This window comes from Tribolium madens, unplaced genomic scaffold, assembly GCF_015345945.1.
Source record: "Tribolium madens isolate multiple individuals breed KSU strain unplaced genomic scaffold, Tmad_KSU_1.1 Scaffold_2;HRSCAF=44;Tcas5.2_LGX, whole genome shotgun sequence".
NCBI lineage: Eukaryota > Metazoa > Arthropoda > Insecta > Coleoptera > Tenebrionidae > Tribolium > Tribolium madens.
In genome coordinates this window covers 5146131-5280653 of record NW_025400995.1, presented here as the reverse complement: position 1 = coordinate 5280653, position 134523 = coordinate 5146131, and the positions used below count along the sequence as shown (strand labels likewise).

Sequence of the window (134523 nt, the reverse complement as noted above, 5' to 3'; positions counted from 1 at the left end):
CCACAGCGGCTGATTATAGTGTTCCGTTGCCAAAACACCTGTATTTAAAAATACTAATACAATAATGAGCCAATAGAAGGTTTGAGATTTAACAGCTTTTCGACAGGATCTTCGCATCCTGCGATTAATTCTTTCGAAATCCTTTTTTCGTTTTTTAAACCACGATTCTTGTTGGATTTCTTCTTCACCTAACTGGTCCGTAGATTCCATTTCATTAGTTGGATTATTTCTAGCGTCTTGGTTTGATTGGTCCTCTCCTTCGGGTTCAATATCTTCAGCTTGAGTTATCCAGTCTAGATATCCTTTTAAATCTTCTTCAATCTGTTGTTTCTCCCGCAATTTATGAAAATCGCCTCTAGCTTTAGCTTTCTCTCTTTCTTTGGAAAACTCACTAAAATGTTTAATGTCAAGACTGAACGATTCTATTCAACTGGGAAAATTACCCGCTCAAGACACCGAGAATTAAATTCATTACGAAAAATGCACCTAAAATAACCATGGAAACAAAATATGACCATTGCCATGTTCTGCCCATTGCATCTTGAATCTAAAATTTTCATAAATAGACTTAAATTTTGATTAAAATTATAAATACGAACATTATAAAGCACATCGGTCCAGCCTTCAAGTGTTATACACTGGAATACAGTCAACATTGATAAACCAAAATTATCAAAGTTGGTTATTCCAGAGTTGGGTCCTTCCCAAGTATTATTAACACCTGCTACAATTTCTGAACAGACCATATCACTATCATGTTCTGTACAATTAAATCCATTAGCACCACAAGGATGAGGGTCGTCCATAAATCCTACAATTTTATTTTAAACAAAAATCAATTCTAAAAACGAGCAAAGTACCTGATTTTTCACTATAACAAGTATTATGCATTTTTCCTGAGAATAATTCTAAACCAATAATCGCGTAAATTATTATAACAAACAATACTAACAGAGCAATATGTAATAAAGGCACCATGGCACGAAGAATCGAGTTCAATACAACTTGTAGACCTAGAAAGCGGCAATGATAAAAAGCTTTTAGGAATTAGCAAAAGAAACTCACTGGGAACACCAGAAACGAGCCTTAAAGGTCGCAGAACTCTAAAAGCTCTGAGAGCTTTAACGTCAAAACTATCTCCTATAAGTGTTGATAATGCTGTACTTATCATACTATAAAATTATGCAAAATTTAGAGTTTTACAAATTGATACTTATGAAGACATTACCCTATAACTACAATTGTAAAATCTAGTAAGTTCCATCCATTCCGAAGGTAAGCACCTTGATGCATCAAAAAACCATAAGCAATAATCTTCATTATACATTCAACCGTGAAAATTACTAAAAATATATATTCAATCTTTTCCTGTAAATAGAACTCTTTGTAATAATTGTAAACATAAAAATTAGGTTTTTACCAAAATCCCATTTGTTACGTTTGAGTCACCATTGGGGAAAGGTGTGTAAACAGCTAAGGCAACACAGTTTGCGAAAATTGTAAGTAAAATTAAATATTCGAAAGGTCTGGTTCTAGTTAAGGAAAAACGGGAAAACAAGTGGCGAACTTGAGTAATATGTGCTGAGGCGATTATTATAAATTCAATAAATCTATTTTCTTATATAAAAATATAAAATAATAAATTTTATCTGCTTTCTCATTTACAGTTTCGATGATTAAATAATGTAAGCTGAATGGTTTTGAAATATTCGATATAATATCATTAACATTAATAATATTCTGTTTGTTTGAACGTCTGAGACACAAATTTGATTAGGCTCCTTCTAAAATACAATTGATGAGAATTTAGCAGGCATTTTTAAAGATACGTTAGTGTTCCTAAACATTTTTTTATTTATATAATAATAAATTTTATCTGCTTTCTCATTTACAGTTTCGATGATTAAATAATGTAAGCTGAATGGTTTTGAAATATTCGATATAATATCATTAACATTAATAATATTCTGTTTGTTTGAACGTCTGAGACACAAATTTGATTAGGCTCCTTCTAAAATACAATTGATGAGAATTTTGCAGGCATTTTTAAAGATACGTTAGTGTTCCTAAACATTTTTTTATTTATTAATTTGGCGATTTTAATAGGGAACTTAATTTTTTTTTAAATAATAAAACGATAAATTACATTTGAGAACATTTAATGAAGTTTCAAATAATTTCATTTCATTCTACGAATAAAAAAGTATAATTAAAAACTCTAAACTTTTTTTATTTATTTTGCAATTAATTATCTAAAATAACTGCTTTCTTTTTAAGGATACCTCGTATTTAATATAATTTTTTGAAGTTTTATTATTATTATTTTTATTAAAAAGTTTTCAAAGTATTCACATCTCCAGAAAACAGATAATTTTGAATCTGTAAAATGAAGGAGCCCCTCGCGAATGCGTAATCGCTGCTAAAGTGTCGGCCCGAGTCGGAGGCAATTAGGCCAGTTATGATGCATGTGAGTGGCGCCTGAAATCGGGTAATCCGCGGAAGGAAGATAAGAGTAAAACAGTGTTTTTGAAATAAGTGCGTTCTGAAAGGATACTTCCACTCGACGACGTCAATGCAGAGTTTCCTGATGGGGTTCTTGAGGTAAAGACAGAAGAGGGCGCGTTGCGGTCTATCCGGGGGCGGCTTACCGCCGCGGCGCATAGGCCGCCTGGGGGCAGTCGTTGTGCGGGCCCCCGTTTGTCCCGGGCTCGTCACGCCCGCCCCCACAGTGCTCATTGCGGTCGCTGTCGCACTAATCGGCCCTTGCCATGCGCAACCTGTATATGGCGGTTGCACGGACCACAGACGGTTGTCGGCGGACTCTCGAAGCTCATACTGCAGTCCTGCAACAAATACAATCTCTTACGAGGAGCTTTTCATCGAGGCTAAATCCCCAAACTTGATTGTTTTCATTTAGAACACTAAACCCTCTCTGGCAACGGAAGCTCTCAGCAAACTTCTGCAATTTATTGGAATTTTTAGAAACCTACACGGGGGTTAAAAATAACAAGGATTAGCGCACAAAATAAAGGATGTCTTCTTGTAATGTGCAGGTGCATTTTCTTAAATCTCGTTCATAAATCACGAGCTTAATTATTTAAATTGGATATTAAGCCACCAGATGCCTATCATATCAAGCTTTCGAAACTTACGAAGTCTTGAAAAATTCAGTCAACATACACGGATACAAATTTCTATTTATTTCGATGTTGACTTTTGATGTTACGTATAGTTGACTGCGTGTTTTGATAACTAAACCATCAATATCTTTTGCAAACATTTTTTGTCTTTCCAGACTTCGAATCAATTTTGTTGCTAACTGGATGATATCGATCAGCTTTACCTATTCTATATGCATCTACGATTAAACTTCGTATGTATTTTACCTTAACATTTCAACTTTGTCATTTTCAATAAAATTATATTTTGTTCCTCCTTGTATTGATTTATAAATATAAGACTTGTTACGTCAACCAATTTTAAAGATGAATAAATATCCGTCTAAAACTTTTCCGGGTGAGAGTTTCCAATTTCTTTTGAATTATATACGGCCAGGAATTTTATTGCATATTAAAGCAGACATAAGTTAAATATGCCACTCTACACGATTTTGCAACAAACAAAAAATTTTCATATTGCCATTTATCACCCTCGGGGAAAATAAATGCGCAGTGATCTAGTAATGAAGTAAAACAAAATTCCTGCAAATAACATTTATTTATTCAGCAACCTATTACTGTACAAAATGTTACAAAACTAACATAAAATTATACAGTCATGAAAAAGTGAAGGATTTCGATTTAGGTCGCATCTTCTTCAATAATATATATTTAAGTTTAATATTTCCAATATTTGCTCAATTATGTTTGAACCATTTGAATAGCGTGTGTTCCTATTGGTACAGAAGTAAACATATGGAAACGTTTCAGATTTTGATTTTAAATTACCACGTCGTCTGAGATTTATTTACGAGCAAGCAATAGAATAGAATGATGTTCTTCAAAAGTTTGTAACATAGTTTTGTGTAGGCGTATTCGTTCCGAATAAAATCATTTTGATAGGTTACGCAAGTTCTGGAACTTTGTTAGATTATAGATTTTTCAATCTACTCTCAACTATCACACTTTGAGTGATTCTTGATAGCGACCTTATCTTTATTGTCTTTGAAAGAGTGCTCCAATTAAAATGGAACGTAAACTTTTTGCACGTGTCACTTGTAACAAGAGCAAATTTCTGTCGAATTCCTTCAAACGTGTCACTATTTAATATTTCATTTTGATATATTACAAATTTAATTAAACAACGTGCACATTCTCTAAATTCCATCGTTTCATCTAGTGCAGTAAGTATTTAGTTGAGAATTTATGAGTTAGAAAAAATATTTCACTGAAGGGTCATTAACCCACGCAATAAATAAGAAGTTAGAATCGCAATTATTGTCATAAAATTACCCTCAAATTGAATTACGTTAAGCGAAGAGTCAAGCTCAAACTTTAATTGGGTAGGCACTTATTTGTGGCTTTGTAATTTTCGGAGTGGAACTCCTGAAAACATCATTTCAAGTTTCTTGCAATGAAAATTGGACGCAAATCGCTGAACAATCAGTGAATGCCCTGTAAGACTTGTTAGCAATTTGTGTAAAGTTGCAGTTTATCAATATCCTAGTTACTATGGATACTCGTGCAGTCGTAACATCCGACAAAGTTTCATTTCCTCTCCTGTAATATCTGTCAAGTTTAACCCTTGAATCCTTACCGAGTCAAATCTTTTTCGACTTTTTTTATACAAAAATCACATCCTGTATCTCAATATGTGAATGCTTCGTCATCAATTCTGAATATCAGTTCTTTGTAGTTGGCTTTTTGAGATTTAACAAGTTTTCAGGAAACCTCTTATAGTTGCGCTGATGCTGAAAACTGCTGCACTGACACACCCCACGCAGACGCATAGACAAATAGCACTCGACACCTAGCTAATTACATCAATCATAATGCATGATCAAGAATAGAACAATGGGCAGAGCTGAAGCGGTTATTTTTCTCTTAATGAATCGTGTTTGTGGAAGTGTAAAATTGAGAATTCAGGAAGATAAGATATGCTATCACAAGGGATCTAATCCCACGTGTGTAATTTTTGGTAGAATTTTATTACCCTCTCGCCAAAATAATAAATTCAATTATTATTCCAATAAAAACGCTACACTGGAGATAATTTTCATCAAAATCAACTCAAAGTCAAAAAGTCTCATTACTGTATAATCAAGAAGCGGCTTTTTTAATTTCGTATTAATTACTTTTCGAGTATCAAAATGGTTTTTTCGTTGACACAATCTTTGAAATGCTTGATATTTGATTGTGCCTATCATTTATTACAATCAAATTTTGAATGTTTGGTGTCTACAGCATCGAATAAAGTTTAGCAAGAAGATTCTTAAATAAGGACCTATTTAAAAGAAAAATAAAAGAAAATTGAAGTGGCAGCGAGATAGAAAAAAAAAAGCATTTGGTCGAGCCAAATCCCGAGATTTAGCTCTTTGAAATAAACCCTAAGAGAAACAATTTGTGCTTAGTGAAATATAAACAATTAGATTCCGTTTATAACTCCCATTTTATTTCTTACGATTTAATTATTTCTCTAGAAAATATTTAAATTAGACAGACACTTAAACTTTGGCTGAACTAAATGGCAATTCTATTATACATAGTCATGGTATGATGATGGAGAACTCAGACGATGAAAGAAATGGAATAGAAAGTTTTCACGCTTCCTTCATTTTAATTAAAAATGCTCCTTCCAGACTCATTCCTGATTCCTTCCCCAGTAATTATTTCTTCTTGTGAGAAGAACGAACTGAGTCAAGGTCGCCGAGGTTATAGATGTAGAATTTGCGTATGAGTGCGATTAAGAGTGAGGCAATTAGAGTTTTATTGGGAGAAACAATGACTCTTATGACAGCTAATTACGACTAACTGTTTAAAATAACTCTAATCAATGAGCTTAATGATATCATTTATTTGAATTTGCTAGATGAATTCCCTACCTCATTCTCCAAATCCTCCCGATCCTCTCACAGCAGTTACCCCATAAAATCCATATTTGAGTAAAACATTTCGTACGAACACTAAACGGGTACTTTCTCTAATTTGTACAGGACACAGACTGCTCTTGTTTATTCGGCGTCAACGACGGCGCCGCATCTCGACGCTCAACGTCTATGTATTGTGTAATAGAACGAGCATGCGCTATCCACTTTTAAAACGAAATTTTCGTTTAATCTCGCATTATCCTCGATTTTTTTGTTTGATTAAATTTTTCATTTTGATTGAATTTTATACCCTTTGTCCCTACCAACCCACAAATTTGCATAAACTGCCACACGACCCTTTAGAAACAATTAATCCACGCTTTCTGCCAAAATGCATTGAGAAAACTTTCAAATAGACGAGTTAGAAAAATCGGACAAACTGTGTGGGTGCACTTTTGATTTATAGGAATAGGAAGGGTTCTGATAAACATGAAATGTTGGTCCCATCCTCTCTTGTTCCTTAATTGCACTTCCCGTATAAAAAGGATTATGTAGTGGAATATTTTTACGAGTTATTTTTATAGATTTGTTTGTTATAAAAGGGACGTTAATTGTTATACCCAGATTGTCAAAAGCAACAATGCAACTATTGGTCGTAAATTTTATTCACAATAAACCGTTTTAATAATATAAATCTTGTAAAATCTGTGAATAATATTACCACATAAATAAAAATGTCTCGACGTATTAATTTGTTTCCTCAGAACGGTTCAATCGATAAATGGAAATTAAACTTGATCAAACTGTCACATTTGGTTGAATTTTGGTTAAAAAACTTCCCGAAACACATAAACCGTCACAGGAACTCACTATCCTAATATCTAAATTTCCTTGAAATAATTCCCTTCAATACCCTTTGTAATTCATCTCGTTGTTAGTTCGCCGCAGGGCGGTTTATCATTCAGAGAAATCGCAATTCGCATTAGTTGAAATGCGCCAATTGTGATGAGATGTTGACGTAGATGATCTGAAGAAGACACGCATGAACGATAACGGGGAACAAAACTTGGCAAGGAAACTACAGAGAGATCAGTATCGAAGAATTTTCGCCTTCACTGATTGATTTACCACTGTGAAGTCTGCGGCAAACGCTTTGTCTCTTATCATCAGATCTTCACAAGTGGAGTAAATGAAGGTACATAATGCAATCATATACAGCTTTGAACTGAACAAAAATCGACAAAAATAAATTTCCAAGCTAATTAGGCAGCCGGTAAAACAGAAGCTTCCAGAGCATCCGAGTTTTTCATTGAGCCGGATCAAGGCTTAATTGAGTTAACGTTTTGTTCGTCTTTGCTAATTTACTTAAGATTTTTTAATTCTTGATAAGAATGAGACGCTTTCTTCTTTAATCAATTAAATACTTGTAATGTAGCAGTACGTTTTTTATTGGTCAAGTGAGGAAGATAAATCTGTAAAATTCCCTTAAAAACGTATCCCCATAATATGATACACATTGTTCGGTTGTATGGCACTAGAGGAAACTCGCTTTAAAATTTATGAAGCGTATCTTGCGAATGGGTAAATAATTTGATAAAGACATCACACAAGAACAAAAGTTCACATTTGTGCTGACGCATTTCATATAGCTAAACCGCTTCTCTAATATTAAATTCATGTTTGTATTTTGCACCAATATTTTGATATAATTGCATTATTTTGCGTGGATGATATATTTTTGATAATAATCTAGTGCGCAAATATCTGGGGAATTCTCGCCTGTCTGACTAGTCGATAACAATTATTTCCCCAATTGTTTTCACTAATTAAATTTATTGTATCTGGTGTAATGATATTTGTGCTTGCGTTGACCTCAATTTTACTTTTGATGCAAGTTCAAGAAAACACATTTCTTTAATGAAACTCTGAAAAACAAAAACAAAATTGACTTCCGCACGTTTAATTTACCAAAATGTAACTAAAATAAACAAATCGAAGAGTTTTTACAGTTTGCGAAAAATGAACAAATATTTTGTGTTTTATTACATTTGACTTGAACAAAAAATCTAATTAAAATTGGCAATTAACGGTGTAAAAGTAGTTACAATAATACAAATTGTGGCTAACGCGAAGCTGTATCCAAGAAGTTTTATCGCGAGGAAAAATGAATATCCTGCTGACAATTTTGCGCTTCATTTCAGAATAAATCTCGCAATCAATAATATGCTTTTCACTCTTTTTTTTCATTTCTTTATATTTCCATTAAATTCGACGTAAAATGAATTTGAAATGGTTTTATCGTAAAATTGCGTTTTATTCTACTTTGACTGATTAAGGATTAGAAGAGAAACAGTTAATTAAAGAATCGTAATATTGATGCAAAATATTTTTGTTTGTTTTAAGCCATCTGTCGTAATTGTTTGTTAACCAAACTGCGAAGAAACGTGTTATAACATCTGAATTGAAGTCATCTTTAATTCCTTTGTGTTAAGTGAAGTGGAAACTCGATAAAATGTAACTTTTGCATGAGGTTGAGTCGAACCTGTCAGTTTGTTCTCATGGAGAAATGCTGATTGCAGCAAAGAGGTGTGCACCCTACGGTACGTTAATTGCTTATAATAGTAAGTATTGATTTTCTGCCAAATTATGCCAAATCGTTCAGTTCTAACTTAATCTAGTGTTTTATTCAGTTACTATCTATTTCTGTTCTCCTGATTGAAATTGATGCAATTATATTTGGAGTGGTTTAGTGTGAACTTGAACTAGGTGAGGAAAATGTCAACATTACCTAATTTGATTCTATTTAGCGGCTAATTTGGGGAATTGAAGATCAATCATTAAAATAAACTCTAATAGCTGAGTGAGCTTAAATTAAAACTCCACTTCTTTTTCGAATGAACTCAATTCAATAATTCAGATTTATTAAGATCAGAAAAAAGCTCAAAAAATGGGTTTTAACAAAAAGAAGGAGAACTGTTGGCTTGTTTTAATACACGTCAAGTAAATCTTGATGCTTGAAATTTAACTAGGGTAGAAAATGACTTATGAAAGATGTAGCCTATGATATAATTTAATAACGAGATATGTTCAATTCACTTTACCATGTTACCAAACAACTTTTAGTAATTACGTAAAGCTAATTCTATTAGGGATGAGGTTTTAGGAAGTTTACCTAATCCTTGAGAAACGTCAAATGACAGGCTTCCTTCAGTTCCTTCAAATTTATTGAATTAATCGCCATGAATTAGACATTAGCAACGATACCGGCATTTTCCCCTTATTAAAAAGGAGAACAGTGTTTGAATTCGACAGTAAAGTAGTTTTGATTAAAATAATCGTCGGTTTAGCACAATACAAAATAGGTCATACAAATGATACAGTAGTGCACATGCATCGCTTGCTGAAAAGCTAACATGTCCAAACCATATTAGCGAATAAATCACGCCTGACATTTACAAATATTTTTCGATTTCATTGCATAAAACTAATCAACTCAATTATAAATTTCTCTGGATTTAACGTGACTGCCAACCTGTCTGCATTTTTTAGGAAAAGTAAAAGGATCATTTTTAATTTATAGCCCCCAATTCGTACGGTACTATTGATTTTGAAAAAAATAAGAGAATAGTCTCTGTAACAGATTACCCGGAGCTTTGGTAGTGACGCAAAGCTTGGTTTAGCGGAGAGTGCTAATTGTACGTAGTTAAGTGAAGTGCTTTTGTCACTTTAGAAGAATAGCGCCATAAAGGAGTAAATCTTGTGTTGCGCTTTGCTTGTTGTATATTTTGGCGATTATATATCTGGTTAATATCGGACATATGTCAACAGTGAAGTTCTATGTGCAAACAAATTTGCATAATTGCGGGTATACTGATGTATCTTAATGAACGTCTTAACGTGACATTGCAAGGTCCATAAAACAAGGACTTGGCCCTAAATCAATCTGATTTAAGTCAAAGTTTATTCGCTTGAATGAGTATTAGAGCGATTGAACGAATCTAGAAGAGATTGACAGGACGTAATCAAGAGATCAAGTGAACGAGAGAAGAAATAGAAAAACAGATGTAGACACATGGAAGTGTCAACCGTTCGTCATTTCTTGTATTTTTTGTTTAGTGCGAAATTGCAGATGTTGCAAAGTTTGTGATGTAAATAGAAATGGGATGGGTTATAATTGGGGAAAAATGTGCAAGGGTGCATGGGGTTAATTTGGTGGTGTCCAAAGGGTGTAATGCTTGTAAATGAAATGGACAATCCTTTGTCGTCAAAGGAAATAAGATCAGAGCATGGGTGACTAGTTCGGATGTTCAAAGGATGTAAGTATGGGAAGCAGAGGTATAGTAACCTACATGGACAATATCGATCGGTGTTGGGCGTGGTTTGAGTATAGTGTGATTTGGCCTATATATTGAAATCATTCAAAGACGAAGGATGTCCGATGACACGACTTCCGTTTGTAAACACAGGAAATCGTCCGGCAATTTCCCTAAAGTAATATTATGTGGCTGTGGGCGGCGTTGGCGCGGTGCGACAATTCTGCATATCGGTGTGTTTGGCGCTTCTTCGGCCGAAATTTGAATGATGAGTGGGTGGACATAGAATCTAAACAGACACTTGAAGCAAGCTCTTACCAGGGCAATACAGTGTCGGATCCATAACAAAGTGGGATTTGGTTAGTTGAAGATGTTTCTAAAGCACATTTGCGCTCCATATCGGTATCACTGACATTACAGCGGACGCGGGAACCGAAATTAAATTGAATTTTTCTGAACACAATTATGTTAGTTTATCACGCGAACATTTCTAGTCGTGTATTTGATTTGAACCTCACCCCGCATAGCATCGGCGGCTAACAAACTCTACGTCCGGCGACCGGCGTCTCGACGTCTACTACACAGCGCCATCGAGTGATGTGCGACGCCAACTAACGACCGACGTTTCTGACTTGCTGCTGCACTGCAGGACCAATGCTTTTGTTTTTACACAATTCACTTAAAACCCACACTAGTTCGACTTCACCCTTGCTCACTCTCCACCGAACTAACCTGCCGCAATTACCACCTAACACAACATACGACCTAAATTTCATAACGATTTTTACTCCCACAACGCTCTTTATTATTTATTATCTCTTCCTTTTTTTCACATCACTCAATACCAACCCTTTATCCTTTAGCCTTTAATCAACTTTCCCGAAACTCAACACCTCATTATCATTATAATATTCATTAAAACCATTAAAATATACAAAAATCGCTCATTCTTCACCAAAGCCTAACTTATTTTTATATTATTGCTTAATTTTTTATTTGGCAACAATCATTTTTATTTCATCGATTTGTTTACCGCTGGCTTGAAATTCAACATTTAGATTCGTTGAAAGTCCTGCAAATCGATAACCTTAATAAAAATTTCAGTACTTTAAATAAAATAATCATTTGGTAGCAATGGCAGACACACTACAATGGCATTATCTAAATAGGATTAGTTTTTGTTTTAGCCTTTGATAGAAATTTAATTAATGTACATTTGCTAAATGAATAAAAGGACTAATCATAAAATATCATTTCGGGCAATGACAGCCTGCGATGTTTTAAGAGATGATCATGTAGGTAAGCACAGAACAATTAAACAGCTTTTTCTATTTTTAAATCAATTAAATCATCTTGTTATTTAGTAGAAGTGTGAATAAGATTTTTCCGTCGAATTTGTCACAGCGAAAACAATGCGTGGAAACGATATTTAAAAAAGGATTCCACATCTAATAATACAAAAGTTGAAAAAGGCCAACAGCTGAGAAAAATAATTTAATTAAAGTGATAAAATTGGTGTTTCGGTGACACTTTCCTATGCGGCATTGACCCAGATGTTGGGAGGAAGCGAAAATCTCGTAAATTGCACGGATGCAAGTAAAAAATTACAATATTACTTGGGCAATTAGAGCCCTTTTTGTTCCAATTGGAAAGTACTACTGAAAATAAATATCGTAAATGCCTTATTTGCGTAATTGATGATTTGCATTTAAATGAAGCGCGCGCTAGTCCAGAACAATATACAAATAGCTAGAAATAACATTTTTAGAAACATGAATAACTTACTTAAAAATAAAGTAAACCATGCTATACTCTTCAGCTTATTGCCAATAAAACAACAGAAATCCAAAAAGCATTACGTTTTATAGGTAAATAAGTAATAAAAAATCGGATTTCTGAAAGCATTTAACAAATGGCATTTAACTATTGTTAGTAAGCTCGTAGTAGCGTCAAACCTCAATAGAACTTTTGTTACTTTAGCCGACACACAGCTTACCACGTTACGACGAACATGCTGACTTTAGAAACTATTGCCTTTTTTAACAATCCAGTAACACACAATTTGATTAGAAACTAATTCAACTAATTTAGGGCATGGACAAGCGATGGCTGTCTTTTGCAAAAATCCAGCCAAAAAGTATGCGTGATTCTCGTTCGAAAGTAATGAAAGAGACGACCAGCGCTCAACCAGCATAAGACCAAAATATAAATGGAAGGGTCCAACTATAATCAGGGTATTCTGCTTCACCGGGATCATTTATATATTTTCATCTACTGCACCTCTGAAACGCGAACGCGTTAAAGCGGTTGCCTACTTCCGGCGTCTTCCCGTCGCAAAAATCACACAATTATTATTTTTCACATCGGGAATTATTGAACCCTTTATAGTTGTATGAAATAATCGAATTAAAAACTATGTATGGTATAAAATCAGTTAATAAAATGATCCTCCTATCCTATACGATGAACATTTCTCATGTCACCTAGTATATTAAATTAGTACCTACCCTTGTTGTGTTTTAATAAATTATTATCAGTATTAATGAAATTTGATTGAATTATCTATTTTAGGAATGTATTCTCAACAAAAAGGATTAAAAAATTAATACGCGTCATTTAAAAGATTTGTCTTCTGTTAACTAAATGCCTTCATGTACTTATTTTTTGTAACATGTGTTGTTTTAGACGACACTAAGTCGAATTAAATTATAACCTGATGATGCCACTTAGTTGGTGAAACGCGTAGTGGTATTAGAACTTTTTATGTGAGTTTTTTTGATTAAAAAAGTTAGCGAAATTGGCTTCATTGGGTTATACAATTAAATGAAACAAGAAAAATGTGGTTTTAGCAGTATTTTATTCACAAAATGACCATTACATTAAAAAACATTACAATGTGACTAACAAAGTAGAGATTCTGCCACTTGTCATATATACCGATTTCGTCAGTTGAGGGGTCCATCAAGACTCCTAAATAAGCTAAATGAAATACTGTAGCAAGCGAATAAATGAGTAAAATAATCCTAACTCTAATATTATCACGTTTATATTTATGTTTACAGTCTTTACAAGGACGGACTCTCACGCAACAATCAAATATTTCGGCAATTCGGTCCCTTGGCACCACTTGTAAATACGAGAATACCCCAATTGAGACTAAAACCATGGATACTTTGAGTTCAAGGCCGTGGAGTAACGATGAGATTAGAAAGGTCGCAACAATTGCGTAAAATTTCCCAAAACTCAACCAGGAATAATAAACATCTGTAAAAAACTAATCAAAGAGGGTAAATAAAAGTAGATTATGTACATTTTTTGAGAAAATCGTGCATCGGTTGGTTCCATTTCTTGACGACTATTGATAGAGAGGACGGGAATTCGATTTCCAGAGGCTCGGTTATTATGAATCTGTACTGATTGAAAGAATCGCGTTTTGAGGAATTTGTAAAACCAGCTGCAATCATCCCAACCTCCGCTAAGTAACTAATAAAATAGTGACTTGTCCTGAAGGCAAATGCTTCTTTGTATGCTGTTAGCCATCTAGAAACAAAAACTTAGCCAAATCGAATTGAATTTGGTTTTAAATACCGGTTTGAGTCATCTGATATGAAGTAGGCGCTCCAGCAATTTGACAAGGTTAGAAAAAATAAGGAAGAAGTGAGAACTTTAACAATGGCACAAATCCAAATGAGATTCTACAAAAAACTGTTTAAAAAATATGTAATTGTGGTTAGTCACAACACCTTTTTTGTGTTTTTTTTGTATAAATTCAAGTAATCCCCAAATGAAATCCAGGGCCCAAACATAATATTAGCCCCACATAGGGTGTATCCAAAATACTGAATAAAGCTTGGCATTGAGTCTAATTTGTTAACATCATCCGTTAGCGACAAAACTTTCATGACCAACACCATGACAATTCCGCGGATTTGCAGCCACACTTGTGGCTCAATTAAGTGATATTCACTAAAATCAAAGTCGTTACACATAATTACATAAAACAATTACGATTACCATAACACTAAAAGCAGTATAAACGTGATTTTTAGAAATACTGAGGTTTTAGAGTAGCTTCTTAAATAAAAGCCTATATGAAGTAAAACATAGGAAACAATCCAACAAAACATTAAAACAATTTGTCCAAAATGAGATTCTAGTGTAGATACTAAATAAATACCAACACATCCGGTAGTGAAATGTAATACTGACGATGGGATGCCTAAAATGTGAGATTCAAGAAAAATTATTCAAGCTTAAAAAATATACCTGTGGTTAATAAACATCCAAATAGAAAATTAGATACAACTAAGTAGAGTACAGAAGGGGCTACGCTTAAAATAGAGAGTACAACACAATTATTCCAAATATCTAAGGCGGTTTCTTCATGTCGGTACATATCAGAGTACTCATGGATATAATATCTGTAATAATAATAAATATTAATAAAAATATGATAATCACACAAACACCAACTCTTCCAGATCTCCATCTTCCGGTATTAAAGACATTATTATCTCATTGTTTCTGAATTTTTAAAAAACCTACTTTACTTTGTTTGTGTTTGAGGTTATAGTTGGATCTGTGAGTTGGATAGGCAACCAACATTTCTTTTCACTAATAGCAAAATAACAAAGTCCATCTTCCATCTCCCACAACTAATATTTGGAATCAAACAAAAAAAAATAAACAATTAGTAGAAAACGTTATTTATTTTATAATCAAATGCACACAGAAACTATGAATAGAAACAAAATGAAATAGTGAACAATTTTTAACAAATCATTCTTTTTTAGCGTGTTCAGGTTTGTGAATGGAAAAGTCGAGTCTTACATATATTATAACAATAATAAACAAAACGTAAAGTGCAAGAACCAACAGAACCGGCTCAAGAAGCAATAATCCCGATCTCCAGTGATAGACGATTTCTAAATCTTGAATGTGTTGCTCCACCAAATTGGTTTTCCTTAACTTAATAACGCTCCTACCGAACTGATCCAAATATTTATAAGTAACCCCATCAGGCAACCTCTGGACTTCGTACGGAGTTTTGATTTGTACTTCAGTCACTCCAACAGGCAAAACAACTTTCGTTTCCAACTCTTCTACATGCATATCATCGAAAACGTGGTCAAGTAGTCTCATATTGAGGACGTATTCGGTGCTTGATTTCCGGTACAAATATTGATAACTTGGAACGTTGTAACCAAGGGTATATGAACTGCGCCATCCCCCAAATAGCGGAAATCTGGGTCTCAATTCGAGTTCAATCCAGTCTTTGCGGGAGCGGACTTGCGACGTTGAAATATTTCCATTGCTGTCTCTGTAGTAGATATTGTAAGCAGCGGCAGGAAGAATAGTCCTGTAGGATTTTATGCTGTGGTGGCTACTACTGGTGTCTCTCTGGTAGTCATAGCGGGAGAAAGGCCCCTTCAATTTGGCCCCCGTGTGTAAAATCTCGATGTTTTCCTCGACGGCAATGTTGCCCCAATGGGAAATTTCAATAAGGCGTTCCAGACGCGTGACAGTCAAAAAGGGGGAGTTATTTTCGTAATGGACAATCATGCGGTCTTGAGAAAACGCCGGAATGTCATTATAAGGACCGTATGTTAAACTAGAGTCTGACTGACTCACTGGTTTCAATTTTGTGTAACTTTCAACGCTTCTGGAGCTCAATGTAACGCTCGTTGTCTGCTTAGTTGTCACATAGGGTGTATAAAAATAGTGATTTCCAAAGTACCTGACCAGTTGCTTTTCTTTTTGCGTTATGCTACTGGGATATGGCACCAGCCCCTTTGTAAAAACAGCTTCAAGGATGATTCCAGCCGTGCGACCTGACGTCAAAGGCTGCTTCAACTGGACACTATAAACATCCTTTTCGTGCTTCTCCAACTTGCTTGGAGCCAATTTCAAGTCTTCTTTAAGGGAGTCTTTCACCGAAATGTAAGAAAGATTACCCACAGTATCCGGTTCGAGCACAATTAGGTAATTTCGAACTGTGTCTTTACCGGTATTTTCTAAGGTTATGGTTGCAGTTATCTTGACTAGTTGTGATGTTAAATCGATCGTTCTTTCGACATTTCTGTTAATTACTTGTTGATTTATTTGCTCTGCACTGATTGCTGAACATATACAAATAAATAAAACGGCAAATTTGTACATTTTAATTGATTTCAAGCCTCAAACTTCCAACATCACCAACATTCACAAAAATTGATACTTGAAAATTGACACATGTCCACTTACAGCACCATCTGTCGACAGAAAAATTGTAGCCAATCATAGAGCTACAAGTATTGCGGTTGCATACCAATCAAGAAAATGTGATAAATTAATTTTATTTTAAACATTTATATAAATTATATTTTATTAAAAAAGTTAAAGCACCTTGGTTGGCTTGTTCGTCCTAATTAAATTAAAATAAAAGTAGGGGTTGCTCGCTCATCGGTACTATAGCGTACTGTATTACCACCCCAAATGTCAAACGTCAAAATTTGTTGTCCCATATGTTGTTATTTAACACAAATAGATAATTTATTAATTTATGCTGTATTGACCGTTCTTATCTGAAATGAGAATTTATTTTTATAAAAGTGTTACCACCATATCACCATTTATATTGCTAGGAAAAATCTGATTTTGTTGTAAAAAAGTCTGAATATTTAATAAGTCGAAAAAATGGATATTGCAAAATCCATTTTTAGTCATAGAGACCGTGAAGGTTACGTGGGCAAAGAAGATCATAATGTAAGTAAAAAACCAATTATCTAACACCCACACTAAATTAATTTTTGCAGAAACGTGAAATTGAATTGGCAATTTCAGAGGATGATGTTGATGATTACTTTATTGAAAACTTCTCTGAGGGCCTAAACATGAACGATTTACTTACACCTAGTCCTGGCGGTCCATTTTCCGCCTTAACTCCTAGCATGTGGCCCCAAGACATCATGGCAAAATTAAGTGTAGTTCCTGATGACCCCAATTCCCAACCAGAATACAGGTACTCTAACTTAGATTAATAAAGAGTTACTAGTCATAATTCTAGATTTGATGAATTTGGGTTTCGCGTTGACGAAGAGGACGGTCCTGAGCAAAATTCTAACAAGTTGTTAGGAATCCCTTTTGTGGAAGACCCTCAAGATAGACTTCAATGGGTTGCTCATTTAGAATTTTCTCATAATAAGGAAGTGTCTGATTTGACATGGGATAAAGTCGAAGTCAAGTTGCCCAGAACTGACAAGTTGCGCTCAATGGTCAGAGCGGGGATTCCCCACTCTTTGAGGTCCCAAATGTGGATGAGAATGTCAGGAGCGTTGGAGAAGAAACAACAGTCGGAATTAAGTTACAAAGACATCGTTAAAATGTCCAGTAATGACTCTTTAATGACTTCAAAGCAAATTGAAAAAGATTTGTTACACACGATGCCAACAAATGCCTGTTTTAGTCACATTAATAGTACTGGAATCCCAAGGTTGAGACGGATTTTGAGGGGAATTGCTTGGCTTTATCCAGATATAGGGTAAAAGTTATTAAACATTTAAACAAAATCGAACATTTTTGTTGCAGGTATTGCCAAGGGACTGGAATGATTGCTGCGTCGCTTCTTCTTCTTCTTGAAGAAGAAGAAGCGTTTTGGATCATGGTAACAATAGTTGAAGATCTCTTACCTGCTTCTTATTACAGCTCAACTTTGTTAGGTAAAACTCCTAAATTAGATGAAATAAATCTATAGAATTTTTTCAGGAATTCAAGCTGACCAAAGAGTGTTACGCACATTAATAACGAATTTTTTGCCAGATATTGACGAAACGTTAAAAAATCATGACATAGAATTATCTCTAATAACGTTACATTGGTTTTTAACGCTATTTGCTAGTGCTGTCCATATGAAAATATTGCTGAGATTATGGGATTTATTTTTCTTTGAAGGATCTATAGTATTATTTCAAGTAACTTTAAGTATGTTAAAAATGAAAGAACCTCAACTGAAACAACTCGAAAATTCTGCTCAAATTTTTAACGCATTATCTGACATTCCTGGAGATATAGATGATGTAGAAAAATTATTTGAAGTGTCTCAAACTTTGACCACTTCATTGAACGAAGTTATGATAGAGACTTATAGGAGACGACATTTGGCATATCTTATGGCGGATCAAGGAGCTTTAGTTGGCAACCCTGAAGCTGCACCTAACTTACCCAAACAACATCTAGCAAGGCGCCAAGTTAAGAAAAATAAGTCTGTTATTCAACTGTTGCTTTTCAACGAAAACACTGAAGACGACATTAAGTGCAAAAATATCAAACAAACTGAGATTTTAGTAGACTTACGAGAGGCAATTTTGCAGGTATATCAATATGAACGTAATGTATTGTGTTTAAATTACAAATATTGATTTTTTACAGATTGCGCGTCATTTTTTGCAAGTGGATCCGAAATTAAGCACTGAAATTTCCTTAGTTGCCGATTATTCAATGGAAAGTCATGCAACCGATCATGACAATTATATAGATGTTTCAAAAAATCGGAAAAGGCGGGCTAAAGCTTTACTAGGTGATTTAGTAAAATAAAAAAAAACGTCAAACAAAATTGGTTTTAGATTTCGAACGTCATGATGACGACGAGTTAGGTTTTCGTAAGAACGACATTATTACTATAATAAGTCAGAAAGATGAGCATTGTTGGGTGGGAGAATTAAACGGATTGAGAGGGTGGTTTCCTGCAAAATTTGTCCAATTATTAGATGAAAGAAGTAAACAATATAGTAGTGCCGGGGATGATAGCATTTCTGAAACGGTTACAGATTTAGTCAGGGGGACTTTGTGTCCAGTTATTAAACAAGTATTAGAACATGGGATGAAAAGGCCTAACTTTCTTGGTAATGAATATTTTTTGTCATTACCTAATGTAATGTAATTTAAATTTTAGGTGGACCTTGCCATCCTTGGCTCTTCATAGAAGAAGCGGCAACAAAAGAGGTTGAAAAAGACTTTAATTCGGTTTATAGTAGGCTAGTTCTTTGCAAAACTTACAGATTAGATGAAGACGGAAAAGTTTTAACTCCGGAAGAAGTGAGTTCTCATTGAATGACTAATTTGTATTTTTCAAGTATTTTCAGTTGCTGTATCGCTGTGTCCAGTCTGTTAACTTGTCTCATGATAACGCGCATGCTCAAATGGATGTTAAACTGCGCTCTTTAATTTGTATGGGTTTGAACGAACAAGTTCTACATTTATGGCTTGAAGTTCTATGTTCATCTAGTGAGGTTGTTCAGAAATGGTAATTTTATCGAGTTAATTTTCAGTGTTTTAATAGACTTTTCAAGGTACCATCCATGGTCATTTGTTTATAGTCCAGGTTGGGTACAGATAAAATGTGATTTACGAATTTTATCACAACTATCGTTTAATTTAAACCCTGATTGGGAACTCCCCGTTAAAAAAGAAACTAACAACCAACCACTGAAGGATGGTGTTCGTGATATGTTAGTCAAACATCATTTATTCAGTTGGGACATCTAAACTGTAAATATAATTCTGTCCATAACAAATGCCTTCAATTATGTTTCTTGTCATAGCTTTAATTAGGTTGGGAGAGTTTTGTCACGAGGGTAGCAAGCGAATGACAATAACACCCAACTAGACTTTCATACAGATTATTTTTCTAAGTACCAACTAGTGCAATAGTTAAAAATGACTCAATTTAAACACTTTTATTTATTACTTTTGTACAAATTTAATGACCAAACAGTAAATTCTAAAAATTTAATGCAAATAACCAAAAGATCACATTCCATAATCTCATTTGTCCAGTGTATTAATTACTAAGTTATTGTTCTTAAATTTAATTACATATGTAATAAAAATTCCATATTATTATTTTTTTACCTTCACCCCTTCACATCAATTCCAAGCGCTTTGGGTAATGTAACACCACACGGTCCAGAAAAATAAAAACTAAAAAGCAACTAAAGTCAAATCAAAACAGACTGCAACAATCACCTAAAAGCATCATCAAAAGCATCTTCGTTTAAATTAAACTCAGCTACGGGTTTCCCCCGCTCGACTACAGTAGGTGCAAACATAGCTGCTGGATACACAACAGAAGAAGTCCCGATAACGAGACATAAATCACATGATTCAATCAATTGTCCTGAAATTATAATATTACTAACACAGATTTTATGCTACAAATGTGTTACTACTTGATCTATCAAGAACCTCCGGATCTAAATTTTCCCCAAACCATACAATGTAAGGCCGTACTAGTGCTTGGCATTTGGAACATTTTGGAAGTGCTTCAAGTGGAATTATTGGATGATCTTGGTCCCGTTTACTAGGGTCCCTAAGTCGTCCCTTTTTATACTTATTCAAACAAGGAAATAATTACAAACCCTCTACCACGTAAGGCCTCACAAATCGGATTTTCTTCATTAACTTCAATTTGTTTACATTTAGTACAGATAACTTTATCGAGACTTCCGTGCAATTCCAAGACGTTTTCAGAACCCGCTCGCCTATGCAAACCATCAACGTTTTGTGTGATCACGTGAAAATTCCGTCCTTGTTCTTTACAAATTTTTTCATACTTGGCTAAGGCTTTATGAGCCTAGAACACCAATTTGTATGATTTATTGGTCTAGAAATTTACTTACTTTGTTTGGTTGGCTATTAAAGGCAACGTCTCTTCTATAATGATAAAATTCCCATACTAAAGCAGGGTTGGCCCTAAACGCGGTCGGAGTGGCCAAATCAGTGGCTCGGTGTGAGCGCCAGAGTCCCCCAGCTCCCCTAAACACCGTAATCCCCGATTCTGCTGAAACTCCGGCCCCTGTGAGGGCGACAATACTCCGAGCTTGATTTAAAACCTTCTGGAATTGGTTGTAGTCGGAGATCGGACGTTTTGCGATCTTGACTTGTTGGGAAATGACATGACAGAATTTCTGTGAAATCATGAATTTGTTAATTTTAATTTTTTAGGTTAGATGTTGGTTTGACGTTTAGGGTGTTTGAGGGGGGCCGCGTTGCGCATGTGTCGAGTTCTTCAGTGATGTGAGCTGGTTGAGGTTGAGATTTTGGAGTTGTTGAGTGGCGGGTTGATATGTTGGACACTTATTTCAACTCGTGTTTGGAATTCGAGTGTATTTATTTGTTTGAGCCGTATTATCGTTGAAAGGTGATTTGTTATCGCAAGGAGGTGTTTAACTTGTTAGCAAATAAGTAATCAAATTTTGTGTGTGAAGAAAGTGCTACCAAAAAGGATTTGTTGGAGATTTTACCTGGAATGGTATGAAATTTCTTCAGGTTTATCTTTTAACAGCACGCTTGCTGAGCTTAGATTTACCTACAGATAACAATTTTTTTACTTGTGAGCTTTTAATTATTGACATTTGCGGGAAATAATGATGATTGGTAATCTTCAGGTATGCATTTGTTTAATACGTAATCGTGCAACTGACCAAGGCCGTTTTAGATTAACTCCTGCAGAATATGTCAGGGAAATAACAAAATACAGGAAATTAAATCGGTTTTGTAATAGGTCGTCGTCAAAAACACGGCCGGTGTTGGGAAACGCAAATTACATTACAAAATGTTAATTTATCTTTAAATGCAAAATTAAGATACGTCAAGTGTCATGTCAAAATTGACAATTTGCTTTAATAGCTAGAAACCCCACGGGTCATAAATGTCACTGGGTAAAATTTTAGGTTTCTTGGTCACCGATAATTAATTGATGATCTTTCATTTATTACCGATCACTTCTACTGTATTCGGAACGAATTGTCGGCAGACACAAATAATAAAACAATTAGAATGGAAAGTGGTACCGAAACTACGGAAAAAAAATCGCAGTTTTTGCGTTTTTCCCTTTAAATGCCGTATGCCTCTAGGGAAAATTAATTAAGGAACAAGTCTTAATGTGGGGCATTACATAAACAATTGGAATTTTATAAACTCGTTTCCATTTTCGGACGAATATAAAAAGTCGTTTCTAATATTTGTTTTAAAATGGGTATTTTTTTCAACCGGCTCAACTGCATCGCGACGTAATGACTGAATTTAAAGGGCAATCAGTAGAGCCGCTTGAAGGTCAGCAGGATTTTTAGGCAATTTAAAAATGACCTTGAGCTTGGTAAAAATGATTTATTTACTGAAAGGTGTTACGAAGGGATTATTTGTCGTAACTTAAATCAGGTGCGAAATCGACTTGTCATCCGGTTCCGGTGAATTCGCACAAAGGTCGACTGGGCATTTGGGTCTCGGGGTACGGGGGGAGTGCCTCCGTCATGTCTTTCCCCGGGGATAAACCTATTTAAATAATCCGAGGAATGGCCGATTGAATATTATTGTAAATAGTTTGAATTACAATAATAATGTTAAGACGACAGCGTTCCCTCAGAATGCGAGGGTTCAATGTTCTCTCTTTACCTCAAGAGGATCGACAAGTTATTCTTATTTTGTTGAACAGAAGCGTTTGTTTATTATACGTGATTTACTACACGAAACGAAAAAAAAACGTTCTATTTCCACGTCGAGTCTGACAATATCACAACTGATTTTATCTCCTCTCGAATTCATTCCACTAATCTGATTGCACCGCTCTTTATCTGCGAGAATTTTATTCTAATTTTGGGAAAAATTATCGACGCTTGGCTGAGACGAATCGTCAAACTAGGCCGAGCGAACCTAGAATAATAAGGCTTAAAATTTGAGTTTCAATTCCGTTTTTACGGTTTGTTTATTTTAATAGGAAATAGAACGGCTTGTTGTCGCAATCAGACAATCGGAGTTATTGAGACGATTTTTCTAGTTAATTAAGAGCGAATTTTGTAATAATTCGTGTTATTGCGTTTTGGTCTAATTAATTCATTTGTGGCGACAAAATGCAGTCAAGAAAGGGTGTGGCGGAGGTCGCGGGATGCGCATAACTGGAAAATGGGTTGCAATCTTTCTAGTGATCAGCCACGTGACTCGGATGATGAATATTAATACAATTTTTGCGTAAAACCGACAAAGTCGAAGGTCGAATCTATAGTCTTAATGTCGGCTGATTGTTTAAGAAGCAAAATTTCACTTTTCTTGGGAAATAGAAAGTCGGTAAATTGGCGAGAATGGCGGTTCAAAACCGTGTGGAAAAATGTGAACGATCATGAATAGAATTTATAACCTTCCCAGTGCCATGTTAATTCGGAATGTCGGTATTGTTTTGTTTTTGTATTCCGTGCGAATATTTTCGCACTTTTAAATAAACGCACGCAATAACGCCGAATTCAACTTCATCAATATTAATGGCGTACTATTTGTCATCCAGGGTGTGTTTAAATAGTCGCCACCTATCGGCGAGTCGGGATTTTTATTTTCAAAAACCAGCTTAAAGATATGCAGATATTAAAAAAATCGAAACTGCTTCGGCGTTAGAGAGAGATGAGGATGGAACAACTTTTTTTATAAACAAAATAAAAAAGGAAGGAATTTAAATCACGACATAATAAAAATATAAACGCTTGATATTTTACCCGTATGTTTGACTTGCATGAGGCTTTTCTCTGTTACAAGATTACCACTGTAACTAAGCTTTCATGCATATGTTTGTTCCAGTTTTAGGATTTTTTTCCTTCATTCTCGTATCTTTTGATGTTTATTTTTAGTGACATTGTCGAGTCGAAAACTCGTCTTACAAATATTTTATCCAATTTTATCTTTATCAAAACAACCTCCAGAACACGATTCTAATCTTAATACGGCGACACTTAAACAATGCGGATTTCGCAATATTGCTAAAAAAAATGACGGTTGCATCCATGTCAAAATATCTTGTCTTGTTAAATAACAAACCAGTCACATTAAGTGTGAAAAAATTTAAATGCTGGATTTGTCATGTTTCATGTACCTATCCAAGCTTACGACTAGAGATTTATAATTATAATACTGTAAATGGCACTATAATTACTGAAAAAATGTCGTTAGTTTTAATCCACTATTAAATAACACAACATATCCAAAAATACAGTTTTATCTTCTACTCACAAGGTTAACGAATTCTATTTAAAATAGGTTTATAAATACATCTAAACCGTGTAATGTTACACACCCTATTCAACATTGACATTGTTGGCTTATATTCTCAATAAAAATAATATATATATATATAGAAATTGTCTACACATTTTAAAAATGCTTTCGTTGGGAATGTGGGGCATTCACCGTTAATTGGGAGGTGACTATCTTAAGTATACTAATTGGAAGTAAATTGGTTAAACTAATTAAAAACAAACGTTTCATTGTGTAAATTGGACTTAGTCTTTATTGGTCGTTTTAAGACAGACAGGAAATGTCTTTGTTTCTTTTTCGCAAAGTGGGTATAAATGTTTTAAATTTAGAAATAGTCTTCTAATAATATTCGTGACTCGGAAAACACATGAGTTTGTGTGATGGTTAATTTTCAATGGACCATCTTTCACGTCTTTTTTTGGATCCGTGAATCATTATTTTTCCGTTCAAATAAATAATCAATTTTTTCTATGTCATTATATCATCGTTTCCACGTAGAACGACATGTTTCGTCTACATGAAACGATTCAATTAAATATGCTATTTATTTATAAAACTGTCACGCTCCAGGTCAAGTCCAGTTCTTTCAGATTTTTAATATGTTTACCGTGTTTGTAGACGCCTTCTTGTTATTGTTTAGCAATTTCCGAGTGAAGTTAGCTAGTTAAATTTGATTGGCTGGTAGTCCGTAGCCGGTAGTTAATTGGTGCGTGAGATATGCGCAATGTTAATTTTCCATGTTGGCATTTAAAGACAAAGACGATTTAAAAATTAATGACAGTCTGTCTTTGTCGCGTTGCAACACCGCATCAGAAGCGGTTTGAGAATAATCTTTACAAAAAAAATAATCCGGTTTGAGGATATGAAATAACATCTAGTTGAGTTATTCTAGGACAAAAAAATGCCATAACCTATCTCGTAACCACTTCCTAGAGTTGTCTGTTACATGTGACACCCACCCGTGCATACATGGCTTACACTCGATGTTAACCATAAACATCAGATTGGATTGGAAGTCGTGTTTCGGCTTCGGACGACCCTTCAGGAATCCGATGTATGACTTCAAAGCTCGCATCTTGTAGGTGTTGTTTAAAAATAGATCGGATTGATTAGGTTTTCGGGAGGGTAATTGTTAGATTCGTGTTTTATACTAAGGGTCGACAATGTTTTGATGTTGTTCTGGTTTTTACCTGCTCGGGGTCCTATAATTACATTCATCATGAATTCCGCAGGTATGTGGAATGCGACCTTGAAAGGTTATGTAGTTTCTTGATCTAGCTAAACTACGGTTATGCCTTATTGCCTTCGTGTCTTCGCCGCTTTGCCTACCTTTGATGCCGTTCCACGGTTGTTTATATCAACTATTCTCTTAATAATTATCTCATTAACTCTGCCTCTTTCAATTCCATTAAAAACTCAATATGATGGCGGCGGTGTTTTCGTTTATTCAAGTATGGATGATTCGTGCCAATACCAAGGAAAGTTAATATAATCACGTTAATCATCTGCATGTGACACACCTTTTATGTCAACATTATTTATGGATTTATTACCACTCTATAATTTGCATATTTGGTGTTACATTTTTTAAATCTTCTCAAGGTTATTTGTAAAATATGGGTGGTGCTATGCTAACAGAGTTTTGTTATTTTGTCTACATTTCCAGAAATTTTTCACACTTTGCTTTCATTGTTATGAAGTAATGGCAACTTGCACCTCTTTGTGTAATGATGCTATTACATCGAAAATCACTGAATTACCAACAACACTTTGTGATGAGTATAGGCGTCTTAATGGTTTGTGTATTTAACAAGAAAAATGTGTTCAGTAGCGATTTGTTTATTTATCATGATTTAGTTAAGTAGGTAATAAATGTTCCAAGTAAATCCGTAATCATGAGGTTAATGACCGTGTAACAACAATGGAAAAAGTTGCATTGATATGTCGTTGATTTTGTAAATTGATGTGAAATCGATTTATTGCAAAAAATCAAAGTTCGATTGCAATTCGGAAAAAATCGATAATTGAAAATTTAATAGCGGTTGGTACTGTGGCAAATGTAATTTAAACATTTTCTTAAAACTCTCACTGTGAGATTGTTAGAAATGAAGAAAAACCGTCTTTAGAAAGTGTAAAAAACGTTGTCGTTGCATTCTTTTAAATCGTAATGGTGTTGATTTAATTCTCACAAAAAAAAAGGTTCATCTTGTTTGAGTTCATTTATTAAACAATCTGTGCATTATAATAAATTATCGAGTGGATTAACATAATTATGAACGCGTGTAGATAAAAGCAATTAACAGTTTACGATAATGTAATAGTAAAATTTTGCTGTAAACGGCAATTAAACAAGCAATTTCCGTTTGTACCGAAGTATGATAAAGATTAAATGGTTTAATTGATGCTTCGGAATGGTACTCCCCCGCAATGATTTTTCGCATGTATGCCGCCTCTGTGATACTTCACGGCTTGCAAATAACGTAACGTGCAATAAACTTTGTACACAGTCCATAAAAATCGCAAAGTCGTGATAAAAGTTAACGTTCTTTACTTAGCCTAACAAATGACATTTGCAGCAAAGGACAATTTATCAGAATAACTAATCCAAGATCCGCTAATATGACGTGCACTACGGTAACGATTAATAAACTTAATGAATGTTGCATGAATCATGTTCGGCTTGTGAAATGTTTCAATAATGGTACTGGTATGTTGTGTTTTGAAAGTCATCTGTAATGTATTAGTTCACAGCTCAGTGAATATTGCGGAAATCCGAACAAACGAAACAGCGATTTCCTGTCATTTTACTCAGGGATTATGTTCCGAGCGGTGGCTCCGAATCCGTAAAAATCGAATTCGAACAAAAATATGTCGTGAACTGTACGTTTTTCACGGAACTGTTTCATAATTACAGTAATTGACGTTAGAGTAGGCCCGCTAAAATAATGTCCGACCATAAAGTCAAGCGAACATAACAGTGGCCAAAGTACAGTTACATAAGCGCGCGATGCGGCACGAGAAGTCCATAAAAACAAAACAGAATCTGTCTGCTTGAAAGCCATAGAGTCGATCATGTGACCTCCGCATATGTCACAACGAAAAGAACTCCGGTTCACACCGTGCGAATTAATTAGTAAATAATAATAATAAATTGGTTATTGTTTGCTTGTAATAATAGAGTTATGCAATGCTTCCGTTGTATTTTGTATGAGGTCCCCGGTTGATAAAAAATTACACGATTTTTACGAAATGTGCGTTAAATAACTGTGTATTCGCAAATGCATCCAATGTTGAAAAGTACACAAGACTAACAGTGAAAGTACTAGTTGCGACATCGGTATCAGATTATTTTACTAACACTGTACGCTGGAAACCATCGCCGGAACATGAGATTTTTCCCTCAGGTCGTTTATTAATTTTTCTTCATTCTTCCTACCGACTGCGCCCATTATAATTTTGTAAAAAATTGAAGTGCAACAGTAAATTGATTGGTTTAGTACTGTTGTTTGATATCTCAGGAGTGTGCTGTTATGTGTTATAGGTGGGACAGTTGGGATGTGCATGTCAAAAAAGGTATAAAATATTTGAGCGTTGCGTCACGTATTCATCTCTATTACAGAGATGGTTTAAATTCCTGGCGAGTACGCGTACTTGCCGTGGTATATTTATATAGCGAAACACCGCGACCAAAGGTATGCCTGTATGCTATGCCTATATGTCGAGGATGTCGACCAAATCAAGATTGGCCTTATTACTCGTCTTGTTAGTTCGGTCGTTTGGCACGAACGTACCTCTATTTTTAGTCCTATTAGATACACTGTAATTACACCGATCGTTACCTTTTAGATAAGACGCCCAATTTATCTAGTTGCACACATAAATAGGATTTATAGTGGGATTATATAAACAACCCCGTAAACAAATTCTGTACCTCCAATACCGACAAACAAGATCAACAGCCTTTGATATTTTCCTATATACAAATTATGTAATGTGACTTGTTTATTGTACTTGTTAAAATAATATTGCGCTAGTTCTATTTGCATTAACTAACTAACACTTAATCAAACACTCTTGTACTTTCTAATTATAATATTAATGATCTTTCTAATCACTGTAAAATCGTTGCACTTGTTATGCAACTGTTTTATTGGAAATTGCCACGAAATGTACCCATTCCAACAAAAATTAAAAAAGCAAATGCAGATGCTTACTTAGTTACTTATACTTTATATGGACAATTTTTATTTTGTACTTTGATTACACTAAACGTCCCAAAAAACAAATTCAGGGCTTTGCAGACGTTTATAACTGTAGTCTATAATAATAATTTTATGAACTATTAGCATAGCGTGACTTTTGGAAAATTTATTCCTGTCAAAAATGACTCAAGTAGAAGTTTTTTCTAAGTAATGTTTTTGATAATATACAATTTAACTCTTGTCGCTTTGATACAGTTCATTTAACACAAATTGAATAATCATAATGAGAGAACTGTCTAATGATAATTTCTGGAATTATGTCTTGAAACGGAAGTAAGTTGGATTTTTCAACGTGTGTGGGTTTAAATCGCAAGTGTTTGAATTATTTTCGTTTTATCTTCTGTCGCCTTGTCATTAAATGGATTAAGGAAGAGTTGTTTTTGGCTTAATTTGACATTTCAGATTCCTATCGATACGAACCAATAATAAAATAATGTAATTTCGAGTATAATACCTTCTTAATTGATAAAACGTGAAATTCGTCTGGAAAATATGTTGATTGTGGCCAGAGACTTGTAACCAAAACCTCAAAAAATGTTAATTATTGGTATTTCGAAATTTTGATATTTGTGAGTTTATTAAAAAGTGTTTAAGACATTCTGAATCTTTCATTAGTGTTTTTTATTATTTTCAAAATTGTCAGTTATATTTAATTTGCATATTATTAGTGACTTATTGTCCTTGTAGTGCAATTTACTGCCGCCCACGATCAGTTCTGATTTTAATCTGCCTAGTTCCGAGGTGTTTTTGCTGGTAATCAAAATGTTGGAATTTTAGTTTTTGGTAAAAATGCCATCAATTTATTTATGATTGGTGGAGTTGTTTATTTTATGAAAGCCTAAAGAGATTAATCTTCAAGGATTTTTGGTCCAATTAAAAAGTTTTTTTAGTTGATTGATTGAAAATCCTATGTAGGTATCTTAATTGCCAATATGAGCTAATTATACCATATATGCTAATAAGTTTAATGTCTTGATCCCAATAATGGTTTTTTGATTTTGTTTCTCAATTAGTCTAATTTATCATTATCACTTTCAGTTTCTTGTATTTTTGCAGAATAGGAAACAGACGGTGGAGGTTTTTTATAGCTTTAGATTTCACAGAAATAAGTATAAGAGAAAACAGCATTTCCTTTTAAATTCTAACTTCCTTTCGAATGGCAACTCTGAATACCATATTTTTTTATTTTGACATTTCCTTTCAACATTCGTCATTTCGCGCCCCGGTCCGGCAAAAACAATGACATAACTCACAAGTGCAGTTTTTAAAAAATAAAGAAAAGAAAATCATAAAACTTATCCTGCATTATAAGCTTTTTTTCAAATTTAAGAAAAGTATTTTTGGCAGTAAAATAAATAAAATATAATTAAGAATCTGTAAATCAATTTTTGTCGACTTGGTTTCAAAATGGACAGTTCTCGCTGGGGTGCGATTTATTAAACACAGATGAGTTGCAGAATCTTCTCTAGAATTTTTATTTATGGAATTCAAGTGTTTTGCTGAATGCCGGCGACTGTTTTATTTCTCTCATCCTTCAGAGATAAACTCGAGGTTTTACTACTACAGTTGCTATTTTTTCATACCTGCATAATTTTATTATGATTGTAAATGCGTTATTCAAGCATTTTTTTATTGTTAGTCACTTTCTCACGGTTCTAATTGCGACGAATAACAGTATTTTAAAATTAAAAATATACAAGATCAATTTTCTTTTATGTAACCTCTCTTATGTGAATTTGTCTTTCAAATTGAAAAACCAACAATAACAGCGGAAATTATCGTATCATACGGTACGATTCATAAAAATATCATTTTGCGAAATGTCAAATTATAATAAAAACTTTCTTGTCATAAATTATCGCGACTGAAGGTTAATAGTGAAGAATTTAAATTTGCTGTGTTTAGAAATTTAAAATGTGCTCGATTGCATATTGCAGTTCTTTACTTTCATAATGAAATAAAGGAAAGTCTGCGTCTTATATTCTAGCTCGGAAAATACCGTTTTCGAACGGAGATAGAAATTACAAGCTGAAGTTTGCAACAATGGGCAAGTCCTGTTGAATGCAGACATGTGCGTCAGGTGATATTTAAAGTACAATTATTTTGCTGTATATTATTTCATCGATCAATTATGTGCTCTAGAACTATACCATTGTCTTGGAAATATCGCGCGAATGGTTATTGTTTTCGGATGTGTGTATTCTTTATTTACGGTTCTTTGTCCGATGCTCACTTTTATTGTACTAATGCTCATTTCCTTTGTTATAGCAAACCGTAATATTAAAAAAAGCATGAAATCGTAATTGTTGCAAAAAATGGAAAACAACAACGAGTGCGAAAACCCCGAACGACTGGTGAGGATTTTAAAAATTATTTTCATTGTTCTCGTGTTGTGTTGTCGCGCCCTTTATGTAAATCGTGTCAAGTCAACCAATTAACTTGTCAAATGCGACAAGCTTGATTATCACTTGATGGATTTCTTCTGGCCATTGTCCAATCAAAAATTCAGAATGAATTGTTTGGCTGATTCTATTTTCCTTGTCATTGAAATCTAATTGAATTTTTTGGCGCACTTTTCTTCCTAGAAAAACACGCTTTGCCTTGCTTCTATTTTTGAAGATGTTTACTAACCTCACTCAACAGTTCGTATGTTTAGTACGACTGTTTATTAATTTGACTTCCGTTTATCCAGAATTCCAACACAGAGTATTTACCAACGAAATGTCGAATAACGAAACCTCCTCCACCAAAACCAGCGACAAACCCCTTACAATTTGTCAAAGTGGCGCCGTGTCCACTTTTTCAAAAAGCCCACGAACAAATTAAAAAAGTCGAAGAAATTAAAAAGGAACGAAAAGAAGTAAGAGAAGAGGCAGAGGATTGGCAACAAGTAAGTAACTATTTGAGTTTTTATTTTTATTCATAAAAATTCTTATTAGAATCTTGATAACTGGAAAAGTTGTCGAAGAAAACGCCAAGAACATATCATCGAACGCGTTGTCGAAGTGAAAAAAATGGAACAAGTGGAACAAGAAAGAAATAGAAAGAAGAGTAAAACCTTCAGTGAGATGATGGAAGACAGGTATTCACTTTCGTTTCATGTGTACTTCATTAATATTTAATTTATTTGTTTTTAATGATGTTTCTATAGGAGTAAAGGCCGACACAAGTTCAACATCCCTATTTTCGACGACGACTCCAATGACTTAAGCGATTATGGCATTGGAAGTAGTAGCTCGAAAACTAACAGCATCAAAGATGTTGACACTGACGACAGTTGCAGTATTTTAGTACGTTAAATAAATTTTGTTTTGTGTTTGTTTAATTTTTTTTTAAATTTAGGACGAGAAAGAGAATCGGTCTTTCGAATCACCATGTAACAAAGACAATTCAAGTGCTTCAAACCAAAGTCAAAGTGAAGATGAAACTAACAATACTAAAAAAGACAACGGCCGATTGAGTTCAAATAATGTGATCAAACAAACGACTCTATACACATCAACTAAAACAAATGATAACAAAACAGAAAGTACAGAACAATACACCTACGAAGGAGCTATACAAGATTACCGAACAAGAATTCGTTCTCGAATTTTAGTCGACGAATCAATTTTCACAAAAACTCAAGATTATTCAAAAAGTAAAGAATTTTCCGAAGCTCAAACCGCATTACCTAAAGGTGAAATCTTTAAAAGAAAAGAAATTTTTGAAATGGAAAAACCTTTAGAAATTAACAATTACGAATCACCAACAGCTCGCCGATTATCCGAAGATTTTGTAAATACTCAAAGTATTAAACAAAGGTTAAAAAGTCTCGAAAAATGCACAGATCAATCGTTAACGAACGATTCAGTAAAACAAAGATTGCAAAACGATGACACAAAAAACAATAATAGAGCAAGACCGGCAAAAATAAGCAATTACCTAATCGACAAATCGAGCCTAGAAACAAAAAATAACATAAACGTCGAATGGAAAAAGAAAGAAGCAGAGCGATGTTCTAGTCCTGAAACCGAGCTCTACATGGACAATTTGAAGACTTTTAGTCGCGATTTGGACACTCTGATGTACGGTAAATCGGATAATAATATCGACGATTATTGTGTAAATCCCAATTACCCACCATCGACCTCCTCTACCGAATTGATGGGAATTTCGTCGGATCGCGAAGACAGCGGAATTCACACCGCCGATGTGTCTTGCTCCGTAAGCCAAGCTGACGAACCAGTCGAAGATAACGAATTAGCCGCGACGACGATTCCAAGTTGTATTGAAAAATTAACAATAGAAGAATGCAACGAATTTGATGAAATTCCGGCGAGCCAAAACGGAATCAATTACGTGACTACAACTCAACTTGAAATCGGAAATAAAGACGAAACGAAGAAAACCGACATGAAACAGGTCATCGAATCGACTCTTACACTACTAGAATCGCTACAAAGAGACTCATCTGAAAATCAATCCGCTGAAAAAAGCGTACCATGCAAACCTCAAGAAAGTGTTATTAGTCCAGTGGAGTTTATCGCCGATGACATTGTCATCGACGGAGCTTTTCCTCTAGCACCGCCCAAAATGATCCAACCTCCGAAAGTAAAACCGCCACCGCCACCACCTGTTGACGAAGACCCTGTCGAGATGAAACGGGTCAATTCGACAAAACGGTTCAAACGAGAAATGCATATCAAAAGATCAAGTTTTCTGGGTCTTGATGAACCAACCGATGACCAAATCTATCCAGAAGTTACAGTGGACAAACCCCCTGACATCAGTTCGTTCCTACAGAAGGAATCCAAGTTAGAAAAACAGTTGTATAAAAAAACACAAGAGGAAAATCGGATGGGAATTTTAAGTAAAGTAGAGAGTCACGACTCGGGGTTAGATATCGACAGGGGACGCTTATCTAGTGATACTTGGTGTAGTAGTATTGGTGATTCCACTACCCCAAGCCCGGAAAGACATGACAGTGAGCAAACGAACAGTATTACATCTGAAGAAGACGAAATAACGAAAAAAGAACGCGAAATAATTGAAATGGTGGAGAAGGAAGAAAAGTCGCGTGACGGTGTTGAATATTTAAATCCGAGTGAAAAACAAAATCAAGTTATTTTGCGAAATAATCAACTCAACGAGCCTTATCTAGGAAGTGAAAGTTTTAACAATCCATATTTCCCTAAAGTAAGTCATTTTAGTTGCTTTACAAAATTTTTGAGTGTTTTTTGCAGGAACCCTCGAACTATCTCGACGATCAAGATTCCGAAGTTTTGAAAGTCGAGCACGAACTTCGCCAGTTAGAACGCGAAGAACTTAAAAGGCAACATGAAAATATGTTGTTTCAGGAAAGTCGAGCCAAAGCACGATTGAACAATCGCCACTCGTCCGAAAATATTTTCGACGATGTGTACTACCAAGATGGTGTCAATTATCGGAAATCCATGCCTGAATTACAACACGTCCCGTTAGAGTATAGGAAATCACTGCCTGATGTACCGAATGCGTACAGTGTATATAGACCTGTGCCTGAATTAGACGTTCAGTATAGAAAATCCATGCCTGACATTCAACACGCTTACCATAAATCCGTACCAGAATATCATAAATCAGTCAGTGAAAATCTCGACCATCGTAAATCAATGCCTGACATACAAAGATCAGCCTTTAAGTCACCCCCGCCCGTCAAGAAACAACCAATAATGCCAGGGAAACCCATCAGACCCATGAATAAGGAACAAAGAGACAGATATTTGATGATGAACCCTACTATGACGGATAGTGGTAGTAAACCGAGACAACTTTCCCGGCATAGTTTACAGGCCTTGAGTGCAGTACCGAAAAACCGACATCTGCCAGTCGATAATTGGATCCAACCGAGGCAAAATCTCGACAAAAACACAAAACAGCATTGGCTTATACAAGTATGTCTGCATTTTGGTAAAATAGTGTCTGAATGTTGTTTACAGGAGGCCGAATTGCGGCGAATCAGCGAACAAAAAAATGCGGCGAGTCGTAATTGGCAACAGCCGAGACAAGAAAAACATCTGCCTGACTCCGTGATCCAGACCTTGACGCAGAGGGCTCAAAATCGGACCGAAATCAACGAACGGAATCAAACAGTCAGAAGGTACAACGGTTAGGTTTTGTTTTATGTGTGAGTGTGAAGAATTTTTCAGGTCGGAGACGAGTCCCAGTAAAGACGGGATGCAGCACCCATATCTGGGCCACGCCTTACCAATGCCTTATCCGCCACCCATTGCCATGGAAGAGACTCAAGACCGTCGCTTGAGTGTCAGCGGCAAGAAAAAGTGTTCGAATTGTAACAAAGAGCTCGGTATGTCGCGCGGTAGCTCATAATGTGGGGTGCGATTTTGTTGTTTCAGGGAGAGGTGCAGCTATGATAATCGAGAGTTTGTGTCTTTTTTACCACATGGAGTGTTTCATTTGTTGCGTCTGCCATATGCAACTGGGTGATGGACGAATGGGGACTGACGTACGAGTCCGAAACCAAAAGTTACACTGCCATAATTGTTATTCCAGTGATGATGGCATCAAGTTCAGTTGCGTATAATGTATATAAAATTGTATATAAACGTGAGGATCATGTTATGTATTTATACAACTTTGTACTATATGTTGATCATTGTAATATAATTATTTAGGAAAGAAATTTACAAGTTGTTATGAAATAGGTGCCAAATTTTTTCATTGTACCATCTTTTTTGATAAAAGAACATTTATTTGCATGTTTATATGGAAAAGGGTTAAAAAATTAGTAAACATTGTTAGGACCTATTTTTACTAGGTATTCAGTATAATTGTAACAAAACAGTAATATATTCAATACTCTATTAACTTAGGTTGTGTTTATAACTGTTATTGTAATTCTTATTTATTGTTTTCTTATCACTGCACTGAATTTATTGTAGCATCTAATTTCGATTACCTTGTTGTGAATAGCAATTCAATCATTTATTATTAATTTCGTTGTTTATAAGATTTCAAAGTTATTTAATTATTTCTGTGTATGAAAAGTAGTCTAATATGTGTAATGTTCTAACTTAGATTATTATGGCTAGTTTTCTTAGTCATTTTCCTATGTTCTATGCATTTTTTTTTTTCAACAAAAACCCGTATTTCTACCAAAACATCAAAAACAACATTGAATTTGACTTTTTACCCTGATTTTTAACCTTAAATTCTAACTGAGATTTTCCCAAATCATCAATTTTTTTAGGAAAATGAGTCGATTTTCAAGTTTTGTCGTTGAAGTTTGTTGAGTTTGAACAGCAGCCCATTGAGGTCTGTTCAGAAACACAAAAAAATAGAGAAAATGACCTATTTTTAAGCCCATTTTATCTATTGAAAGCATTTTTTATGGAAACTACCCTATTTTTTATGGCCTTTTTAAAAATGTGAGCAAGATTTTTATGCTAAAAATAAAGAAAACTACCCTGTTTTTTATGATTTCTTAAAAATGTGAGCCCGACGTAACAACTGAATCTGTGGTTTTTGTTGAAAAAAAATGCATAGAACATAGGAAAATGACTAAGAAAACTAGGCATAATAATCTGAGTTAAAACATTACACATATTAGACTACTATTATTATTATTATCTTATTTTATTTATTTTTACATGCACTAATATTCTGACGACTGGACTACATCAAACAAATAATCGTTAGAATATTACACATATTAGACTACTAAAACTGAAAATCATAAAAATCAAAGACTAAACTGGCTTGGAATTTTTTTTTGAGTTAGGTATTATTTTAAAAACTTAAAATTTGCATTCAGTTGTGTCAAGTTGCAACCTGTTTGTATTAAAAAATAAAAAAGTTATTCTATATCAATTTAGAGAGAAAACAAACAATTGTTTAATAAAAAAAAAAAAAACAGAAAATTTATCAGAACTTTTTTTAATGTTAGTAAGTTAAAAAATCTCTTTTTAATGCATATCATAATTAACTAAAGGATTTGTGCCCTTGTTGAAGATTGAAAAGTCATATCATGTTCACAAAAATTGTTTATTAAATTGCATATAATTATAAATATGTTATATTAAGTTTCTCTTTCGAAGTTCCCAGCGGCAGTTACTCTTGATGACTCTGACTCCCTAGATGATGAACCTGATGAACTTGATGATGAACCTGATGACGGTGAGGAACTTGCAGTTCTGCAAGAACAAAAACAACCAATATAGAATTAAAACTTAAACACATTGAGATCTCCAAGTGTTGTAACAAAATGCTCCTTTGTGTTGCTATCAGGAAAAATTATAATAAATGGTACTCCATCCTCTAATGTAATTCTTACAGTTCTGTCATCCACGTGGATCAAAGTTTGCTGTGGCAGTAGATATCTTTGTAATACATCAGGCAAAAATGGACACGGATTTATTGAAATTGAAATTGAAATTGAAATCATTCTATTCTGTGCCTGAATGTTTCTCCATATGCTCATAGCATCAACACCTATTTTAGTTTCAAAATAACCGATAAACGATATCCTATCACGTTTACGTTTTAAACTAATCTGTTTTAACTGCTCAATTAAGTGAATTAGTACCCCATATCGGTTATCTTCCATTTCTTGTCTGTAAAAAAAGATGAAAAAAATTTGAATAATGTTTACACATAAGAAAAACAATTTCCGCTACAGAAAATTTATAAAATTTCCTAAATATCACAGCTAGTTCGTTAAATTATGAATTTATACAGAGGAATACCTAATTATATTAACCCTTAAACTGCTCCAAACATATCTACGCCGAGTGGTTCGCTGCTCAAACCGTGTATCTACAAAATTACTTTTAAAATGTTTTAAAAGCAAATAATGACTTATTTTGAAATTATATTTGTTTCTTAATATAAAAAAACCATAAAGGCATTGCTAATTCAAATTTTTTTTCTTTGATGTTGTTAACTGCTCTAAACGTATTTGTACGCGGTAACTGTTCAATGCGTTCTTAGAAACCAATGGGACGGATTCGCATTTTTTTTCAACAAAAACCACAGATTCAGTTGTTACGTCTAGCTCACATTTTTAAGAAATCATAAAAAAACAGGGTAGTTTTCTTTATTTTTGGCAAAAAGGTCTGGCTCACATTTTAAAAAAGGCCATAAAAAATAGGGTAGTGTGCATAAAAAATTGATGTTTCAATCGATAAAAAGGTCTAAAAACAGGTCATTTTCTTAATTTTTTGTGTTTTTGAACAGACTTCAATGGGCTGTTTTTCAAACTCAACAAACTTCAACGACAAAACTTGAACATCGACTCATTTTCCAAAAAAAATTGATGATTTGGGAAAATATGAGTTAGAACTTAGGGTTAAAAAGTCAAATTCAATGTTGTTTTTGATGTTTTGGTAGAAATACGGGTTTTTGTTGAAAAAGAAATACATAGAACAAAAGAAAATGACCAAGAAAATTAGGCCTAATAATCTGAGTTGGAACATTACACATATTAGACTACTATGAAAATATTAAAAAATCGTAGCTTTAGTCACGAGTTTCATTTCGGGGATCTGGAGAAATAAACCTTGTATTTATTTTATGCATAAATTTATTGTAGTAAAATAACATTTACTGGAAAAAATTAAAATACCAGCGAATATGTATATAAGAAAAATTACTATTAAATGTTTTAAGAATAACTTACTACAACAGATAAAAATAATATGAAACTAAAAATAATAAGGCACCATGAAAAGTTAGTGGAAAACAAGTTTTGAAAATTGTCAGATATTTACAAAAAACTGATCATTTTCCACCAAACCGAGTAATTAACGGTAATGAAAAAATAAAATTACTTAAATATCTAGACTTCCACTTTAAACGGGGAACCTGGAATATGGTCATCACCCCACTTGACGATAACGATATAATCTCCTCTTTCTCGCACAACGTAACTAACGGCGTATTGATTGCGACCTTGGTGTTTGATGTATACCTCTTCACAAGGTCCTTTCGGTCCGTGAACACCGACGAATAAAATATTGGTACCTAGGAACACACTGAAATCGAGTCCTTAAACTGTTAAATCAACTTACCAGCGTCTTGTGCAGAGACAGTGAACTGATTCTGTTTCCCCAAGAAAGCCCTCTTCAAGCCTTGTCCTTTGGAAGTGACTTTGGAGGCGTTACTCTTGAAATGTGGTAGAACCGGTCCTCCTTTCGAGTTGTTCAGTCCCTTGCCAACTTTCGCTGTTGTTTCTACAACGACTGAAGACGATTCTTGCCCTCCTATATCTGCAACTTTCGCGTCTCCTTTACTGTTGACTTTAAACGGAGACCCCACTATGTGATTATTGTTATATTTAATACTGATGTAATAATCTCCGGGGGCTAGTGGGGTATATCGTACTTTGTACCCTTCCTCGACTTCAGTACAGTCCATTGAAACTTTGCTAGGACCATCGATATTGACAGCCAAAGTACCTGCTCCAGCGTTCACAGTATCGATAATAAAGTCAGTTTTGACACCTGTTTTGACGTCGTTAAGGCCAGCTCCTGCGGCATGGACGGCAGCAGGATCGGCAGTGTCTTTACCGACTTTGACACTGAAGGGGGATCCCGGGATGTGCACTCCATTGAATTTAGCGTGAATTTTATGAATGCCGTTCTCGCGAGGCATGAAACGTACGGAGTATTCCTCCAAGTCGATGATTTGCACAAAGCAATCGTCTTCGTGGCCTGAAGGGCCAATAATCTGAAATTCAAAGTTATGATTTTTTATAACCACCTGTTGATTTTTTTTATTACTTTAGCGTCTAGATTGCCCTTGGCCCCATTTCTGCGTACGATGAATTGTGATGGTTTGTCGGCTTGGATGCAGCCCTCTGGGAATTGAGCGACTTCGAGTAAGTGGGCATCACCAACGGCTGGTGAGATGTAAACCTTGAATGGCGAGTCTGGCACATGTTCGTCATTGAATTTCAATCCAATACGGTATTCACCTGTCACACAAAACTAGTGTTACGAATTCACCAACAAACAACTGAATATCGAGAACCTTCATTTTCTACAGGTGAGGGTTGGTCTAAATTAATCTCGTGGCACACTTTGTACATTTTTTTGTCACAATAATAAAAGAAACATTGACTCGTCGATGGGAACAAACATATATTGGCTGACTACTTTAGTCATATGAAAAATATCTTACTAACTATTAAATATATGATTCAATCTTCTATATTTAACTTTTAAAACTACCTTGAAGTTATTTTTTTGTCACAGCATAACACACTTTGAAACATGCCACAAAATTTCAACTTGGACCGGTGCCAAGTAAAAATAGACTTAAGTAAATATATTTATGCAAATATTTTGACCCAAAAAGGTGTAATGATAACAAAACAACACACACGGGATTCCCCTACCCACTGACAAGTCTAACGCGAGCGCTCCACTCTTCAAGTGACTTAAATAATTCAAGTGGACATATTTCAAAATAGGAAGTGCCCACAAACTCATTCACATGATTGTTTGTCACTCTCCAAAAATACACCGCTCTTGTGCCCGTTGCCAAAATACAAGCAACTCATTTAAAAACCACGACCCAGTTTCCCATGTGTGTATGCAACCAATAATATGTGTAAACCGGGGGTCCCCAATCAATTCCCGCCGCCCATATCGAACCAAATGCCAATTTTTACACATTCTAGAATACTTGCCTGGTTCAGAGACACGGTATGACACGTCACAAGAGCCGTCTTTGCGATCGGTAAAATTAATTTCAGCTTTACTCGGGCCTTCTACTGAAATGGCAAGTTGTCCACTTCCGGCCTCTCTAGTCCAGACATTGAACTCGTTGAGCTCTCCTTGCTCGCCTCGTTCCAAACCAGCGCCACCGGCCTTCACCAAATGAGCCCCATGGTCGCGGTAGGGCCCCACAGTAAATTGGAATGGAGAACCTTCATTTGTCAATTGTAATTTTTATAAACACGAAAATCAAAAGTATTACCAGGGATGTGGATGTCCTTATACCTCACGGAAACAGTATGCACCCCCAATTCTTTGGGCACAAAATGGACGGCGTAAAGGCCATCTTGGACTTCGTTAATAACCGCATCTTCAGTTACACCTCCAGGAGATGTGACAGTTGCGCTGAGGTCGAATGACGTAATTCCTGTAAAATAACCGTCAAATCCAGTCCAAAATTCGATTTCTGGGTTTTGACGCAATTTTGGACTTACCGGGCATCTTGAAGGTGAGTTTGCACTGACTTCCAACTTCGGTAATAGGGACGGCTTCTCTCTGCCTTTGGATCTTCTCTCTTTGCCTGTTAGTCCCTTCGCCAGTGACCTAGAACCACCAATAGGTCAAATAACGCATTGTCAAAATTTTTGACTTGGAAGTACCTTGACCGTGAACGGGGATCCGTTGACGTGATGATCGGCAAATTTCAAATTGACAATGTAGTAACCAGGCTCGGTGGGCTTGTAAGATATGTTGAGAGTCCCATCAGTGTTGTCGTTGCATTGTATCTCTGCTTTGCTTGGCCCTTCGATTGACAGTGAGAGACCTCCGAAGCCGGCATTTCTTGTATCGACGTTAAAAGTGTTTTGAACGTGAGTTTTGCCTTCTTTGAGAGCATTTCCGGACACCAAAACCTTGCGGGCATCTCCAACTTCCCTTTCACAGACGTTGATCTTGAAAGGAGAATTGGTAATATGATTGCCCATTTTTTTCACCGAAACGACATGCTCCCCGATTTCTCTAGGAGTGAACGAAATTCCAATATTCCCAGTTGGTAGTCGTTTCAAGAAACATGGTTCCTCCAAGCCACTTGGTGCCTGAATCGACGCATTCAGTGATCGGATATCCGCGTCGGAGATTTTCCCGGGAAGAGACACTTCACTGCAGGAACCGACCGAAATCTGGTTCCGTTTACGCCCTTCTCCCGTGATTTTCGCATTGAAGGGAGAGCCTTTGATGTGTTTGTCACCAAATCGGACTGAGATTTTGTACTCGCCTGGTGCAGTCGGTAGGTAAGAGACTGAAACGGTACCGTCTTTGTTATCGTGGCAGCTGATTTCGGCCTTGCTGGGGCCCTCGACGGCCAAGGAAAGGCCTCCAGCGCCGGCTCCTTTGGTCGAAATTGTGAAATTGCTGGGTTCTCCTGAAACTCCATGGGTGAGACCTGGGCCGTAAGCCGTTACGTAGCCAGAGCTGATGGAGTCGACGTGGATTTTGTATGGGGATCCTTGGACGTGCTCTCCGTTGAATTTCACGGCGAGCTCGTGAAGTCCTTCCTCGCGTGGGTCGTAACGAATTGAAACAGTACCATCATGGTTGTCTTCGATTACAGGCTTGTCAGTCGTTCCACTTGGCATCTTGATTTCGGCTGAAAGAAAGTAAAAGATTTCAATAATTTTTACCTAATTTTATTTACCCAAATGGGAGTAAATTGAGAAACTGGATAAAAATGTGAGGGGGCTAAAGTCAACGCCAAAGCCCTTTCCACCGATGGGTATCGAAGGTACGTTTCTATAAACCACCGGATGTTCTTCGTGATCGGTCTCGGAATAAGTTACAGTTTTGAAAATTTCGATATAAATTTGAGAAACTTCCCTTTCTTCTGACACTTTTGTGCTATTTAACCACGCAAACATTTTAGAATATTGATTTGATCGCGTCAAATTTTGATTGCAACTGAATTAATGAGTGCGCAAAGACACTTCAGTGCATGAAATAAATAAGGTGTTAAAATCTCCCCATCTAAAAATAGCAAAATCTGTTCCGGTGGAAAAATTAGGTTGCGTCGAAGAAGAATTTCAAATATCCAAGTTTTTACGAAAATAGACCACTAATTAAAACAAATTCAAATTCGATAATTACCTGTGACGTGTCCTCCGGTGCTCGGCAATGGAATATTATCAAAATTAAGAGGTCGGAAAGTTTGCTTCGATCTTGTGGATGTTTTCTTCACAGATTCGGTTTGTGAGTGACTAACACTGGTTTTCTCGGTTTTACTAACTTCCTCGGCCTACAAAATCGAAAATAAAGACTCAATTTGGTCTGACGTAAATCTACCGATATTTTGGACCACATCATGTGATTCTTTATTTTACATAAAGTCAAGTAATTACATTTTTGATACGATTTCTACAAATTTTCTGTGCCAAAAACTATCTGTCGACAAATGCTTTCAATGTTTTTGCATCAACTTATCGAGAGACGATCATTTTAATAGCCAGATCGGCAAAATGACTCACGATGTGTTTTCATTTGCATTACTCTAAATCAAAAATAAGATAATATCAAATTCCATAAATGCCTCTAATTCAACCTTAAACCAATAAGCTTTTTATTTGTATTTTCTAAGAGCAACTATTTAAAAAATTGAGTCTATTTTTTTTAGTAAAAAAACACGAATTTTTAGAGCTTACATTTACATATTATAAAAAATGAATTTGTGTTATTTCCTGAGCGAAAATAATATAAATTCTTTTTTTGGTAACTGTGTCGTTTCTGCAGTAGATTGTCTGATGTTATTACTAATGTCCTAACAGGAACACGAGACGTAATTAAACGCAGATTTCAAAAGCTATTAATTTGAAAATAGAAGCGCGTATTTTAGGTTTCGCGACATTTGCTTCTGTGAATGAATATTTTCTCTTTGAATAAATCAAAAAATATAATTAAAAACGATTAATGGGGCCATTGCTCCTGTCAATAACGTTGAATTGAGTTCGGCACGAGTTTTGAGTTTTGGATTTTCTAAACGAAACAACTTAGTTGTATTGTGTGTAGGTGCGTTTAGATTAGAAGAATAGTTGAGTGCTATTTATTAGATCCACCTGTCGCTGATTTCTCAGTGAGATTGTCGTCGAAATACAATTTTAGCGGTTGAAATTTTTGTTCGGTTGGCACCACATGTAATTTTTTCTTATTTAATTAGCTTGAACTAATTAAATTATTTATAAAAATCATCTAACGGATTTATCGGCAGATTCATCAGTGTCTTTTTAACAATTTTTTTGGTTATTTTAAGAACAGGAACTCTGATTGAATTGAATAAATACCCAAAGAAACATAAAATTAGATTTAGGATTATAATCTAAAAATAACTTTTATTTGAATATTCTAAAATATTAACGGATCTATTTTATTGCTATTATTGTATAAACACTGTCGCAATTTTAAAAAAAAAGACATAATAGTTGGCATTTTAGCGCAGATTAATTTCAACGGAGTAAACATCGAATAATTTTGTTTTGTTGTCGCACACAATGCGGCTATTATAATTTTGCCAAAAAAAAAACCGATTTAAGTGACGAAAAATAAAAGATTTGATTAATTTGCACAGGTCAATGAAATGGGGCTTAAGTTGGCAAGTCTATGAAAAAATACCAAATCATTTATTAACTGTCGTTGACACCCAGACAAATCACTGCATGAAAAAAATGACAAAGTGTTTCGGATTATTTGAGGCACTTTCCCTAATTAGAATCTATATTTAAAACGAGCTATTAACAATCAGAAAACGGCACCCGCTGGAAGGTCTGGAAGTGTCAACTATTTTTAAATATTTTCAAAGAAACGTTACTTTAGAGTAATAATATGTGGGAAAATAAATCATTCGTTCCTCCGGGAAATACAAATTATAAATAAATCGTAGCAGTCTGTTTGCAATTACGATGTAATTGCACCAGACCGTCTAGTACAACTGCAATAAAACTCACCGCCGGTCATTAGGAAAAAATTTTCGAATTTTTGAATGAATTTCATTCACTCAAAAAAATAAAAAAAAACACAAGCAACAGTTTCAAAATTTGAATTCAAACATACCTTGAGCCCAACCACGATACAAATGCTCTCACAAGACTGAAGACAATTAAATTACATGCATATAGAAATTTTAAATCTGGTGGGTGCTCTTCAAGACTTCGGCTATTTCCGATTGTTTCCGCCAATATAAATTTAATCAAAAATTGGTAATTTGAGACAATAGAGCATCACTTTTTTCGGTACTCTTCCACCTCAAAGTGGTCACGCTTTCAAATGATCAAAAATTATCTTAATTGAAGCCAAAGGTTTAATTAGTTACAATTTTAGGCCCATTTGATTCAATACAAAATCAACCTAATTCCTAGGAATAAAGTGGGGGTGGAGCGACGCTGGCTTCTGGTGGGGGGACTTATGACGACAAAATTGTCTACTCAAGATATGCCCCCAGCCAAAAATTCGAGATATTTCAGATGATAAGCTATAATAAAAGTTCACAGAATTTACAATCACGCGATTCGATAATAACCAAAAAAATTGGCAGCAGAGCAAAACGTATCGGTTACACGGGGTTTTACCAAAAATATGGATATTTCTAAATCCGATTTTTATTTTTAATTCGAATACGTTAATAAGGTCACGTAGTAAAAGTTGCGAAACAAAATTGTGACAAAATTGCTTCCTTTCCAAAAATATGTTGTCAAACTTGTTTATTTACATCTTTTAGGAAAATGAAAACTATAAAAAGATAGATGGCGCGTTGCAGCTGCTTATTTTTATAAATACTGGCATTTGTTTGTAATTAAAGTTAGCATTGTATGCAAAAACGTCTAAGTCAAAATTTTTGATACTTGACTTTCGTTTAAAAATAGAAGTATTTTTAAAAGAAGTGTCAAACGGATACGATTAGCGGCGTGCTTAAACGCTTGAAAAACATTCTATTAATACAAAATTTTAAACAACTTCCCGAAACAAAAGCACATTGACATTCCAATAAATATTTCAAATACTCACCGTAAATGTATAGAAGCCACCTGGAATTGGTTGCCCACCAAACTTAATATTAATTGTATAATCATCAGCGTCGTTAACAGTGTAATAAATATTGAATGTGCCGTCTCCATTATCCACAATATTAATATCTAAATCACTATAATTTTTTTAGAGAGACTCTATATTTCTCCAAACCACTATTTACCTGCCACTAGTGGACCTAATCCTACAAGTTACAGCCCCCCGACCGGCATTTTCCGTATTAACAGTAATGCAATAAGACTCCCCACTACAAATTGTCTTTTCTACCCCTTCGGTTATTTTACATTTTTCAGCCTAAACCAACAAAGTTATTACCATTTCCCGGTTACGCGAACACTTACATTTCCTATTGCGTAAGCTTGAGTCGAAATTGGAGCCTTTGTCACCTCTTTTCCTCCATATTTAACATCAATTTTGTATCTGCCACAGTCATCCGGGACGAAAGTAGCTCCATACGTCCCATCGCCATTATCGGTAATTTTAACTTTCCGTGGATTACCATCAGGGCCCTAAACTTGCCTTAAAATCCCCAAAATTGCTATAACTGGGCTACTTACCATCACTTGCACGTCTAAATCCCCATAACCGGCTTCCTTAGTGTCAATTTTAATCGTAGTGGGTATGGAAGCCGGTACTCGATTTTCGTCAATGCTAGGACCACTCAATTTCACCCTTTCGGGTTCTACAGTTGGGCGAACTTTAATTGGAAACGGGCTATTAGGAATATCCTTTCCGTTGTATGTAATTTGGGCTTTAAGGTTCGCACCCTCGTTCGGCGGGATGTATGACACTTCGAAAGTACCATCATCGTTATTTTTAACTTCTGGTCGTCGTGGGAGCGGTTTTTGGTCGGAAGTTATGTTGACAGCAACCGGGGCTGGACCTGCTTTTGATGCGTCTATTGTGAATTTAGTTGGGATGCCTGAACGGCAATTTGAAGGTTCCAGACCCGGGCCGTAGGCACGTACCAACTTCTCGTCGACGTCTGGCATCACTTGGACCTTCAAGAGAGAGGTTAGAGAGTTGGGATTACGGAATTACTTGAAGTTACTTTGAATGGAGATCCTGAAATGTGTTGATCGGCGAATTTGATTGCAACGTCGTACTCGCCTGGCTCGGTGGGGACATACTCAACGGAGCAAGAACCGTCTCTGTTGTCTTTGCACGTCATTTTGGCTTCTGAAGGGCCCTCGATTGCAAGAGAAAGGCCACCAGTTCCCGCACCTTAAATTTGTGTTAGAAATTTTTTCAAACTTACCCCAAAACACCTACCTTTGGTTTCAACGGTGAAAACATTCGATTTATTCAAAAAGCCTTGTTCTAGGCCTGGACCATAAGCTATACATTTTTTGGCGTCACAACCTCGTCTTACATTAACAATGAAAGGTGATCCAGGGACAGGCACATTATCGTAAAAAATGTCTATAGTATGTCTACCTTCCTCAAAGGGTGTATAACTAACTTTGTAAGTACCATCTAGCAAAGGGGTGACTAAATTTTCAGTCTGGGCCCCAGATGGGTTCGTGATAGTGCACGTGACTATGCCATCATCGGCGGTTTTTGGTATGCCCCTAGTATCAACAAGGAAATCAGTAGGAGAATCAACGAAAACACCTGAAACGGAAAACGAGTGTCATAATTGTGGAATGAATCTTTTGTCATTGCATGCAGAACAGTAACAACAACAAGTTAATGGAGAAAACAAGGCGTCAGCAATTAGATCGGATTGGCAAACGGCTACGCACACCATTTTACCGTGTAACTGAATCCCGCTTCCAGAAACTTTAATTTTGTTCATATCAACTTCTGGTACAATAATCGCTTGAAATGGGCTACCCGGAATATGTTGATCGTTAAAAGTGATATTAATTCCATAATCGCCGATTTCGGTGGGTAAGTAAGCAACGGAACAGGTCCCATCACCGTTATCTCGACAGTTGATAGCAGCTTCGCAAGGTCCTTCAACTGTCACCCCTAAACCACCTTGACCTGCGCCTCTAGTATCTATCATAAATTCAGCTGGTCGATTTACAATCCCTCTGTGTAAACCTGGACCTGAAGCTTTAACTTTCAAAGGGTCACTACCAGTCAGACATGTCAGTCTGAATGGTCTATGTGAAATAGGTTCGCCACCAAAGGAAATCCCTAGTAGGTACTCCCCCAGCTGTGTGGGAGTGAAATTTACTAAGTAACCTTCGTGAGTCGGGATCACATGAGCTTTGACTTTACTTCCGGAAGGACTAGTAATGGAAATAGCGAATTCTGCTTTACCTGCATCTTGAGTGATTACACGGAACTGTTGCAAACTATTCACAGGAGCCGCTATACCAGTAAATTGTTATAGGAGAAGAGACAGAAGAAGAAAAATTAGACTTACTTGGTTCTAATCCGTCAACTCGTATCTTTGAAACGTCCACATTCGGATGCACTTTGAATTTGATCGGAGTGCTTGGGACTTGTAAACCGCCATAATGAAGAGTCACTGTATGCATCCCCGATTGAGGAGTTTCATAATCAACGGTGTAGGTCCTGTCGCCATTATCGGTCAATTTGACCGGAATTTCCTGCCGAGTCTCTTCATTGACAAGATGTACATCCAACTCGCCATCACCGGCATCTCTACAGTACAAATCATTAAAAAAAAACAGTTAAAAAAGTCACAAGCCGTACCTTGCATCAATGTTAAAGTGAGTCGGAGTGTTCGCTTTGACCCCATCTTCGACTCCTGGACCAAAACAAAGAACCTTAGAAGCGTCAACAGGTTCGCCTACATAAACCCTGAAAGGTGAATTCTTAGTCGCAACTCCGCCATAATTCACTTGCACTGTGTGCCTATTGCCGGCATGAGGGACGTAAACAGCTTCCACAGTACCGTCAGGCTTTTTAGTCAACTCGACCTCAACAGGTTTGCAATTAGCGTCATCTACTTTGACATCAAGCGGTGCCGAGCCTGCTTTTCGTGCATCTACAGTGAATTTCGCAGGAACGTCTTTTTGGACTCCCGTAGGTTCGACTCCGGGTCCGTAAACCTCGACTTTTTCCGGATGATAGTCAGTATTTGGTAGAATTTGAGCAATGTGAGGACTTTTCGGAATGTCTTCGTTGTTACATAATATATGAACAGCGTATTCTCCAGGGGCTGTCGGGTAGTAGCGGACGTGAGCGGAGCCATCGCCGTTATCGTGGCACTCGATTTTAGCCTGGGAAGGGCCTTGGATACTAAATCCTAAAGCTCCAGTCTCCCCATTGGTCTCTACTGTAAACAAAGCTGGATATCCGACGACTCCTCCGGCCAAACCTGGACCATATGCCCGGATAAGAGTCTCTTTATACGGACCTACGTTGACTTCAAATGGCGACTTGTAGATTTCCTGGCCGGCGAAAGTGATCATAACTATATAACGCCCTTCTTTCATAGGATGATAAACGGCATAATAGGTAGTACCATCAATTTTGGTAATTTTGCAAGATTCTTTGATCCCTCCAGGTCCGATAATCTGGACATCGGGAACCCCCTCACCTGCCCCTTCAGTGTATATTCGAAAATCAGCGTCATCCTTTACTCGGACACCAGCAGGTTGAAGACCACGACCACTCGCACGGACTTTCCGAGCGTCGGAAACAGGGGAAACCTTGACGCCGTAGGGACTTTTTGGAATGGGTTGGCCGGCGAAGAAAATGTTAACGGAATGTAAACCAACAGTAGGTGAAATGTATTCGCAACGCCACAGATCTTGATTGGTTTGACGGACTGTCACTGGGATCGAGTTTTTGTTACCTGAAGGGTCTAAAATTATCACTTCAGGGACCCCTTTACCAGCATCTATAAAAATAATTAATAGAATTCAACTCTGGTAAATGTTACTAAAACAGACTTTTGGTCGAAATATCGAAATAAGTAGGCCGATTGATGCAAACACCTTCTGGTTGTAAGCCTGGACCTGAAGCTGTCACTTTTGTGGGATCCCCCGCATGTCCTTCAACTTTGACAGAATAGGGACTTTTTGGGACTTCGCGTCCCGCAAATTTAACCGAAATTTTGTGATTGCCTTCAATTTGCGGCGTATATGCAACTGAAAAAGTTAGATTTCTGTCGTTATTAAAACGTACTTCGACTGGTTCTTTCTGTCCTTTTGGATTTTCTACAACTACATCGACTTGTCCTTTACCGGCCGAAAACGTTTCAACAGTGAAATTAGCAGGAGCCCCGACTACGGGTCCAGTCGGTTCAATTCCAGGACCATAAACCCTTACCCTGGAAAAAAACAACCATCAGTCACAATCCTCCAAAAATCAAAACATCTGGAAAAAAACACAGCGATCACACTTATTAATCATTAGTCCTCTCTATTGTGAAGAAAACCAATTAATGCGTTAATTTTCTCGATCTAAACTTACCGAGGAGGAGGGATTCTAAATACGAAACAAAGAAATTAATTAATATCGGTGTCAAGATTTGGTTGTTCCAGGAGAATCGTTATCGTACTTACTTATTAGGACTAGTTCTAGGCCGCAAAGGGGCCCCGGGTTTGAGTTTGGCGTTTGGGAATTGTGACAAGTATGTCATCATCGATTGTTCGTCGACATTCGGGTTGACAATTTCTTCCGGTTTGATCAACTGGGGGATTCCCAGCCAGTCGTCGGCTAATCCCATGGCTTCCGATGCATTTTCGACCGAATCTTTCGGATTCCAGTCCTAATAAATCGTGTTATTGCGCTTCAAAAATGCGGTTTTTACATACCGGCCAATCGGGGCAAAGACCGGGTGCTACGGCGTCGACCAAAGCTCCGACAGCTTTTCCGTCATTCCAGTCTGTTGTGAAATTACGTATGGGCAAGTCTGGCAGTTTAGTCTGGATCCAGTTCATTAGCCTAAATTTGGAGCGTTATTTATTCGTCAAAATGTGGTTGTTAAGTACCTTTGTTTGGGTGTGGGTTCGGTGCCGCCGTTGTTCATATCGTCTTCGCCCTCCCACATGGGCAAAGATATAGAGTAATGTAAAATTAACGTCCATATCAAACCTAATATTAATTTTAATTTACAATCGACTATGTGACTCGAATCTGAAACAAATTTTGTCTGCTTTATTAGAAAGTCTAGACTCGAAATTCGCTACAGATATTGTTTCAAGGAAATATAAACGGTGTGAAAAGTAGAAAAGCGTATCATCTACAGTTGCAAAAAATACTAGATGTGTTAATTCTAGAATTTTAGGCCTATTTAAGGTATAGAGAGAAATGTAGAACGATGGAACTGGGTCTATCTAGACGGCCAAGGATAACAATTGTGTAGAAGAGAGATCGCAATCATTTCCATTTATGAAAGAACGTTAACATAGCAGACGACCGACCAGATTCGACTTGAATTCAAAGAATTCTTACGTAATAGCGATTTCAATGTCAATTTTACCTAGCAAAAATTGAACCAAAATCCACGCAATAGACGTTTCTCATAAGTCCATTTTTTTATTTCTCCTTTTATTTTTCATTCCCGATGCACGACTAAAACGAGATGAATAAAGTATTACAAGGTCGATGGCGTCAGCCTCCAAATAAAAATATGTAATATAAGGTGTTATGTAGGATATTCCATGAATGTTTATGCATTTTCAAAATTAACTTATTCTATTACTAATACGGTTTAAACATAGCGTGATGTCACCGTTATAAATTTTTCTTAGAAGTGGACACTTCAGTCATTTATTCCAGACAATACTCAAGCTTTCGAAGGTGTTTAATCGCTTTATCGAAAAAGGAAAATGATAACAGTTCTAATTACGACTTCCTCTGACTCTTTTAAAAACCGAAGATTCAATTAAAGTAGGCTATATTTAACAATTAACAGGAAATTCGCTTAGGAAGCGCCGCTGATTGACGGTTTGATAAAAATGGTTCAATTTTTAGTGGGTATGAAAAAAGGCTGCCCTATAGATAATTAAGGGAAACTGAAAATGTACAAAACAAATACATACAAATTTCCGAAAACTACACAAAAAAATATATACTAGTAATTCATAATAGATCTTAGTTAATGTGGAAAATTTTAGACTTAACTAAAAGTTTGCTTTAATTCAAGAAGGGAAAGTGCACAAAAAAAATTAAAAAAGTTGGGGAAGTTTCCTGAATGACTAAAAATACATCATTCTTATCAAAAATATCAATAAGTGGTATATTTAATAAATACGTATGTAAGTGTTAAATTGATAAGTGATGACACATTTGACGACTACCTACACTTTTTAAATAACTTGACTCTAAGGAAATACTGTTTTGAAAAATTGATTGTGTTTAATAAGCGAATGTAAAAAATACAACCAGCATAATTTGATTAATTCGTGCTGCTGTAAGTAAAATGCCACTTGCTGATTGCTCACAACACAATTTTGGCTATTTTTGATTAGCATGTCGTAAAACATAAATGACAAGTATAATTTACTTTTAATTTACAATCAATCAGAGTAAATTTTGTCATGGCCAACTGGATCCGACTTTTGACTCCCTGTAGCATCGATAAGTGACTTTTTCAAATAAATTGATGATGTAACGGCTGACGTCATCATGCAAATTTTGAAAAATAATACTATTTCAAATTTTCCAATGAGTACTTACTTATATATTGACTCGAAGATATTAAGATTTGTGTTTACTCTTCTCAAACAGTTCAATCACTTGTTATCATTAACTTATCAGTGATTTGCTTTGGAATTTGGCAGTAGGATGCAACAAATTACTTTAGCAATAAAAATATTCAAGGCTGTGGACAAGCAGATCGAAATGGCTGCATTTTTCAACAGGTCTAATTAAAAATGACGTCACTAAAAGATTTTTTAACATTATATAATAGGGGGCACCTCTCACAAAATCGTAGCGATATTAGAATGAAAAATAGCACAATCAACGTGTTTGTCATCGCGGTTGAAGAACTGCGGTTTCAAAACGCGAAGGTCTCGCCAATGTAAAAATGTAAAATGTAAGAAAATACACTCGATTTGAATTGAAGTAAACGCAAATAACAGTCTAGACAGCAAATATGACGCTTGGTATGCACAGGCTTTACAGTAATTTGAGAATAATACTGAAAACATCATATCATAATGACTATTATCATTACTCTATCTGCATTTAAGAAAAATATTGTTCTAAAGTCATTTACTGCGTTTGACCTCTTGTTCCCTAAATTAATTTTATTTCTTGTATTAGTAGATCAGTCCGGTTCGATAGAACAGTATAATATATTGTTAAAAAGGAAAAAAGAAAAGTCTGACAGGATTAGTGTTCGAAAACGGGTTTAGAAATTGTCGGTTTTTAAACCTTGAACGTCCGTTATTGTTTAGAATGCTAGAAAAATGTTGTGAGACCACAATAACCGATCAGTTTATTTATAAATGTGATAGTAACAGCAATAATAATGACACAAATGCATTTGATCGGGTCAGCATAAACACAACTAATATTCACGTAAAATGAATAATTTTAGCAGGATTTGATCGCAATGATGTTCAACTTTATTTTTAGCACATCACACTGTAAATATGCGATAACAGGAAACTTTAAGCAAATAATAGAAAAAACAAAAAATGTGTGTTTTAGCGGCTGAGGAATTCGCATGATTAGTTGAGTTCCTGTTTCCGATCGAGTTTTCCGGCATTGAATTTTCGAGGTTTTTCACCGAAAAAAACTCCGGTCTTGTTGGAAAAAAGCAACAAGAAACGTGGTATGTGGTCTGCTGCCGGAGGGCCGCAGGAATTCGAGAAAGAAGCAGAGAGTAGAGCAGGGCCGATGTCCACTCACCGATATTAACAATTCTAATTCCCTCGTCGTCTTGGAGGAACTTGAGGGCCACCGAGACGTTTTCTAGTTTCTGGGACCGGAACGACGGCTTCTTGTTGTGCTTTGGGAGACGTTTTCCTGCGAGGACTTCGATTAGGGTAATAAGTCTCAATCCGTCACTGAGGTCAGTCTCCAAGTTTCCGATGTGCTTTTGCACGGTCTTCAGGTGCTCGTTGGCCCATCTCGTGAAGGTGTTTTGCTGGATTTTTTTCCACTGTGCGTCTTCCGCCAACTCGCGCTCGGTCGTCACCATTTCGTCCTCGTCATTAAACTCACAATAGTCCACATCGCGCTGCATACAAGCCTCGACCGGTTGCTGCTGCTGGAAGTTGCTTTGGTAGGGACACTGAGCCATGCTGATCAAATTCACCTATGACCCCTCTGAAACACACCATATACAACAAACAATACTACCGACTCGACAACAAACCCAAGCTTTTTCAAAAAAAAAAAAAAAACAAAATAAGGAATAAGGGCCGACTAGATAATAAAATAATAAAGTGATAATCAAACAGGAAATAAATAAGCAATTTTCCATGTTACCAAACGGAATTTTTATATTTAATTTAGCAAATCAAAAAAATATATTTACTGTCCACGTTTCTTTCTTTCAAAAAAATCAAAGGCTATAATTTTCACCTATTCTTTCCACATTAAACCATCTTTAAAAATATATGCTACTATGAAATAATAATAAAAATAAACAAATCACACCAAAACTCTTATTAATTATTAAATGTTCGTATTTTTACATTCCCCTCTTCTAAAAAAATAAATTCACACCCTTTTCAACTGAGTTGGCATTATTTCCCTAAAAATGTATAATTTGGTCAAATTTAGCTAGGGATAAATTTACTCGTGGGTTTGCCCATGTGTAGGCAGATGCTGATAAGTAATTTCACCCATTCTCGAATATTTGAATCACGTTTTTGTCATTCTCTACCGTGGTAAAAATACCAACTTTCGCAATGTGAAGACTTTCGACATTCCATCAAAGAAAAAAGCAAAGTCGAAAATCTCTTTTGCCCATTTACGCTGTTAAAAGAGATTTCGTTTAATGAGGATTAAAACACATCTCAAGTCTATTTATATCAAACTTGTCCTGTATTTGAATGCCATCCAATTATTTTTCTTTATATATAAATAAACAAATTATCAAGGGCGGCTCAAGTAATTCACCACTAATTGGTTTGCTGAAAATTTGTGTATATTTGGTTGCCTAATTATGTATTTTTGGATGAAAACTTGTTAGACGCTCAATTTGTTCGTTGTAAAAGTCGTTTTGACGGATGTGGTTGTGGTGTTTTATGTTTTTTATCTACTTTAAAAATAGGTACCTAGTGAAAAATTTTCCTTACATGTCTTAATACAATCGTAATGATTATTTTTTTGTTTCAATGTAAAAATTTATAAAAATGTTTCTCTAAATTATTATTATACATTTTAATTATTAAATATTTCACTTGCCTTTCAGCTTTTTTAGACCAGAACAAAGATGACGGTAAAAATGCGCGTCAATGAAATAATTTTGTTTCCGATGTTTATTGAAATTAATAATGAACAAATAAATATATGTTTAAGCATTATGAAGTACCTGACACTAATATTGCATGTAAACGTTTGGGAATTATAAATAGTTTCAAAATACGTAACTTTGAAAATAGATTTTTTGGAAAAATGTTTTCGGGCTTAAAAATTTTATCGAATACGGAGTAATCTATATTAAGCAATTTATGAAAATGAAAAACAATTAAGTGTTTATATTTAAATAAATTTAATCGGGGGTGCGACTTTAATTGTACTCACTTAATTTATTAGCGATATTATTTAGAGAATCCTCCGTAAAATCATTGCACTTTTATAACACTTTCGATGTAGTAGAAAGACTGAACACGACTCGAACTAAAGATATGTGTGAAACTAAGAATAGACCTCCGTCCATGAGTTTGGTTGTTTATAGATTGTCTTCAAACTTAACCCCACTTTTTTCAGTATTCAGCTCCATATTTTGTGTCACATGTCGATTTTTGTTAAATTTATACGAGTCTACGACCTTTCTTACCTTAGATATTCTATCAAAATAACCCCGGAGTCAAAAATGGCCTACGCGATTGCTTGAGAGCCGATAACCGCACTTAAAATTCTTCAGTGTCTTCAGACATATTTCCATAAAAACAACTACAATCTTTAACTCTTTTTGTACCCCTATCATTTATTGCCGTTTCTTTTTATCCCCTAGTCCCTAAATGATTCCATCAAAATCATCAAATTAGCTCCTCTCGCATTTTCGTTTTCGAGATCAACAGTTACGTAAGTAATTAAACTATATTTGACTATATTGTGAGTAATGTGACCTGAAAACTAAGCTTCAGAACCTTATATGGAAGTATTACGCGAGAATTTACATTTTACCTTGAATCTTAACAATTACAGTAAAGCTAACTACTATAGTAGCCCCTTCAGCACACATCATTTTTTATCAAATCTACTCTGTTCTTCAAAGTCACCCTTTTTTAAAAAGACAAAATTTTAAGGAGTCTATTCTGTTTTTCCAAAGGTGAATTCGATTTCGTCCAAACACATTCACCTTTGAAAACGCTTAAAATTTAAGGATTTTACCCCTGTTTTTTATAATAATAATTAAAAAATATATATTTCAAGAATTCTACTCTGGTTATAACAGAAATTAGAAACTGCCTTGAAATTAAAACAAAGTTAAACTTCAAGACATTTTGACTTTACGATTTTTTGGTCCAAAAAGATAAAAAACATCAATACACTTTAGATGTTTTAGCCTCTTGTAAATATCAGTATCGTTGATAAGAAAAAGAAATGAGAAATTTTACATTATCAGAAATAGAGTCAAAATGCAAAATTTTAACCCTCATAACATCGAAATTTTTATAGATAATTTTTTTTTAACATTTATTCCATGTTCTTGGTACATACCTTACCTTATATGGCATTTTTCTCTGGGGCCTGAGTTCTGGCGCACCCTATATATTTTAACAACTTGTTCACTATCGCAATAATTGGATTAATTCCGAAAAAGATAAAAAAAATATGTCACCGTTAGGGAACTTTTTATGAGTGAAGTTCAAAAACTTTTTTTGCCTTCAAATGCTAACTAAATTTCTCCCGAATCACCTATAGAAAATAATTGTATAATTTTTGATCACATGGATACTCCAAAACTTGAGAACAATCTCAACGAAAATGCCTCACATATAAAATTTTTCGCTTATGTGAATTCGCACAAATAAAAAACTCCTTTTTATAAAAGACTATCCCGCAATATTTAAGATTAAAAAAAATATAATGTTCTATTACTTTCATCCGCACCTATTGAGCGAATGTTTAGTTCCGGTGGTCAAATTTTGACACCTCGTAGAAACAAATTGTCGGATGAACAATTTGAAAATGTTTTGTTTTTAAAACATAATAATAGCATAGCAGTAAATAAATAGTATACGTATAATATAAGTTATATTAATTGTTAAAATTGTATATACCTTAAAAATATTAAGGATAATTGATGTGATGTAAGTTTTTGAATTATGTATTTTTTTCTATATAATAAAAATTATAAACTATAAAATCAGTGTTTTATTGTTTAAAAGCTAAAACGACTAACTATGAATAAAATATTATTGTTTTAAAACTTTTTCCCACTTTTACCTGGTCCTATCCAAACAGAAGATGATGTAATTGATTATTTGAAATTACACCAAAGCGTGTAACTGTAATTAATTGCATAATTTGTAATTTCAGTTGTAATCGCATTCTCATATTTCTATTAAATTATAACCAGTCTTTTTTATTTGCATACTTCGTTCTATTGTTTGTTCGTAAAGGAATTCCATAGTTGTTTTACTTGTTTTGCTCTTATTATTAATACATATAAACATTCGAATTGAAAAAGACGAAATAAACTTAGGTACCCCAAAGTTTAGATTTTTTTAATTAACTCTCAAAACCCTGGCAAGCTTTTTTTTAATTCTTATTTAATTTTATTTGATCAAATTTATTAGGAATTTAAAAAATGACGCATAGTCTGGCCGTAATACAAATGCAAATCACCTCGCATTCATTCCTAATTAGTCTTCAGATTTGTAAACCAGATATCAAATGACGTTCAGTGTAATGAAATTGTACAATAATTTAGGTATTTTCTAAAAATTTTAAGTTAGTGCTGCAAAAAAAAGCTCTGATTTCAAACAAATTTTGTTATATGAATTTTCATTCGTCTTACTCACAGTTTGACAAATAGAAAATGAATAATTGCTAATGAATCATAACTATGACAATGAAACTTGCAAACGTGAATTTTCGTGAATGTTTGTAAATAAAATATTTTGCGTATGTTACAGTTCGATATGGTACCGGAAGCGCAACAAAAGGGAAACACCGGAAACTCATACATGGACACTCATGAAATTTGTTATGATCGTTATGTACCATTTCATTGCTGAAGCGATTTAACATTGACGAAATACAATGTAACAGAATAGATTTATTTAATTTTTGACGTGAAATCGTAATGTATTTAACACAAGTGATCGTTTATTCAATTTTTTTGAATCTCATAGACTGTCAAAATTGGCGAGAAAGGCAACCGACAATTAGAGTACAACAAGGGCTTTTAGAAGGGGTAAGTCACTGTCGAAAAAAAAACCCTTTCTCACTCTTTAACAGTCTAGGATTATCACCGATAGTGGCAAAACCGTAAACGCGTTTCTGGGCATCCCATACGCTGCGCCCCCAACAGGTAATTTAAGATTTGCGCCACCCCAGAAACCTCTTCCTTGGAATGAAACTCGTCAAGCTACAAATTTTGCACCCCATTGCCCCCAACTGCCCCTAAAACCCGGAATAAATGACCAGGAGGACTGTCTTTACCTCAACGTTTGGTCACCAGAGGTTTGACAAAATTTGTGTCAGCGATGGGCGATTATTTTTTTCCAGAATGCAGGTCTATACGCTCCACTTCCAGTCGTGGTTTTTTTCGAAGGGAGGAATTTTTACCAAAGTAGCGAATTTCCGATAAATGGACAGGATTTGGCAACTGAGGGGTTGGTCACAGTGACAATCAACTATAGGTTGAACGTTTTCGGATTTTTCTGCTTGGGGTCAGCTGAAGCGCGAGGAAATTTGGGTCTGTTGGATCAGTATTTTGGTTTGGTTTGGATCCGACAAAATATCAATCAATTCGGGGGCGACCCGGAAAAAATCACGCTCTACGGCCAACAAGCGGGGGCTGCCAGTGTGACTTTTCACATGGTTTCGAATCGGACAGCTGGTTTGTTTTCGCAGGCTCCAACTTCGATAAATAAATGTGAGTGTTGAAGGATTCTTCCAAAGAGTTATTATTTCAAGTGGAAGTGCCGTGGCTACTTGGCAGGATAAAAATGATCCGGTGGTGGCATCCAAACAAATACTTCGGATGTTAGGCTGCGATGCTTACACGGTTCAGCCAATTAAATGTCTGCGATCAAAGAAAGTGGAACATATTTTACAAGCACTGGCTGAGTATTCAGAGGTGCACATAAAACAACCAAATTTTTAGACACTCATCAGGTTTTGTAGTCTTTTAACTGGAACGACAAATTTTTGCCTGTCGTCGACACTTTCTTACCAGAAGACAACCGGTACCTTCCATTGAACCCCAAGAATGCCCTCAAAGAAGGCACATATTGGCAAGTACCCATCTTAACCGGAATTTCGAAACCTATCGCCGATGAACAATTTAGTAATATTTTTTTAACAATAGTCACTCCTTGACCCTTATTTTTAGTGCAGTGGTTAGAACTTGCAAGTCAGGGCTTCAGCCAATTACAGCAATATGTTGAAAAAGTTAAAATTCCTGAAATTATGCGTTTGTACAAACTCGGGGTGTCTAACAAAGATCACATTTTTGATCTAATTAAGTGGCACTATTTCTCATCGAATCAGGGGGACGTCAGACTCCTTTACGACGAGTTGAAAAACTTTGAGTTTCAGGCCAAAATGGAAGCCCCACATTTTTTGCAACTTTCGCATTTTATTTCGTCATACGTGCAACCAATTTATGTGTATTTTATGGATGATGTTGGATTTGTTCTCAATACAACTGATTCGACCATTACCACAGACCTGCTCTTGGTATTTGGACCAATTTTGTTAAAGCAAATGGCCAGAAGGCGGTTTAATGCCAACGAAATGAATTTGAGCCGACAAATGAAACAATTGTGGACAAATTTTATAATGTTTGGGTATTGTATTAATTGTGATTATTAGGTACAAAATATAGAAAAGTTTTCAGGAACCCTACGCCAAACAATCACGTAAAATCGTGGCGAAAATACACCTCTGGGGATTTTTACATCGAAAATTTTGGGCCTGTTAATTCCTATATAAATGAAGAAAACAAAAAACGGGTGCAGAGAGTTTTGTTTTGGAATCAGCTAATACCAAAAATGGTCAATTTTAAGAACAATATGTCAAATAACATCCCGAAAGAATTACAAAATAGTCCAGGTGAAAAATTGATCTGCAATATAGAATTTTATTTGAAAACTTTTAGACCCAGCTGCAGGCTTCCGGCATGCAATGTACACTTTGGTTGCTCTTGTGATTGCCCTTCTTGCTTTGCTTTTAATTTGTATCGTGTTATTAAAAAAGCGATCGAGGGAGCGAGAAAATCATCTTCATATGGGATATTAAAATAATTTACAAACCAATTAACTAAATATATTTAGACGTTTTTGGGGCTAAGATGATGACAAGGCAAGGCTATAAAGTCTTTTTAATTCTATTTATAAATGTCAGCGGAACCAGGTAGACGGAAAAATATCTACATATTGGGTGGTTAAAAAAGCGCGCTATTTCATTTTTTAACATGAGTCACACTATAAATATATTTCGTCGCTACAACAATTTTATTGTTTTTGTCATCACTCTGTTGTTACGCCTCTTTGTATAGTGTCCAAAAATAATTATTTTGTGACCTTCACTGTATATACTTATCTTTTTTGTTATTGGTCGAATGATTTCCATTTATATAGAATGACATTTGAATTCCACCAATGACAATACAGGATTTTATTTAATTTCAACATTTATTTTTGTAGATAGGTATTAAAAATAATAAAAGTGTATGAAAAATAAAAACTAATAGATATTTATCTGTCCCGTTTGAGTATGTTTTAAAATAAATCACACATTCTTAACCTAAAAACCTAATTAGCACAGGTGGAAAAAATATAAATATGTGTATAAATAATATACACTTTTTCACGTAGAAATATCGGTTTTATTGCCTCTTGTAACATAAAAAATAAAAATCAATGACATTTTTTTATGGAAATATTAATATTATTTTAAAATCCTAACCTAGTCCAATATAAAGTTTTGTAAAGTAGTATTTCTTGTCTAATTATCTCAAAAATAAGTTAAATATTGCGTTACTGAGTAATTTCTGATTCTGTCTTTATTTTATACAATTATTTTAGATAAAAACCTCAGACATTTGGACTTTGTGCATTCGTGCTGTTCCGCAATTAGATAAATACCAGTGATAAGTGTGCAGTGCCTTTCTTGAAATACAATTAAACATGTCTTCCCTCTGGAACACCCTTTTAAAAGTCCCCACTCAAATAAAACAATTCTCCGTAATTTTTTAACTATTTTACAAAAAAACTTGACATAACCTCAATATTTTTTTAGGTTCCGGTACGTTATTTAAATCTTTTGGAATACCAAAGCAAACACCTCTTGCGTAAAAATGGAGTTGCCGTCCAAGACTTTTGCATGATTGATGATAAGGGATGCACAGAATTCGAAAAATTCAGTAATAATTTAAATGAAAAATTGAGGTTATGTCACAGTTAATTTTTTTTACAGATGTGAAGGAATACGTAATAAAAGCACAAATTCTTGCCGGTGGTCGTGGTAAAGGCCATTTTAGCAATGGTTTTAAAGGAGGGGTACATGTCACTGAGAAGTAATTATTTTTTTTCTAATTGTATAAAATTGAGTGGGTTATTTCAGACGCAATGAAGTCGATGATATCGTCAAAAAAATGCTCGGGCATAGGCTTATAACGAAACAAACTCCCAAAGATGGTATTGAGGTGAAAAAAATCATGATTGCTGAAAGTGTGACCATTAAGAGAGAGACTTATGTTTGCATTTTGATGGATAGACAAAAGAACGGTCCTGTCTTAATTGCGTCCCCTGCAGGCGGCGTGGACATCGAAGGCGTGGCCGAGAAGACCCCCCATCTTATCAAAAACATTCCAATTGATATCTACGAAGGGGTGACAGACAGTATGGCAAATGAAGTTGCAGAGTTTCTAGAGTTCAAAGGCCCCCTAAAGATTTTGGCCGCAGCCGAATTGAAAAAGTTGTGGCAGTTCTTCCTCGCTGTTGATGCCACCCAATTAGAAATCAACCCGTTAGTTGAAACCGACAATAATAAAGTGATCGCAGTGGATGCCAAAATCAATTTTGACGACAACGCTCAGTTCCGCCAAAAAGACATTTTCGCCTTGGAAGACGTCACGGAGAGCGACCCTCGCGAGGTTGAGGCAGCTAAATACAACTTGAATTACATCGGAATGACCGGAAACATCGGTTGTTTGGTCAACGGCGCCGGTTTGGCAATGGCTACCATGGACATCATCAAGCTCCACGGGGGCGACCCTGCTAACTTCCTCGATGTTGGTGGAAGCGTCCGTGAAGAACAAGTCAAAGCCGCTTTCAATATTCTCACTTCTGATAAAAACGTTAAATGTATTTTGGTCAACGTTTTCGGTGGAATTGTGAATTGCGCGACGATTGCCAATGGAATCGTGGGTGCTATGAAAGCAATGAAGCTTGAAGTGCCTTTAATTGTCAGATTGGAAGGCACAAACGCGGCCGAGGCCCGGAGGATCATCAAGGACTCCGGGATGAATATCCAAACAGCCGAAAATCTCGATGATGCGGCCAAAAAAGCGGTGCAAAATGCTTAACAGAGTGTTGTTTGATTGTCAACAACACAAAAAATTGTTCTAATAACCAATGTTTCATTTCTTCGTTTTGATATTGTATTTTCGCTTAATAAAAGTTTCTCATTTATTACTCGTTTTTTTTTATTTTACAGAAAAAAAAATGATGACCAAACTGTTAAGTCACACCCCATAATCTGTCTTAATGATAATGACCAAAATTATTTGCGATCAAATGATTACATACTTACTCTGATTCTTATTTTTAATGCTTTAAGTGTTTATATTTTTTGTATTGAAGGGGTAAATAAAAGAATGTTTTTTTAATAATGTTTATTATTTTATAAATTCCATGAACCAAAGTGAATAACATAAGATGGAGAAATTAATTTGAACGAAAAATAAATATGAAATGTACAACTTTATATTACAAATTTACTAAATTTGCATACATCAATTAATGGGATATTGAATAATTGCCAAAACAAACTAAAAACCAAACAAATTAATCTATTTAACTAAGATAGTGAAAATTGCAAACAAGCAAAAATCACGAACGAATAATAAGTTTCATTTATTATGATGTTTCGATTTTTATATATATTTTTTTGTCGTAAGACATGTTTGCAATTTTTTTCATTTTATTATATTTAATCTGTGAGAGCGAACGTTTACTCTTTTTTAATAGCAGCCTGTTTGGCTTGATGGGCCTGTAAGACAGCAACGGCTTCTTCCACCTTGGCTTTGAGGGATTCATTATGTTCCAACATATGCAAAAGTTCCGAATTGTCAATTTCGAGCAACATACCGGTGATTTTTCCGGCCAAGTCTGGATACATGCGTTGAATAAGTGGGAAGAGCCTCTCACCCAGCATTTGCTTTTGCTCTTGTGGCGGGGCAGCTGCCAACATGGTGGCTGTCAAAGGCTCCTGGCCTTGAATGTGGACAGCTTGCTGGACCGGTGCAGCATTGCTGATGCCTAAACCTTGTGGAGGATTACGCATATTTGCTGTATACTTGTAAGTAGTTGGGCGATTACCTGCTGGTGCTACAACGGCTTGGCTAGCTAATGGTCGTCCTTGTATATTCGGTGGCTGCTGGCCGGTTATTGGTCTTGGCACATTGATATTGCTTCTTAAAGCGGCTGACTGGTTCGGGGGCCTGGGCGCGGCTCGGTACGTCGTTGGAATGGTACCGTATGGGTTAGCACTGCCCTGGGCGCCGGGCCTCACGGGGGTCTGTGCCGGCCATCGTGGGTTCGTGCGGATCTGGGCCATTTGGGCCGCCCCATAGAACCTTTGCGGGGCTGGGATCGTTGGAACAAAGTATCCACTTGACGTTCCTGGCTGAATAAACTGACCCATTTGGTGCATGCGTATGTTCGCCATACGTTGCATGTATTGTGAAGTCAAGTGGGCTTTACGATCTTCCTTGCGTTGCGCTAAGGCCACATATAAAGGCTTTGAACCTACGATCCGACCGTTCATCTCAGTTACGGCCTTTGTGGCCTCTTCCGGCGACGAAAAACAAACGAAGCCAAAGCCTTTGCTCCTATTGTCCTCCATCATTACTTTTGCGGATGTTATGGTTCCAAACGGAGAGAATTCTTTACGTAAACGTTCATCGTCAATAGTGTCGTCGAGGTTTTTCACATAAAGGTTTACACCTTGGTAGCGGTTCAAACGCTCCATTTTCAAGGCTTCAAAGCGACGTTTCAACTCTTGTTGACGTTCAGCCTTCTTTTGGGCGCGTCCAACGTACAAAGGTTTTCCTTCTATGATTTCTTTACCTAAACAAACAGCGTTAGCAACAAAATCGAAAAAAGTTTGATCAACTAATATACCATTTAAAGCTTCAACGGCTGTTTCAGCGGCTTCAGGACTTTCAAAAGCGACAAATCCAAATCCTTTTGACTTGCCATCATCCTTGCTCATAATCTTGTAACTGGTGATTTTTCCGTACTTTTCAAACATATTGCGCAGTTGTTCTTCAGTCAAGTCTTCGCCGAAATTCTTGACGTAAACGTTGGTGAAAAGTTTAGCTTTTTCGCCTAGTTCCTTTTCACGTTCTTTACGTGGAATAAAACGGCCAACGTAGACTTTCTTTCCGTTGAGCAACATGCCGTTTACTTTTTCGATTGACTTATTAGCCGCTTCTTCTGTTTCAAAATGGACGAAGCCGTAGCCTTTGCTGGTACCATTTTCGTCTTGAGCTACTTTGCAACTAAGAATGTTTCCAAAGGCTGAGAACGTATCGTACATAGCCTTGTTGTCAATAGAACGATCTAGATTCTTGATGAAAACATTTCCTACTCCCGACTTACGAAGGGATGGGTCTCGCTGGGACCACATAATGCGAATAGGGCGGCCCTTGATCAAATCAAAATTCATGGTGTCCAAAGCACGTTCAGCTGCAATATTAACATTTACCAATTTCTAAGATATTTCAATGTTGCGAACGTAGTGGGGGAAGGTTAACAATCAAGGCGGATTAAATATTAAATGGCAGTCGAGTACCATATGGAACAAATTAATGGTAAATGGATTTGTAGAAAAAGAATTATCGCACTTACCATCAGCGGGTTGCTGGAAATTCACATAAGCGTAACCCAGAGAACGCCTCGTTATCAAATCTCTGCACACACGAATGGAAAGGACTGGTCCAGCAGTGGAAAACTTCTCAAAAAGCATTGCTTCCGTGATATCGGTGTGGAGATCCCCGACGTACAAAGACGCCATGGGGTAGTTTGGAGCACCCGGATTCATCTTCGTTTTTGCACACTACACAGATATGCTACGCGTTAACATAAGAAACGAAAAATATACATTAACCGTTTATTTTCGTTTTTTTCCACTGTTTTTCGATTTTTTTGGGGTTTTTAATGTGTTTTTATAATTTTTTTGGATTTTTGTAAATATTATTTAGCTTTTTTTTAGGTGGGTTGTGTGTTCTAAGAAGATACACAACCACACGCTTACACCACTAACAACAGTAACAAAATGGAGTCGCTAGAGCATTTTCACTACTTATACAAGCCGGATATGACTGTATTTCAGTGTTGCCATGTGGTGCAATGTTGAATAAATTAATCAATTTTAATAAATTTTGCCAGTAATTTATAAAAAAAATTAACATTTTTGGTTTCGAAAAATGTTTCAAAAAAGAAACCAACGTTTATTTGATTTTTATCGTGCTAAAATTACAGAACTATAAAATTTTTCCGTTGACAAAAGTGACTATTTTTAAAAATTCTTGCAAGCACCGTCTTCTACAATACCCCTATATTTTTAACAAAAATAAGGAATAAATTTTCAATACTACAGAAATATTTTAATGCTAACACATTAAAAGTTTAGAATATTATGAACACAGTTTCTGCCGGAAATACCTACACGTCAAATTAGTGGCGGTATATTTGAAGCAAAAATTCAACTTACTAAACATTTTGTAAACAGTATTAATTCCAATTAATAAATAATTGGGATAAGACTTATTAAAAAAGCTGCAAAATGGCAATCAAATTTATTTTACGCATATTTTTTTTTTTAAAAGACATCGAGTAAATCTATATTTACACATTCTTTTCTAATTTTAATAGCGAGATTACATACCTACTATTATTTAATAATTTGTTTTAATGTTCATATTTAACAAACTCATAAACAAATAAATAAATAATCGTACGAATAAATCGGTGTGTATACAGCGTGTTTTAAAACTTGCGCTCCAGAGAAAAACGCCAAGTAAGATAAGATACAAGCAGGCACATGGAAAAATGTTTAAAAAATTGTATCTGTCAAAAATTTTTGACATTTGATCTTTTTATATCTATTTAATGTTACCGATGTTTTTTCATAATTATTCAGTAAAGCTACAAAAACTTTCCTAATAAAAGCCACAAGTAACGTTAAACATAGGTAGTTACAATTTAGGATTCAGCTTCTTTGTTTCTTCTTCTAATAGCCTGCGGCAAAAAAAACATGTAAAATAATTTTTCCAACACAAATAAATAAGTTCAATTGCAAAATTTAAACTCTCATAATTTCAGAATTTTTATAGATAGAATTTATAAACATTTTTTCCATGTTTCTGGTATGTTATCGTACTTGGCATTTTTCTTTGGGTCGCGAATTCTGAAACAACCTGTGTAGAAATACATTTTTTCGATGTGTATCGGTCTTATCTTCATTGACTCCACTCATTTATGATTAAGATATAATTATATTACAAGTTTAAACAAAAATATTGTATGAGTAAATTTACTTTAACAGCTACTCATTTACGCAATTTTTTAGCTACAAATAATAATTTTTAAAACACGTAACAAATATTTGAAGAGAAATAGTTTTTATACACCACAAATTATAACAAGGATTATGAAAACACTGCTAACATTAAATTTTTAATAAAATATATGGTGTTATTAATTTTTATTGTTATTACATTTTCATATAAGTTTTCATAGTTTGTAATGGGATAAATTTATTTATGTTATTAAATTTTGATAAAATAGTACTTTTTAGAATTACTTAAATCTGGTTGTATTTGAAATTCAAAATTAATTGTATATATTATAAAAGTTGTTTAAAAATGAATAAATATAAATAAATTTTCTGTTGTTTTAATTTCTAGTTGAATGTCTTCAAATTTAAATTATGAGTCTATAATAAATTTAGTTAAGGTCTCGAAAAACGCTGGAAACGCTGGAAACATGAGAATATCGTAGTTGTTAAAATTAAAACAAACAAAAATAACAAAGAATGTCTTTATTTCCATGTAAACATGGCAATGTGGCAACGTCTCAACCACTCACATGGCCATGTATGGAACTTATTAATAAAGTTTTATCTTAAAATTTTATTTGCAAAGTACAGCTGTGCTGATTAAGTAGATAATAAAAAATTGTTACTTGTTCCATGTGAAATATCACGTTTTATCGCTTATTTGTGCAAAAATTCATGGTAGGTCGATAAGATAAGTCGCTAAATTACCATCTCGGTAGTGTTATTGGAAGGGATTTCCAGATGGGGCAACGTGTGTAGGTTTGTTCATCCCGTTTTGTTCTGTGTTCTCGCTCCTGACGTAAGAGAGACAGATGAATAATAGTGAGAAAAACCAAGGAACAGTGCGGCGCGTTGTATTTCGTCTGTCAATATCGTTTCAAGAAAAGATGTGATAATTTTTTGAGAAACTTGTGTGAAAAACAGAAAAAAACAAATCGTTGCTGTAAGAAAATGCCCGTCAGATTAAAAATTTGGACGGTACCGTAACAATTGAGGATCGTGTGTGTGTGTGTGAACAGTAGGAGACCTGCAATGGCAGGAATAGAAGTCGATATAAATTCGTTATTGGCCCAAAAAGATGCCATCATACGGGAACAACGGGACCAGATAATTCGGCTGAAAAGGGAATTGGATGGAGTTGCCAGCGAAAGAGATCTTTTGCTGTGTGAAAACAGTAATTTGAGGTTCGAGTTGGAAATGGTGGAACTGAAACGGTTACAAGATGAAAGGTGAGAAAATTGCATTAAACAATAGTAAATTTATTGAAATGAAGAAAATCTCTCCAAGGGTGAAACGTTCCTTGTCATAAATCGATTGTAGTTTCATTGATGAAACGTCAAATTCTGTAAAATTACAGTTGTGTTTTGTTTGCAAAGTTTTACGTTTGTTTGTTTTTTGTTGTACTTTTCTGGGACAAGGATGTTGTAAAATGTCATAAACGACGCCTCCCACTGACTTGTCATAGTGCGCATGCGTGCCGACGTCGCGACGCCGACCGTTCACACTGGTTAAGAAGAAAATAAAGTCGATGGTTTTTATTAAATTAAGGTAATTGGCGTTAATGTTGGTATTCCTGTTTGGAGGTTTTGTTTTTGTCATAATAGGATTAGGGAGGCGGCGGTCGCATTTGGGGGTTGTCCAGGTGTCATTAACCTCGAGGATGCACTCTTTGGCGGAAATACGCGCTCGGGGTCCCCACAAAGTGTCATATATGCCACAGTCGAACGGCGTATTGATTTCTAAATAAGGGAAAGTGAACGGATATCCTCAGGCTAGTCTATAGCGCGCTGTCATTTTTGAGGCGATTCTTTAGCTGAACGTTTCTTGGTATTGGCAAAGCACCCACACGTTCGCGGTAATTGCTCGTGCATCAGCCTTGAGGCTCGTGTTTCGTGTAGTACAGTCGCACATGTCGTCGGCGGCGTCAGGTTTAGGTTGCACCAGGGTTTGATCTTGCCTCGGTGTTTATTTGTGGTGATGTAACACCAAGGACTGTGACTTAGTGACGTCAGGCTATAGCCCCGCTCGCCTTCTTCTAACTGTGCCGATCGTTCCATTCGGTTGTCTGTGCTGAGGCACGGTCAGCTGACATTTACAATCCACAAACTGTGTACCAAACTCGCGATTTTGCGATTTTACAACCCTAGTACTTCCGGCCACCACCAGTGATCGACACAAAAGTAGAAAGTACGATTACTTTTACTATCGCTGTTTAATCCGGTCGCAAGTGCAATCATGGTACGTGATTTGTGAGTGCTTGTAATGCGTGGACAGTCGCCAGGGGGGTTTCCCCAACCCTTCGTGCAAAGTCAAGTTAGAACTGAACATGTCAGGTCGAATCCTGTACATACGGTTGATGTGTGTGATAGAACTGTTGTCAGGGTTAGACGGTCAGGAATACAACAAGAAAGAATCAGGGTGGTTTGCACCACCAGAAGGCAACATGTCAGTAGATTGGTCACTGTTACCGACGCATGTCATACTTTACCACCTTTCCGGAAACATGTCACTGTCATCAGGTAAAATCCCCGGAAAATAACATTTCACATTTCTCAATGTCAAACTAAGTACCTATATATGTTTAAAGAGCTCAATTATTTCCAAGTATGTACGTATTTGGGTAACTATGTTACTTTATTTAACAGACGTGAACAAGATTCGCGTTTTTTCCATTGTCAAGATAATTTGGAAAAAGTCTGTTTTAAATGATTAATGACGATGATTGTTAAATTGTTTCAATTGTACTTTAACAGCCACAATAGATCTCCGTACCCTTACTCACTCATTACAATAACAATTAGAAATTATTGATAAGTCACATTTTTGTCATTTTGAATGAATCATTGTTTATAGGTGGGTGATCAGGGCACGGACCTCCTTGTGCATTTACCGTTGGGGTAATTAACATGCGCCTACCGTATTAGTTTATTTTTGTTTTGTACCTAGGTTGCTAATGCGCCATTAAACCTACATTGGTTTAACTGTAAGCTGCATTTTATGTCACGTTAGTATTTGTTTTTGCGGGAGAAAGTATGGCTTTTTAGCAATTTTTTGATGTATAAAATGACGTCACGTTACGTCACAGGTGTGTTACACATGGCAACGTTGTTTGAAATGAGGGTATCGTTATATGCATTAAGTCCCGCTAATTGTCTCTACCCTACTTTGATAACTGGAATGTTGATGTTGGTACCTTATTATAATAATTGCTTGCATGCTACTACACTGGGCAGTAGTTGAACACACTTTTCTCTAATAAAATCAAGGTTGAGTGAAGTAAAAAAGTAGCTTTACGCGTTAATTCGTTAATTAAACTAGATTAATGTATCGAGATCTGTAAATTAATTGAATTAACTGTAAGAGTAATTTTTAACGCTTAATTAATCACTAGAATACATGACGCGCTCTAATTTCGGAACAATCAAGTAAAGTACCTCATCAAAATTCAAAAGTTGTAACATTTAAACGTATTATGTCATCTGTTTGACAGATGTGTTTTTTTTCTTTTTTTAGAAAATCACCATTTATCATAGTACACGAATGTTGAATATTCGAACAACTTTCTCCTTTATCGTTTAATTATACGCAATTTTAGAATGTAAAATAAACGTACTTTTTCCTAATTTGAATTTATTTACACATAAAATCTTTTATCGTTTGTTGTTATATGCGTCGATCGTGTGCCGTACTTCCTTTTGCAAATGTCAATTCGACTCGGAACATCGTCATAAAATTTGATATTTGTTGATTTAAAAATTTTCCATGTGGTTTTTGGCGAGATTTGCGTCACATCCGTCTTGCCCAAACTGGGAGTAATTAGCGTAATATGGCAATATTTGTTATCGAATTAGTAAATGTAATTTTTTGCACTTGTTCGGTAACGTCGTGACCAGTTTGTCTCTTATGCAATGACAGTAATTTATCGAAACTTTCTATGATTTCAAGCAATGTCGCCGAATCCCCACAATAATTAATTTAGTTTCGGCTCAAATTAGAAAAAACAGACAATTGACGCCATTTGAATGTTTTTCATCCGTATGCGGCTAATTTTGAAACAAATTAGTGAATTAGGCGGGCGGAAATTGCCGCAAATAATCGAGGTCGCTCAAACCGTACAATATATTTAATTTCTTTTACATTTAAAAAATGTAAGTCTTTTCGATTTCTCGAAGGGAACGAAAGGGGGACGAAAGTATTCGAAAAACATCTGCTTTTCGTTCGGTCACCACACGCCACACATGCGTTAGGGCCGCCACCTGCCGGTACCTCCCTTACACCTCGCCACCCCTGGGGGTTGGATCACGTGAAAGACGGACACGTGCATCGTGTCGGTTTTAAGATATATGTACCTTCTTGAAATGTTCCAAATCTAAACTATAACGAAGGAAATTCAACATCCTTTACCCTCTACATTAAGCATCGACATTGTTTCCTGTGTGATTATCTCGGATGATAAAAAATTGAATGTATAATTTTGGTAAATGTCGTTTCCTGGATGCCTGCAATCAAGGCTAGTAGTTGGATGTCGAAAAAAAGATATGTGCTATTGTTAAATTCTGACAGCCAGTTTATTTCCCATGGTATATTGTCGCATTATTTCTAGTTTGAAGCCTCGGCACGATTAACCTTATGACTAATCTAATAATGTCAATGAATTTCTACCAATTGGTCAAAATGAATTCAGGTTTTATAAGTTATGTCACGTTCATTGCTTAAAATTTAATAGTTTCTCTGATGATGAAACACATGATGCCCGATTTACCAAATGCGCCAGCTGCTCTTCTTCGACCTTATTTTTTTCCTTTATGGGTTCATCTGGCTACCTGTGATTTAGGAACCATTTACCATCTTGATTTCAGTTTGCCAGCTGCCTTCTTAGGGTGTACAACACTCGAGAAACTGCTGCAGTTCATTTATGTTTATTTTGTTTCGGTGCATGTGTTTGCGAGATGATTATTTGCATATCGGGCTTTTTGGTGGGAAAGTAAGAATTTTATTTGTTTTTACACTAATTAATTTTTATTTATTGATAACGCGATTTTTTTACATTAAATTATGCATAAATGAGCAATTACACTCATCCTGTAGATAATACAAAAACAATCCATCGGATTTAATTAAAATATTTAAATTGATCAACCCCGGTACATGCCTCATAAGAATTTTAAAATAGAAACTTTACGGTTCAAGGATTTCCGACAAGTTGGGAAATCAAAGCAAATACGCACATACATTTAAAAATTTCTTGAAAAACTCGGGCTGTTTTATTCATAAGGATAGAATCATCCTGCGTGTCCTATTAAAAATTATAAATCTGTAATTAGCCCTTGACCCCTCCCCCCCAGACTTTAATTAATTAATTACGTCTTGAAACTTAATCAGTTTTATATTTTTATTAACGTAATGTTTTTCTATGAATTTGGATTTTACGTAAAGGGGCGTTTTGTAATGTGATAGTTGACTGTTCATTAGTTAAATGCTTAATTGCGTTTTTATGTATCGTTAAAGTAGTTGCCTCAACATTGGTGTGGTGCTAGGTAAAGAAATGTAAAATTTCTCTTGTTTTATTTTAATGACATTTCATTTTATCTGGTTTACTGTGTTTTTAATAGTTGTGACATTAAAATGGTTTTTGTTGCTTTGCGTGGCAACAGGTCAATAAAAGAAAGTTCACAATTCAATTTTTCAAGGTTGTAAAACAATAATTTAGGTTTTTGTTGTTATTTTTGGTATCGTTTTTATTTCAGCTTTCCACCGAAAATGGAAAGGTCTCAGATAGTGAATTCAATGGGTTCATCTGATCAGTTTCAAGAACAGACTTATATTCAAGCTCCCAGTTTTGTCCAAGCTCAAAACTACAGTACTCCAACCCCCAGTCCTATATATTCTCGTGCCTCCCCTAACAACTCGACGTACGTGAATGTATCCCAGCCTCTTCATAAGAAGGGTTCTTTACGGAACGGAGATGTCTTGAAAAGGTCGAGGGTTCAGACAACGTAAGTACACTTCACTGTCATATAAGAGAATACTGATTCGTGCAAATTTAGATACGAGCTGTCGCAAGACATTCTCGACAAACAAATCGAAGTGTTGGAACGAAAATATGGCGGTGTTAAAGCGCGAAATGCAGCTCTTACAATTCAACGAGCGTTCAGACGATATACTCTACTTAAAAAATTCGCAGCAATTACAGCAATGGCCAAAGCCGAGAAACGTATTAGTCGCCGAATTCCTGCAAATTCCGAAGACTGTCGTAGCACAATAGGTGAGACTGAACAATGTCCTGAATATATGAGGAATTATGAAGGACACGACTGTTCCAATATGAGAGTTCTTCCAGTTAGATCGATGTCTTTACGCGAGAGACGTAATATTGACAATATGCCAATACCTAGGAGTCAGTCGGGGACTCCTACAGTGTGTTGGGAGAATTATTCCTCATCCTCTCTTCAACACTATTATTCACCCGCTGACTCCAAATCGGATTCGATAGGTACCCAAGTGACTGCAAGTCCCAGTTCTTGTAGTACACCTACAACTTCCACAAACGGCTACGCTCGCAGTCGCCACAGTCTGAACAGTAGAAAAGTACCACCAGAAGTACCTAAGCGAACCTCAAGTATTACCTCTCGATCGGTCGGAGATCCCCGACACCACAAAAGCAATGGTTTGACTAAAACAAACGAAAATGGTTCGTTATCAAGTGTCCAAAGTTCCGGTAGTGACAGTAGTATATCGACTGAACGCGTGCAATGTGAATTTTCCGGATCGCCAGTCTGGAAGCGTAAAGGAAATCACATTTCGGAATATGCCGAACCGGCCTTAGAGACTAGTTTAGGGAATATTTCTAACACTAGCGCATCCACCTACACACTGGAGAGAGCCAATGAGCAACAAGCACCTGCCAGCTATAAAATAACCGAGACTATAAGAAAACGACAATACAGAGTAGGACTTAACTTATTTAACAAAAAACCAGAACGAGGTATTGCATATTTAATCCGACGAGGGTTCTTAGAGAACTCACCGCAAGGCGTCGCCAGATTTCTTATTTCAAGAAAAGGACTGAGTAAACAAATGATCGGAGAGTATTTAGGGAATTTGCAAAATCCGTTTTGTATGGCTGTTTTGGAATGCTTCGCTAATGAATTAGATTTGTCGGGAATGCAAGTCGATGTTGCACTTAGGAAGTTTCAGCAACATTTCCGAATGCCAGGAGAAGCACAAAAGATTGAAAGACTTATGGAGGTGTTTTCGCATAGATATTGCCAATGCAATGTCGATCTCGTCGCACGGTTAAGATCGCCAGATACGGTAAGTGACATAAAAACAAATGACGGATTTAAAATCTCAATGACATGCTATTTTTGCGTCGGTAATTTTGATGTAATCACTTTTTCAATAAAATAGGAAGACTGTTATTTCAGTAAATAAGAAAGTTATTCATGGGAAATATCTCTATTGATTAAACTTGACAAAGAAAGTAATTATGTGTTAAGTAATCAAATTAAAGGAAGTGTTATTTACAGATTTTTGTCCTCGCATTTGCAATAATAATGCTGAACACTGACCTCCACACCCCGAATATAAAACCCGAACGTCGGATGAAACTAGAAGACTTCATAAAAAATTTACGAGGTATCGACGATTGTGGTGATATTGATAGTGATATGTTGACTGGGGTTTACGAGCGTGTCAAAGCAAACGAATTTAAGCCAGGTTCAGATCATGTGACTCAAGTAATGAAAGTTCAAGCAACGATCGTTGGTAAAAAACCAAATATGGCGTTACCACATCGCCGATTAGTATGTTATTGTCGTTTATATGAAATCCCTGATATTTATAAGAAAGAAAGACCTGGTGTACACCAGAGAGAAGTGTTCCTTTTTAACGATTTGCTCGTAATTACGAAAATTTTAAGTAAGAAGAAATCTTCAGTTACATATACATTCAGGAATAGTTTCCCTCTATGTGGGATGACTGTTACTCTTTTCGAAGCTGCCCGTAAGTTATTTAACTTATATTTTGTGTTTTGTTGACACTCTTATTTTCTCTGCAGATTACCCTTACGGTATACGTCTGAGCCAACGTGTAGATGGCAAAGTATTGGTCACATTTAACGCACGAAATGAGCATGATAGGTGCAAATTTGCGGAGGATTTAAAGGAGGCTGTAAGCGAGATGGACGAAATGGAAAATTTGAGGATTGAGGCTGAGCTCGAGCGACAAAAGTCGAACCGAGGGACTAGGACGGGTATGCTGTGCAAGGCGCTTCTCCTAGACCTATTGTTATTGTTTCTTTTGGCACAGGTACCGAAAATCGGGACAGTGGCGTCGCGGATGTGGAAGTGTGTCCTTATCAGTGTCCCTGCTCTCAGAACCAAGCGCTAGGAGGGTCGGAATGTGCCGAAGAAGTCGGTCACGATACCCAAATCAAGCGTTCGGCTCTCAGTAACTCGTTGCTGGATATCCACGAACAGTGTAGGTTGTTTCGGTCGAATTATTGACGTTATTAGTAATATTGTCAGTGTAGTTGCAGGAGAAAAGGCACAGCGCCGAGGTAGTGTGGGCTCGTTAGATAGCGGCATGTCTGTATCATTCCAATCGACGTCGGCTAGTACTTGCTCCCGGTCTGACAAGCTCGCTAATAAAGGTAAGCCGGGTCTGCATAACCATCAGTCATTCCTAGGCGGCCTGTTTAATAAGAAACAACAGAACAATGTGGCCGTGAAGTCGACCGAAGTGTAAAAAAATCCAAATATATAAGTGTAATCGGTTCTTTTTCAAATTTAACTTGTGCATGTTATGAATAACCAAATACATTTTCACCATTTATAAGTGTTACCAAATATATTAATTATGGCTGTCTAATTTCGCCCCAGTGCGTAATACTTAATTTTTTGTTATTATTATTTTTTAATTTCTTCTTGTTAATAGAAGAGGCAAACTTAATGTTTTTTTCTTTACCATTATATTATATTCATTCGCTATTTTGACAGCTGTTCAACATTAAGGTTGCCTTAAATCGGCTCTCTGTCTTCATTGGCATTGAACATATTGATAATTGTCTTCTAATGTTGCCTGTAAAGGATTTGTATATAGTTAAATTATTAAAGAGAGCAACATGTTCTAGTCGATTGTAAATATGTTAGCAATCTCTACTAATGATATTAAATAATTTAAATGTATGTAATAAGTGTTTTTTTAATAACCAATAAATAGTCGAACCTTTAGCTGCTTTTTCCTTTCCACCAATTGGTAAAACATATGACACGAAGCAACGATAATAACTTACATCATTATTACGTAAACATCGACCACACGTCAGTGCAAAAACACATTAAAAAATACTTAATGCAATTAGCACAAATCTCACAAACGCTAAGCCTTAATATGAAAGTAGAGACGGTAGTTTAAAAAACACCATAAATATGGTAATTTTAAATTTGTTTAAAATTCTTTTGTTTCATGTATTGGATTTTTACCACAAGAGTAAGATGTTTTGTGAATAAAACACTTTCCAATATATAAAGTTTTATTAAAATTAGTAGTTGATTACAGATAAAAAGTTCGAATATAAAACGCTAAAAGTATATGTACAAGCTCGTTGGCACTATTAGTTATAACAAGTAAAAAATAAAATCTTATCCCTAAGCTATGATAAAAAGGCAGTGAAAGCTACATATTTACATGTCATTAATTACACTGTTTGTAATAATGTACTCTCTCCTGTATTTTTTGATTGTAGCCGTTCATTCGCCTTATCAAATCTTGCAATATATTTTCCAAATTAGTTAAAGTCGCTTGTTGGGAACTGTTCTCCAATTTACTAATTTCTTCTTCAGTACTTGTTACTTTAGCAACAAGTTCCCACGCACGCTTAAAAAGATCATTAGCGCGATCTTTCGACGACTGAACTTTGTCTAAACTCGTTGTTAAATTACGCTGGACTTTAGAATACTGTGCCTGAAGTTCATTAAAGTCATCATAAGTTGTTCGAGCTTTCTCTAAAATGTTTGACGATTCGTTTACGACACGATTGGCGTAAATTCCATTATCAGTTATATTTCTTTGAAGCTGATTAAGTTGTTCTTCGAGTCTTTTGAGATCGTCGGCTGTACTGTTTGTCTTTTTTTGGGCCGACTGTGTTTTTACACCAATCTAAAAAAAAAAAACAAATGCATTTTTGGTTATATATAATTAATTACGGACCTGTTTTAACCGATCGTTTACAATGTTTATGTCATTCCAGGCTGTATCAATTGCACTTTGTGCAGTATCTTGCGCTATTGTTGTATTTTCTAAAGTACTAGTCACGTCGGCGGCATCAGTCAATATTTTTGACGCATTCGTTCTACAAAAAAATAAAACAAATAACAGTTAAAATGTTTGTTAATAGAATAGAGACAAACTTGGCATATTCAGCGTTTTCTCTAAGTCTGTTAACTCTCCGTAAATCATCTTTGGTAGCTTCAATAATCGGGTCAATATCAGTCAAGTGTTGAACAGCTTCTTTGATTTTATTAGCCATATTTGTGATTTCATCCGGCTCGAGCTCTATTTTCATGGCTAAAATCTGTTGCGTGAAATTTTTTATATCTTCTTTTGTGTCATTGCGGTCCATAAACTCATTAACTTCTTTCATTAAATTCAAAACATTATTCAGCGAGTCATTAGCTTTCATTAAACTTCCCTTGGCTTTATCGTACGTCTCTTGTGCGATATTCCTCGTCTCATTTGTGTTTATTTGAGATACCTAAAACCAAAATTTGAAACGAGAAAACTCAGGGGGGATAAATTACATTTCGAATAAAATCATTAGCCATGGCTTCCTTCTCACGGAGGGCCATTTCCGTCCGATTTGCTATAGCTAGCGCGGTTTCAGCCTGTTGTTTAGCCCCATTTTCGCACGAAATTGAGACACCACAAGTGGCACAACCTGCACCGCCACACAATGAGTCACAAGGGTCGCCTCTGCCGTCGCAAATAAGTTCGTTCAAATCCGGAAGTGTTTGTTTAAGACTGTCAAGCTTGTCATTTAAGTCGATGAGTTTCTTTTCGTTGTTTTTCAATTGTTGATTGAAGTTATTTGCAGTTTCGTTAATCGTGCTTTCGGTTGCTTTAATCTGACGTTCGGCATAATTTATAGTTTCCTAAAAACAAATCATTTGTTATCTGATGAAGTGCGAAAGTCGTCACGTTGTACTTCAGTCCTCTCCGCTTTGTGTGCGGCAAGATCAGCTTTGACTTTGGCATTTTGGATCAAAGTAAGAGCCCCCTGAACGTTGGCTTCTTGTAGTTGCGTACCGTTCATCTCCAATTCTTTCGTTTTATTTTTAAAGTCGTCTATTCTTTGTTTCAAACTTTTTAGTTTTAAGTCGGTGAGTAACATATTTTCTTTGGTTGTTGCGATTGAATCGTCAAGTTCTTTGACACTTCCAAGTTCAGTCTCGTTGATTTTTGTACGTAAACTTTGCAATTCCTTATCAATGGCATCAGTATCGACTTCGTGAGTGTTACTTAACAGTTGTTTTATTTCATCAAGTTGGAATTGCATATCGTCGAATTCTTTGGTGTAAGCTCCAGTTGCTCCAACTTTCTTGATATCGCCGGCACGGTTAATCAGATCCATAGTTTGGTCTAAAATTTTGACAATTGGCACTCATGGTTGTCTTTTATTACAATTACTTACTTCGCGTTTCTTGCAAAATCCGGTCCCAATTATCGAAACATTCCCCACAAGGGATACATTCAGGTGCTTGTCCTAAATAGCCTCGATCACACCTGTCACAATTATACCCGCCTATCCCTGGTAAACATTTACAAGCACCAGTCCTCATGTCACACTGCAAAGACCTAGACCCTCTTGCGTCACATTTACATTCTAAAAAACCCAATTATCACAAAATTAAAAAATTCGTGATCACAAACCGCGACACTCAACTTTCGGGTCTCCCCAGAATCTAGCCACACATTCGTTACATTGTCTGCCACCAAAACCTGGCCGACATTCGCATTGTCCATCGAACTGAAATAAAATTATTAAAGCAAGTCGCTTGGTATTGTGATATTTACCAAGTTGCACTGTGGTCGTAGTGAGCCTTGAGAATCACAATTGCAAGGTTCACAACCTTCCCCACTTGCAATTTTCCAATGGTTGGCGATACATTGGTCACAATTTAATCCGGTCACGTTAGGAAGACATACGCATTGACCGGAAGAAGGGTCACAAGGACCGGCTGAACTGTTAGTGCCCAGTGGGTGACAGACACACTCTAATCACAAAGTTATCACAAATCAAAATTTGTGGCCTGACTTACCTTCACACATCATATCATCGGAATATCGGAAAAAGCCGGGCCTACACACTTCACAGTGGTCTCCTGTCGTATCATACAAACATTGCTTACATTTACCGGTGTGTGGGTCACAATTTCCCGGTTTGAGAATATCAATTTTATCATTGCAATCACACGGTTGGCATGAGCCTCCCGGTTCTTCCGGATTCCCGAAATAATTATCGGAACAGACGTCACAACGTGACCCTGAGTACCCCACGTGACACTCACAAATCACATCTTTGGTGCTCGACTCCAAACTACATCTATCAGCGTACGAATGATTGGACCAGGGGCTTCCCGGACAAGGACAGGGCCGGCATGGAATATCCACATTAAGTCTGGGGTCTCCGTAAAATCCATCTACGCACTGATCACAGTTGTGCCCTTCTGTGTTATCCTTGCAATTAATACAAGCCCCTGTTTTGGAATCACAGATATCGGCATGGCCGTTACAGTCACATCTCTGACAGTTAGGGAAATTCCAAAAGCCGGTCCTGCACTGGTCGCACTCGCGTCCGTATGTGTTTGCGCGGCACTTGCATTGACCAGTGGTGGCATTACAGAAATTGTCAAGGGCCCCAATGCTATTGCAGTCGCATGATTTGCAACCCTCGGGCCCGAATCCGTAAGTCCCGGGGGCGCACTGGTCGCATCGGCGACCCACCACGTTCAATTTGCAAGTGCAGTGGCCCCCATATTCGTCGCAGAGTTTGCTAAGAGACCCAGTCGGATCGCATTGACAAGCTGAAACACAAGAGTCAGAATTGTGGTTTCAAGTGAGTCGGGGGAGTACAGAATGCGCCATTGAAGATGTATGCGCCAATACTGCTGTAGTACTTTTTGCAAACTTCAGGGATTTGCCCGGTGTGGATTAGATAAGAGGAGTAGGAGCTGCAGCGGCTGCGTTCGAATTCTTGGCGCCGCGCTTCGGCTGGGACCGAGCCGTAGAACCAGGGGATTTTCTCAATACGGGGGATTAACACGACCTAGAACAAACGTCAAGTCGGGGCTAGACTGGGGTTGAGATATTTTACCGAGTCTATTAAAACTGAAGCTGAGGGTGTCTCGCGTTCGAAGTTAGATCGGCGGAAAGTTAGACGGATCTTATATGTTCGGCCGGCTTCCAGACATACAGGGGGGTACACTGTGACGCTTCTGCTGTTTGAAGGAAGAGCGACTCTTCTAGGGTCATCTCGTGCGCCATTACATGGACCATTTGGATCGACTGGACCTGGCCGTTCAAGAGTCACTTCGACCTCTTCCCAATTTGTGGGCATTGTGGGTTCGTAACGAATCACAATTTCGTAATCCATGCCCGTCTTAATGTTATCCACAGTAAACTCAATGTATGACGGTTCGAAAGCCTTCATAAATCCGATTCCAGTCCACGTGACATCAGATCCGTCTCTTGGAGGCTCCCTTATTACGACTTGACAGTTCTAAAAAAATATTAAGTGAGAATCAAAGCTAATGTCGTCGGAAGTCATACAGGTGACGCTCTTGCAGACTCGGCTTCATACAGTAGGAAGTCCAAACTTGCAGTGTAGTGTTGCTGTTTGGGGGTACCACACGTTCTACCGGTCATATGTTCTCGGCAAAGACACTGCCCACTGATAACATCACAATTATTATCAAACGAACCTCCAGGGTCGCAATCACAAGGCTGACAGCCATCTCGTTTTTCCGAAAGGCCCCAATACTCGGGAAGACATTGGTTGCAATCGCGTCCAGTCACATACCGCTTACAAGTACACTCCCCGTTGTATACATTACAACCCTGATTGTCAATTGTTCCAAAAGTATTGCAAGTGCAACTTTGACAGCCATCTGGATTATTTTCCGTGAAGTTCCAAAAACCGTTCTTGCAAATATCGCAACGACGACCTTCTACATTAGTCTTGCAGTGACAGCTCCCTGCTACAAGATTATTCTCAGCATCGGTGATAGAGTCACAAATGCCGTTATCAAGTGATCCGCGAGGGTCACAATCACAGGCTAAAAATTCACTTTAGAATCAAAACAACTGAAGTCTGGTGACTTACGTCGACACACTTCGGGATCTTGGATGTCTCGCTGCGGATCTCTGTAATAGAAAGGTTTGCATTGTTCGCAATTTGGGCCCATGGTGTTGTGCTGGCACCCATCGCAAACGCCACCACTGATACGACCAGTGGCTTCGTATAGAGCGGCATCAAAATGGCAACTAGTTGCATGGTTGTTGCAGTTACATTCTGGAAAAAAATGTTACTTAAGTAGTAGCTAATGTTTATACCCACTTTTGCAAGCGTTGGTCTGTTTGCCAATGGCAGGTCGCCAGGGCAAGTCATTGAAAAAGTCTTCACACTTTTCGCAATTGCGTCCTTTAGTGTTGTGTGTGCACTCGCAACGGCCGTGTACCATATCGGGCTTGGGTTCAATCCCCGGCAATGGTAGGCATCTATTAGCGTGTCCGTAGCACGAACAGGAACCACGAACCACCATATCGGTGATGGCGTAGTAGTACTTCTCTTGAATGTCCTCACGTTTGTCAAGGAGGTCATCACCCAGAGTGTGTAGTTTGGTGAAATTGATCCGTAAATTAGTCATTTTAAGCAGATTTTGAACTTGTTCCGAGTAAGGATTGTCAATGTGGAGGGTTGGAGGTAGAACTCTGTAAATCACTTCACCATCCGTTGAAGGGTCTATCGACGAATACCGCGATTCGCACACAACATCTGTCAAGTTTACAGGATATCCTTCTCTAATATGGGGGAAGCTTTCAGCACAATTGTAGGCAAAGTAGCGATAGACCTAGAACAAGGTTTGTATTTATGTCACTAGTGTCTCAGTTCAGTTGTTCTCACATGCCACGTCTGTTTGAAATCGTACGAACGCTCGATTAACATAGCCGCGGGTCTAAAAGTCTTAAAAGTGATAATAAGATGAGTAAAATGAAACTCAGCTTCTAGATCCAATTGAATGTAGACACCCTCTTTGCCATTTTCGGACTGCCACCATGACTTCTGCCGTGTTCTAGAAACCGGCACTAGATCCAAATCCCAGAGAAAATTACCCCAAACTTACCCAGGATACATCCTGTAGACAATATTGCTAATATTATGATTGAATAAAGGATTCGGTTTATTAGTTGGTCTCGAATCACATCTGAAACACTTCTTCCTTTCTTCCAAATGCGACACAATACAGTATCTTTGTGGCCCGTGAAGTCCACAAGTCGAAGACGAGTACAACTGATGTTCCCGACCTATTAGTAGATTTCCAGTGGCCGGATAGCACGAACTCTGCTCACAAGGATGTAGCTTGACCGGCACATACCCTACACAGTAGCAAAACTGAAGAACGTGAAGACTGTTTTTAGAGGTAGTTAGTTGGTTATAACCGACACCAAAATCGACACACTGTTACGAGCTTTGCGAATTAGTATAAAGCCCACACCTCCAAGTCGGTATTTTATTTCACCCACCATGATTATGAGTGTATGGTCGACGATTGAAGACATCTGTCAAGGGATGAAGAACGTCGCCATCGGGGTATTCGCTATCTATATCAGGCGGTTGGTCACCCCTTTTTACTGATGCTAATTAAACAAAAGGCTGCATTTTTAAGAAAGAGGCCAACAAAAAAGGGACTCAATTTGGTGTTTTACTATCTCAGGGGAAGTTTATGACTCGCTATTATTCTATTTATAACGAAACGTGATTGGAATTACAACAATCAAAATAGAGGAAAGAAATTTTACAGTCTTTCAGAAGTACACAAATAGGTATTCGATACTAAAATAAATTAGTATGACGTCTGGAGATTGTAAATATATAGTATTTATCGACTTTAACCAAATTCAGTCCCACACAATTCCAACAGCAAATTTTAATTTTGTATTCTATTTGACTTGTGTTTAACAACAAAAATAAAACAAATTCACATGTCCATTAAGTATGTAATTGTAAAATAAATTAGCTTTTTTGATTATTAACAATGGTTGCGTAATTTGTATGTATGTCAATAATTTTGCTTGTTGCTTTTTCTGAAAATTTGGCTAAATATCACTTCTATGAAAATTCTTTGTATTGCATCTTATCAAGAAAGGAAATACAAATCGAAGTAAAAATTATTTTGAATGCATTAATCGATCTTTAATTATTTATTGTTATATTGGAGTGAATGAATTTCAATATGAAAACAATAAATAAGAAAACTGAAAAAATCGATAAAAATGTAAACTTGTATAGTGCTAACGAAATTACGATTTTGTAATCAATGAGATAATGATTAGCAACGTTGGCGTCCTATATTATTTAAACATCGAAGTTAGTTTTGTAACGATAAAAGCTAAAAAATATTTTTATAAACAAAAATAGCACACACTTGTTTATATTTAACATTGAAAGCAGTAATAATAATAATCAATTGCAACTAATTACCTCCGGAAGGGTTTCCTCTTATCCGAGAGAATGATTGATGACCAAATACTTGTAAATCTGGAAGGCACTAATAAAAAAAAATATTTAAGGGCAGCTTATACGTACTATTTTGTACTACTTGGAATAAAATTAAGGCTAAAAGAGTCCATATATCCGAATTTGGGCGGACCATGGTTGGAGACAGATGATCAAGAAGCCCTAAAGAAATTTCAATTTAATAAACAAACAGAAAATACCTAAGTTGTCGCACTAATCTAGACTTAATGTCTTTAAGATAAGTCACGACAACTGAAAGCAAGACGAAGAACAATTAGATCTATTGTGTGGCATGAGCCTGAAATGTAAACAATTAATTTGTGATGGAAATGTTGGAACAGCGAATAGTTGGTGTGTCTGTTAAAAAAGTGTCGAAAATAGATGAAGATGAGTTCATTCATCAGCAATAAATATGATGAATGAGATCACTGCTCGTGATATGTTGCAGACCTATTAGGGTAATTAGAGTTAGAGTAGAGGCTGGTGGTCCATGCCATGCGGGTTGTTTACCTCAATGTTTACCTGAAAACACGTGCACATCGACGAAAATAACCGCGACCGTCGAATCACATCTCACTAAAGGCTTTAATGAAAACTGCAAATTTCGAGAACATCACGGGAACTCGCGTTACGAGGGCGACGGCCGCTGCACTATGCCTTCTGTGTTCTTTCAGCGGCTGGATTTATGGCCTCGAACTCGAACACTTTTTAAACATGCACAAGGACTTACCAGTCGGGAAGTCGGCCGTCTGTCCTCTCTTGAGCCTGGGGCGTCCTCCTCCTCGCTACCTCCCTACACACCGAGATATTCTTACTACAAATTAAAACTGAAGCAAAGTGCGTGGCTCAGCCTTACTGGTAATTTGAGTTAAAGAAAACATGTGTTGTACACTTGTGAACAGATGAATGGGATGGCGGCGCGCAAAAGATGCTGCCTCAGTTCTCGGATACTTATCACAACAATTTCGGCCAGTGAAACAATTTTTAAGGACACTGACTTCTATGATTGATCTTCGACACTCTTATCTACCCAGAATTACTAATTTGTTACACACTCTAAGCAAGACACGCTACGAATGTACCATAATCTAATTTTTATCGTTTCCGAACACCGACAACTTCCTAACGCGTAGGAGATGATAATTCACATCCGGAACATCCATCCCATACATTATTCAAATCTTTTTGCCAATAAAAATAAATCATGGCTACGATACAAGCGCGCGTCTAATTTTATTTAAATTTCAAATTCTCGCGCTTCAGAGAAACAAAAGCACGCATGCGCGCATAAGCTCAGTTGCACATTCTATTGTTTTTCCACTTGTATTACATTTAAATCATTATTTTTGTTACTAATAAATAGAAATGGGTTAATTAAGTGTTGAGGGTTATTTAGAAGACAGATTTTTATTAAAAGGAGCAATTCAACAGCTTTATTACCCTGTTATGAGCAAAGAGTCAGCGCTCCACTGTAACCATTCAGATTTTTTCCACAAAATTAAGCGCCAATTTTAAATATGCTACTCCTCAATCGTTTTACAGCCATTTCACGAAAATTGCACTCAGTTTTTCAAACAAAAGTGGCTTTCCATCTCTCACACCGACTAAGAGGAGAAGATAATGATTTATCTGACGAAATTTTAAACGAAGACAGGTAAAAAAAAATGTTACTGACAACAGTTTACACTAATTTTACAGAGAGTTTTTGGCGTTTTCCGAAAATTATTTAAAATTTGAAGCTGGGAGAAATTGTTACATTATTCAACCGTACATCAAGTGGGGCCCTCAAAAACTCCAAGGAATCACCCCAAATGAACAATTAGATGAAGCGAAGGCTTTGATCAACACTCTCCCTTCTTGGAATATACAAGACACAATTTCTGTTCCTTTAGAATCATTTGAGAAAAAAACTCTTTTCAAATCAGGTTCTTTGGAAAAGCTGCGTCAAATCATACGCAGAAATTCAAGCATCAACGCTGTTTTCATTAATTTAGGGACCCTCAAAAAAGCTCAAATCTTCTCGTTGGAAAAAGAGTTTGGGGTCCCGATTTTAGACCGTTATAAAGTCGTCATGTACATATTAAAACTTCACGCTGTTTCGAAACACGCCAAACTCCAAGTTGCTTTAGCTGAACTTTATTATTTACAACGATCTACATTTCATGAAGGCAATTTTGGTAAAGCTGAACGTGAGAAAGTCAGACTTATGTTTCAAACACGTGAACAAAAATTAAAAAATGCTATTAAGGAACTTCGGACAGAAAGGGCTTTATTGAGAAATAAAAGACAAAAAATTGATTTTCCTGTAATTGCCGTTGTTGGGTACACAAATGCGGGAAAAACTTCCCTCATTAAAGCATTAACAGGGGAAGAGGGTCTTAAGCCCAAAAATCAGCTATTTGCGACTTTGGATGTTACACTTCATGCGGGGTTGTTGCCATCAGGGATGAAAGTTTTATACGTAGATACTGTTGGATTTATTTCGGATATTCCCACAAATTTAATTGAATGTTTTGTCGCTACTCTTGAGGATGCAGTCTTGGCGGTATGTATAAGATGATTTAAAAAATGGCATAACTTAATTCATATGTTAGGACGTGATTTTACACGTTGAGGATATATCAAGTTCATTTTTTGAATTCAAAAGGAAACATGTTTTGGAGACTTTGCAAGATCTAGCTACCAATGCTGGTACCGGAGACGTTTTAAATAAAGTCATTAGTGTAGGAAATAAATGTGATTTAGTACCAAAAGAATCCGATTTTGGACTTTTAAAAGTATCATCTAAAAATGACACTGGTATATAATAAACTATTTTATAATATTAAATCCATAGAAATTTTTCTAGGCCTAGATATCCTTAGAATGATATTGGAAAAGACTATTCTGCAAAATACCAATCGGAAAAAAATTAAAATTCGAGTTCCTGTTGGCGGTGACGCAATTAGGTGGGTGCTCATGTTGTTTTTCTTTCTTGTTAACCTTTGATTTCTCCTCAGATGGTTGTATAAAAATTCAACTGTAATTTCCGAATGCCCTGACGAAAAAAACCTGGAATTTGTGATCGCTGAGGTGATAATAACTAATGGGAAATTGGAGCAATTCAAGCACAAATTTTCGTCATAATTTTATTAAACAATCAATAATTAAGGAAATAAACAATCAAATTCTGATATTATGCACTGTTTCTATAAACGTCTGCAATGACTCTATGGGCGCATCAGGATATATTCCATGTCCCAAGTTAACAATATATCTTTGGCCTCCAAATTCTTCCACCATTTTGTGCACAAGTCTGATTAATTCTTCTTTGGGTGCGTAGAGAGCACAAGGATCTAAATTTCCCTGTACTGTCACATTTTTTCCCTTCAATAAAGTTCTTACAACTTGAGGTTCTAGAGTCCAGTCAACTCCTAGAACTTCATAGCCTAAATCTGCTTGTTCTGGTAAACAATAATGGGCACCTTTGGCAAATAAAACCTAGAAGTTTATTTTAGTATACTGTCAATACTAAAAGTGTTACTTTACCATAGGAACTTGTTCTAGTTTCTTTACGTCAAGTTTTAAACGCACCGAGTCCCTGATTTTCTTCAAGTATGGGAGACAAAATTTTGTGTAAAGTTCTTTATTTAAAAGGTCAGCATTGCTGTCGAAAATTTGTAAAATTTGAGCACCTGCTTCTACTTGCATTACAAGATAATCAATGATCACCTCTGTCAGTAACTCAAGTAGTTTATGTGCGATTTTTGGGTGAGCGTATAACCATTTTTTGGCCTTGCTTAACGTTTTGGAACCACCACCTTCAATCATGTACCCCATTAGAGTCCACTGGAAATGATTTATGAAAACATAAAGAAGCTTAGATTTTTACAATTTACTGGAGCTCCTGAGAAACCAAATAGTGGCACTTTGCCTTCCAATTTATGCCTAGTCAAAGTAATAGCTTCCCCTACATACTTCAGTCTATCAACAGCACCAGTTTTGTTCAATTCGTGGAAGTTTTCCAAAGTTAGCGGCTCCGGTAACACCGGACCCTTAAATAAGGAATCAGATAAATGGTAAAAAAACAATACGTTACTTACAATTCCCGCTTTCATCTCAACAACCATACCCAAAGCCTGTGGAATAACTAAAATGTCGCTAAAAATAATCGCAGCATCTAAATCATAACGTCTTATTGGCATCAAGGTAACTTCACAGGCAAGTTGTGGTGTTTGACATATTTCAAAAAACGAATGGTCTTTACGGAACTCCATAAATTCTGCAAATTATTTTTTTTTAATTATAAAGTTCAAAAATTCAAGGGGCGAACCAGGTAAGTAACGTCCGGCTTGTCTCATAACCCATATTGGGAGTTTATCAGGAACTTCACCCCTTGCAGCTCTTAAGAGCCGATCATTCTTCAAATTGGGGAATGCAGACATGATTTGAAGCAATTTAATAAACACTTTCTTTCAAAACATTACAAAACAGCAACATTTAATTTGAAATGTCACGATGACATAACCTAAATGTGCCAAACTGCGAAATCGGATATCAGCGAACGAATTTGTGTATAATGTGTTGCCTATAATAAATAGTAAATATTTTTATTAAAAAATGTTCATGTTTCGTGAATTAATTGTGTTTTACAATATCAAATTGAAATTTTTGAAAACAGATTTTCGATACTTGCAATAAATGTTTCTTATACTACATAAAGATGGGCCAGCATTTTTGCCTGGATCGGCTAAATGGTTATTAGTTTCCATTTGTGGCGCCTTCCTTGCCGTTCTCACCACTAATTCAGTCTTATATTTTATCTAAAGAATGTCACCGGAAATACTAAATTATATTTACTTAACTTAATCACTGCAAACAAATATATTTAACGATCGCAAATAAAAGAAAAATATTTAAGGAATTCGTATATGAGCTTAAAAATGACGTAGAGGAATATTTTCTTGAGTTAGATAATTTATAGAAATCGCGGGCAACCTTGAATTATGATATATAGGTTTGCTTAAACCATATGACTTTTAAAATGATTTGATAAGAGGAGATGCTAGTTTTTATCGTCCCAACCATCGCACAGGTGTCTCCTTATCAGGAAATTCCGTAAGCACTTTTCTTTTTATATTATTCGCGTAATGAAATCATTGACCTATTTGCTTCCTCGTGTGCAAAGATCAAGATTTAATTTGTTGGAAGAAAATAAACACAAATTAAGTACTTATTTTATTTAAATACAAATAATTTACATCACAACAGTGTATAGTAATCACTACTATAAAGGCAGATGCTCTCAGAGCAAAGTAATAAATTAAGTATAAAAGTATTAAGTAATTTGGCAAGAAAAACTAATAAATACAAGTCTCTCGATTCGTTTTCTTACATAAAACTTTTAAGTATATATACAATTATGCACAATGACGTCGATTTAATAACGATGGCTGAACTTGCATTGTCATTATTCTTTGTCTCAGCTCCTGCCGTATCTGAAATAAGAATAACAATAGTAATTACCCGTTTGCTTTTGTCACTTGTCGGAAAATTACCGAAATTCCAAACTTTGGTCGTAGATCTAACTGTTGGTAACATGCTAACAGTGGGTCTTCGGGGACTCGTTGACGTCCGAGGCGGGTTCCGAGGAGTTGAACTGCTACCTGTAATATCAAGAGTCGTAAAAATAATCGCAAAATCTCGCGGGAATTACATGTATAAACACTGTTTGTTTTATTCAACTGCATGCCGTAATGCAGCGGATCTATATGTCTTTGACAGTGTTCTCCGGCTTCCTTGATATAAATTTCCCGGTTTGAGATTTTAACACCGACGAAGCATTCGTACGTCCCTGCGGCAACATCGCGCCTTTGGGTGTAAGTGTACAAAAATTCCGATTCGCGCCAGTGGCCCAAACACCTGTATTCCCGTTCTTCATAGACTTCATTTGTTTTACAGTGTGACACTTGGTAGTACATCAATTCGGAAGTGTCACAATCGGACCATAATTTGGCACATAAGTCTTCGCCATCTGGGATCACACCTATATACTCGCCCGAAATGGGGCACCGACCTGAAGAAGTCTCTTCCACGGCATCGGTGCCTGAAATAAACCGTCAGATTTGTCACTTAACCCCCCCTTAACCCACTTACGCCCTTGAGTTATCCACGAGTCGTCTTGGAAATTATCGTCGGAACACAGTCCGAACACGTCTTTGGTTGTACTAGCTTTCGAACCTAATTGAAATTCTAATATATTGTTACTCCTCTTAACAATACGCATACAGTTGTACCGCTCCTCATCGCTGAAACATTCAACTTAGCCGCGATCAAGATTCACACGAGCCTTACCATTGTGTCCGACTAAAAATCAAGTATCTACTCCCATCTTCCTGAACACCAACGCATTTTATCGTGTATGTTTTGAACGAGGAGTGGTCGCGGTAGATCATGGTGTCGTAGTCGACACGGACGTGTTCCCAGTTCCCGTGCATCCATTTCGGGAATGTGCAAGTCCCGAAGGACGTTTCGGCCGGCCAGGGGTTCTCCTGACGAGGCGTCAGCGAAAACGTCTCAAAACCATGAGTTGAGTTGATCAAGTCAGTGGTGCAAGTCGAGTCACGACTTAAGGCCATGTGGATGTCGCCAGTGCGATACTCGTGGTTAAACAGCTACAGAATTAACGATATGAGGGCTAAATTCCGGCGAAGGCCAAAAAGCGACACTTGCTCATTTAAATTCTTTATTTTTTTGTTATAAATAATTGTTTTCTTTTGTCTGTGTTTTAAGTATTTTTGATTAACCAGAGATTAAAAATTTCACTTTAATCGTGAACGAAATTTTTTTTAATATCCAAAGTCGAGTCTTTTTCCAAGTTTAGTGTCAAAATTCTGAGTTCTCACGATTCCCGACAAACAAGTTTCCTTAATTAAAAAATTTTAAACTAGAAAAGAACTCTAATTTCTTTTCGTGAAATTGGCCATAAAAAGCAAGTGTCTACTGCACCTTCATATTTCCAACTTACAGCGCATCGATATTTCGGTTTCGGGCCCCCGATTTGCCTATTATTGTCAGCGAAGATGAGATAATACTCGTTGTTGGGTCCCTTCCAGCTGGCCATGCATTCGAATTTGAGATCGAAAGAGTTGGGACTGGCCGTACATCCCCTTAGGCGGAAATTGAGGATTGATCCGGAAGGACAGGAGTCGAGAATGGAGTCATAACCGGTGCAATCATTGGGTTGCGAGGGATTATTACTTGTATATGTGATAGAATATTTTCCGTCGATCGGGCAATATTCTTTCCGTGTATACAAACCGTTCTTTTCTGCAAAAACGCCCTTGTAATATAAATGTGATAGTCATCAATGGTTAACTCACTGAATAACAATATTTCCGCCGCTTCACGATTCGCTAAAGATTCTTCGGAAGGACAATTCTTTTCCGCTAAGTCCTCGTTTGTGTAACATTTCGAAATAATTTCCTGGTTTAACGCAAACACTTGTAAAACGTTTGCGGATCGCAATTTCAGGTGTAAACAACGAATACAACTTGTTTCCCTGTAGCTGTGAAACGTATTAATTAGTGGGAATTCGTGTGAATTGCCACTCACAATTCCATTGGTATTTTGGTATTACGGAAGCTCAGGCATGGCCATTATGAGTTTTCATGCCACAGAATGGGTTTTGACCTTTCTTACTAAACACCAATTAAAAGGTTTAATAACCCCGCTGAATTTTTAACACTAAGAGAAAGACGATAATAATATACATTTCCGGATATCATGAGCTTCGGCGGAAAATTACATAAAAAGATGAATAATTAATATTAACAAGAATTAAACAAGTTCGGCGACACTTTTTTTATAAAACGGATGTGTGATCATTAGTCATATTATTAATTCATTTATTGCATTTATTATTGAAATTTGGAATAGGGGTCTTCGCAATCGTCGGGGAATCAAAGTTTTTTTTGACTATGTATTTCCACTTGGTAAATATCAATTTTCAATGTCAGCGTGTTACATAGAGCATGTCGAAATAATTTGGCCGCTTTTTTATCCGGTTATTATGCACTAATAAGAACGACCGATCGTTTGGTTAAGTTTGCAAAGAAAAAGCTTTTGTTGGTGCCGAAGTTGGTTTAAATATTTTGAAACCGCAATCTGGTCAGAATACCGATGGAATTGTATCGTTCGAAGATTAACATACTTGAGCATGAGTATGAAATTGTTGTTTCCTTTGCGTTTGTGGCAGTTGCCCCAAATGGGGATTGACATCGAGGTCACGTTGACGGTGGTGTACTGTATTCCGGTGCCTAAGTTGGTCGTGGTTTGCATCACGAATTCGCCTTGGAACTGCTGAGGGAAGTAGCAGACGGCGTCCGAGTGTCCCCCTGAAACATCCGAGATTGAATTGTTTTTCTTGGAATAAGCGGTCAAGTGTTTCGGAACAAATTCGGAATTCGGAGAACGCTTCATCGGTTTGGAATTATTCAGTGGGAATGGGTCCGGCTTTCGGTCATTAGCGGTTTGCTCTAATGAGGGGTAATAAGATTGGCCTACGCGCCATCTATTTCGCATAAGAAGAGGCCATATTATGGATGGATTGTTATGGTCCGATGAGCGCAAAGTCACCGACCGGTAGTGCGACGAAGCCTGGCGAGTTACCACAGTTATTGCTAAGAGATAATGGGTAGTAGGTAAAATACCCCGGATCCTGGCGACAATTTCCGTCCTTGTAGAGATTCCAACGACATCCGGAGAATACCTGCAGTACCGGTTTTCGTACTCTGGATCGCGGGATGCTGCCCGACTTAATTACCACTTTCTCCGCCCAGTTAATCAATCTTTTTCTAATTTACCAAACCGACAACTATCAGCAGGATTCACTTTCAACGCGAAATTATTACCTGCACGGGCAAAAACATGCAGAATACCAATGAATCGAACGCCGATGCTAGACCGGAACCATATCAGAAAGGATGCAATCAATTTCTCAACATGACATTCAACGCATTTCTTAATACACCAACAACCATTACTTCACCTATTTTTCTACCGTTTCAACCAATTTTACACACTCGCGCCAGCCGTATAATTAATTCAAAACAAAAACACCATGGCGCCACCAAAAAACAAACCGTTTCATCTCAATTTTCTCACCATATAGCTGCGAAAATTTGCCTCGACATGGAATAAAAAATGAGAAATTGCAACATGTTGTACATTAACCATAATATTACAATAAAACTTTCATTTGACTGACTTCGAAAATGATTATTTCGACTCAGAATTCTTCGAAACCCAATTCTTTTACGGTACTGCATCTCAGGAATTCAAGAGTTAATAAAAATTCTCGATTGTGTTCACAGTTTTTGCGTTTGAAAAAATGTAGACATTTCTGAGCAATTTTATATGAAAATCGAGCTATTTTACCACTCAATTTCGATTGTGCATATTTTGTGTGCAATGACCTGTTACAGAAACAATGACAATGCAATTCCCTTGACCTGCTATTGACAAAACTATGCGGTGAATGTCATCAAAGTACGTTACAATTCCTGAGAATCAAAAATGACAGCCGAAACATTTTCCCTTTTATTTTCAGCTTCACAGTATTAGCTGAAAACCGCAATCTCAAGATTAAAAGAATGTTTGAAACAAAACAAATGTTTCGGATATATGATCTCTTTACTAGCTTATCTTATATAAAAGTTTCACGTCGTTTGATATAAAATCCTTTACTTAAAAATTGTGCAAGAACATGCCTTATGAATAATGTGTCAGAGAGCGTTTGTTACAACTATGTGGTAATCGATTCATGTTGACATTTATGACTCGTGATAGTTTTAAGATTTATCGCAAGAAATGATTTTGTCAAACAAAATTTTTTAAGACTGCAGTGGGCGAGAAAATACAGTATGTTGAATTTAAAATTATTATGGAGTACATTTATGGTTATGCCATTCGAACCACTCAAGTAATTTTGTCTTGTAGTTTCATTTAAACAGTATACTTATTAAATTTATGTTTTTCAGTATTGTCAACTTATTTCAAAGTCACAAAAATTTAAATTGAACACATTACATCTATAAGTGTTGGAAACACGGAGTAAAATATTATTGTCCGTGGTTGGAAACGAAAAGTAGGTAGCGAGTTTTACTCGGAACTCATTGTTGCTAAACGAGTTTATTAAATAAATGCAGATTTGATTTAACAAAAAATTAAAAAAATCTAAGTACGTTTACTTTGATGAGTCGGCAAAATGATCAGAGATATTGTTAAAATTGTTTCAACAGTGACAAAAAAACGCAATTCCACAGTTCCAGTCAACCAAAACTCCGGCTTTTTTTATGTTAAATGGCGTTTATTACTATTTTTAGTTGTTTCAAATTGTAAATTGCCGTATCCTAAAAAATAAAGCTGGTTTTACTTGTGAAAAAACCCGATGCAGTCTTGCTGCAGACTTAATTCAGTCCATTAAAATACGTAAGCCGTAAGATTAGGTAGTACAGGTAGGTACTACAATTACAGGCAGGTGTTCAACTGATTTAGAACGGCCTCTTTAAATGAAACACAGGTAGTTCGAATACCACTAATACCAGAACAGAATTACTTTACCTGCCCTTGCCTTTCACAATTTTCTACTAAATAAACACCAAATGTATATCCTAAATATTTTCTATGTGCTGGGGACTAGTCATCAATAATCGAATAAATCACTGGAATTCCATGAATTGTGCCGTTTTGAGCGAACAATTCCTGTTGTAGTGTGAACGCACCTTAACGGATAAACCACTGTTTGAATAGATGGCTGATAGTATCGGATGGAAACTAATTAGAAGTTTAAGTCGCAGCCTTAATTACCCCGGATTAAATCTCTCCTTTTTAATCAAATTTAAAGTAAATGGGGAAATGTAGTAATAATCTCTTTGTTCGCTAAATGGAGTGAAAAAACTACAAACCGTAACGAAATATGACGCAAAATGCTAATACTCATCTCCTCACTCATGCCCCAGGAAGATCAGGCATTTTCTTATAAAGAACCGAAATAAATAAATCACGACGAGTGTGGGACTCGAATTAACATGCGGTAACAAGTTCGAGTTGATTGTTCCTGTACCCATTCCATTCCATGAATTCTTTCCTCCTACTAAGGAGCACCCACATCGACGTGAAAATATTACCATAACCGACCATAACACAACGCCGTGCCTCGAATATTTAAATTCAATTCCAACACATTAACTCCACCTTATCTTTTACTACCCTCGAATACGATGGAGAAATCTCCACCCAACAGGAAATTGTATTTACTTTTTTTATTTATTGACCCAACACCGGTGTAAAACCCACCTCTAATCAAAATTGAGTAATTTTACGTCGAATTAAAAGACCATTTACGTAGAAAGCTGCGGTTTTATATTTCACACGACCAATGGAGCTATTTCATTAATGCTGACTTAACGAGGGAACAAAGCACAAAGCTTATTTTAGCCCAGAATGCGAGCACCATTCAACTTATTTTTAAAGCGATAAGTCGGGGGTAAACCCTCGTGAATAGCACAGGAATTTGCCACGAAACGCAAAATATTCCCTTTCAGACTGTTAACCAATACAGTTTGTGTTATTTACACAATTAGGTAATAAAATTAAAATAATAAAAACATTTAATCCAGGACAGAAATAACAAAATTGCTTGTCATGTCAGCAGATTACAATATATTCTGTAAAGACTATCTGTCACTAATTTACAAAATCTCGCTTTGTAAACAAGCCGTTTTTCAAATTTTAATTTTAGAAAAAATTGAATTCACATCTTCAATAATTATAAAAGTTTAGATAGTTGGGGTTCGTCGCTTGTGCACCCGTTTGGGTTCTTAGAAATTTGGTTTCTAAACCTCGGTATGAGGCATCAATGTGATTGTTGCCAGTGGCGGTTTTATTTTTCCAAATGAAGATTGTGGTGAATCACGTTTCATTTTTTCTGAATCATTATTAGCTAGTATCCAAGTCGTACAAGTTGAGGAAGTGGTAATTGGATTATTTTTTATCTTGTTCACATTACGGGCGGAAAAACCGTGATTATGGCACAAGTCGAATTTCGCTGTTGTACTGAGTTTTTGGTTTTTGTTATGTCAGATGGTGTGCGAAGATGCGATTGAAAATTGGTTTAGTCAGCGAAGAGGAATGCGCGTTCGCAGACAAATAAATAAACAAAAATTAATCACTGGACACTTACATAGCGAGAGGAGCGCAGCCGAAACCAATGTCACTTTCACATAGGTGTCCATGATAGGGCTAAACACTCGCGAGTACCACTTCGAAATGGTACCGAGCCGAAGGCTGCGACGACTCTGGTCAGCCCCGGGGTGGCAGGTAGAGAACACGACAGGTGCAGGACGTGCTCTCGAGGCACCGTAATTGAATGAACCGGCGGAGTTATGAATGAAGAACCGACTGATCAGCTAGTACTGAGCCGCAGGCGCAAGCGCACTAGGACTAAGGACCACAAAAAGCACTAGTTCTTTTCAACATTCTTTATTTCTGGAATGATGATGGCCACAAGCCGTGACTTCCGAAAGCAAATAGTGCAGCTTCAGTGGTTTCTTCAGTTCCTACTCCCGAGCGGCTCTGCTCACTTTGTCGTAGACTTCGGCGAAGGCCGAGTCGCAGCCCAAAGAAGCCCTCAGCGAGTCGTATAGCCGGTGGTCGAACATCGTGCGAAATTCCTCACGGGACATATATGTGTCGGCATATAGCATCTGGAAACTACACGTATTATCACAATTTCGAATCCGGAAAGCACAATTTCGACAAAAATTCAAGTTAAATGACCGACACAAACAATTAAAGGCCTAACGAGGAAATTATTACAGCTCTGGGAACAATTATAACCGAAAATTATATCCCAAAAAAATTGCACAAATTTATTGCTCTAATTTTTAAGCAAAGTTATTTATTGTAAAATAACACAACAATTCAAAATTGAACACAAGGACTGACCTATTTTTTTCACACAAAGAGCTTCAATTACTTGAAACCAAACTGTTGTAAAATTTGTGAAAATGCAGTGTCGTTGAACGTTACAAGTTGGTTTTCTGCCAAGAAAAAAAGGAGAGCTCACATAATTACTTAGGAGAAAGAAATGTAAAAAATTGCGGTTCTATCTGTACCTATCAAAAGATTTTAGAAAAGGTTGGGCTCAAACAGAGCAGGAAGATCACTGATAATTCTGTGTTTTGTGAAAATAAGGAAAAACTCATGTCGTGCCTTAAAATAACAATCATTTCTCATATTTGTCGTAGCTTAATTGAATAAATAAACGAACATAGAAGTACAAAAATAGATAATCATTTGCTTTGTAAATACATAAATGTAAAAACTAACTGGTATGCAGATAACGCACTATATAATCAAAATAATTTTACTGTCCAGCGTCCCATGACTTCTATAAATAGAGTGTGTCTATGCCGCAAGCAATAATCATACTCCGACTGAAAGATTACTTAAAACTTTGAGCTTATTTTATGTAAAATTGTGAAATTTTGATAAAAAAGTTCAAACAAATAATGCATGCGTACATGTCATGTTGAACGGCAATTATATTTGTTACGTTAATGTTATCATAAACCAAATAAATCAATTACTTTGATCCTAAAGTCACATTGTCCACAATTTTATGTCACTCAGATGATTATTACTGTCAATTTTTAACTCATCTGGAAGTTGTCATGTCTGGACATAGTCGCTCTGCATTACAGCCGCTGTAATAGCATCAATTTAGGTAATTAGTATAGCAAAGTCATGTTTTACTATCAATACAAATGTTATAAATATCATGTAATAATTTCGTAGTGCAAACATTAACTGGGAACATAATTGTTTTAACAACTTGAAATTAGGGAAAAAATAAGCGGAAACGTTTCAAAACCTACACGCTAATCACTCCAATTATAATTAGAGCTAAATGACTTACCCATTGACACTAGTGACGTATTTTTCGATCTCTCTCGTTGATTCAAGTGGCGAAAATTTTTTTGCTTTGGGTACCCCGTATACCCCGATATCGACATAAACAGGGTCTGTGGAATAATTAGTTATGGGTGGATGTACCATTCCGGGGTTTGGAGGTAATTTGAAAGGGCAAATCCACATGGGATATATCTCGAGGACCTCGTGAAACTTTTCAATGCTAGCTTTGAGCATTTCAATAGGTACCAACATGTCTTGAATCACGTGATTGTTCTCGTACAGTTTTCGGACAGCTTCAGTTTGGGTCAGTTTTAGAAGAGATACTTTTGGAGGTACTATCCAACCTAAGAAAAACCTAAACAGGACGTTATTTCCGAAGGGAATAATATCCTGAAGTTCCCAAAATATAGATCTTGTATGTCTGTGATAATAGTCACGCAAGGGGATGTATTCTACTACAATTTCATTTGTTTCCAACATGCTCTCAACATGTTTAAAAAACCAAGGCTTGTACCATTTGCCAATCGCATTTACCTGCAACCAATTGAACGTAGAGCCAAAATTTGAACCACTTTAGTGTTTATACTTTATTTTCGTCTATTTGATCGGTTTGAATGCCTGTCATGAGCACTGCCTTATCTTTATCATAAACCAAAGTTTCAACAAATTCATTATTTAAGTCTTTACTAGCTGATTCAGTCTCTTGAGTTAATTGTTCCAAGGTTTTTAACGGTTTGTAAGTCAGCTTGACGTATTTTTTGGCTGGGATTAATTGAATTTCGACAGCAGTTAATATACCCAAAGTACCATAGGACCAAGGTACTGAATAGAACAAATTCGGGTTTTCTTCAGCTGAACAAGTGGTAACAGAACCATCACAAAGAACTAATTCGTACGAAACACAAATGTGTTGGAAAAGGCCGTATTTGTGCGAAGATGACTCTATTCCAGTCCCCATAACTAAACCTCCAACTGTCAAATCGTCGAGCTCCGGTACCACCGGTATAGTCCAGCCTAAGGAGTTCAAAGTTGCGGTTAGCTGACCCATAGTGACTAAAGGTTCAACTCGTACAGTCTAATAATTTGAAAAATTAAACTTGCGTCTTAGGTTTTTGAGTGGTACCTTCTTTTCTAAATTAATATCTAAAACGTCAACCAGATTGACTTCAATATTATACATAGTTTTCTTATATTTAGGTCTTCTGAAGGAGACAGTCTGCCATCCAGGCCTCGCCGTGCACATAAACTGTTTCTTTCCATTCTTAATCCAATTTCTTACCTTAAATACGAAACAGCAATTAGGATCGCGGTCAAAAAACCATTTCGGTTCCAGTGAACTCGAACGAAATTAAATAGAAATTTCGATGTAAATCTACTTTGTGACTCAGCTGAATTTAATCAAAAAAGCAAATATTTGTGCTTCTCGACAACAATGAAATTTTTTGACATACCTGAGTTTGTACATGTTTCACTTTGGAATGATGTTGTTTAGGGGCACTACTCAATTTAAAAATGATCCAATTACGAAAGTACAACCAAATATCGAAAAAGAAAGACGCAGGCAAGAGGAAAAGACATACGAAAACCCATCTGTAATGAATAAGGATGTACTCAAAGAGTCCCTCCGGTTGATATGCCATGTTCACAGACTGAACTGATAAAATTTTATTTTAATCAAGGTTAAATTAGTTTAAAAACAAGCGTACTAGCGCATCGCGCATCTGTGATTTTATTAACGATTTGTTTATATTTCAAACTCGCTCGAGGTTTGACGAATTTTGTTGCCACACGGCTGTGTCAGGTGAGATTCTATCACAAATCGATTGTTTCACCTTAAAAATCCACTCAACGATTCGAGCTCTGTAAATCATTAATACAAACGAAGTCATTATCACCACTTGTAGTTTATTTTGCCCGCATTGCTATGGGGTAATTAATTATGCAAGAGAGCTTTCGTATTTACTTTTTTTTAAAACCTTTGAAATGTCAAGCTTGACTTTGCTGGAAACGTCCGATGGAACAAAAAATTTTATACATTTATTTAATCGGCGGCTGTTCAGAAGTGCAACGTTATATTGCATTATGTTGTAGTGCGGATGTGAAAAAGTAATGCAATTTACGGTTTTTAATGTTAAATCCAAAAACCGTAACTGGCATGAACCCATTTAAGAAAAGTTGTATACTTGCATTATTCATAATTTAGGAATTCATTTTCTAGAATATGGGAGCAGTTAACATTGTTTTATTACATACAGAAAAGGTTTTATAATCGGGTTTGTCTGTCTGATAAAACAAAGGATACTATTTTACTCTTAATCTATATTCTAATGCTGATTAACAAAAAGGTGTTTTGGTGTTAAGGTTGTTTTATTTTATTTTTCCTTGGAATGAAGATAAAATGTGAGAGTCTATAATTTTTTTTATTTGAGATATTATTGATGGTTAAAATATTTGGTTAAAATGCCTATATAATCGATAATAATTTTATTGGTCGGATTGCTGTGACCTTTGAAAGTCAGGTTTGTACTTAAAACAGCTTTTAATGAGCAAAATAATGTCAATGTAATGTAAATGGCATTATTTAATTTTCTTTGTAAAAGGGTCTTCTTTTGTTTAGAAGTAAATGGAGTCGAGTAAAATTAAATTTAAAAAGTTGTGCGTCTGAAAAACTTTAATTTGTTGTATGTTAGAAATGTAATTTGTGTGTTCTAAATTCAATTGCGTGGCCAGAGCCAGAAATGAATAAAATGCCTTAGAAAGAAATTGCCTTAGAAGATTGGGGGAAAATGTGTTATGATTGAATAGGGGCTGATAGGTCAGAGAAAAAGATGTCTACTGACCGATCGTCCTTGGATTCCACCATTTTGGGGTGAATGACCTCGCACATTGAATTTCCCTGTTAGAGTGTCAGGGGTGAGTGCAAAGTGTCGTTTTGCAGGTGATTTCGCTGTTATTGAACGAAGTTGAATTGGAGTAATAGGAATTGAGTCCAGTGGATTATAATTCGGGGTATTTGTTGTGGATGGCGCTCTAAGTGAGTAAAAAACAGTAGCGCAACTGGCGCAACGATAGAATTGCAAGGAGCAGGCGCCCGTCTATTGATTCTTAGGTTGAGTAGAGCCGTCGTCGACCCGACCACGGATTGCCAATAAGGTGGGGCTCCTGTCATGCTGCACGAGCTCTCGTGTCTGTCGAGTCTGGTGGCTCATTAAGTTCTCGCGACCTACGCCGTCTCCTCTCACGTTTACTGGCCCCCGGAGTTTCCGGTGCGGTGTATGGCTTGTCGGCCTCAGAGTTACTTGGAGAGAATTTAAGTGTCCATTCGACCTGATGATTGGCTCATTCTGGAATTTGTGCAGAGCTTGCCCGTCGATGCCTGTCGATAAGGTAAGGAGGAGCAGAGAGTTGACGCCATTGCCGATTTCAACTTGCAGCTGCACTCCGAGTACCGGAGTACTTACCGATGGCACGAGTACACGGGGCCGAGGCAGGAGGTCGTGCGGAGGCCACCGCAGCCCAACGCCGCTCCAAACGCCGGTAAGTCTTTTCAGTCTTTACCAGATCAATAGCAACTCCAGACTTGACTTAATCACGTCTTTTAGGCGACACTCAGCACTCCTCCAAGGAGGATGAGGTGCATAATGAACGTAAGTTGAGTGAGTCTGGTTGTTCTTATTGGTTAATTTGTTTGTGGGTTTAGTGCCCAAACTGGAACCGGCGATGCCTAGAAGGAAGAAGTATCCCGATTTGGCCTACCGTCATCACGAGTTTTTGATCAGTGATGGCGAAATTACTGCGAATGGGATGTGCAACACGGAAACAAGGGCTAGGGTAAGCTGGGTAGATACCACCGTGCACGCACTTATGCATCTGGTCGCGTCGCTCAACCGCTAACGTAACAAGTAGACTACAACTCCACAGTACTTGTAGACAGATTCATACAGGGTGTGTCAGAAGATTTGCGCCATTTGGTGGCAAGTTCAGAATGTTTGGTGTGCTTTTTGGCACATCTTGTATGATGAGGAGTCCAGCTAGACTAAGTCGGTGCGTGAAGCGAATTGCCGTCGCCGCTCCCGAGGCTCTGACGTTAGTTGAACCAAACCCGTAAGTCCAGTAGTCCAGTTGCTCTCTCCGCCTTGCCTGCATGAGAGTCCCGAGTGTCGGCCATTGGTGTATCGATCTCGTTGAGATCGATGAGAGGGCCCGCCACTTGGTAACCCGTCCAGTTGGAAGCCCATTAAAGGGATCAGTGCTGCATGCGACGTATTAAAATGAATACGTTTCCGTTGTCATTGCATGATTGTATGAAAATGTATTCATTTTAATTGCAGTCGGAGGAGCGTGGGGCGCACTGGAGGCCTTCCCGGCGGAGCAAGTCGGAGGGACCGCGTGGCGGCGGCCACGGGGACGGCATGCGGGAGCGGGAGCGGCGTAGGGAATCGGACCCGGATTTGGAGAACATGGTAATAATCACACACACGCGACACGATTACACTATACCCCCCGATCCGCTTTGATCTTACCATCCGCACGCCGACGGTCCGTCTTTCTTTCCAGGGACGCGAAACTGGACTTCTTCGGAAGGCCATTTCAAAAATTAGCACTGAATACAGACTGCAATTCGCATGGCCTCATGGCCATACTTCACGTAAAGATGCCGTCGATTCTTCGGCACCTCGTAAATCCCAATCGATGGGAGCTCTAAAACCAACCACCAATGCAATGGTGCACAAAAAACGCATCGATTTGGAAAATAAGGATGGTAAGCATCAAATTCCTCCATTCCCGCATTACTTACACCCTAAACCACCATAATGCACCACCATCAGCCAGTGAACTCGAACCATTAGTCGATGAAAGAAACACACGTGAAGACAAGACTCACATATTCAAGGATGAATTCAATTCCGAATACAAGAAGAACTTCAGACCTTTCTCCCAATATGAATACTCGGAAGGACGATTCACCAAGCGGGGACCTTCCCTAGACGAGACCGATAACTCAACCGGACAAAACTCACTACCACCTCATTGTGACAAAAACGACTCTTGGTACGGAGAAGTCGTTGAATTACGAAAAAAAGCAGGAGAATATAAGGTATGACATAAGAAATTTTTCGTATACGGTCTAGGGAACCCTTGGAGTTGGGATCATTCCCAACAAACACTGACCTAATCAATCCGGAACTGTTCGTTTTTTATTTGCTTTTTTATTGAAATTTCAATAGGTAATTCCATTATGATAAAACTTGTATTCCATTTTTGCGCGTCCTTCTATTTGAGAAAATTAACACAATTGTATGTTCCAACTGTTAATAAAAGCCTGCAAATAGCAGAGCTACTTTTTGTTTTGTGCAAATCGAGAACTGTTAATCCCAATTTATCAACTTGTTGTATTTAGAAAGCACAGATTGGTTTAGGTTAGTTTATGTGATCTGAACACAAAAATAATTGCACTTGGTGAAATTAATTATTCCGTGTGAATATTTGTGACAGCACCGCGGTTGGGGTAGTGAACTTGCTCCAGATAGGCTTTCTGATATATGCAATAAGCAAGTTGAACTTTGGGATCAAGTTTCACGGAGAAGTTCTCTATCAGCCTTATCTCTCGCTTCCATGACACACAAGTCTTATACAAAAGAAGAAAAGGAAGTAGATAATAACAGCAAGACTTCTCCATCGAAAGCTGCTCGCAATGCTGAAAATTCAGCTCGAATTGTACGAGATATGATCAGACATCATTTAGAACGAACAACTGGTGGCTCAGGTACAATTAATGCCGCTTTACAAAGATCCAAATCTTAACAAACTTCATATTCAGAATTTGACGGTTTGATTCTGTCGCCGACTAGAGAGAAACTCGAACCGACTATACCACGAAAAGATGATGATTCAAGAAGTTCCCAAAAGAACAGTCCCAAGAAACACTCACCGCTGAAATCATCATCTTTGAAACGACATAACCAGAAAGCTCCTAAAAGCGGTCCTAAGAACCGTAAGTGCGACTTCTTTGTGTTTCGCGATGCTACATTGTTTTTTCTAGTTCGTTCCCAATCTGTTGGCCCCGTAACAGATATGACTGAAAAACGGTCACCAAAGCGCCAGTCAAGATCTGCCACCGTCAAAGAGCGAAAATCTTCGGCAAATCAAGCTAGCATCAAAAGGCCTCGACCTTGTAAGCTCCAGCATGTGATTAAATCGTCAGTGTGTGCCAAGACTCGTGATGTTTGGCTTGGCTCATTTCACTTGCAATAAATGCTTTCGACGTGCAAAATTCAATTCGGTCCTCACTTCATTTCTTTTTTTGTCTATTATTTTTTCCGTTGATGTATGCAAAGCTTTGGAAGGACATCTTATTGGAAAAATAAGACAGTCTTTCAGTGCGGTTTCTTGCTTCAGCAAATGTGTGAAACAATTGCACCGCGCTTGTGTTGGTTGTAGTATTAGTAACGAATTTCCGGTGTTTTAGCATCCTTGAACACTACTGTCTCATCCCGATCTAAACATAGCTCGGTACCCTCTAAAACCGAAGACGACAGATTGGCCAAAGCTAATTCAAAATCTAACACTAAGCAAAAACTAGGCACTAAACAGTTAGAAAAAGGAATTTCTGGAGGTAAGAAGGCACGATCCTTGGCACACGCAATTCATTTTGAACCGACTTCGGTAATAACGTTTTTAAAAAATCATGTACTGATAGCCGACCCACCCAAAACCGAAGTTAACGAAGCAGTTAAGAATGCACCAGTGGAAGGACCCGAAATAATTGATTATGAACCGGTGGTAAAGTCGCCCCCGGAACCAACTAGGGTGAAATCTCCCGAACAAATTCTGATGCGTTCTCCGGATCCTGTCAACTGGACTGTACCACTCGACACCGGAAAAACTTTTACTGTCACTCAAAACGTTAGGGAGGGTAAAAATCAGTCCATCAATTTCAACCAAGGCTGATTTATTGACAAATAAGTGCTTTGTTTCAGGGGATTTGGGTAGTCGACCCCATAGCGAAGTAAAAGCCTGGACTCCTCCAGACGTGCCCCTTCCTATTGCCCAGTCTGCTCCACCAACTCTTGATCAAAATAAGGAACAAGGCATGTCGTAAACTTGGACCCGATTTCTGCTTATTCGATTTGGTTATGTTGCTTTAGGTATGGATTTAGCAGTGAAAGCATGAACTCGGGCCAGGGCAGAGTCATCGCTGCACAGGCAAGTATTTAATTGATCGAGTCCACTCCCCAACCCTGATAATCCTATCGATTCGTGTCAAAAATAGCCGCTTACAAACCAATCGATATCTGGACGCCGATGGCTAATATATATAAGTGGTTTTATTTGTAGCTGAGAGACCTCCAACCAACGGTAGAGCATCTACGGCCATGTGATTCCATCAAAGATGCATCTTTCAACAGGGTAGTAGCCAGGAAGTGTTGGTGCTCGTAATGGCCACGGTTTTGTAACTCCGTGGTGTATGTTCGCCAGGACTGAATAAGGGACATACACCACGGTAATCGCGCCATTTGCTGAACCTTATTTGAGCCATTTGCCCAGCTTTACCTTTGTAATCAACTGCTTATGTTCCATGCCATCCGTTTACAAATCCGTCAAGGTGCCACACATTTCGTTCAAAATTATGGACGTCCCCTTTATACAAAAATTTGTGATCTCTAATCAGTGCACTCGTGTTTTCTGCCACAAGGAAGTCAGACGAAATTATCTATGGTTGACATATATTCATATATTTTGTGTAGATGCGTTTGCTTGCCAACTCTCTGGTTAATTTAGTGACATCGAACGCACTTATATTATTTATTATTAATCATACAGTAAAGAGTTATATAAAAGTTTCTGTTACTCTAGTCTTTCATTCACAACTTACCTCAATCCCTATCCAACAATCAATAACTTCCATAAAAAATTAAATCAAAGGAAATATTTGCATTACAATTGTATCAGAACTATATATTTACTTTCCAACAAACAAAAAAAAATAAAAAGAAAAAACGAGAGGTAAGCAATAGTAAACACGTCAATAAATGAAAAATGTTTTATTTACTGACAGATTTCACGAAATGTGAAACATCAAACAAAAAACTAAAATTACTACCCTAAAAAACAATATGATCATGTAAAACTTAATATACGTTTACTTATTAAAGAAATTCTCTAGAAATTGGTACAAAACAAAAAGAAGGATTTAGTGCCTTTTTAGGAACTGAAATTGAAATTTTAGTCACTGACCGTCGCCACAGAGATGTGCAACTTGAAGTCACGTGACATCGGTCACTACGACTCGGCCGATTCAAACATTAATAAAAAAGCAGTAACTCCTTTACAAAATCTTTATTGATTATAAAATAGCTTCATAAACTATATATAATATATGCTATATAACATGGAAATAGTCATAAATAAAAATAGTTGACATACAAATTTAAAAGTTATATATGCACATATTGCACGTGTGATATGTGGGAATGCTAGCAGTTTGGATCACCGGTCGAAGAGACCGTGCTCGCAGCAGCAGATCCAGTGGACGGTGTTCCCGTACCCGAGCTATACTTCAAATCACCATCACAAATATATTTTCCGGATATAAAGCGTCTTTTGACTAGAGATAGCCGATACCCCGTCCCAACTAGCTGAAATTCAATTCCTGAAAGTGTGGTACCTTCACAATTGAATGAGGCTGAAATCGTCGCCGGATTAGTGGGACCGTTTTCTAATTCGAAACGAGCTAACATCGACCCGACGCCATGATTCTCCGAATGTTGAGATAATTCGGTAAACTTCCAAATCGCACGATTTGAATCAGCCAACCTGAAATGTGAAAACTTAAAATGGATACCTACCGAAATAATTCCAGTAAATACCATTGAGCCGCAGGTTTTAATTGGTGATTTTTCACACCACCATCGACAGGGACTGCTACAGTTACATTGAGTAACGGAGTAGGAGAACTCATGGAATGCGAATTGTATTTGTAATCCACCTTTAAATCTGTATGTGAACTTGTACATTTCCAATAGGCCACAAGTTGAAATGGGCACGAATTCGCGCCAGGCTTAGCTTTAATCTGAACCAAATCCAATCAAATATGCGATTAACCACCAAAAGAAATGTTACTCACTTGGTATTTTAATATGTCTACATTGAAATAGGAGGCGCTAGGATTTTGTTCCGATTGCTTTTTTAACAATGCACTTAAAGCGGACATATTAAATTCCAAAACTAAATTATCAGTTGATGATTGTCCATTATCACTTCAAAGAAATTTATATATTACAAAGCAAAACAACAATCGGTCTTACATAGCCACTAGTTGCTTATTAGGTAGTATATTTATAAGCCTTTGGGTGTTTTTCACTCGAAAAACTAATTTAGCCGGATTTGGATTATTCGCGAGAATTGTAACAATACCGGCTGGGAATGACAACATCATCTCACCCGACATTTTCACTTGACATCTACAATTATTTTTAAGTCAATAGTTACCAAATTGTCTCTTTGTACCTAGTCTCATCTGCTCCTCGGAAGTACGAATGAACAATTTCGTGGAACGCAACCGCTAATGGAATTGTATCAGCCATGCCAATAGTAAGTGGTGAAGGTCCTCTTGAGACCCCAACAGGAACACAAGCAGTGCGAAATTCCAGACTACTAATACTATCAGCTCGTGAAATATTACTTTGATTAATATGTCGCGAAGGATCAGACCGACGAGATGGCGGTCTAGGAATCGACATGTAGCCCGAAGTAGGCGTTGGAGTTTGACGCAAAGGCTGCTTGGTGACACCTCCAGATGCAGCTTCACCATCCTCAGACAACAAGTCACCTAAGTCAGCATATCGCGAAGATGCTGAAAGTGTTGGCGAGTTTAACGCCAACTGAGAAGGGCTCTGTAATGGAGCGTAAGGATGGGAGCTTGTTGGTGTAGAGGAATTTGATGCGTTGGGACTTTGGACAAAATTTAAACCTAATAGGTCACTACTAGGTTTGCCGAGTTGTTGGGAGACTGATTGGGAGCGTTTCATTGCTAAATCTTGGTTATCTAAATTAGAACCGCGACGGCCGTAAGCACCTCCAGTTGGTGATAAATAGAGATTTTCTACTGTTGCTCGCAATTCATCTACTGAAGCTGACATAGGTGCAGAACCATTATTTAAAGGCTTTATTTCGACATGGATTTTACGTTCGCGTTCGTCATCTACCAAATCGTTAAGTCAGCTTAAGTAAAGTCACTGGGTAACAAATTTACCAGTATCAGAGTCAGATGAAGAGTAAAAACTCCCTTTTTCATTATTCCAATTATGAGGAACATTTGGTCTTATAACATATCCATCCTCGTCCAATTCTGGAGCAGTTGGCTCTGGTGCTGGTTGAGTTCGTTGAGATTCGTCTTTTTCCTCCCTAAGTAATGAATACGGGTATAATACAAAAAAGTAACGTAACTGAAAACTTACATGTCTGATTTCTCTTCTTTATTGCTTTGAGTATCAACATTATCCTTAACTTTCTTTTTGGATTTCTTTTGTTTAGCTTTTTCGCGCCTACTACGTAAAAACCCTACAACAACGTTATGTGAGTCAACTGTCTGACAATGTTATGGACGAATATATGAATGATGAGTCAATGTAAGTGTAAGCAATGGTTGAGAGGGGGTATATAGCGTGCTATGCCTTGCCAACACAGCCAGGTTTAAACAGTAAAAAACGTGCAGATGTATCAGGGTACGTAAGAAAATCCGGGTCTGCTACCTGCTAAAAGCCCAACAGCACAGTGATAGTGATACAAGCATAGAATCTGTGAAAAGATGACAATAACCGCCACCGTTCGATTAAAAAAATAACAGCTCGAGCCGACGCCAGACATGCAGGACATCTATTATAGAAGAAGTTAAGTTACACTTAGATCCACGGTGGGAGTGTCGTGTCAGCTGTTGGTCCCCTTCCGGACTTGTCGGACTCGATGGGGCGCTGCATGGGCCGGCTCGGCTCTCGCGTGATCCTGAAAACACAACCCTTGCCCGGGTCAAACAGTGCTACAGCGACCAGGAAACTGACACGTACCCTGGGAGTTAGACATGAAGAGATTGAGGAGGGAAGTTGTACGGCGGGAAGTTTTGGCATGTGTTGGCACGGACTGGTCACTATTGCCATTACCTTCGCGCTTTGATGGTTTCGAACTCTCGGAGTCTTGTGTGGGCGACATCAGCGCCTCCTCTATATCAACTATACCTTCAACAAAACCAAACGTTACCCACCGATAACAACACGAAAACTAATCAACTACTAAACTTTTTCAATTATTTTACGTCAACGGTAACGAATAAGGAACGACGATTGACAATTGTCAACAGTTAAAGTAGACAATTTAAAGGTTTCATTTAATTACAAGGTCTATAAAGAGAGAAACGCCACCCAGAATACATAATTCTTGACTTTTCATAGCAACTTCAGCATACAGCGTAACACATTTTTATCCATTTGAAAAATATAACAAACTTCTTCGTTAATCAATTAATCATACAACAAGAACAAATACTAAGATCTGTTAAAATTAAAAAACATTTAAATCGTAAGTAACCACATTTCTTTCTTCAATTACAATTGCACAACAAATTTAAAACTTTGTAATGTCCTTAAAAAGTGGTATGTATATTAAAATAAGGTCTGCGGAATCGACATCTGTTTTGTTATATCACGTAAGTTTATTAAAATACCATAAGTAACTTTTGACACTTTTATTATTTTAAGAATTACAATTATTCTTAGAATTTACGTAATAAAGTTTCACATTCCTACTGATCTTTTAATGTTTCTCTTATTAAAAACCAACAATATTTAGTTAATATGCTCAAATTCCATCGTTCTTGAATTTTTTTTTCTAATGTAGCAATATTCTGAACAAATAGCTTTTTATACTCCCAAGTTATCGGGAAAAAAATCAAGATAGAAATAAAGAAAATGAATCTTCATTGATGAAGTATAACCCCCATAGCGGTTTAACATTGTAACACTTCTTCCAGAATTTAATCATAATCAAGCGACTTAAAGTTTTCGAGAAAATTAAAACGACTTGAAGACAATCCCATCAGTTTTTTCAGTTATAGTTAACTTACTAGCAAAATTGTCATAGTTTGCATTTGCATCTGTGGACCAGCTCACTCTATTTTATTTTGACTTATACGCGGAAATTAATAATAAGTCCTAAGTGGTTGATGTTCGTAAGTCGTAATTACAAAAAAATTAATACTTTTAAATTGGCACTATTTCTTTATTATTTTGAGAATTAAGGAATAACAAGTACACTTATCGTGTCATTATCACGCAAATGAATAAAACAATATTAATTTTATTCCGTACGCGTTAGTTAAACGTATTTTTGTTATGACAATTCCTTAAAAAAATATTAATAAAAAAAATGGTACGTGATATAAGAAAAAGTAGTTCATATTCGTAATCAGCACACTCAGAAACAACAGAATCTATTAAAATTTTACAAAGGATAAAATGTGTAGTGTTATTATTGTATCATTTCAATACAGGGTGTGCCAGAACTCGCGCCCCAGAGAAAATTTTCAAGTAAGGTAAGATACCAGGAACATGAAAAAATGTTTAAAAAATTCTATCTGTCAAAAAATTTTGACATTTGACATTTTTTATGTCTATTTCAGGATACTGATGATCTTGTATATGTTATTTTACAATTATTTAGTAAAGGGACAAAAATTTTGCCAATAAAAGCCACAAATAACTTTGAATAGAGTTACAATTTAGGATACAGCGTCCTTGTTTTCTCTTTTAATAGCCTATAGCAAAAAAACTTGGAAAATTATTTTTCCAAGAGAAATAAATACAGTCAAAGTGCAAACTTTAAACCCTCATAACTTCGAAATTTTTCTAGATAAAATTTTTTTAACATTTTTTTTAACATGTTCCTGGCATCTTACCTTATATGGCATTTTCCTCTGGGGCCCGACTTCTGGCGCAATGTTGTCAAATTAATTTAAAAATCACAGATGATAACAGTATTTTTTATTGTGATCTATTTAACCGCATTTATTCACAATAAGACTTTTAAGTATACATTGTTTTAAAAACAAAAAAAAAAAAAAAAAAATTAACAAATTAAAAATTTAGTTAATATTTATTACTAGGAATAGTAAATCCAATCTGAAAGAATTCACATACAAAAAAAAACATTGACAAATATATATTTCAGTTGTTTATTTATTTTAATTAAAAAAATAATAATTTGGATATCTGAAGAACTGATAATTCGGATAACCTGTTTCAATAATTGGTTCGGATTATAGAGGTTCTGCAGTATTTAAGAAGCTTATTTTTTTCTGTTTTGAAAAAATACATATGTGTAACACAATATATTGATAAACCTATAGTACTGCAACATTCTGGGGTTCTCAAGAAGATAAAGTCTATATCTGTTCTAACATTTTGGTTTCGTTTCATAATAATAAAGGCTAGAAAAATAACTGATACCGTGTATAAGTATGTTCTTGGAGAATCTTTTTATTCCTCTATTCCGTGTGTTTATAAAACACTTCTAAATTCGCAGTATTGTATTTCTTGTTTGTTTCAATTACTCTTAAATTTCTGTTTGTTCCAAATAAATTCTAAGCCCGTCATATAACAATGCTTTTGTTTGAGTCAAATTACGGTAATAAAATGCGCCAACGTTGCGAATATAAATATTTACCTGGCCTTTCAAGTCCCGTGGATTTGTTGCGAACGAACTGTTCAAGCAACTGATCCACGGTCAGTTCAAGACACTGCTGTCTGAATTCTTTGTGGACTTTTCCCATTTGTTCATGTGTCCATTCCACGACCTCTGCATACGAATTCAAGAATTCCTTCATATGGCCTAAATGAGTGACTTCCAGTTCTTGAAAATTCTTACAAGTGACTGACATTTTTTTCTCAAAGTCATCTTTGATAACTGTATATTTTTCAACGTAGGATTTGTACTCTTCCTGCGATTTTTTCATCTTCAATTCAGCTTTTTCTATCTCTTTAGGACTAGCGTTATCTTTACGCAGTTTATCTAATTCCTGTCCCCGCTGAGTGTAGGTGTCTTTGCATTTTTGTACCATTAATGTTACATTTTGCATGGCTTGGACTGACTCCAGAGTCCCAGATTCATCCTCCTTGACAGTCTTGTGCTTTTTGTGTAATTCCTCTGCATATTTGTTCACTTCCTTCACTAAATCCGAGACTTTTTGCACCATTTGCATGTGGAGCGCCGAAAGACGCTCCGCTGAGGTCTTCAAGACCTGCCATAATGGAGCAAAAGTGCCTTGATTACAACAACTTCCTGCTTGCTTGGCAAACTTGGCAAGTAGTTTCGAGTTGTTTTCTTCAATGTTTGATCTGATGACGCGAAAATTAGTAAATTGCTGCTCACAAAATAGGGACTCTTACCGTTCTCTGAGTAATTCGGCAAGATCTTTACTAGCAACTAGGCCATATTTCATGTTATGGTATAAAACATCGAATCCATTGTTCTTCTCGCCCTAAGTCACAAAAATCGGATAATAATAATCTTAATTAGATTAGGAGTTGAGACGTCAATAGAACTTCCTCGTTTAGGTTAGATGACACTCACCCAAAAATAATCGTTGAAGTCGACGGTCATTGTTGCACTATAACCATGCCAAATGACTGAAAATTCGTTATCACTAGCCAAAAAAGTAAGGGCACATTACTCTGATTAGTATACGGCGAATATAAACAATCACAACCGTCATTCGTTTACAACATCCTTTCAATCAGACAACACTATTTACATACAACAAACAATATCTAACATAAACAACTTATTCCCAATCGAAATTAACAAAAATCAACCCCTTAACTTAATCTGCCTTTCAGCATTCAACGACATTCACCCGTTTGACGGTATTTAATTGCAATAACGAGATCGTAGGGGGCGGATCATCACAAAATTGTTACAACCGAAGTGACGTATGAGGGCGTTACCGTCAAATCTAGATAACCAACAATACACAGTCGCACTCAAATTGCATAGTTACAATCTATAATCTCCAAAAAATCAATTTATTTCAAACCAAACACTTCAAAAATTTATTTAAACGATGACTAATTTTTAATGAGGTGGAAACGTGGGCTCGATATTGAAATAACGGGGCCTAGTCAGGGGACAAAACTCTAAAAGCCATAAATGTCATGTTCGATCAGGATCATAATTTAAATAAAAATTTAACTCGATAAATTATTTCAGCTTATTACTGTGTTGACAACGTTTATTTTTAGTTTGATGTATGATAAAATAAAAACATACACTTAATTTAATAGGAGTTTAAATTATATGAACCTTTTCCTCTTACCCCATATTCCATTCCGATTTTTTAATAAAAGCATACAAAATATGCGTCATCGACTCATCGACAAAACACGAGTGGTATAAAATTAAACTATAAAATTTTGCTCGTGCATCGATGTAAAAACCAGTAATCATTTTCTCGAAGTAAGTTGTCTCAATAATTATAATTACAGTCGTAAAAAATGTTTGTAAAAGCTTTTTAATAATGCAATAATTTTGTTATCTCATAAAGTTTGATAGCTTACTAATCGTCTCAAAAATCGATTTAATTTCGATGTCCTCAATTTTTTTTAACTTATTCCTGTTGAAAAAGCTCCAAATGTTCAAATGTAAAGAAAGAATGAAGTTTTAGTTATTTATGAAGGAGCAGGCAGAGTATTATTTATGTTTGTGTAGCATAGTGTTGGATATAGGTGAGGTATGTTTGGTCTTTGTTGGTGTAGATATACGTTTTGGGTCATAATTTGAAAAGTGGGTGTTAGTTGAATTGATTATTATCCATAGATTACTACTGGCTTTTAAATGGTCGTTGACCCGTTTGGAAAAATGGTTTGAAGAGTAAAACAGGAATGGCGCGTTATAAGTAAAACATCTGGTATGATTAAAAAATTTATTTGAATAATTAAAATAATAAAATAGTTAGCACTATATAGAGGCAACAGCAATAATCAGTCAAAATGATAGCTTGTAAATTCAGCAATAGCTAAATATAATAAAAAAAATCTCAAAAACCAGTTCCCATTAAGTGAATTATTGACGAAATGAAGTAGTCGTATAATTACGGTTTGTTAAAATGAGACGTGAGTCTGAAGCAAAGTGAGTTGAAAAGTATGTAAGCGTCCTGTATACCTTTAGTAGGCAATTCCCAAAATGGAATCAGGTTTTTGTGTGGCGCAATTTTTTCCTCTACGGAGACTCACTTAAAATTGTGGTCAGTCGGTCTCCAAATGGACATATTAGAACCGGCCTAAATATCAATAAAGCAAGAGATCTTTAAAAGGATACTTGAGATGAGAACTCCTATTTTACAATATCAACACGAAACATTCAATAATTTACTTATCATAACAAAAACAGTCTCACAAAAAACTTAACATATAACGTACAAAACGCAAGCAAAGCGATATTAACTGACGTTGACTTGTGTATGAGCAAGGATCAAAATATCCTTTTTCTCTTTGGGGAATCGTAATTCGCGTCCTGCAAGCCTCGCCGATTCCAACTCTCTCTCGGCTTGATTCAACTCCCTCCTAAGGGAGCCAGCACATTCCTGTTCTCTCGCAATCCAATCTAAAGCCATCTGGGAGCGCATATCGTCGTCTAAAGCCCTATTCGAGTAATGCGCAACCACCTCTTGTCGACTGCACTGTCGCTCCCTCATCGCCTTTAAACTGCCGTTCCAGTGCAACAACTGAAACACAGTCATCAACTCCTGAAACTCCAGCATGGTGCGTCCTTTGTTTGACTCTAACATAAACCGGAACGCCCCTATACCGGTGTTCGGATTGTCTGCTTCCTCCGGATCGCCCTTGAACGAATTGCGAGCCTCAGCCACCGCCTTTTCGATAAAATCGTCCGAAATACGGCGAGATGGGTGCTCGTTAAAGACAGAGTTCATCAGGGCGATCTTCGCGGCGCTGCGACGGGCTTCCGCTTTTGTGGGACAATTCTGTAATTGACGACCGATTAAGTGTTTCAATTGATTTTAAACGAGGGCGCAGGGGCAAGTGCGCACTTTTCACTTTCAACGTGAAACAATGATAGAATGAACATTTGCCCCAAAGTTTGTGTGTGACTAACCTGGAAGCTTCCGAAGCAGGAGCCTCCGGGAAGGGTGACGTAGCAAACGTAGGGCTGGGCATTGGAGGGTACAGATTCGTAGATGACGAGAGCTCCATTGCGGAGGTCGGCACCTCTGGCCTGTTTCATTTGCCAAAATTCTTGTAGAGCTTCGACGACGTTTACTAGAAATTAATGGGTGAAATGTGAGTAACGGGATGTCATATGCGAGCGAAGATAATGATCTGGTTCTTGTGATCGGGATCGCGAATGTCGTTGACATATTTGTAGAGGCATGAGCGGTCGAGCGGGCCATCTGAGGCATGAGCGTGTCTGCACGGAGCCAGTTTTTAAAGGTTTAATGGTACAAGTTACAGTCTGGGCGAAATTGTTGTTGGTTTTTGTCGTCTGGGGTTAGTGTGGTGATCGCACGTTGAAGTCTTTTGATAGTCAGTACTCACCGCGATATCCGACGTCGTCGTAGAGCTGGACCATGGGCGCCGTGGCGGAGCAGGTCCACTGGGGGTCGGGGTAGACCATCATGTCCGTCCGGGCTGCGGCGGCGGCGGCGGCAGCCGCGGCGTCGGCTCCGGACGGTTCAAGGATGCGCCGCGAGACGAGATCGCGGCCAGCACATGCACTCCGCATCAATGATCACTGGTGCAGTTCTGGGTCTGGCCGCTGCCGCTGCATCTCTGGTTCTGTTGCTAAGGCAAGGCAAGGCAAGGCAAGGCAGCGCCGGTTGCAGCGCCTCTACGACAGTCAACCGCCTACCGCTCCCCCGGCAGTTGGCACTGCCGTTGCCCTTGCTCCGGTTCCTCCTCTTCCTCCTCCGGCCACGGATTTGCGATATCACCTCCGCAGCCGCGCCAGAACCCAGAACCACCAAAACGCTTCCAATCGCCGCTCCGGACAGAGGTCAACTCGTTGATTGCACCTCTGTCGCGGTTAGAACATAAGTGAGCGCTTCAGCGCTTCTTTCTCGCACAAACAACACTGCAAATTCGAGACCTCGACCACGGACGACTACACGTACACACAGACCGGAGCTGAATCCAATACCAATTCCAACAAGAGACGCAAGCTCTACTCCTCTACTCTCGACTCTTGATGTTGACCGAGTTGCCTGTGTTGACTCTTGCTTCTTTGATTGTTCAACTGCCAACCAGCTTCTCGGTCTCGGCCTCAAACACTCGCTGCTTCTGACACTAACACCACGGTCAGATTATTTTTGCATTCTAACCATTTACTTTTTTTAATTAAAACTGGTATTCTCTATTCACCATTCTTACACCTATGACCGGATTCTAAACACTCATCAGCAACATAATTTGGCTAAAATGCACTTCACACCGCCAACAACAAACACATATCTAAACAATAAAATAACACTCAAACTTATAAATATTTATTATACAAATTAAATATCATTACAAATTTATTTGACAAAGCTAATTAATCAGGTTAGCAGGCTAACGGTCCCCGAGACTTAAATCCCCGCCGGTGGTTATTCCCCAATTTTTTATTAGTCTGCAGAGCGTAACGTAAAAGACCGATACCTTAAAGCTTCAAAATTGACAAAAACTTGCTGAAAAAACTATTTTTCTACACTCCTCCAAATCTGAGAATATAAACAGAAATTTGTGCGTTCATTTCTTTTGATAAGATCATAACAAACCCAAAGATAATTTTAAAATACCACTTATCAACTGTCACTAATTGATTTCTTACTCTTCCTTCGGATAACACTTTTATTGTGACAGAAAATGCTTCAGTTCAATTTCCGATCAGAGTAGCCTGTGAATCTAAAATTAATTTTGCAACATCATAAAATAGAAATATGGAATTTGAAAAGTCTTTGTTATATATAAAAACTATTGACACAAAGAGGGTAAACCTTTCGTTGATCGCTTCTTAAACTTGGATTTGTGTTACAAGTTAGTCTTATGAAACTAATGTTTAAAAAACTGAAAGCATATTATCGGTTTCTTTTAGTTGATAATTTAAAAAACTCCAATGTGACCTTATGTCGGCTTCCTGGTTTGGCGATTTACCTTGGGCACTTTGAAAGCTCAGACCGTCCCTGTTTCCACCTACCGTTAAGTTCGAAAAACGACAATGTAATTAACCAATCTGGTTCACCCACGTCTCCCTAAATCGCCACAAATCAAAATATTGAATTCGCAATAAATCAATTTATTTTCAACTATTACATTCCGTACAAAACATCTTACGCATACTATATCTCAGGTAATATATCTAATACAGTGCTATATTCTCAATTAAATTATGTGAGCAACATTATATCTAGATGACTTAGACCATGTCATTTGCAATTCCTTCATTAACATAAGCTCCCATCTGGTCTTTTTCTTCTTTATTTAATTTATGACAGTGATGGGTTCCAGTTTGCGGAACCCATTTTGAATGCATCCAAATTCTGAATTTATGTAATCCCCAACAAGTAATATGTACAATAACAATAAACCCGACGACAGCGAGACAAATCACTGTCGTAGTTCCCGGTTTTCGCCAGTCTAGGATATTGTAGATATAAACTTGCCCCTCTCTAGAAGCGATTAACTAAGACGTAAATTCGATCATCACTCGGTCTCACCTGCTGATGCCTCCCGCTGCGTAAAAAATGACACTAAATACTGCGTAACATATTCCAAACACGACAGGGTAGCAGCAGTGAAGCAGCCGAATCGGATGCGCCACAACAAACAGATCTATCATCATCAACACGGAATTATTAGCGTGAACAAAAAAATTCATCGCGTCGAAGTCCATGACTTTTTCTGCAAGAACCTCTCATTAAACCCAAGAGGACTCAGCCCACTAACCCACCATCGTAAATTAAAGACCAGTACAGTATAGTTATCCCAAATGCGATGTCAGTAGCAATCACGTTCAACACCCAGTAGAACTTGTAAAATTTCAGGGTTGAAGATTGCAGGTTGGGACGGCTTCGCAAGCGAGGCGCCAACACACAAATTGACAGGATGATAGCACTTATCAGAGATTGTAAGGTGCAAGTGGTGTAACCCCAATTTGTCAAGTAAATCAACCATTTGGCTTTGAACGACGAGTCGGCGTCGGGATGCTTCAAATCGCAGATGGAGATTACGAAAGTCGTGAAGAAGAAAACAGCGATAATCCAGCGATAGACCAGATATATAGCACTAGGTTTTTGCTCTTTTTGCCACTGAAATTCACCCTTGAACGTGCGTCTGAAATAATTACTTTTACTTACTTGTGAAACAACAAATGTGATTGGTTCGTCATGTTCGAGCGATAGCTGTTTCAAAGAACAGTTTTTCTTCCATGTTTCTATCATTGTCTTAACCAAAAATCTGCAAATGAAGAATCAAAATTGACATGACATATCGACACACAACTAATCCATTGTAATTCTGCACAGCTACTAATCAGCAACATTTCTCTTTATAATAATAAATTGCGTAACAACCGGTAGGAAACGCGTGTAGGTAAATATATCAGATTTTGAATTTCCCCAATGTATAGAAAGTAGAAATGGACATTGGGATGGTTTTGACATGACGCAATGAACGCTGTGAGGAATTTCCGGATGATAATTCTTTTAAAGCCGACCAAACAATCATCGTAAAATTATTATTAAACAAACGAACAAAACATAATTATTTGTCTTCTTGCTCTTGGAAGTCATAAAACCTGAGTAAACGAAACTTATTATCTCGACTGCTCAACCGTTCTCTTCAGTCTCTAAATATTATACTCAGAGAAAATTTTAACTGCATTTAGGAATGTTTCAGTTTCGGAGTTTAATGCTGATTTGTTAATGGAAGGATAGCAATCCTTGAATTGTATAGTAATAATGCGAATGCGAATTTTATGATTAGCAAAATGCTATTGTATACTGCTATCAATAACTAATTACAGGTTAAAATGATTATTTCCTCCTTTATTCGCTTCACCATTAAAAACAATTCATAAAACCACTGAAACGTGAAATTGTATGCATATTTAATGAAGATAAATTTGACGCCAAAGTAAAACGAAAAACATTTAATTAAATAAATAGAAGCGTCAACTTAATAAACAATTGACTTTTTATAGCAATATACATAATGTGAAATTCGAGTCGGGTATTCAAGTTATGATGGTTTCAAAAAATTGCACTATTGAAAAGAGGTTTGGTATAATTTCAAAGATCAATTTTTTATTTGCGATAGGAATTATAAATTTAAGATTTTTTGCTTTGAGATCGTCGATTTAAATTCTATAAATGTATAGATTATTTTATTCTGCATTCGGCTCTGAAATTGAGTGCTGAAAAGTTGTTGGTAGGTGTCGAAACAAAACACGGGGTACATATAAAAGGTTTTTTCTAAAGTGTGTATAATTGTTCATTAGGTATTATACATTACATTTTATGCTATATCGTACCTCGCAATATCAGAACAACTTAGAACACAGTTTTTATAATTGTGACACACTTTAATTACACAACTTTTTCCATTTAATCATTGAAATCAGTTAAAATATTTGCTTACACGCATGTCCATTATTTTCCAAATATGTTCTCAAGGAGCTATGCTCAATTAACATAATGAATTTTTTAGATTGTTATCTTAAATAAGCAAGTTCTTATTGTTTTCAAAACATCTCCAAGACTTTTAAATGACTGCTTTAATTATAACAAATTTACGTGTTTGTGTAAATCAAGACGGAAAATGCTATTCTATAGTGTTTTCCGAAAAGAATCCTAATTATAAATTTAGTCCAAGTTTGGAATTATCTGTTCTGAGAAAACTCACACAACGAATGATATGCAGGTGGATGGTTTTATCTAAAACGAGCCTTAATATAGATTGCCATTAAAAAACCAAAACCTATTGTCTTGTCGGTCTTTTATAATTTGATAAGTGAAATTATCGAGTTTTTATGTCTGATCATTGTAAAAGATTACAAATAAGACATACAATAATTTGACATGATTAGATCGATTGGAGATAAAACGTATATAAAACGTATGGTTCTTATTAATAAAGAATTTAATCATCGTTGTAATTTTATTTCAAGTTTTTGCTTTTTTTTAAAGTTTTGTGGCTGTATATTGTGTTTGATTGCCGGCGTCCTTTTAATTGTCTCTGGTCAAATAAATCAGTGTTAATTTGTCCGGCTATTGTTGTAAATTGTGAACTGAGTGCAATACGGCCGTAATGTGATTCGCAATCGATTTTTCGATGGATAATCGCCGGTTTTGGCTGAACTTACTGAAAAGCGCGCCTGTTATCAGGTAGGAACCAGTGGCAGGTAGTTGGTCAGTAGCGCGGAGAGGTGATTGTTGACGTGACCTGCACGAGGTGGTGGCAAATGATCTCCAAGTTCGTAGACCCCAAAAGAAGCACTACACACCACCACACCAGGCTCGATCGGGTGACATGTTCGACGTTAGTGCGATTTCGAACGACGACCACGTGAGGGCTAAACCAGCCTGCGCTGTAGACAGTGGCCTAACCAGCCCACCTGCAATTGACCGGACCGCAGGTCACCGTTTAACCTCTGCCAATTGGGAAAATACATCGGTACAAACCGCGATTGCCGACAAAAACATGCCGAAACGGCAAACGCGATGCGCACGCTGCATCCCGGAACACATATTGACGCATATCATATTTTGGCCCCTCAAAACTACCCTTCTAGATTAATTATGCAAAGACAAAGTTCTGACAAGTTGAAGACTCACTTAGGCCCATTCGTTACACAACTTGTTTAAATAAGTCTGAATGCAAGAGAAAGTAACCATCTTGCGCTGACAAACAATAAAGTTTTGCTAATTGACGAAAATGTTTTGGGAATTATATCACTGATATTTGTACATTCGTTGTTAATTAGCTATTTGTTGTCTTGTTGGAAATTGGGAATTGTCAATAAAATCGATAAGAAACAGAGACAACGTCCACTTGTGTTATTTATTATTTAGTATGTTTCCGAAGAATTCTTTCTTCGTGTATACACAGGACGTTAAAAGTGGTTCAGCTACTAAAATCACCTCATGATTGTGGACGTAAAAACTGGTAACATGTTTGGTGGGTTATACTCTTTGCAATTAATGACCAATTTAATTTATGCGACGAATATTGTAATCCAATTAATTTTTTACGGATCTATTAACTGTGTTATAATATTTATGTTAGATTATGAAGCCTACTTGAACACATACTTCATACTTGAAAGTTTATCAAGCAAATTGTGATTGACAACTTATTTCCATTAGATTAAATAATAACATGCTGTAATGATAACTTTTCTTGTAGTCTTTTTGTAAGTTGATTTATTTTACCTTGAACAGGAGACAAGTGTTTAACTTCTTAGGAACTGTTATCAAAATATCAGTTCCATGTTAGAAACACAAAGTTTTCCAACGACTGACTTTGATCCGATGCAGAATGCCATTATTTTTTAAACATTAAGACTGTTATCGTGTTATTTACATAGAGTAAAGTAAAAAACAAATACAACAATGGCAATTATCTTATAAACCCATGCATAGATTTATCATGCAGTTAAAAGTAGTATCTTTAATTTCTAAGAATTTATTCTGATGCGGTGCCATATCGAATGCTTGAAGCATTTTTCTGGTCGAGTTGAAATTCAAAGGTTAAGCTGTAGCAGTTTGGAGATACAATTTGGCAAATTGGTTGAGTAAAACAGAGGGATTAGTAACTTGTATCTGATGGTTTATTATTATGATTGTATCTTCTGATTGCCTACATAATAAATAGCTTTTATTGATTATGTTTGTGAAGAAAAAATACCATTGGTTCCCACTGAATCTCGTTGAGCTTAACAAATCTGATTGATTCAATTATAAGCTCATTTATTTTAATTTATATAACTACTAAGTATACAATGCGAAGAACATGAATGAAGAACATGATAAAATTAATGCTCTGCGGAATATAACAAATTATTTCTAGAAGAAAATTGGTGAAGTCATCATTTTTTTAAACTAAACTCTAACAATTTATCTCTGTATTTTACCTAATTACATTATTTTATCTTAACTTCAGGAGTACATTAACGACCTGTCATCGTTCGAATCTGTCGCTGCTAAAAACTTACTCGTTGCTCATCTATTACTAGCTAACAAGGGAATTTACCTCTAATTATCTATAATTACATTCATACCAATCTTGCAAAAAATCCATATTTCTACGCGACATTTGAGATCGTATCAATTGCGAATAACTCAATTCAGAATTTCATTGTTAATTTTTAATAACGTACTTCGGCAGCTAATACAATTCTCTTTTTAATAGTTTTAAGCACGATCTTCGTCTTCCAATTCAGACTAAATTGCTATGCCACAAAAGACACAATTGTGTTCAAGGATGCTCACTTTATTTAACAAAGACGACGGCGTCTAAATGACATTTGTAAAGAAAGGAAGGTGTGAGAATTACTCGTCTACTCGTTTCAATATAGACCACATTGTAAATATTACATAGAACTAACAACCATAAAAACTTGTTAAAATCTACAATGGTTTTTAGTTAATGCACCAAAAAAACGTCGTTGTTTATTGAGAATTAACGGTATTTTAAGTCAACAAATTCTTCTATTCCAGACCATAATGATGTATGGCACTGTGCTCAGTGTCGCCGGAGTGATCCGGGTGGTCAAACCAAAATAAGTGCTTACTGACCTAAACAAATTAGTTTGGGCTATGACTCGACTGTAAAAGCGCGAATTAATAATCCGATGACAATTTGTAAAGTTTTGCGCTCGTCGCAAGGTTAATTGAGGCCAAGGCGAAGAATTGCGCTTTTTTCAAGTCAATAGAATCTTAAAACAACGCCGCAGCGTGATCAAAATGAAAACAATAATCAATAAAACCGACCGTGAAAATCTACACTGATTCGCTTTACCGGTTGACAATATACATCTTTCTGTCGCTCAGCCACTTGCAATAATTCAATTAAATTCCGTGGGAGCGTCTAGTCCCGCAAAAATGCACTTCTAAAATGAAAGCTAGAAGAAGATGTTTTTTATGGGCTCAAAAACATCCAAATGTCCCTGCACGCAACCCAAATAATTACGTCGGATGGATAACCAATTATGCATTCTCAATCCGAAAAAGAGCAAAAAATAAAGATGGAATAAGAAATACATTGTTAGTTGGAACAATCTGAAACTGCACGTCAACTTTCTCACGAGTCGAGGTTCATGTAGAAGTGACGTCAGTATTCACACTGGTTTTATTCAGCATTTACATATAAACTTCATTTGCTCTTGGAGATTCAAAGAAAATCCCTCAGAGGATATACAAGAATGACCTTAAACAATAAAGGATTAAAGACAAAACAATTTTCCCATTCTGAACATTCTATTATTAGTATGCATGTTACACAACCACTTTAAATAACCTGATGCTGTTAAAGTGAGATGAGTATATACTTGATTTCTGAAAATGGCAGTTGTCTTTTTATTTAATTTACTTTACTTGGTGAACTGCGGAGCGGACCGCAGATTAAACTTTTACTAGTCAGTAGCGGGCCGATGGGTATGCAACCTGTAGTGCAGTGCAGCAAACTCTGGGCGCATACACAAAAGGGAATAACAATGCATTTTAATTATAATAATTTATTTAAAGTTAATAGCTGTTTACTAACAAATATAATAAGTTAGCTATCAAAAGTATAATTCCACGTCAACTATTGCACGAGAAGAACAAAGAACTAAAAAACTACTCCAGTCGTATACGACATAAGGCTACATGTTTCAGGAATGTTGGCATAACCCGCAACATTCATCAACTCAAAAAATAACTTTAGCTAAACTATTGCTTTCAGAATACAAACAAACACACGTTCTTTCCCAACCCCTTGTATTCCTTAACCAATACGCAGTATTCAAATTAAAAAATACAAGAAGTGACCACTAGGAGCAGCTGGACGGCTGAGTCGTGGTAAAAAAATTCACATTACTTGTAAAATTTGACTGGCTTCAAAACCCATGCCAGGCAATAAAATAACAGGACTCGATACGTGTCCCGATTCGACACAAACCATGTTTGGATATTCGTCGTCACCGAAATCGTTCATCTCTTTGGCATGTTCGACCCAAGGATTCCAGATGACGGTGTCGGGAAAATTGCACTTTTGTATGCGCATTTTACGCCCTGAGACAACGTTTGTTATTATATGTTCGTGTGGTGTATTTTGATAAATTCTATCAGTCCATTCTCCGATTGTTACGACGTCGCGAGTTTCTTGATAGAGAGCTCCTTCGTTACTTGTCTTATCGAGGTATGTGCAACCCTGTAGACCTGTTATTTGGCAACGACGCACGTCAGGAACTTTAAAATATGTGTGCAACAACAAGTTAAAGCTAAACGTCGATTCTTTACTTGGGTTGTACACGGCTATATTGGAATGTAACTCCTTCTCACGCAGGATTAGTCGGTACGTCAATTGGAATCTGCACAAACAAAATTCATACATTACTAGTTTGTACAAGTCTTAGTTTGTTTGTACAAGCACAATCAACTAACTATAAGTGAAACACAACCTTCATTCGAATGCATATATGGTAATTATAGTTTTGTAGTTCACTTTACCGTGACTTAATTTTTTATTCATACCTTAATACTTCCTTAAAATTATCAACAATATTATGTTTTTCTAGTAGCATATTTGTTTTCTAATTGCTACATCCATTATAATTTATAATCGTTTCCATACAAAAAGCACTTTTGTTCATTATGTAATTTGGGACAATTGATGCTTTTTATTCAGATATTAACACAATAAAAAAATTATTAGCGTAATTATGTTACATGACTGCTACCTTTGCAACAAAATAAACAGAAAAATCATGAAAATTTATTATTCTCTCTATTTTTACATTTGTAGGAAAACTACAATTGCAGTTTTGATTGCACAATTCCTAGAGATGCAATTTTCTACTCTTCAACTTGATGAATTATGTTAATGATACGTTTCATTTATTACATCAATTAATATGCAAGTTATTGTTTGTTTGTTGCATGCCTGACGTAAGATCCCATCACGTGCATCACTTAAAAGTACGGTAATTAAAATAGAAACAACGTAATGTAGCATTAAAAAATCCAAGAAAACGTATTTTATCTTATACAACCATACACTGATTTGCTGACAAAACAGGGATAAAAGGGTAAAATTGGTAACAAATGGAAATAATTAATTAAATGAATAGGGAATTACGCATGCGCAAAAAATAAAAAATTGAAAAATTTAAATTTCGCACGAAAATCGAGAGGGTTGTGATTGACAGAACTAGCAAATGCTATACAACTTCATTTTGTTGTTTATTATAAAAGTGATAAAAATTTAACAAAAAATGTGCGGTGATTGTGATTACTAGATATAAATTGTGAAAAAAGGAACTTACGGGTAGCTCCAAACGGCGCGTGTAAAATCAGAATCTATGAGAGAAAAAATGGCCTCAATATCGCCACTTGCTAGTCTCTCTGGAGGCTTCTCCAGATTCCAACGTACAATTCTCGCAAAACCGTGCTGGGGACCAAAATTCCAAGGGCCAAATTGAGCTAAAAGTAAATTCTATTACAAATTCTGACTTTAGAGTCAAACTACTTACGAAAAACGAAAGGGATTCCGCCCCTTATGGCTTTTTTGCCGTCAAATACTGCTTGCTTACTGTAAAAAAATTGTGATAGTTCTGGTTTTATTCGGTGTTTGCGAGACGTACCTAACGAATAGTTGTTCTTGGTTGTTGACTCTCCAGGAAACAACAGTGGCACCTGTAAATTTAGCATAGTTGTAAAAAATGCCTCTGAGGTTATGTTTTTATTGTTTGGGGGCGGTTTGTGTATGGGAGATGGGGTAATGATGGTTGGATCTGATTGAAGTGCAAGCATACCGTGTAAGTTAATGGTACATGTGGTGTTGTTGCCCCTGTCGAGCACTACAACACTTGTAGCGGCCATGACCGATCTTTCTGTGGCCACCGGCCGAACGCGCGATCCTCCCGCGTTGTTTTGCTGTTCCCGCACTTGGTTGCTTGGTTCACACTTTCACGCGTTGCTACCTGCGCGGTCACACGACAGGTGTAAGTCCCTCTGTTGGTAGCGAAAAAAATAAGATTCTTATCAAACGCCCCGATTGGATAAAGTCGATACAAGCCAACTAGGGATGAGAGGCGAAAGCGCACTGGTTTCTATCCCCCGTTCTTAATATGCAGAAGAACGGACGCGACTAGTTTTTCATCATTCTACAAAAAACCGAAACAGTACAGATAATGGAGGAGAAGACGCCATGCGCGCCGCCTATCATCCGGTAGACTCATCACAAGTAACGGCTCTGCTTTACCGGCCAAACAATTTCAAAAATTTAACAAAAAAAAATACCAAAAACACTTCTTGCGTTATAATTTTTCATATCTGTACCCCAGAATAAAAGTGTACTAAGTCACAAAACCACAAATACGAGATAAATCAAATTAAAAACTTAAAAAAACCGTTACGTTAAGTTAGAGTTAAGATCATTTAAAAATGCCTATATTCTTAACTATCACCAGACGGCTGGGAAGAAATTATACATAAATCTATGGAAACCCAATTTTCAAGAAATTTGGAGTTAGTACACTTTTATCCTGCGGTACAGATATAGAAGTAAAAATATTCCCTTTGTTAATTTGTTGTTACTATGTATGTGTTATGCAACACAAAATGCACGCAAAGCGGGTCCATTTTTTGTTTTTGTGTGATTAATTGTTTATGAATAATGCTGATGTGATTAAAATAATTGCATAATTATGTCTTGTAGAGTTCAGAATTTTATTGTTTTTGTATGTTTATTAGAACAGAATATAGTCCCTTATTTATCATGATTTACTGGGGGTGTGAGAGCCGGGTAAGAAAATAATCGAATTGGTATGATAATGGGGCATTTATGTTGCGAGTTGACGTCATAGAGGTCTGGCAGGTCACATTGATGTGAATTTGTTGTAGTAATCGATATTTCAATGATAATTTCACGGTAAAATTTCGATCTTTGCATGAATTGTGTGGGTGCGTCGTCGTCGTATTGTGAATTTTTATACCAATAGGTTTTTTCCGAGTCAATTTATTATAGCCGTTGTAGGTTTGCGTGATGAAATTAGGTATTCATCGGGGGATAGGATGTCGTTTTTATTTATATTGGAATATAAAAAGAAATAAAAAAATAGAAAACACTTTTATCAATATTACTAGAAGGTCAATGTGAGGAAAAGTGGAGGGTAAAACGAAAGAGATGTTTATACTATGTAATTTTATTTAATATTTTTATCCAATGAACACATTGTCAATAATAAGATAAACAGATTGCGCCATTTACAAGAATGGTAAATAGATGGAAATTGGAAAGAAATGATAATAATCGAACGTATAAAAGTGATAACGACTAGCTCGGGATGATAAATAAATAAATTCTATTTGAACGCCACTTGGACGAGGGCACCAACAGTCATAAGTGGTTGATGTATAATGGCGTAATCTGGCAGCAGCTAATTTAGTGACACATAGATATAAATAAATAGAATTTAATATTTCAAGGTACCTTTAAGGCTAGTTGAGATCACTAGTGCACTATTATCTCTACGGCAGGCCGCACGAGACAGAGTCGGTCGCAGCATGCAAGAGAACTGATCGTGAGTGAGCACTGTCACCTGTCACAGCACGGAGAGCCCGCCCTCCGGCGGTCGGTATAGATTGTACATGTGAATATCCTATCACTTCATAATTAATTTGACATTTAATACAGTAATTATTAATTAATATTGCTCAGTAATGTTCTTATAGTATATACCATATACGCGTATTTTACCACCTAATGAGACTGAGATGATAGCGTACTTAAGTACACACTCACTTTATGTTTACTGAATTTATAAAATGACACTCTAAGTATCGATATTATTTGAGTGTAAAAGAAATTCGCTGGACATTAAATGTAATATGATATATAACAGAACTAACGAAACTACATGAATACACTCGTTAGTGTTAGCAGTATTAGGCTATTCTACTATAGTCTTATGCTACACCCTATCATAACACTGCATGCACTCAAGTGGTATTTGGCATGGCCCAGCCGTTCTTATAGAAAAGTGAGCACTTCGCGGAACATCATTTTGATTTGATACAGTATTACATAGGATAGAGAATCACGTCGGTTCCAGTAGGAGACAGTACAGAAAAACGATTACTTATTATCATTCTACCTGTACATTCTCCAACATCACCGCTCATACAATCTATAACATTGAGAAGAATAAATAAGTATCTCTTTGGCATAATCACTATCCAGACGTGATAACATATTATAATTAAATACTGTTCGGCTATCGCCATTTCCATAGCAACGTCCTTTGATTAACTGCTTGGCTGTCAGACAATACAAAACTGACACTCCAATCTTGATTCCATATTTAAGTTACGAATAGATAGTGATAACTTCTTGGCCACCACCACGGACCATGAGCACACGTTCTAAACCTTCAGTGAGCACTTCTAAGAATTCCATATCTGTAAATTTTCAAATTAAATCACACATTAAACCACTTTGAAAAACTGACAATTGGATTCTCTTTCCAACTTGGTGTCTTTTGGAGGGCCAGGTAAATTCAAGATCACAAGTTGAGCTTCGTGGGAACGACTCACTATCACTTCGTTTAATTTCACAGCTGTATGCATACGACGGACGTTGCCTTCGTCACTAGAAAAAAAACCAGTAAAACACGTGCTAAATCACACCTTGGAATTACTCACGGGGTTATTGTTGCGGGTTTCTTTTTCTCTTGGGAAATATTGTTCTCTTTTGTTTCTTCATTACATTCCTTCTCTTTCTCCGACGGATCTTCTTTTTCTGTTGTCGAATTATCATTATCCTCGGTTTTCGGCTGTGAATTAGGCTGAAAAAACAAAATTATAATCAAATTTACTTCATTTTGATGACATACCTCGTTTGTCGGTTCCGTTTCAGCCGCTTTGTTATCTTTATCTCCTTCAGCGCTAGGTTCCTGGAACCTAACTTTGGTAGCAGTTTTAGCATCCACATTTTGATGGTGTTGATCTACAATTGACTGAACCTAAAAATAAAATTGTATGATTTGTTTATGTGAATTGAATCCAGAATGAGCGCGATGAGTCCGCGTGGGCAGTAATTTTAACCTATATGTTAGACACAGTTAAGGATGAAGATGGGAACTTAACAAAAAACGTGCATAAAGCAATAAACCATGAGCCAATCTAGCAAAACACGATGATGCTTTACCAGAGGCAGCTTCTCTTCAGTAGACATTGCATTGAAATCCACCAAATCCACCTTGCAGGTTAAAGTGTATATTAAAAGTTATACATTAAATAATAATGTATGTATAATTCATGTGGAAAAAAATAAGAAAAAACTTACCACACCCAAACTTTCTTTTTTGTTGAGACGAAGTTCTCGCAACATTTGATTTCGCTGTTCCATCATCAGAGTCCTTTCGTATGTGTATGCCGAAATATCGCTATCCATCTAGAATTTTTCTGTCATAAAAGAAGTACCTAACTCCGGCAAAATGCATACCATTTCAACGACTTCAACTTCTGCTTCAATTCGAAGGTGATATAAAAACGTCTTTAGATCTTTCTTCATTTGTATGGAATTGTCTTCCATTTGAGCAACGGTGAAAATGCGCATCTTGCAATTTTTCCAAGTGCGATGCTGTTTGAGAAGGAAGGGTAACAACATGAGAAGCCCACCGTCATGAACAATCCACCAGATATCGATGTTCCCGAAGACTTTCTCTGTGGAATCCGGGAAAAAGTTGATACCTTTAGGAACTAATAACGCCATGTGTGCGGCTGTTACATTCCGGACGGTTTGCAAGAAAACTTGCCAGGTGCGATCATCTTCCGATTGTCGCCATCCATACGGCCATCCCAAAATAACCGTATTGGGTTTCATACCACCAAGACCAGAGGTTTGAACTCTAAAAATGAAACGTCGAAAACGCGAAACGTGTCAAGAGCAGCAAAGCTTACAAGTTAGATAATCCTTCGGTAATGTTGCGTGCCACTAGAATATCGACAAAACCCTTGACCCGTTCTTCGTCCATGGTTTTTCTCAAGCTTTGTTTAGCTGCCATCGCTTCTCCGTATGATCGTGTAAAATCTCCGCCAATTACAGCAGCACAAACTGTCAAACCCTTCCCTGTAAACGTCCTATAATATATGTTGTCAGTTACTGGTGTTTCGTTTATTTACCAGCTTTGAGTTGCGACGCGAAAGCAAATAATTTTCGGTATTTCGGAACGAGATCAGTTGTTAATTTAACGAGAATGAGAAGCTGAGGTCTCCAGTTTTTGGTGTGGGGAGGACCCTCTTCTAGGCGGAGTAATGAATATCGCGCTGCTGACAACGCTAGACCTCGAATGCCGTCACCCCATTCTTTCTCGGCACTATGATAAATTGCTCGGTTATTTAGCGATGATTGGGCGTGTTAATTAACTTACCCTCTGTATTCGATGTATTTATAGATCATGCCTGCCATTCCCATGGCAAGGAGAGCAAAGTACCAGGAGGTCATAAACATTATTGCTATGCACAACGATAAGCCGATAAATGAAAGGGACCAATGGTAATATTTAAATCTTGGTCGCCAATTGGGTGTTCGTAGTAATGTTTGTAAAGCGCAAGCGAGATTTACAAAACCGTAGCACATTAAGAAAAACATCGAGAGTAAGGGCGCCAAAAGATCAACATTTCCTAATAATATACCACATTGACATATGACGATTGTTAATAATAATGCTCGAGTTGGCTCGCCACGGCTTGATGACACGGCAAACGGTGATAAAAATGGAATAATACCGTCTTTGGCGATAGCTTGCAGTAAGCGCGGAGCTCCAGTCAATGACTGAAGACCAGCACCAAGGGTCGAAAGAAATGACCCAATTAATATAACCCATTCATTTGGCCACGCCATATTGGCTACAACTAATTTACCTCCTATAGATGAGCCAAATCTGAAACCAATTGAATTTATTTGGTGCAATCTTTAGCCGACTACTACTAACTTATCTCTAAGTAGAAGGTTGTCGACAGTAGCAGCGAAAAGAATCACAGATGATAAATACACAGTCGACGTTGTTAATATGGCACAAATTGTTCCGATTGGTATAGATTTTTGGGCATCAGCTAAGTCACCCGAACGATTAGACCCGGCCATAATACCAGTTACTGAAGGGAAAAAGATTCCGATCAAAATTGTAAAAGTTGTTGTTATATCTGCCGTCACTTGAGCAGTTTCTCTCTGAGTTTCCATTGGTTCAATATCTTCAGGATTGTTCCCTATTGCTATGTACTGTCCATTTTCCAAGAAACTATCGTAGATATTGTCTAAAATCCACAAACTTAATTTTGAATCAATTTTTCACCAATAGAAATCTACCCAAAAAGACTCCGGATGCTAAGCCTTTAATCCCTTGAACTAGCATTACGTCATGTGTTTCATAGTACGGGTCGCAACGAGTTCCGTTAGGACAAAACATGTTGTGTAAGAAACCACTACCGTTTTTATAACAATCGGCAGCCGGTACACGTAATAATCTTTTGCCAAGAACGCACATTCTGTAAATTAGAATGTTTTAGTAGTCCAAATTTACAGTCGAGAGATGGAAACACAGAATAAAATCAGTTAAAACAATTTGATTAGTACATATACATGCACATAAGGGATGAACAAATACGTGCATAACGGTTATACTAACTGCAAATCATCTTTGCCGTTGATATTGCGGAATATTCCAATGTACACAGCCAGTATGGAAAGTATGACGCATGCAAGAGCAACTGCGGCAAATTTGTTGACAAACTTCACCCCGACAAACACAATAGTTCCCATCACCATGAGTAAACCAGTTCCATAGACCCGAAAGTTGTTGTACATTGCATCTTGATTTGTAGTAAAATCCCCAAAAATTGACAACCAAGGAGCCATGTAGGTCTAGAAAAAATCATCCGGGAACTGGTCCACTACACCCTCCTCTCTCTACTTACCAAGACAATTTCAACCGCACCAACGATGTACATAGCGGCTGCTAACGTCGTCCCTGTGTAAAATAGCATGCCAACAGCGCCGCCAAACTCTGGACCAAGTGACCTGGATATCATAAAATAACTCCCACCTCCTGGTACCACCCCGTTGGTGGCGATCGCCGACATCGAGATGGCTGTCAACATGGTGACGCAGCAACAGCATAACACGATAAGGAAACCTTGAATCGCCCCTGCTGTGCCTACTACCCACGTCAATCGAATGAAAAGAATCACACCGAAGATATTCTGGATACAGGGGAGGTAGACACCCATGAGGGTGCCCATACGAGCGCCCCCACCGGCCGGTCTTGCATCGGGATCATTTGATGCTGGAGGAATGGTGTTCGAGTAGTTTGCTAATGAACTTATGAGAGTAGATATCCTGGGTCTGTCTTCCATCTCCTCGGAGTAGAGATACAGGTTCGTCTCGTACCCCGACATCTTCTCCGACACAAAAGGTTGCTCTTCGGCGCCATCTCCTGCAACCATACGCCGAGTGTCAACGCCATCATTAATGATACGGAAAGTTCGCTTCAACGCTAAGAAAAATGCGAAAGCTCTCGGCTCGAAGTTGAAAAGTAAGAAAGTTACGATGTAAAAACAAGTTAGAACCGATGGGGATTGGGATGAGGATCGAACAAGTTCGAAGAAACTTTTAAAGATTTTATTAGAATTTTATGACTACAACTTAATAGTCTTCTATGGTAGTTTCATTGCTACCACAAGTATATAGAACAACTAAAGTAAAGTGGAACAGCAAAGACTGGGTATTGTTCCAGTTACAATTACGTATCATATCTTGTTAATGGAATTTTCAGCTAAAATAACTTATCATGTGACTCTGTTACCCAAAGCTCCTTCCGTAGTATAATCAATTTCCGCAAAAGAGCTTCAAACAAAAAAAAATCTTTTAATAAAACTTCATGTTTTGTATTTTTCATATGTGAATAAGTAAGGCTAATAGTTATTGAAGTCTCCTCAAGGTTCATTTTGGATGTAAGTAAACACCTTGACTTCATTATAGGTTAAATTATAAACGCTCAGCAAAATGTAAAACAGATAATTTGCATCGTTTAATTAGAAAGTCTATTTCCAGGATGAAAACTTGCCAGGGAATAAATAAATTACCAAAATATTATCGAAATATGCGTCAAACAGGAAAGTGGAGTTTAATTTTGAAGTTGCCATACACGTGCAAAGCAGTATGGCGCGCTTCAGAAGAGTTTGTTTGCAGTTTTTTATTACATATTTGTGAATCGCTCTGAAAACATTCATCATAAAGCGAAGTTGAAGTTGTAATATAAACGTCAACAACTCATCATATGCAGTCAAAGCTAAACACTAAAAAATGACAGAGATGTAGTAAATCTGTGATTTTCCACCAATTTAAGGATTATTCAGAAAATTTACATTACGCCGTCACCAGCTTCTATCGATCAAAAATTCATTACTTTTATTCAAATAACAAAAATGATTACGTTAATTTGAGCCCCCCGGTTTCAAATATTAACTTCCAGTTATATTTACACCTTCCTTTTGTAATATATATTTCACGATGTACTCGTATATGTTTATTCCAATTACCCTTGATAACGCAATTTACTTCATCTAAATGTCAAAAAGCCGATTTATAAAAGTTACGTAATAAAATAAGGTATAGGGGATTACGGTTCATAAATCCATAATATTTCTGATATTAAGCAATAAAATAGAGCAATGCTTATCAATTAGTCTGATCTAGGGATTAAGCTGAGCAGATACTTAATCCATGTTTACTCAAGTTTGTTTTTTAAAAGTCGCAATTCTAGGAATACTCATTGTTTCTGCAAGCGCGTCGAAATTTTCGCAATTAATAAGAGTTGAGCGAGAGTCCTCGAGGCGAAATTGAAACACAAAGAAAGTTTATTTCATTGGACTTTCCAGTATTTTGATTTATTTTTATTACTTTAGCATTGATTCATTTCGAAAAAGATATGCAAATTGGAGTTGATTCACCAAAATTGAAGCTCCTCTTCCGAGGATAAACAAAATATTATTACGTTAAGATTGTGTATCTTATCGTTATTACTAACGTAACAAGTGATTCCATTAGTAATATTAAAAATAAATTTTAAAATGCAAGCGTGAAATAAGCGGATGAATTATTGCACATAATCCTTGACACTTCTATGGTAAAACTCTATTGTGATGTGAAGAGCTGAAAGAAGCCTTTGAAATGAAGACTGATTTTTTAAAGCCAGAAATATTGCTGAAAATTGCAACGTAAAAAACTGACCATTATCTAAGTGAAACGCCAAATAAGAGGATTTAAAAGAAAATCAATTGATTCTTGTGAATAAAGAGGAAATCTAATTAAGGAAAGTACGATAGTATGTGGAATTTTTGTACCACATTTCAGAACAAATATTGTTCAATAAATCAAAAACCTGTTATCGATTAGCAGTCAATTTTTACAAGCTAGGAAACTTAGCGATTCCAAGTGTTTTAATTTATTCTAACAGCGACTTTCACAAAAACATGATTGATTGCAAAGAATTTGCAAGAACGGCAAAGAATTTGGATAAGAACCAAAATCATTCTAGATTATAGTCACTTGAGAGACAGGGTGCGTATATTGATGATCTCACATTGAAATTAGATTCTAAACAATTAGAAACCGAAAGGAAATCGTCTTTAAAGTCACTTAGCCAAGAATGAAGTTTCCATGTTGGCAATAGTTAGATGAAAGACGAACGTTGGCGGTAATCTAAGAATTTAATTATTAAAGTTAATTAATCCACGTATAAATCTTTCTCATTTTAGATGAAGCAGAAAATTCCGTCTTCCGTCGGGATTGAAATTTATGTATCAAAGTCGATTAGGAATTTTATTTTATTTTAAAAAAAGTTTTAGCTTTTGAGAGAATTTTTACGATACTGCAATGCCGCTACTGTAACGTTGTTGGAAAAAAAAAACAGGATCTAGTTAGTTTCAGCGACCAAAACCCATCAAAGTGTTTAGTAGATTAGCTAACAC

At 36.6% G+C, this 134523-nt stretch overlaps 22 protein-coding genes across 56 annotated transcripts in view; 7 read left to right on the top strand and 15 right to left on the bottom strand.

Moving 5' to 3' along the window:
* LOC123006822 (muscle calcium channel subunit alpha-1) overlaps positions 1–10962 on the bottom strand; it is a 19426-nt gene extending 8464 nt beyond the window's left edge. For 2 of the 5 annotated variants that reach the window (XM_044401641.1, XM_044401638.1), the window contains exons 1-9: positions 10657–10958; positions 2555–2843; positions 1421–1526; positions 1229–1368; positions 1066–1172; positions 861–1013; positions 600–811; positions 444–547; positions 1–391 (exon numbers count right to left, since the gene is read on the bottom strand). The exon at positions 1–391 is cut by the window's left edge and continues 16 nt beyond it. In XM_044401641.1, the coding sequence (XP_044257576.1) occupies positions 1–391; positions 444–547; positions 600–811; positions 861–1013; positions 1066–1172; positions 1229–1368; positions 1421–1526; positions 2555–2843; positions 10657–10681 (1527 nt within the window). In that variant the 5' untranslated portion in view covers positions 10682–10958. Of the gene's footprint in view, positions 392–443; positions 548–599; positions 812–860; positions 1014–1065; positions 1173–1228; positions 1369–1420; positions 1527–2554; positions 2844–10656 lie in introns of all 5 variants that reach the window. The other 3 variants (XM_044401637.1, XM_044401639.1, XM_044401640.1) reach the window with 3 other exon arrangements.
* A 2214-nt stretch (positions 10963–13176) lies between these two features.
* LOC123006294 (protein-serine O-palmitoleoyltransferase porcupine) lies at positions 13177–14942 on the bottom strand. The gene is made up of 7 exons (XM_044400676.1): positions 14812–14942; positions 14605–14759; positions 14353–14557; positions 14082–14304; positions 13927–14033; positions 13649–13878; positions 13177–13602 (listed from the first exon to the last, which is right to left on the bottom strand). The coding sequence occupies exons 1-7, from the start codon at positions 14844–14846 to the stop codon at positions 13199–13201; spliced, it is 1359 nt and encodes a 452-aa protein (XP_044256611.1). The 5' UTR covers positions 14847–14942; the 3' UTR covers positions 13177–13198.
* Positions 14943–15028: 86 nt separating this feature from the next.
* On the bottom strand, positions 15029–16577 carry LOC123006293 (dolichyl-diphosphooligosaccharide--protein glycosyltransferase subunit 1). Its single transcript, XM_044400675.1, has one exon. The coding sequence runs from the start codon at positions 16495–16497 to the stop codon at positions 15118–15120; it is 1380 nt and encodes a 459-aa protein (XP_044256610.1). The 5' UTR covers positions 16498–16577; the 3' UTR covers positions 15029–15117.
* Positions 16578–16682: 105 nt separating this feature from the next.
* On the top strand, positions 16683–20207 carry LOC123006292 (small G protein signaling modulator 3 homolog). Of its 3 annotated transcripts, XM_044400673.1 has the most exons (11): positions 16683–17082; positions 17133–17338; positions 17384–17857; positions 17905–18035; positions 18082–18686; positions 18745–18892; positions 18939–19217; positions 19268–19410; positions 19449–19618; positions 19665–19863; positions 19917–20207. In XM_044400673.1, exons 1-10 carry the CDS (start codon positions 17014–17016, stop codon positions 19858–19860), a joined length of 2421 nt encoding a protein of 806 aa, XP_044256608.1. In that variant the 5' UTR covers positions 16683–17013; the 3' UTR covers positions 19861–19863; positions 19917–20207. The 3 variants fall into 3 exon arrangements, with proteins under 3 accessions (XP_044256608.1, XP_044256607.1, XP_044256609.1); XM_044400672.1 differs by having other exon boundaries at positions 16687–17082; positions 19665–20207; XM_044400674.1 differs by having other exon boundaries at positions 16688–17082; positions 19458–19618; positions 19665–20207.
* Positions 20037–21382, bottom strand: LOC123006295 (NAD-dependent protein deacylase-like). 2 transcript variants are annotated; one of them, XM_044400678.1, is made up of 6 exons: positions 20994–21382; positions 20733–20947; positions 20544–20683; positions 20341–20491; positions 20227–20295; positions 20037–20175 (listed from the first exon to the last, which is right to left on the bottom strand). In XM_044400678.1, exons 1-5 carry the CDS (start codon positions 21291–21293, stop codon positions 20229–20231), a joined length of 873 nt encoding a protein of 290 aa, XP_044256613.1. In that variant the 5' UTR covers positions 21294–21382; the 3' UTR covers positions 20037–20175; positions 20227–20228. The 2 variants fall into 2 exon arrangements, with proteins under 2 accessions (XP_044256613.1, XP_044256612.1); XM_044400677.1 differs by having other exon boundaries at positions 20037–20295.
* A 17-nt stretch (positions 21383–21399) lies between these two features.
* LOC123006291 lies at positions 21400–35782 on the top strand. 3 transcript variants are annotated; one of them, XM_044400668.1, is made up of 10 exons: positions 21400–21625; positions 30921–31006; positions 31345–31542; positions 31592–31734; positions 31804–31942; positions 31995–33830; positions 33878–34567; positions 34613–34773; positions 34823–34980; positions 35030–35782. In XM_044400668.1, the coding sequence occupies exons 2-10, from the start codon at positions 30968–30970 to the stop codon at positions 35215–35217; spliced, it is 3552 nt and encodes a 1183-aa protein (XP_044256603.1). In that variant the 5' UTR covers positions 21400–21625; positions 30921–30967; the 3' UTR covers positions 35218–35782. The 3 variants fall into 3 exon arrangements, with proteins under 3 accessions (XP_044256603.1, XP_044256606.1, XP_044256604.1); XM_044400669.1 differs by lacking the exon at positions 21400–21625 and adding an exon at positions 30825–30845; XM_044400671.1 differs by lacking the exon at positions 30921–31006.
* Positions 35783–38220: 2438 nt separating this feature from the next.
* Positions 38221–55178, bottom strand: LOC123006290 (filamin-A). Of its 2 annotated transcripts, XM_044400666.1 has the most exons (23): positions 55052–55178; positions 53207–53626; positions 50335–50479; positions 50158–50287; positions 49906–50111; positions 49291–49670; positions 48086–49238; positions 47793–48034; positions 47171–47737; positions 46688–47029; positions 46467–46639; positions 45973–46416; positions 45757–45924; positions 45579–45709; positions 45395–45530; positions 42491–42638; positions 41011–41996; positions 40846–40954; positions 40614–40778; positions 40324–40563; positions 39413–39606; positions 38702–39359; positions 38221–38654 (listed from the first exon to the last, which is right to left on the bottom strand). In XM_044400666.1, the coding sequence occupies exons 2-23, from the start codon at positions 53598–53600 to the stop codon at positions 38470–38472; spliced, it is 7296 nt and encodes a 2431-aa protein (XP_044256601.1). In that variant the 5' UTR covers positions 53601–53626; positions 55052–55178; the 3' UTR covers positions 38221–38469. The 2 variants fall into 2 exon arrangements, with proteins under 2 accessions (XP_044256601.1, XP_044256602.1); XM_044400667.1 differs by lacking the exon at positions 47171–47737 and having other exon boundaries at positions 38223–38654; positions 55052–55177.
* A 2513-nt stretch (positions 55179–57691) lies between these two features.
* LOC123006417 (carboxylesterase 4A-like) lies at positions 57692–60409 on the top strand. 2 transcript variants are annotated; one of them, XM_044400876.1, is made up of 8 exons: positions 57692–57896; positions 57941–58165; positions 58211–58544; positions 58594–58784; positions 58832–58994; positions 59040–59496; positions 59547–59761; positions 59814–60409. In XM_044400876.1, the coding sequence occupies exons 1-8, from the start codon at positions 57786–57788 to the stop codon at positions 59945–59947; spliced, it is 1830 nt and encodes a 609-aa protein (XP_044256811.1). In that variant the 5' UTR covers positions 57692–57785; the 3' UTR covers positions 59948–60409. The 2 variants fall into 2 exon arrangements, with proteins under 2 accessions (XP_044256811.1, XP_044256810.1); XM_044400875.1 differs by having other exon boundaries at positions 57694–57896; positions 59808–60409.
* A 219-nt stretch (positions 60410–60628) lies between these two features.
* On the top strand, positions 60629–62343 carry LOC123006414 (succinate--CoA ligase [GDP-forming] subunit beta, mitochondrial). Of its 2 annotated transcripts, XM_044400872.1 has the most exons (5): positions 60629–60674; positions 60736–60894; positions 60950–61073; positions 61127–61226; positions 61274–62343. In XM_044400872.1, the coding sequence occupies exons 2-5, from the start codon at positions 60838–60840 to the stop codon at positions 62235–62237; spliced, it is 1245 nt and encodes a 414-aa protein (XP_044256807.1). In that variant the 5' UTR covers positions 60629–60674; positions 60736–60837; the 3' UTR covers positions 62238–62343. The 2 variants fall into 2 exon arrangements, with proteins under 2 accessions (XP_044256807.1, XP_044256806.1); XM_044400871.1 differs by having other exon boundaries at positions 60648–60894.
* Positions 62344–62621: 278 nt separating this feature from the next.
* Positions 62622–65220, bottom strand: LOC123006413 (polyadenylate-binding protein 1-like). Of its 2 annotated transcripts, XM_044400870.1 has the most exons (4): positions 64786–65220; positions 64057–64623; positions 63253–64002; positions 62622–63198 (listed from the first exon to the last, which is right to left on the bottom strand). In XM_044400870.1, exons 1-4 carry the CDS (start codon positions 64976–64978, stop codon positions 62885–62887), a joined length of 1824 nt encoding a protein of 607 aa, XP_044256805.1. In that variant the 5' UTR covers positions 64979–65220; the 3' UTR covers positions 62622–62884. The 2 variants fall into 2 exon arrangements, with proteins under 2 accessions (XP_044256805.1, XP_044256804.1); XM_044400869.1 differs by having other exon boundaries at positions 62622–64002.
* Positions 65221–67302: 2082 nt separating this feature from the next.
* Positions 67303–75684, top strand: LOC123006553 (IQ motif and SEC7 domain-containing protein 1). 4 transcript variants are annotated; one of them, XM_044401124.1, is made up of 7 exons: positions 67303–67725; positions 72244–72492; positions 72544–73810; positions 74026–74500; positions 74556–74750; positions 74807–74977; positions 75030–75684. In XM_044401124.1, exons 1-7 carry the CDS (start codon positions 67529–67531, stop codon positions 75242–75244), a joined length of 2769 nt encoding a protein of 922 aa, XP_044257059.1. In that variant the 5' UTR covers positions 67303–67528; the 3' UTR covers positions 75245–75684. The 4 variants fall into 4 exon arrangements, with proteins under 4 accessions (XP_044257059.1, XP_044257060.1, XP_044257058.1 ...); XM_044401125.1 differs by lacking the exon at positions 67303–67725 and adding an exon at positions 68191–69015 and having other exon boundaries at positions 75025–75165; XM_044401123.1 differs by lacking the exon at positions 67303–67725 and adding an exon at positions 68199–69015.
* A 334-nt stretch (positions 75685–76018) lies between these two features.
* Positions 76019–84784, bottom strand: LOC123006438 (laminin subunit beta-1). The gene is made up of 21 exons (XM_044400911.1): positions 84735–84784; positions 84025–84087; positions 83364–83456; positions 83259–83315; positions 82301–82414; positions 81901–82153; positions 81681–81849; positions 81114–81627; positions 80880–81068; positions 80327–80832; positions 79872–80276; positions 79631–79823; positions 78817–79581; positions 78572–78771; positions 78428–78524; positions 78189–78380; positions 77703–78136; positions 77299–77649; positions 76909–77252; positions 76709–76850; positions 76019–76657 (listed from the first exon to the last, which is right to left on the bottom strand). Exons 3-21 carry the CDS (start codon positions 83428–83430, stop codon positions 76193–76195), a joined length of 5457 nt encoding a protein of 1818 aa, XP_044256846.1. The 5' UTR covers positions 83431–83456; positions 84025–84087; positions 84735–84784; the 3' UTR covers positions 76019–76192.
* On the top strand, positions 84554–86472 carry LOC123006445 (putative GTP-binding protein 6). Its single transcript, XM_044400928.1, has 5 exons — positions 84554–84948; positions 84993–85839; positions 85889–86093; positions 86143–86242; positions 86294–86472. Exons 1-5 carry the CDS (start codon positions 84812–84814, stop codon positions 86418–86420), a joined length of 1416 nt encoding a protein of 471 aa, XP_044256863.1. The 5' UTR covers positions 84554–84811; the 3' UTR covers positions 86421–86472.
* On the bottom strand, positions 86409–87831 carry LOC123006446 (uroporphyrinogen decarboxylase). Its single transcript, XM_044400929.1, has 5 exons — positions 87607–87831; positions 87377–87555; positions 87173–87328; positions 86823–87122; positions 86409–86774 (listed from the first exon to the last, which is right to left on the bottom strand). Exons 1-5 carry the CDS (start codon positions 87716–87718, stop codon positions 86457–86459), a joined length of 1065 nt encoding a protein of 354 aa, XP_044256864.1. The 5' UTR covers positions 87719–87831; the 3' UTR covers positions 86409–86456.
* A 523-nt stretch (positions 87832–88354) lies between these two features.
* Positions 88355–105101, top strand: LOC123006441 (nuclear protein MDM1). 10 transcript variants are annotated; one of them, XM_044400921.1, is made up of 17 exons: positions 88355–88391; positions 100189–100284; positions 100360–100637; positions 100685–100787; positions 100853–100897; positions 100951–101081; positions 101582–101713; positions 101808–102012; positions 102080–102348; positions 102879–103017; positions 103072–103245; positions 103294–103425; positions 103720–103866; positions 103951–104166; positions 104231–104341; positions 104399–104456; positions 104589–105101. In XM_044400921.1, exons 3-16 carry the CDS (start codon positions 100581–100583, stop codon positions 104422–104424), a joined length of 1887 nt encoding a protein of 628 aa, XP_044256856.1. In that variant the 5' UTR covers positions 88355–88391; positions 100189–100284; positions 100360–100580; the 3' UTR covers positions 104425–104456; positions 104589–105101. The 10 variants fall into 10 exon arrangements, with proteins under 10 accessions (XP_044256856.1, XP_044256849.1, XP_044256854.1 ...); XM_044400914.1 differs by having other exon boundaries at positions 102747–103017; XM_044400915.1 differs by lacking the exon at positions 88355–88391 and adding an exon at positions 99018–99051 and having other exon boundaries at positions 102747–103017.
* On the bottom strand, positions 88499–95703 carry LOC123006442. Its single transcript, XM_044400925.1, has 9 exons — positions 95518–95703; positions 91486–91669; positions 90656–90840; positions 90301–90602; positions 89628–89947; positions 89430–89581; positions 88990–89379; positions 88832–88939; positions 88499–88771 (listed from the first exon to the last, which is right to left on the bottom strand). The coding sequence occupies exons 1-9, from the start codon at positions 95567–95569 to the stop codon at positions 88665–88667; spliced, it is 1800 nt and encodes a 599-aa protein (XP_044256860.1). The 5' UTR covers positions 95570–95703; the 3' UTR covers positions 88499–88664.
* On the bottom strand, positions 95769–98923 carry LOC123006443 (delta(24)-sterol reductase-like). 2 transcript variants are annotated; one of them, XM_044400926.1, is made up of 5 exons: positions 98702–98923; positions 98374–98529; positions 97837–98325; positions 97255–97784; positions 95769–96047 (listed from the first exon to the last, which is right to left on the bottom strand). In XM_044400926.1, exons 1-5 carry the CDS (start codon positions 98888–98890, stop codon positions 95894–95896), a joined length of 1518 nt encoding a protein of 505 aa, XP_044256861.1. In that variant the 5' UTR covers positions 98891–98923; the 3' UTR covers positions 95769–95893. The 2 variants fall into 2 exon arrangements, with proteins under 2 accessions (XP_044256861.1, XP_044256862.1); XM_044400927.1 differs by having other exon boundaries at positions 95831–96040.
* Positions 105102–105575: 474 nt separating the features above from the next.
* LOC123006439 (F-BAR domain only protein 2) lies at positions 105576–112208 on the bottom strand. 2 transcript variants are annotated; one of them, XM_044400912.1, is made up of 12 exons: positions 111873–112208; positions 111689–111780; positions 110967–111637; positions 108317–108484; positions 108153–108254; positions 107711–107813; positions 107506–107657; positions 106761–107454; positions 106559–106714; positions 106378–106510; positions 106121–106323; positions 105576–106067 (listed from the first exon to the last, which is right to left on the bottom strand). In XM_044400912.1, the coding sequence occupies exons 1-12, from the start codon at positions 111900–111902 to the stop codon at positions 105728–105730; spliced, it is 2844 nt and encodes a 947-aa protein (XP_044256847.1). In that variant the 5' UTR covers positions 111903–112208; the 3' UTR covers positions 105576–105727. The 2 variants fall into 2 exon arrangements, with proteins under 2 accessions (XP_044256847.1, XP_044256848.1); XM_044400913.1 differs by lacking the exon at positions 108153–108254 and having other exon boundaries at positions 108410–108484; positions 111873–112207.
* Positions 112209–113206: 998 nt separating this feature from the next.
* LOC123006546 (protein limb expression 1 homolog) lies at positions 113207–115489 on the bottom strand. The gene is made up of 3 exons (XM_044401112.1): positions 114851–115489; positions 114411–114574; positions 113207–114279 (listed from the first exon to the last, which is right to left on the bottom strand). The coding sequence occupies exons 1-3, from the start codon at positions 115035–115037 to the stop codon at positions 113737–113739; spliced, it is 894 nt and encodes a 297-aa protein (XP_044257047.1). The 5' UTR covers positions 115038–115489; the 3' UTR covers positions 113207–113736.
* A 1080-nt stretch (positions 115490–116569) lies between these two features.
* On the bottom strand, positions 116570–120799 carry LOC123006547 (protein rolling stone-like). 3 transcript variants are annotated; one of them, XM_044401115.1, is made up of 5 exons: positions 120721–120799; positions 117646–117745; positions 117240–117597; positions 117007–117190; positions 116570–116958 (listed from the first exon to the last, which is right to left on the bottom strand). In XM_044401115.1, exons 2-5 carry the CDS (start codon positions 117727–117729, stop codon positions 116706–116708), a joined length of 879 nt encoding a protein of 292 aa, XP_044257050.1. In that variant the 5' UTR covers positions 117730–117745; positions 120721–120799; the 3' UTR covers positions 116570–116705. The 3 variants fall into 3 exon arrangements, with proteins under 3 accessions (XP_044257050.1, XP_044257049.1, XP_044257048.1); XM_044401114.1 differs by lacking the exon at positions 120721–120799 and adding an exon at positions 119652–119922; XM_044401113.1 differs by lacking the exon at positions 120721–120799 and having other exon boundaries at positions 117646–117960.
* A 2208-nt stretch (positions 120800–123007) lies between these two features.
* On the bottom strand, positions 123008–125683 carry LOC123006402 (glucose-6-phosphate 1-epimerase). The gene is made up of 5 exons (XM_044400852.1): positions 125304–125683; positions 125133–125184; positions 125022–125080; positions 124815–124971; positions 123008–123860 (listed from the first exon to the last, which is right to left on the bottom strand). The coding sequence occupies exons 1-5, from the start codon at positions 125368–125370 to the stop codon at positions 123359–123361; spliced, it is 837 nt and encodes a 278-aa protein (XP_044256787.1). The 5' UTR covers positions 125371–125683; the 3' UTR covers positions 123008–123358.
* Positions 125684–126677: 994 nt separating this feature from the next.
* The window catches only part of LOC123006680 (solute carrier family 12 member 4), a 25031-nt gene continuing 17185 nt past the window's right edge, over positions 126678–134523 (bottom strand). For 3 of the 6 annotated variants that reach the window (XM_044401357.1, XM_044401360.1, XM_044401361.1), the window contains exons 2-14: positions 131470–131987; positions 131181–131416; positions 130862–131040; positions 130488–130809; positions 129924–130436; positions 129676–129869; positions 129454–129622; positions 128996–129401; positions 128837–128944; positions 128699–128749; positions 128194–128513; positions 128001–128140; positions 126678–127950 (exon numbers count right to left, since the gene is read on the bottom strand). In XM_044401357.1, the coding sequence (XP_044257292.1) occupies positions 127859–127950; positions 128001–128140; positions 128194–128513; positions 128699–128749; positions 128837–128944; positions 128996–129401; positions 129454–129622; positions 129676–129869; positions 129924–130436; positions 130488–130809; positions 130862–131040; positions 131181–131416; positions 131470–131987 (3248 nt within the window). In that variant the 3' untranslated portion in view covers positions 126678–127858. The remainder of the gene's footprint in view (positions 127951–128000; positions 128141–128193; positions 128514–128698; positions 128750–128836; positions 128945–128995; positions 129402–129453; positions 129623–129675; positions 129870–129923; positions 130437–130487; positions 130810–130861; positions 131041–131180; positions 131417–131469; positions 131988–134523) is intronic. The other 3 variants (XR_006412828.1, XM_044401358.1, XM_044401359.1) reach the window with 3 other exon arrangements.

Coding starts and splice junctions, on each gene's coding strand:
- LOC123006290 (XM_044400666.1), bottom strand. CDS start 53,600: ATGGCTCAGTGTCCCTACCAAAGCAACTTCCAGCAGCAGCAACCGGTC. Junction 47,738..47,792: donor AGTTGACGGATTAGAACCAA/GTAAGTCTAATT, acceptor TTACTGGTATAG/CGGCTCCTGTGAATAGTTTG. Junction 39,607..40,323: donor ATACCGTGTCTCTGAACCAG/GCAAGTATTCTA, acceptor TTTGTGTGACAG/GTGAATACCGTATTGGATTG.
- LOC123006293 (XM_044400675.1), bottom strand. CDS start 16,497: ATGTACAAATTTGCCGTTTTATTTATTTGTATATGTTCAGCAATCAGT.
- LOC123006445 (XM_044400928.1), top strand. CDS start 84,812: ATGCTACTCCTCAATCGTTTTACAGCCATTTCACGAAAATTGCACTCA. Junction 84,949..84,992: donor GAAATTTTAAACGAAGACAG/GTAAAAAAAAAT, acceptor CTAATTTTACAG/AGAGTTTTTGGCGTTTTCCG. Junction 86,243..86,293: donor GTTGGCGGTGACGCAATTAG/GTGGGTGCTCAT, acceptor ATTTCTCCTCAG/ATGGTTGTATAAAAATTCAA.
- LOC123006438 (XM_044400911.1), bottom strand. CDS start 83,430: ATGGTCCGCCCAAATTCGGATATATGGACTCTTTTAGCCTTAATTTTA. Junction 81,069..81,113: donor ACAGACCAACGCTTGCAAAA/GTGGGTATAAAC, acceptor ATTTTTTTCCAG/AATGTAACTGCAACAACCAT. Junction 79,824..79,871: donor CTTCAGTTTTAATAGACTCG/GTAAAATATCTC, acceptor CGTTTGTTCTAG/GTCGTGTTAATCCCCCGTAT.
- LOC123006414 (XM_044400872.1), top strand. CDS start 60,838: ATGTCTTCCCTCTGGAACACCCTTTTAAAAGTCCCCACTCAAATAAAA. Junction 61,074..61,126: donor CACAGAATTCGAAAAATTCA/GTAATAATTTAA, acceptor TTTTTTTTACAG/ATGTGAAGGAATACGTAATA. Junction 61,227..61,273: donor GGGGTACATGTCACTGAGAA/GTAATTATTTTT, acceptor GGGTTATTTCAG/ACGCAATGAAGTCGATGATA.
- LOC123006446 (XM_044400929.1), bottom strand. CDS start 87,718: ATGTCTGCATTCCCCAATTTGAAGAATGATCGGCTCTTAAGAGCTGCA. Junction 87,556..87,606: donor AGCCGGACGTTACTTACCTG/GTTCGCCCCTTG, acceptor AATAATTTGCAG/AATTTATGGAGTTCCGTAAA. Junction 87,329..87,376: donor TTGAGATGAAAGCGGGAATT/GTAAGTAACGTA, acceptor TCCTTATTTAAG/GGTCCGGTGTTACCGGAGCC.
- LOC123006295 (XM_044400677.1), bottom strand. CDS start 21,293: ATGATTTCACAGAAATTCTGTCATGTCATTTCCCAACAAGTCAAGATC. Junction 20,684..20,732: donor GAGGCCTTACGTGGTAGAGG/GTTTGTAATTAT, acceptor GGGACGACTTAG/GGACCCTAGTAAACGGGACC. Junction 20,296..20,340: donor GCTTTTGATGATGCTTTTAG/GTGATTGTTGCA, acceptor GTTGCTTTTTAG/TTTTTATTTTTCTGGACCGT.
- LOC123006292 (XM_044400673.1), top strand. CDS start 17,014: ATGGATATTGCAAAATCCATTTTTAGTCATAGAGACCGTGAAGGTTAC. Junction 18,687..18,744: donor TACGAGAGGCAATTTTGCAG/GTATATCAATAT, acceptor GATTTTTTACAG/ATTGCGCGTCATTTTTTGCA. Junction 19,411..19,448: donor AAGTTTTAACTCCGGAAGAA/GTGAGTTCTCAT, acceptor GTATTTTTCAAG/TATTTTCAGTTGCTGTATCG.
- LOC123006547 (XM_044401115.1), bottom strand. CDS start 117,729: ATGATAGAAACATGGAAGAAAAACTGTTCTTTGAAACAGCTATCGCTC. Junction 117,598..117,645: donor TCACATTTGTTGTTTCACAA/GTAAGTAAAAGT, acceptor GGTGAATTTCAG/TGGCAAAAAGAGCAAAAACC. Junction 117,191..117,239: donor CTGGTCTTTAATTTACGATG/GTGGGTTAGTGG, acceptor AGGTTCTTGCAG/AAAAAGTCATGGACTTCGAC.
- LOC123006439 (XM_044400912.1), bottom strand. CDS start 111,902: ATGACCGTCGACTTCAACGATTATTTTTGG. Junction 111,638..111,688: donor GCCGAATTACTCAGAGAACG/GTAAGAGTCCCT, acceptor TCGCGTCATCAG/ATCAAACATTGAAGAAAACA. Junction 108,485..110,966: donor CACGGGACTTGAAAGGCCAG/GTAAATATTTAT, acceptor GTTTTGTTGAAG/GTATAGTTGATATAGAGGAG.
- LOC123006417 (XM_044400875.1), top strand. CDS start 57,786: ATGTATTTAACACAAGTGATCGTTTATTCAATTTTTTTGAATCTCATA. Junction 58,545..58,593: donor GGTTTCGAATCGGACAGCTG/GTTTGTTTTCGC, acceptor TGAGTGTTGAAG/GATTCTTCCAAAGAGTTATT. Junction 59,762..59,807: donor AGAATTACAAAATAGTCCAG/GTGAAAAATTGA, acceptor GAAAACTTTTAG/ACCCAGCTGCAGGCTTCCGG.
- LOC123006413 (XM_044400869.1), bottom strand. CDS start 64,978: ATGAATCCGGGTGCTCCAAACTACCCCATGGCGTCTTTGTACGTCGGG. Junction 64,624..64,785: donor TTTCCAGCAACCCGCTGATG/GTAAGTGCGATA, acceptor TTAATATTGCAG/CTGAACGTGCTTTGGACACC. Junction 64,003..64,056: donor AGCCGTTGAAGCTTTAAATG/GTATATTAGTTG, acceptor CTGTTTGTTTAG/GTAAAGAAATCATAGAAGGA.
- LOC123006291 (XM_044400668.1), top strand. CDS start 30,968: ATGGAAAACAACAACGAGTGCGAAAACCCCGAACGACTG. Junction 33,831..33,877: donor ACAATCCATATTTCCCTAAA/GTAAGTCATTTT, acceptor TGTTTTTTGCAG/GAACCCTCGAACTATCTCGA. Junction 34,981..35,029: donor GAATTGTAACAAAGAGCTCG/GTATGTCGCGCG, acceptor TTGTTGTTTCAG/GGAGAGGTGCAGCTATGATA.
- LOC123006443 (XM_044400926.1), bottom strand. CDS start 98,890: ATGGCATATCAACCGGAGGGACTCTTTGAGTACATCCTTATTCATTAC. Junction 98,530..98,701: donor TGAAACATGTACAAACTCAG/GTATGTCAAAAA, acceptor TTCGTATTTAAG/GTAAGAAATTGGATTAAGAA. Junction 97,785..97,836: donor ATCAAATAGACGAAAATAAA/GTATAAACACTA, acceptor AATTGGTTGCAG/GTAAATGCGATTGGCAAATG.
- LOC123006402 (XM_044400852.1), bottom strand. CDS start 125,370: ATGGCCGCTACAAGTGTTGTAGTGCTCGACAGGGGCAACAACACCACA. Junction 125,185..125,303: donor ATGTACCATTAACTTACACG/GTATGCTTGCAC, acceptor CTAAATTTACAG/GTGCCACTGTTGTTTCCTGG. Junction 123,861..124,814: donor CGCGCCGTTTGGAGCTACCC/GTAAGTTCCTTT, acceptor TTGTTTGTGCAG/ATTCCAATTGACGTACCGAC.
- LOC123006546 (XM_044401112.1), bottom strand. CDS start 115,037: ATGCGGAGTGCATGTGCTGGCCGCGATCTCGTCTCGCGGCGCATCCTT. Junction 114,575..114,850: donor CGACGACGTCGGATATCGCG/GTGAGTACTGAC, acceptor ATTAATTTCTAG/TAAACGTCGTCGAAGCTCTA. Junction 114,280..114,410: donor CCTGCTTCGGAAGCTTCCAG/GTTAGTCACACA, acceptor CGTCAATTACAG/AATTGTCCCACAAAAGCGGA.
- LOC123006441 (XM_044400914.1), top strand. CDS start 100,581: ATGATTGGCTCATTCTGGAATTTGTGCAGAGCTTGCCCGTCGATGCCT. Junction 100,898..100,950: donor GGATGAGGTGCATAATGAAC/GTAAGTTGAGTG, acceptor TTGTGGGTTTAG/TGCCCAAACTGGAACCGGCG. Junction 103,018..103,071: donor ACGAACAACTGGTGGCTCAG/GTACAATTAATG, acceptor CTTCATATTCAG/AATTTGACGGTTTGATTCTG.
- LOC123006294 (XM_044400676.1), bottom strand. CDS start 14,846: ATGTCTTTAATACCGGAAGATGGAGATCTGGAAGA. Junction 14,034..14,081: donor ACAAAAAAAACACAAAAAAG/GTGTTGTGACTA, acceptor AGTTTTTTGTAG/AATCTCATTTGGATTTGTGC. Junction 13,879..13,926: donor ATATCAGATGACTCAAACCG/GTATTTAAAACC, acceptor TTTTGTTTCTAG/ATGGCTAACAGCATACAAAG.
- LOC123006553 (XM_044401123.1), top strand. CDS start 68,759: ATGCGTGGACAGTCGCCAGGGGGGTTTCCCCAACCCTTCGTGCAAAGT. Junction 73,811..74,025: donor GGTTAAGATCGCCAGATACG/GTAAGTGACATA, acceptor TGTTATTTACAG/ATTTTTGTCCTCGCATTTGC. Junction 74,501..74,555: donor TACTCTTTTCGAAGCTGCCC/GTAAGTTATTTA, acceptor TTTTCTCTGCAG/ATTACCCTTACGGTATACGT.
- LOC123006442 (XM_044400925.1), bottom strand. CDS start 95,569: ATGGACACCTATGTGAAAGTGACATTGGTTTCGGCTGCGCTCCTCTCG. Junction 89,380..89,429: donor CTCGTGGATAACTCAAGGGC/GTAAGTGGGTTA, acceptor GGTTTATTTCAG/GCACCGATGCCGTGGAAGAG. Junction 88,940..88,989: donor AACAAACAGTGTTTATACAT/GTAATTCCCGCG, acceptor TTGATATTACAG/GTAGCAGTTCAACTCCTCGG.